This window comes from Tenrec ecaudatus, chromosome X, assembly GCF_050624435.1.
Source record: "Tenrec ecaudatus isolate mTenEca1 chromosome X, mTenEca1.hap1, whole genome shotgun sequence".
Classification (NCBI taxonomy): Eukaryota; Metazoa; Chordata; class Mammalia; order Afrosoricida; family Tenrecidae; genus Tenrec; species Tenrec ecaudatus.
In genome coordinates this window covers 3016346-3160524 of record NC_134548.1, presented here as the reverse complement: position 1 = coordinate 3160524, position 144179 = coordinate 3016346, and the positions used below count along the sequence as shown (strand labels likewise).

Genomic DNA, 144179 nt, shown 5'->3' with positions numbered 1-144179 from the left:
AACTCCTGTTTTACCTTGATGAACGACAAACCTTCTTCTGTATAAGCAACAGGTGGCTGCATCACTGAGCAATCATCTAAATTTGTCTCATTATTAGGTGGTTCATTAAAATGAAATGGCTTTGCAGTCTGGGTTTTCCTCCTCGTTTTGCCAGTCTCCTGAATTCCCTGGGAGCCCATATCATTCCAAATAAATACTTTTGTTTGACTTTGAGATTCACTTTCAGCCAGTTCAGGAGAGCCATCCTGGACCCAATTACTGACGCTCATTTGGTAGTTATCTATTTGGCGCTCGTTGACATGACAACCATCATTTTCCATTTTTATGTCACTTTTCAAGTTGGTAAAGTTCCGTGTTGCCTCCAAACAGGCAATTTTGGGATCCCGTGATGAAGGCGGACCATCTGGATGAATTCGTTTTCTATTATTATAGTCCACAACAACACACTCTGGGGCTTTCGACTTCAGGCTGACATTTAAGGCATCTTCCATGAAATTCCGGCAAGTTTGAACAACTTCGCTCATTTGAAGATAGCTGGCCACTGCCATGACTTCGATGACAGTTTGGCTGGAGAGCACCAGGTTACCAGAATACAAGAAGTCCAAGATGGCAGAAAAACCTGCAGCTGCAGCAATATCTAAATGGGTAGTGTTGCTTGGGTTAGGGCTTTCGTTGTTTGAAGGGCAATATAACCTCTTAAAGAAACGGCTGCCTGCGACCAGGATGTTCTTATGAGCTTGGAAGATTTGCCCACTCACCACAATGCTGACATCGCAAAGAATACCTTTCTTCCTCTGTTCATTCAGTTGTTGAAGGAGTCGGTAGCAATAGGAACTCTCCTCTGGCTCACTCTTCACGTGGCTCAGCGCGTCCTCTGACGGCATCGCCGACTCCTGGGCGTTGGCGCTGTGCTCGCTGGAGACCTGGTGCCTCTGGAGGAGCGTTTTCTTGTAGTAGCGGGTCCCTCGCGAAAGCTGATCCTGCCCCACTGGGGGACGGTCCTCGCGTCCCCCGTCCTCGGGGGTCTTCCGGCACCAGCCGCACGACATAAGGCCAGTGTCCTTGGAGTAGCGCAGCCAGGGGAAGTCTTGGAGCCAGGAACTCTGGAAGGAGCAGCTCGGTCTCGGCATGAGGGACTTGGGTCGCGCCAGCGGGAAGGGCTGGACAGTCTCTCCTTGGACGGCTCCCACGACGCTGCAGGCCACCTCGTCGCGTCCATCGCCGTCGCCCGGGCGCGCGCCCTGCTCGTGCTCCGTGCTGTCGCCGCTCTGGGACGCGCCGTCCTGCAGCAGCTCCTGCCCCTGCAGCGCGTCCAGCTGCAGGTCCGCGGCCGCCGGCCCTCGCCCATCGCGATGCCTCGGGGGCCACGCCGCGGTCTCCGGGCGCCCGCGGACACGGCCGTGGTTGCCGAGAGCCCCGCGGCCCGCTCGGAAGGCCAGAGCCCGACGGCTCCTTTCCGCTCGCAGGGGGCCCCCCGCGCCGCCGCCGCCGCCCAGCGAGGCGGGTCCACTCACGTCCAGAGGGAGCAACGACTCCTCGGTTTCCTGGGGGGCGGCCGCCCGCGCGCAGGCCTCCGGGTCTTGGGGTGCCGGGCCCTGCAACCCCCCGTCCTCGTCGGGCCCCCGTCCGCGGAGCTGCTGGGGGGCTGGCGCCTGGGGCTCGTGAGGCCACGCCGAGGTCTCCCCGCCCGCGCGGTTGTCCAAGGGGCCGCCGCCTCGGGACGCCGGCGCCCTGCGGGTCATCTCGCTTAACGACATCCAGCCGCCGCCGCCGCCGCCCGCTGTCCCTGCTCGAGCGCGGCCTGTGGGATCCGCCGCTCCGACCCCGCCGCGCGCCCGCCGGCGCCCCGGTCTCGGCCTCGCCTCGGCGCCCGCCCGCTGTGCGCCCGCAGCGTCCCGCTCCGGGAAGGGCGGACGTCGTCGCGTGAGGAGCGAGCCCGGCGCGCGGGGCCTTCGAGGCTGAGGGGCGGAGTGCGGGAACCGGCCGCCGCGCACAGACCTTCCGGGACGGAGATCCTTCCGCGACGGGGATCCTTCCGCGACGGAGATTCTTCAGCGACGGAGATCCTTCCGCGACGGGGATCCTTCCGCAGACCCACGACAAGTCCTGCGCCTTCCCCGGGCTGCGTACACACCTTCCGCGACGGAGATCCTTCCGCGACGGGGATCCTTCCGCGATGGAGATCCTTCCGCCGACGCACGACAAGTCCTGCGCCGCCGCCGGCCCTGGACGTGCTGAGGCGAAGGCGGTCAGGCCGTGGGGCTCCCGACGCGCTGAGGGGAAGGCGGTCAGGCCGTGGGGCTCCCGACGCGCTGAGGGGAGAGGCGGTCAGGCCGTGGGGCTCCGACGCGCTGAGGGGAGAGGCGGTCAGGCCGTGAGGCTCCCGACGCGCTGAGGGGAGAGGCGGTCAGGCCGTGGGGCTCCCGACGTGCTGAGGGGAGAGGCGGTCAGGCCGTGGGGCTCCCGACGCGCTGAGGGGAGAGGCGGTCAGGCCGTGGGGCTCCCGACGCGCTGAGGGGAGAGGCGGTCAGTCTTTGGGGCTCCCGACGCGCTGAGGGGAGAGGCGGTCAGGCCGTGGGGCTCAGCCGAGCGACGAGGCCGCAGTGAAGCTGGTGGAGCGTTTCCGTCCCACCAGGCCCTGCCGGAGGTCGACTTATAAAGGATCCAGGGGCCGTGCGCCCACAATGCACTTGGGGAGCAGTAACCGCTCGAGGGGCAAAGGGTGGGGTCGGGCTGGGGGAGGGGTATCTGGGTGGGGTGGGTGGGGTTGGGGCACCGGGGGACGGGAATGGGGCGGGTTGTGCCTCCGGCTTGGGGGCGGGGTGCGGCCTAAGGGAAGCAAGTTGGCCAGGAGCCAGGAACAAAAGGGGGGAGTGTTGTGCCTATGGCTTGGGGGCGGGGTGCGGCCTCTAGGAATGAAGTGGGCCGGCGCACGCATATTTCTCCTCTCCTCAGGAAACCTGGGATTTTGGAAATGACGGAGCAGCGGCTGCAGAGCTCCAGCCTGGTCATTTGGTCCAGCGTGGGCAGCGCTGGCCGAGGAACGCCTTATTTTGTTCCTTCACACTGACTGGGCCCGTCATCGGGGCTTTGCGTGGGAGGTGGCTGCCAACCATAGACACCTCCTCCTCTGATGTGTTGAGTAAGCGCGCAGCAACTCAGACCCAAGACGGTCAGCATTTCACCCAAAATGCGCCACCCCGAGTGTCTGCGAGATCCTTTTTCTATGCCCCTCAGATATTGTCTCCACTGCAAAGTACTGCCCTGCATCTCCATGGAACGCATGAGGCACCAATAGTACTTGGCTAACTGCCGAAAAGACATCAATATTTGTGCCCATTCCTAACAGAGCCATATGTACAAGTTATCAGACAGTACCCATATCGCATGCCAGCAACATTTTACTGAAGATCATCCCACAGTGTTTGCAGCAGTACACATGGAGCTGCCAGACGCTCTGGTCTCATTCGGAAGAGAAAATGGAACAAGGAGTATGGTTTCTGATGCCACATGGATTTTGGATGAATGTAGAGAATTCGAAACCGATGCGTATGCATTCCACGGTGGATCACAGCAAACTGGATAGGCTTGAAAATACCGGCAGTTCCAGAACACTCTGTTGTGCTAATGCTGAACCCGTACATGAGTCAAGTGGCAGTTGTACACACAGAAAAATGCACAACTAAATGCTTTAAACTCAAGAGAGATCTCTGTCAGAATATCATCGTCTCCCTACAGTTATTCAATTTATATGCTGAGCAAATGTAAAAAAAAAAGGCATCTGTGAAGAATCTGGCATCAGAATTGGAGGAAGGTGTAAGCAACCACTGGCACTACTTTGCTGCTGAATATGAGAGTTTTGAAGCCCTTGCGGATGAACATGGAGGATTGGAGCCTTACGCATCTATTGATTACAATTCAATATAAATAAAACCAAAGTTCTCACAAACTGTTGAGAAGGATGTCATCCGTCGTGGCACCACATTCAATGCTCATGGCAGTCAAGAGAGAAAATGACTCATTGCACAAGAACCCCCTAAAGTTTGGGAAAGTAAAGATGTTCCTTTGAACACTGAAGTACACCTGACCGGAGTTAACACACTGGGGACGGATCTCTGGTTTCTTGTGTTTAAAGCCATCTGTTATGGCCGGATCACGAGATAACTCGTGATTTCTACATGCTGTCTTCAGATGCCATCTGCTTGGATTTATTTTAACTATTTGGTCTGTTTAGGTGTTTACATCAGTAGTGAATGTATCAGACTCCATTGTCTTAATTTTTTTGTTTATTTAGCATTTTAGTGCATTTTTGTTAAATACTCTTTGTTTGAATTATTTAGCAAGGAGCTGTGCACCTATCATGATCAAAACTCGGTGAAATGTAAGACATCACCTAAATCGCTCAAGTGGTCTCCCGTTACACAAAAAGACATGAAGAAATTCTTAGCTGTAATTCTTCTAATTTTTCAAAGTGATATAGATTATGTTGATTATTCTTACAAGAAGTTTATAATTTCATGAATATTATAGTTCATAAAAGTAATTTGCATTGCAAAATATTGTTTCACAATGTGAGGTTTTATATTCAAAAACTGAAAGTTATAAATAAATATGACAAAAAGTTGTTGAGATGTGAACCCATTTAAGGTTTAATGCAAAAAAAAACCCAACACTCTAACAGCCAAAAAAATACATGACCACTTGGACAAGGTGGTAAAAAAAATATCCGGTGTTTAATGTGTTAACATATTTTCAATTTTCTCATGTACTTGGAAAGTTGGACATTGAAGGAGGAAGAGTTTGAGTGAAGAAAGATAAATGGATACATTTGATCTCTGCTGTCAGTGAAAAATAATGAAGGTGTCATGCAACGACAATAGAAGAAACAATTTTATATTAAAAGAATTGCAGCAAGAATGTTCCTTAGAGACCAGGATGGTGACACTTCATCTTTCATACTTTGGATGTGTTAGAAGGAGGGACCCTGGAGAATGACATCATGCTTGTTCAAGAGCAGGTGCAGTAAAAAAAGTAGGACCTGAATGAGATAAATTAACACAATGGCTGCTACTAGTTAGAGTGCAATTCCCATAGTTGGCAGTTTTAATACATGAGCAGCTCCTTGGGAGAAAGGCTGGGTTTTCTACTCCCATAAAGAGTTACCGTCTTGGGAACCCACAGGACGTGGTATGAGTCCGCATTGGCTGGTTGGCAGGGAGTTTAGCCTTTGTTTTTCCCAAATTGCGTAGCTCATCTTCTGATGATGTTACTCCATTCTTCATAATATATCTGTTCAGTGGTTCATCCCTCTGAGTTGGACAATTTCTTCATCATCTTATGTGAGTCTGGAAGCTGACCTGAAACCCAGCATTGAAAGTTGAGTTACTGCTTCTTGTGATTCATTCTGTCTTTAACATTTTTTGGAAGGAGGGTATACTGATCTGCTTTGATGTGCCATATTACCTCTCCATCCATTCCTGACTGCTTCAGTTTCTCTGTGTTCTCTCCAAAAGTCTTTGTTGGTTGGTTGTTTACTATCCTTCTGTACTCTTGCCCATCAACTTTCCTATCTTCCTCCCGTGGTAAAAACCATCCAATTGTTGGTGTTCAAACCTAAAAACACATTAGGCTCTCCTTCAGGCCCTATTGAATGAAAGATTGAAGTACTTTATCCATCTATCAGGGAATAATTTTTCATCCATATGATATATGTGAGTTGCGTCTGTTAATGTACAGTTATTTAGCTAAACATATCGATAGCCATTGGTGTTGTTAGATACTTTGTCCTACTACAGGCAACGCTTTATGAAAATCCTTGGAAAGATCTGTTTAGACATTTTAACTTTGGCTTAGTTATTTAACTATTAGGTGTGGGAAACAAGGATTTCTCCCAAATTGTCTCCCCCAAATATATTCCAAACTCAGCTGCTTGCGAATGACTATACACCTGGAGGTCATCAAAAGTAGATCAGGGGTCATTCTCCCTGAGAGCTATCAGCCATCTAGAGCAAGCAGTCACCACTGTTTATCCCAGAACAAGTAGGGCCCACTCCCTTCTGATAAGGAGAGTATTTGTCTGTTTCCTTGTAGGAGACCCCAGAGAGGTAAAACCCACCCAAGGATTACCAAGGTTAGGCCGTCATCAGGAATCTAGGATCCACCCATCTTGTCACATGTTTACCCCTAGACCTTCCCATTCCTATGGGCACACCCCTAGCTCAGCCCCTTCCTGTCATGCTCATGCCTGTCATACGTCCCCTTCCTATGATGTGCGTGCCTGTTGTACTGCCCCTTCTTGTGATGTGTGGTTACCTGTAATCAGGATCCCCTAAGGAGATATAACCGTTGTTTAGAAATAAAGTTGAGGCTCTCTCCTGCTCTCGTGACGCAGGCTAACTCCACGAGGACCACCAAGCGGGGCTGAGGTGAGCATGCTACCATTAATTGTGTCAGACTCCATTATTCTAATCTCTCCTCTATCTCTCATGTTCTCTATGACTTTACTATAATCTTTACTTATTATCGCTTTACAATTGCGCCTCCCAGACCTGTGATGATTTGTGGGGGAACCTCCTCTCCCCACAGATGGCGCCCATCACGTGTGGCCTTGTAGGAAAAGAACTCTTTTGAGTTATATCCCGTGTAACAATTGTACGGCCTCATCGGACAGAGAGGGTGAATCGGGAAAACTTTTTTTCAGTTTTTTTTTAAGTGTGTTTTTATTCTGAGTGATAAATGGGTCAGGCAAATCGCAAGGATACAGAGTATGATATCACGCTTTGCCACCTCTTGAAGAAACAAAATGTAGCGGTAACAAATAGAGAATGAAAGGGTTTCTTCAATTGGTAAAGAAATTTAATCCTTCTTTTCAGGAGTCAGGGACCTTTGATATGGAGATCTGGGACAAGGTAGCCATTAACTTAAGAAAAGCTCCCGGGGCAGGACAGAGCATACCCATGGAGACCTGGGTTCTGTGAGTGCAGATTAAAGCAGTGTTGGAGCCGCTGCAGGGTGAGAGAGTAAAAGAGAGCAAGTCCAGCAGAGCAATGAGAAGCCTCTAAGCGACACAGACTTAAATCAGGTGAGAAGCAGGCAGAATGAGTATCAGACAGATGAGAAGATGTAAAACGGAGCTGAGAAAACGAAGTCTGAATCAGAAGGCGATATAAGACTGGAAGCATCTGTGTCAACACCAGAGTATAGCGCAGGGAATCACAATATTATCAAGCAAGTCAGTGCCAGAGGGAAAGATGAGATTAGATCCAAAAAAAAGGCAAGTGGAGAGATTCAACGTAGAAGGTGAGGTTCGGGAAGCAAAAAGCAAAGAGGCAGGTGTTGGAAGGCACCTTTGCTCTCATAGGTAGAGAAGAGCATAGTCCAGGAAGCAGATTCAGAATTTAGAGTGGCTTATCCCATGAGAGTTATAGACAGGGAGTCCGACGAGCAGTACCCAAAAGGGATTCACAGTGTTCCCTACAGGGAGCAGGGTACGCCATTAGATCATTTTGGAATATGCAGGAATGTAGAGACAGATGAGTACAAGGGCAACCTCATGGCAGCTGCCCTGGCAAATTACACCAGGCCTAAAAGAAAATGCTTTAGCCTTAGGAAGACAGGTCATCTTCAAAGAGAGTGCAGACAGCAAAGGCCCTTCAACCTGACCGTGAAAATCAAACAGAGCATGGCCCCGGGCCACCGCATTTGGGTTTAAAAGTATCCAGACTTTGCACCCCTTGTAGGAAGGGAACGCACTGGGCGAGTTAATGTCGCGCTCAAGATTCAGCAATAAAGGATTGTCATCAGCAAATGCTTCCCAGCAGAGAAAATAGAGGAAGGAGCCTGATACAGAGCCCGCCCACCAGAGCTCGGAAGGCAAGGTGTCTGCCTACAGGAAAGGGAAATCTTACAAAGAAACTACAGGTGTCACCCCGCCTCACTGCAGGAGACCAGACCTAACCAAGTAAAGGCTCAGAAACTCTCACAGCAGTTTGCTGATTCTACTATTAAGAGAGTAATACAGTTTTTATCAGGAAGTTTTAACCTAAGTACTCAAGGAATTAAAAATAATACTGGAGTTGGTCAGACTTGTAAGGAAAAGCCTAAAGCTGTGATTAAATGAGGAATTCTTAAGAGCGATAATTGGGGTGCGCTACCTAAAAGAACTATGGGATGTTTATTAGGAAAATCCAACCTAAATTCTCAAGGTGTTGCTGGAATTATTGATCAAGATTGTGAAGAAATTAAAGCAGTGATGAAATCTGATATACCATGGTTTATAAAAAAGGAAGATTGGCCCGGCTATCAAAAGAGATAGTGTGTGGAGTCTTAAAGGCTTGAAGATAAACAAGTGGCCATCTACCTGAGAAGCAACAAAGCCCACATGGAAGAACACACCAGCCTGTATGATCACGTGGTCCCGAAGGGATCAGTTATCAGGCATCAAAGAACAAAAAGTCATATCATTGGTTGCACACCATGATATGATCGCCGAGGACAAACGAGTGCATAAGCAAATGTGGCGAAGAAAGCTGATGGTGCCCGGCTATCAAAAGAGATAGTGTCTGGGGTCTTAAAGGCTTGAAGGTGAACAAGCGGCCATCTAGCTCAGAAGCAAAAAAAGCCCACATGGAAGAAGCAAACCAGCCTGTGCGATCACGAGGTGCCAAAGGGACCAGGTATAAGGCACCATCATCATAAAAAAAAAAATGTTACCATAGTGAATGAAGGGGGAAGTGCAGAGTGGAGACCCAAAGCCCATTTGTCAGTCACTGGAGATCCCCTCACAAAGGGGTCTAGGGGAAGAGATGAGTCAGAATGTGATGTAGCACCGATGAAGAATACAGCTTTCCCCCAGATCCTGGGTGTTTCTTCCCCACCCAGCTACCATGATCTGAATTCTACCTTGCAAGTCTGGATAGAGCAGAGGATGTACACTGGTGCAGATAGGAGCTGGAGGCACAGGGAATCCAGGGTGGATGATACCTTCAGGACCAGGGTTGTGAGGGGGAGATACTGGGAGAGTAGAGGGTGAGTGGTTTGGAAAGGGGGAACTGATTACAAGGATCCACATGTGACCTCCTCCCTGGGGGATGGACAACAGAGAAGTGGGTGAAGGGAGACGCTGGATAGGGCAAGATACGACAAAATAATAATCTATAAATTATCAAGGGCTCATGAGGGAGGGGGGAGCGGAGAGGGAGGGGAAAAAAGAGGACCTGATGCAAAGGGCTTAAGTGGAGAGCAAATGCTGTGAAAATGATGAGGGCAAAGAATGTACAGATGTGGTTTATACAATAGATGTATGTATATGTATGGATTGTGATAAGAGTTGTATAAGCCCCTAATAAAATGTTTGTTTTTAAAATAAAGGAAGATTGATTAGGACAATTTTTACTTCCTTGCATTTCTAGAGTTAAAAGTTACAACTGTCAGGAAACAGTACTTGAGAAGTCTGACCACCCTTTAAATCAAGGGGTCTTTTGGAATTCTGTTGTGGGGAAACAACAGCGCCCCCACCTGGAATTAGAAATTGAAGGGGAAAGGTTTTTAAGTTTGGATATGGGGTCATTTCTTTACGGCAATCGGAGGGCCAGAGACCCGCCCATTACCTTCCTCTAAATCCAATATAGAGGGAATGAGAGAAGTTAACCAGATCAGAATATTGCAAGAAGGTAAAATCATACACTGTAGAGCCGGTAACCTTATTGGTAAGCTTGGAGAAAAAATGTCTGTTTGGTAAGTTACTTCAAGAACAGTTGAACGAATTTGTTAAGAATTGTTTAAGTCATTCAAAGTATGGTAAGAAGTTCTCCCAATTAGTCAGCTCTCTTCATTCGCTGAGAGCTGAAATTTACATAACAATGAAGGCTATCTAACTAATAGTTTTACTGATTCAAAACCTAGCAAGGTAACTGAGACTGCTAGCAATGCTTTAATATTTACATGGTTAAAACAGAAGGGGGAGAAGAGGAATTTTATGTATGATGAATTTCATTTGGTCAATTTAACCCCCCAAATTTTGTCCTTACTAAAAGATTGTAACAAAATTAGGGCAGAGAAACACATTTTCACTTTTACAGAGAAAATTGACCCTAAGAAAACCCAAGATGATGGAAACCGTGTTTGGGATCCAGGTCCATTTGTCACCTGGAGAAAGGGCTATGCATTTAAGTTTCTGCAGAATAAAGCTGATGGACTCCCCTTAGAAGGACACAATCACATTCGGAGAAAGACAGACATGAAGGGCACAAGGGAACCACAAAAGCTTAATCATAATTCCTTTTTCAGGTTAATGACACCCAAAAGGGAAGGGTTATTTGTTTATGTTTTTACAGGCAAAGGAGATAGGTGGATTCATCTTCAGTCAGTAAGGCCCAGAAGAAATGAGGGACGAGGATCTTGTGACGTGACCCCGTCCTGCTTAACCAAAATGTCGAGAAGACCTCATAGATTCCTGAGAGTGGTGATTGCTGTCTCTTGAGATATTTCTTCCATCGTTGATGCTAAGGGGCACTCTGGGACTCTATCAAAGCTGAACATTTTATACAATAGTGACTGGCCTATTACTACAAACTGTTGCTTTGCTGAAAGATCAAGATTTTGGACTTTTCAATGCTACAATGTGATTGGAATGTAACTGATTTCTGTGTAATTCCTTACCTATATAATGTAACATTGCATCACTGGGATTGGATTTGGAAACATTTGAAAGGGTTTAAGAGAAACATTTCATTAGATGTTGATCCGTTTAAGAAGGATATTTTCTATACATTCAAAGACAAGATTGAGGCGTCGCCTGGCTCTGATGTGATTAAGCAGTTGGTGAATGGCATGGAAGGGTTGGACCCGAGAGCTTGGGAGCAAAGTATCTCACACAGCTTAAGTTCCGGTCTGACTGTGCTTTTTTATCATCATAATTGTGATGCTTGCAGTCTCCTGTCGCTTCTATAGGAAGCTGAGAGATATGAAGAGAGACCATGTTGCCTCCGTGACTCTATTGAATCTTAAATGTAATGCAGAGAGGGGAAATGTGGGATACCAGCACCAAGGGAAATAGAACTGGGACTTATTCCCTGACTGGTACAGAGGAAATCTGGAAGACTTGTATTCCATGGCGGGAAGACCGCCACTCTGGTAGTTGGAGATATAGTCTGAGTACATTTTCCTGAGATAGGCTACCATTTCCAGTTTCTCCCTTCAAGCTGTGCTGCCTTAAGGTAAGGAAATGGTTGTGATTCATTCTAAAGAAGCAGACATTCCTATTTGCTCGCTTTCTTCCTGCCGCGGCATCCAGGCCCTCTCATACCTTCCTCCAATAGCAGATGGACATACAGGGGGACTTTATCCTCCATGCCTGGATAAAAAATGATTGCTATAAGCCTGAATTTTTGGCTGTATTAATTGGATCATGAAGTTTTTCCTTGACAGCTTTCAAAGTATAAAAAATAACCATGTAGCCACTGTGGGTCTTTTGAATTTTTTGTATAAAACAAAAGGGGGAATCTTGGGAAACAAGGATTTCTCCCAAGTTATATCCCCCAAATAGATGCCAACCTTAACTGCTTGAGAATGACTATACACTTGGAGGTCATCAGGAGTAGATCAGGGGTCATTCTTCCTAAGGGATATGAGCCATCTAGAGCAAGCAGACACCACTGTTTATCCCACAACAAGTAGGGCCCACTCCCTTCTGATAAGGACAGTAGTTGTCTGTGTCCTTGTAGGAGACCCCAGAGAGATCAAACCCGCCCAAGGATGACCAAGGTTAGGATGCCATCATGAATCTAGGGTCCGCCCATCTTGTCACATGTTTACCCCTAGACCTTCCCATTCCTATCGACACACCCCTAGCTCACCCCCTTCCTGTCACGCTTATGCCTGCCATACATCTCCTTCCTAAGATGTGTCTGCCTATTGTACTGCCCCTTCCTGTGATGTGTGGTTACCTGTAATCACGCACCCCCCCCCTTAAGGAGATAAAACCATTGTTTAGAAATAAAGTTGAGGCTCTCTCCTGCTCTTGTGGCCCGGGCTCACCCCACGAGGACCACCAAGCGGGGCTGAGATGAGCATGCTACCATGAATTCGGTTATAATCTTTACTTATTATCCCTGTACAATTGTGCCTATTGGACCTGTGATGATTTGTTGAGGACCCTCCTCTCTCCGCAATTAGGTGAGTCAGGGAGTCCACAATTCTGAATTTTTTGTAGTTTCAAGGGCATTGGTAATTATCTGAATTATTAATTGGCTAAGAGTTTTGTATAGTTTAAATGGCTAGTCTCATAGCAACCCTTTGGTTGATCGATCTTCTGAGATACTCAAGTCTTAGTTCTAGATTGGACGTTATCCCAAACCTCTCTGAATCTGTTCAAGTACAGAGTATGAATGATTAATTGATCATAATGCTTAAAGTTATTGCTGCAATTTATGGTCCATTGCAAGAATATGGTTAGCTCTGACTGAATTCAACAATAAAGAGTTGTGCTTCATACTTTGAGGTCATGAAGAAAGTTGTTTATCACATTTTGCTTTAATAGCAATTGTGACGTGGTGGGGACAAACAAGTATCGCAAGAGTAATAGAAATGAATGTTTGGAATTCTGAAAATTAATGTACAAACATCACCTCACAGCTACAATGACAAGATTTAGATCCTTTGAAATATTTTCCACACAATTATCTATTTTCTAAGTACCTTGAAATTTCCAGGTGAGGAAAGGGTAAAATTCCTGACAGCAAGTTGTCTGTTGGTCTTCCATGTTGTCACAATGTGAAGCCGGGCTCGGACTGCCTTATGCTAACTTTGCAAGGATGATTGTAATGGAGAAAGCCTTGGCAGAAATCATGTCTTCATGCAGAAAAAATGTCAAGTAATTTAGTGTTCCGCTTAAAATGGATAAAGTTTCAATATAGCAGAAATCAACCAGCTAAAGATTTGTGGTAGACCTCCAATAAATATTAGTTAATAGAGACTCCGAATCGATCACTCCTCTGGTTAGATACATATTAACAGAGAAGAAAACATTAAATACTATGAAACACATTTTTTTTCACAGCGGTCAAAAAAAGTAAACCAATATTGACAAAATTAAAATCATATTCTTCTTTGACCTCCCTTTGGCTCCTGGAGGCTTCAGCCCTTCGTGATTGTACTATACAAAGGATGGAGGGGCAGCAGTCTCTGTCGTAGCGTGAACAGTTCTCCCCTTGGTTAAAATGAGCAGGAAATGCGGAGGTTCTCAGAAGTGAGGGTACAAATGTAAACAGCTGGCTTTACTCGCAATAATGCGTGCCGAATGTGGTAAGCTCAATGTGCTCATATCAGGAACGATAAAGGGCTTTCCTGATGAAACCCACTGACAGACCTACTTCCTTTCCAGGATTGTCATTTGCTCACTGCCTTGTAAAAATCACATTGTTCACAGAGAGAACAACATGGCTGGCCCCACTATGAGAGATGATGCCCCTCAGTGACTAAGGGCAATACAGGGGACAGCACCGGAGACACAGTGTGGGAATTGCACCTGACCTGATCCCACCACACCGAGGCAAAGCACTGGGGGAGTGCAACGGAACAGCAAGGGAATGGAGAGGCAAGGTCCCCAGGGAATGCTGAAAGTGGACTTTGGGGCCAGGGCGTGGTGCCCCAACAGACTGGACTGGAAAATGCTCCTAAAGGCCAGCAAACGATCCCTGAACTAACTACAAGCTTTTCTCTTGGGAGAAAAAAAAAACAACCACATTGTTCTAAGTCCGGGGGTACTAACCTATTAAATAGTATCATGATATGTGTTCTCTTTCCAATCGGATATGCAGATTTTGTAGTGTCACCTGAGCGTCCACAGAGAGCCAATTTCTTCTAATAAATCTATGCTACAGCCTCTGGGGCCCCACTGGTGTAGGAGTCTATAGTTGCACTTAGATCTGCATGGAAACTCCCGCAGCAGACAGACTGAACTTTCTGTGCCCATACACAGTTGCCATTTGAGAAACTCACAGGAGATCGCTTTGAGTCAGTATTGACACAATGGCCACTAGTGACGTTGAGACCCCTGCAAGCCAGGTAATTAGGAAGACAGCTGCTTAGCCAAGTAGCTGGAAAAAATACATATTTCTGCTCATTGGAATGAAAGATGGCCTGACCAAATGCTCAAATGACAGAGTGTCAGCGATAGTGCATGCAAGTGACATTTTGCTGAAGATGACCCGACAGTGGTTGTAGCAGTTCATAGGCAGGGAGCTGCCAGAGGTTCAGGCCGGATTCAGAAGAGGATGCAGCACCAAGGGATAACATTACATATGTCAGATGGACCTTGACTTCAAGAAAAAGGTATTTACTTGTTCATCATCGACTAGGTCAAGGCATTCGAAAAATGTAGAAAACCTTGGGAAAGATGGGAACTCCTGAACAAATGATTGTCAAGTTACCTCCCTGAAGGCACTCAGTTGCCAGACTACAGGTAAGCTCTGCTCCCTGCTTCGATGGACAATGAGCTACTTCTCCCTAAAGGCTTGGCACCATCAGCTTGGTCCCTGTAGGTGGAGTTCAGACCCTATTGATTATGGTTTCTATGGAGATCCAGAGAACAGATCAAACTAATTCAGTGACATCCAAAGTTAGGCTGCCACCCTGAATCTAGGATGCCCTTCTTGTCACATGGATACCCCCAATCCCTTCTCTTCCTATTGCGTGTATATCCTTAGATTGTCCCCCTCCCATTGCTGTATAACCTATAGTTCAACCTCTTCCTGCGACATATGTCTTTATCTGTAATTAGGGGCCTTACACTACCCACAAAAATATATAGGCTTGGGTTAGCAATAAAGAGCTCTCTCTCAGGCTCCCCTAATGGCCTTTCTTGGGTTCCCTTTCTCCTCTTCCATTCTAGCTCCCCATTTCCCTTCTCCCTTGTCCTCCTTCCTCTCCCCCTATCTCCACATGGACCACCAATTGGAGCTGAGGTGAGCATGCTACCTTGAAATGTGTCTGACTCTATTATTTCAATCTCTCTTTTGTCTCTCATGCTCTCTATAACTTTACTATAATCTTTATATATATTACCATACAATTGTGCCTATCAAACCTGGGATTAGTGGTGGGAGGCCGGCCTTCCCCCAAAAGGAGGTCCTTATGTCTGGCAATAAGCTGCTGGAGTTGGGCATTACTAATTTGAGAATAATTTCTGGAAGCAGTATCACTTCATGAAAGATTTTCAAGAATTCTAACCCCATACTTTTTCCCAATCAAAGGTTTTCTTGTTCTCTGTAGCCAACACATCATTACAGGGTATGCAAAGAGGGGTTTTGACGTCTTCGTTATTAGAATTAAATCCATATTGCAAAAGTTCTTTGACATATTTTTCTTTTCTTGTTGATACTATTTCACTACAACCTGGTAGATACGATTCTACACCACTGCCATCGGGATTCTTACATCTTCTGTTTATATTTTACCACTTATCCCAAACAGGAAAAAATTTTGTCCTATGATATAGATAAATACAGCTCATTATTTCTCAAAGAAACAACCCCAAAACCTTCTTATGAGAAAGCCCTGGCAAGGTCAGCAGTTCCAAACACCTGCAAGGTCAGCAGTTCCAAACACCCAGCCACCACTCATGAGAAGACTCAGCTTCCCACTCCCAGGAAGAGTTACAGGCTGGCAAACCCACAGGGACAGTTCTACCCTCTCCTGCAGGGTCACCATGAGTTGGCATTAACTGGATGGAAGTGAGTTTGTTATTTTGATTTTCTTGGTTTAGGATGAAGTTACATTCCTTTAGCCTAATTTAAAAAATTACTTTTCACACTCTAGTACACTGGTTCTCAACCTTCCTACTGCTGCGACACTTTTGTACAGTTCCTCGTGTTGTGGTGACCCGCCCCAACCATAAAATTTAAAAAAAATTTTTTTTCCTTAAAAGAATTTCATTTTATTGAGGGCTCTTACAGTTCTTTTTAAAAAAAATCATTTTATTAGGGACTCATACAATGCCTATCACAACTCAGATTTACATCAATTGTGTAAAGCACATTTGTACATTCATTGCCCTCATCATTCTCAGAACATTTGCTCTCCACTTAAGTCCCTGGCATCAGCTCCTCATTTTCCCCCTCCCTCCCCGCTCCCCACTCCTTCATGAATCCTTGATAATTTATAAATTATTATTTTGTCATATCTTACACTGTTTCATGTCTCCCTTCACCCACATTTCTGTTGTCCGTACCCCAGGGAGGAGGTTATATGTAGATCCTTGTAATCAGTTCCCCTTTCTATCCTACCCTCCCAGTATTTCCACTCTCACCACTGGTCCTGAAGGGATCATCCACCCTGGATTCCCTGTGTTACCAGTTCATATCTGTACCAGTGTACGTCCTCTTGTCTAACCAGATATGTAAGGTAGAATTGGGATCATGATAGCGCTGGTGGATGGAGGGGAAGGAAGCATTTAGGAACTAGAGGAGAGGTGTATGTTTCATCTTTGCTACAATGCACCCTGAGTGGCTCGTCTTCTCCCTGCCATAAAATTATTTTTGGTGATACTTCATCACTGTCATTTTGCTACTGGTATGAATCGGGTGACCCTTGCGAAAGGGTTGTTAGACCACCAAAGGGGTTGCCACCCACAGGATGAGAAATGCAGTTCTATTATATATGTAGCCAGGATAGGGAAGAGGTTTATGAAATTATTATTGCGTGGTCATTCTTACATAAATTGAGTCAATCAAAAAGTCACGAAAGAACAAACACAATGTCACCAAACAGATTTTTATAAATGTATTCTAAGAACGTAGGAAAAGATACAACGGCACAAAATTGTATTTCTATTGGCACCTCGTACCTCTATAACTATCAATTCCAAGAGAATTTCAAGAAGGCCTAATAGACAAATATGATATGCCTTCTCTACACATGTTATAGTGGATAGTAAAAAAACAGTGTTTTATTAAAAAAGAAATGTTTTGTTATTCATTCTAGAGAACGAAAACTTTCCCATGTAATGGGGCAGAAAAACCCAAGGTTTATTGATTATCATTAAAAAATTTTACTAACAGCTGAAATTTCCATGATTTGGGGCATGGGATATAGTTACATTTCTACCTAAAGATTCTTCACTCCTAAAAACATTGTCTTTGACATCTTACTTCTACCTTCCAAAAATGCCTGCCCTTCTGCCACTATGAACCCCCTCAGAAGCACACACGCACACACATAGTTTTAAAACATTTCCTTTTAAACGTGTCCTATGCCTTGCAACGTGGGAGAAAGAGGGGGATTTCTCAGAGGTTGGCAACACAGATACGGAACACAGATAGAATTTAGCCAGGAAGGTGAAGTTGAGAAAGATTTTATTGAAGCAGGTAAAGAACTCCCGGGAGGGAGGGGAGAGCAGAGAAAGGGACAGGGGCATAAGCCGGTGTGCGGTTCCAAGACTCAATGAGTTAGATCAGGGAAGTCGCAGCTTGTGGGTGAGGTGGCGGGAGATATATAGGGCTCGAGCTAAGGAAGTATATATTGACAGAGGAATGGAAATTTTTATTGCGTGTATCTGCAGGGCTTTGAGTCAGGATGCCACCCGTGGGAAGTCATCTTGTTTGAAAACCTGCTCTCTGTAGTGCTGGAGAAGGGGCTACACAAACCCAGCCTGGAGAGATAAGCTCTTTGGGGTGTTGATGCAGGAGCTGCATAGTTCAATAGGTAGCCCATCCTCCAGAGAGGCAGGAAACAGGGACTTTGAGGTTTCATCTTCCTGAGGAGGTGGGGGCTGCCCATTCCAGACACAGCCCAACCAATTTCTACTTCCATAGAGTGAAGGTCTTGGAAACCCACAGGGGCAGTTCAATCCTTTCAGTATGAGTCCACGTCGATGCTTTGGCAGTGAGTTAGGTTTGGTTTATGTCTCTCAAAGGGATTCCTGATGGCACTGTCTTTAGGTTTGGGGCTGTTAACTGCCAACTGTCAGCTGTCCATACCCACCATCTCTTCTTCAGCAGACTAGGTCGTCTGTTTCTGCAAAGTTGTACAGTTTTGGTTGTTCTCCATTGGAATTGCCTGGATGGCAATGAATATGGTTTTCATTGGTTTAAGTTTTACACAAGTATTGACAAATTATTATTATTATATGTTTTTTATTATGATCTGTTTTGCATAATTAGGAATAGAACAAAGACAAAGATTAGCAACAAATCAATGGGAAAGACTTTAAAAAATGTTTTAATTTACAACCAACCTTTCTTTATCATTCTCTCACGTGGCTATCTTTATATTTTGTGGTTGTATAAAATCTGTACTGGTTGTTGAATTTCTTTTTCTTGTTAATAAAGGCTTCATTCTGACTGACTTAAAATAAAAAATACATTGAGCCCAATGGAAACAGAACTTTAAATTTGGGGAAATTCAGCTGTAAATCTAAGGAACCTTGGCCAAGAATGCTCCCTTATAAAATGATACACAATCTTTTTTCTTTTTAAAAAAATTTTTTACATACACAATTTTTTGTAAAAGGTTAAGCCAGGGTTGGTGGAACTAACTACCACAGCAGGAAAGCATTAGGTATCTGGGATGGGTTTCTCCACTTCCTGCTTCTCAATGCGAAAAGAATTCACGTGGCAGAAGTACTTTTGTACACCCAAGTAGCTTTTAGGAGGGACAGGGAAGGTACGGGTAATACAGTCTCAGTTAGTACACCCTATCCCTGGAAAACATGCAAGGTAGCATGGTGGGGGCCGTGAGAGACTTTGTGATAGAAAGTGGACACTGTAGGGGGCGGAGCACGTGGAAAAATAGTCTGTAAGAGAAGGTCGGGAGGAGCCAAGCCTGGCAGGAAGCCACAGCACGTGAGGGGGTCTCCTGCGACCCTTGGCCTCGCAGGGAGCTACCCCCATTCCCCCTTTTTTTCTCCCAAATCCCTGAGTGGCGCCACCCTCGGGCCTGAGCCCGGCACTGCACTGCTCCCTCTGACTTTCAATGCTCCACACTCCCAGGTCAGAGCCTCCATGGCTTCTTTTTTCCCTCCTCACCTCCCCCATCCCCCAGCTGCTTCCATTTCCTTAAGGAAGCTTTTTTTATCAGTCTCCCTCCCCTACACCATAGAGGCATGCGAGCGGGCCTGGCAGGCAGCCGACTTTTCCAAGAAATAACTCCACCAAGATGTCCAGTGACAGGCTAAGGTCGGAAGACAAGAGTCCAAGCACCCGCAGTGGAAGTTCGGTTGCAGACCAGCGAGACCCAGTCGCTCTGGAGCCTGAAGAACAAGAAGAAAGAAAACCTTCTGCCACCCAGCGGAAGGACAACGCCAGCTCTCCAGCAAAACCACTGCTAAGTTATCCACTTGTGCTGCAAGAATCCAGAAGGAGCTCTCTGAAATACCTCTTGATTCTCCTCCCAACTGCAGTGCTGGGCCTAAAGGGGATACTATTTACGTATGAATGGACATCAGCTACACTTGGCCCACCAGGTGTGTTTTTTCTGGATGTCACATTTTCATCAGATTATCCGTTTAAGCCACCAAAGGTTAGTTTCCGCACCAGAATCTATCACTGCAACATCAACAGTCAGGGAGTCATCTGTTTGGACATCCTTAAAGATAGCGGGAGTCCTGCTTTGACTATTTCAAAGGTTTTGCTGTCTATTTGTTCTCTTTTGGCAGACTGCATCCCTGCAGATCCTCTGGTTGGAAGCATAGCCACTCAGTATTTGACCAACAGAGCAGAACATGACAGAACAGCCAGACAGTGGACCAAGAGATATGCAACATAATTCACATAATTTGTATGCAGTGTGAAGGAGCAGAAGGCATCTTCTCACTGCACTGCAATTCTTTATAGCCTTTACAATACGGACTTCTGTGTATATGTTATACTGATTCTACTCTCGGCTTTTATCCTTCGGAGACTGGGAGACTCCCAAAAAAGGTAAATGCTATCAAGAGTAAAACTCTGTAGCTGTAGAATAGTTATGTTTAAAATGCCTGCTTGCAAGTCTTGCTTCTTTGGGATATCAAATGTATTTTGTGATGTACTAAGGATGCTGGTCCTGAAGTCTACCAAATATTATAGTGCATTTTAGCCTAATTCATTATCTGTATGAAGTTATAAAAGTAGCTGTAGATGGTTAGGAATTATGTCATTTGTATTAAACCAGATCTATTTCTGAGTTTGTGGTATATGCTGTTGTGAAAATGTTTTACCTTCTACCTTTGACAGTTTGTAATGAGAGGATTTCCTTTTACCCTTTGTAGCTCAGAGAGCACCTGATGTATCATCTCAGACACAATAAACATGCTCCTGAAGAAAGGAGGTGTGCTGGAACGGAAAAGAGCTCTGGAGCTCAAAGAGAACGAGAGAGTCTGGGGGTAGAGGGAGAGAAAGCAAGCTACACAAAGCTTCCATAACTGGAAAGGGGCCGAGCTTGTGCACAAGCCCACCCCAGGAGCAATCCCACCCTCTGAACTGAAAAAGGGAGCTTGCCAGTACTGGGTCTCTGTTTTTAACCCCTCCTACTCCCACTTGAGGGGAGGTGTGGTTGAGGGTATTGGCCTTTCTTACTTACTGGCTAAGTGGTTTCTAGTGAGCTAGCCCAGGTTGACCTTCATCAGCATGCCTAGATGACCTTCATCTTCACCTGGGTGACCTTAGTCTGTACATGTCCAGCTTTGATTCCTGCCCAACTTTCATCCTTTTCTGTAAGAGATTAAGCCAGGATTGATGGACATAACCATCACAGTAGAAAAACCATCAGTGTAGCTTAAAAGAAGACAGAAAAAGGAGAGAAAGATATCTCACTATTGGAATTGAACAGGCAGCAAATAGGCCAAGGGGGTTTATTGGAATGGGGACAGGCAGCAAATTAGAGGCCAAGAGTGTCACTGCAGTTGTCCTTCAATGTCTAAGTATATAAATAAATGTGCCCTAAGACTGACGGTATTGGATTACCTCTACCTTGCCCGGGCTGGCAGGCAACCTAATTAAGGACAAAAGGGGGGTTGTCGACCTAATGCCTGCATGGGACCTAACAACAGAGCGGTTGCAGGGAAATCAGGCATCCATTGGACACCTATGTGCAAACCCAGAATTGGGCATGTGCAAACTAAGCCCCTATTGCAGATGAAACCTAAGCCTAAAGCTACAACCTAGCCACCTGACATCAGATAGGTGAGTCTAACTCAGCCAATGAAGTCAGTCAACTCCCTCAACCACGCCTCCCCCAGTCCGTGGGGCGGGATGGAACAAAGGCAGCGAGCACAGCCCTGCACGCCTGCTGAGTCTCGCTTCCTCTCCTTCTGGCGGCTGCACGCGTTCTTGCCCCCCGGGAATTCCCAGTTCCTCCTTTGGGGATCTCACACATTCTATGTGGTTTTCCGCGCTATGTGGGTCTGCTGCTCGGCCTGGCACGCTTTCCAGAAGCAGCGTGTATCCTTTTGAGGCTGTAATACCTGAATCTTTACCTTTCGCGCACAAAAACTCACTTGGATTACAAACGTGCTGCTGCGTGAATTCTTTCAGCGCCAGGAAGCCCAGAACCCAGGTAAGCCAATCCCCAAAGCAAACACAGGCAGCTCAGGGAAGGGCAGCCTCTTTTTAGGTCTTGCTTTCAGGAGATGTCCATCCTGGGGACAGTACTGGGCGTGTACACTCCAGCCCTGTAAACTGTGCTCTCAATGGCTGGCGTGAAAGTTCTTGGCGAAATCTTTTAAGTCTTCCATCTGACATCATGTTTGTATCGCACGTATGGGCCTGTTCCTCTATAGTCCCACGTGGAACCGCCATGTAATATTCTGCCACCATTCCTGAATTCGTGCCGGTTTGCTTGGCCATGCCGTGTGTAAGCAGCGTCCCGACTATAATCCCTGGACGCCTTGTGACCGCAGGTTATGGCCTTCCCTCGTCGTGGGGATGCGTCTGTGTTGTGGGCTTTTTTTGGGGTCACTTTAAAGCTCTTAATGCTCCCCTTAAATTACTTGTTAGCCTGGAGCGTTTCTTGCACTCCCTAAAATGATTGAGAATGCCTTCCCGGTGGGAGCTCAGGTGGGCCACATTGTGAAGGAAAGCGGGAAGCAGGATTAGCCCCATTAAAGGGCTGAGCTGGGCCTTCTGCATGTGAAAGGACTTGGCAAAGCCTTGTTCAATGGCCAACTTCGCAGCACAATGATTGGAGATTCGGGTCATTAGCAGTTTGGAGCCTGCGGTGTGATCCCCGTCATCCGTCCCTGAAATCCGCGCTGCAGTTTCCCGTCGCGGTAAAGACGAGTCGGAATCCACGGGATGGCTGCGAGTTGAGTTCTGAGGCATCAAGAGTCAAACACCGGAACCGGAAGTGCGCGTGCGTTTCCGGCCTGGCGTGACCCCTGCTCCTGGCTCTCGCTTCCGCTTCCCGGGCATCCCGCGTGTTGCGCGGCCGCCATGCGCTGCGCCGAGGAGCCGGGATGGAGCAGCGCGTCTTCGTGCGGCCGCAGTTCGGGGCGCGCCCCCGGCCTGTGTGCTTGAGTGTCGTCATCGCTCGCGGTGCTGATTCAGGGGGGACTGGGGGGGCTGCAGGCACCGAGCCCCCTTTTATTCACCGTCGTGGGCGCCGGGCGGGCGGCCTTTGCGCGGGAACCGGCGTGTTGCAACTACGCAGCCTGTTGGTGCATCGGGCGCAGCGAGGACAGGCGGGAGCGCTTGTCCAGGGCAATGATTTAAATGAAGATTCGGATCATCCGTTTTGCTTTGCTGCCTGCATGGCTGTGCAGGGCGCCGAAGGTGTGAAGCATGACGTAGTATTTCCATTGGGGAAGATGAGTTTGCACCCCGAGACGGCAGGGATCCCAGGATCAGGAATATACCTCACCTGTCGGGTCAGCAGTGATCGAGGCAGAAGAAGCAAAATGTGGGTCGTGCAACTGAGAAGTGGATGGTAGCAAGTCATTCCGACCTGTGCACCCTCGTGCCCGGGGATTTGTGAAGGCCTCGTTGCTTTTCCAGGGAAGCAAGGAAAGATCTCAGAACCGTGGACATAGGACTCATCCTGGAAAGCTAGCTTTTTGTTTCGTTTTTGTAAAGACTTGCTAGGGGAAGGATATTTACATCAAGCAGCTTGAAAGCATCTGCTGGTTTATAGGCACAACGACACATACCTGAGCTTGATTGCTGGTGTCGGCAGTGTTCACACAGGGAGGTCACCACCACGACGCTCTGGTGTTGAATGCTATGTGTGTGTTGTGTCCAACGTCTTTCTCGTTCCCAGTGGCTCCTATGTCACCTTCATTGTCAGTCTCAATGGCAGTACTTCTTGAAAATCGACTTGGCATCTGTTCCTCAAGTATTGAACCATTCAAATATGGCTAAATCTTTCTTTGATTCTAGCCGACTTCTCCACCTTCATAATGCCTCTCCTTGTTTTTGTGTATCTTGAACCTGAACTCGAATTGTGTGCTCAGTCTTTCAAAACCTTACTGGGAAATTTTCGGGTGTGGATTACCATCTCAAAAAACACACTCTTTTGGGAAATAATTCTGCCCTTTTGGGAAAGTGCAAGGCCACGCAGCTGTGGGCTGTGGGAAAAATTTGGACTAGAAAGGAACGCAAGAACCAGGTGAAAGGAACCTCTTGGACCAGGAGTGCAGAACCAGCGTGCAGAGTGGACTGCAAAGAATCCTTAATATTGGCCAAAGCTGGCTTGTGGTTTCTGTTCACTCCCCCTAATAAACCTCCATCCTTGTGAGGATCCTGATTTGTCTGGTCATTGCGCTGATCATGCAACCCCGTAGACTGGAGGAGTGTTGAACAACTGGTGTCAGAAAAGTCAAGAGCAGGTTGGAGTGTGTGTGTGTGTATGTCTCACCTCTGCTTTGTGGCAATTCACCATTGTGAAAGTGTGAAGGGTGTGCAGCCAAAGGTCAGGTGTGCTCTGCAGTGTTTGCACACATCCACTAGGTAGGGTTGTGAGAGCCCAGAATTGGAGGGGGCTAGGGTGGGACTAATGTAGAGTTAGGAGGGGGTGAAGGGAGACATTGGACAGGGCAAGATATGACAAAATAATAATTTATGAATTATCAAGAATTCATCAGGGAGAGGGAAGGAATTGGAAAATGAGCTAATGCCAGGGGCTTATGTGGAGAGCAAATATTTTGAGAATTAGGGCAATGAATGTACAAATGTTCTGTACACAATTGATGTATGCATGGTTTGTGATAAGAGTTGTATGTGACCTAATAAAATGACTTAAAAAACAATTTAAATGGAATATAGAGGGCTAAGGAAAAAAACTGGGAAAGAAACGTTTTAAAATGTGGGAATTTCTCTCTTTTGAAGGACCCTCAATTTCCCATATATTTTAATAAAATTGTACAATAATTTTATAGCATAAGAATCAAAATGTGCTACTATATCATTCAGGCAATAACATTTCTTTGGTATTATGAAATGCCATTCTTATAAGAGACAATACATATGCATACTATACCTCTAGGTGCATATACGTTTTAAATGTAAGTTTTACCAAACTCATTGCCATCAGGTTAGCGACCGCAATGTGGGTTTCTGGGATTATAACTTTGTAGGAAGGGAATAAGCCTAGTCTTTTCCCGAGGACTTGCTGGATTTCCAACTACAGACCATGTGGATCACAGCCCAACATGGAAACCTACACCTCATTTGGGAATCCTGGATAACATTCAGTATTCTTAACATGTGTTGCGGTGAGACAGTGGGCCCCTAACTACAAGGTTTGTACTTCAAAGCCATCTTCCTTTCTGTGAGAGAAAGACAAGTCATTCAACTCCTATAAAGACTTCCTCAGTAGGCAATCCACAGCGGCAGTTTTGTCCTGTCTGACAGCATCTCTGTAAGTTGGAATTGCCTGGATAGCAGTATGTTGGCTTTGATTTAAAGCTGATACCTTGGTCATGCAAAGCAGGATCTGCTTACAGCACATACACACACACCCACACACACACACTATTAAACATTTGAGGTACAAACAAGGCGGCTGATGAACTTCATGGGGAAAAATTGAACAAAAACATAATGGAATGTTTCCGTAAAGTTATTAAACCACGTGCTACAGTGATTCATAATATCTAATGGTTGCTATTTTTTTGTGAATCAAAGACTGCTAATGATGATGCTCATTAAAGATTACTAGTAGATAAAAAAATTAAGTAAGACAAGTATTTAAAAACATCTCCAGAATGACGAGGGCAACAAATGTACAAATGTGCTTGACACGATGGATGGATGGATTGTGGTAAGAGTTGTACGAGACCTCAATAAAATGATTGAAAGAAAATTATCTCCAGTTTCAAAATAGGTTCATTTTTCTTTTTAAACATTTTATCAGGGGCTCATACAACTCTTTTTTAAAATTTTTAATTTTTATTTAATTTTATTTTTTTACAACTCTTATCACAATCCATAAATACATCAATTGTATAAAGCACATCTGTACATTCTTTGCCCTAATCATTTTCACAGCATTTGCTCTCCACTTAAGCCCTTTGTATCAGGTCCTCTTTTTTTCCCCCTCCCTCCCTGCTCTCCCTCCCTCATGAGCCCTCGATAATTTGTAGATTGTTATTTTGTCATATTTTGCCCTATCCGGAGTCTCCCTTCCCCCCCTTCTCTGCCATCCGTTTCCCAGGGAGGAGGTCACATGTGGATCCTTGTAATCAGTTCTCCCTTTCCAACCCACTCACCCTCCACTCTCCTAGCCTCGCCCCTCACACCCTTGGTCCTGAAGGTATCATCCACCCTGGATTCCCTGTGTCTCCAGCCCTCATATGTACCAGTGTACAGCCTCTGTCCTATCCAGCCCTGCAAGGTAGAATTCGGATCATGGTAGTTGGGGGGAGGAAGCATTTAGGAACTAGAGGAAAGCTGTGTTCTTCATCGGTACTACATCACATCCTGACTGACCCATCTCCTCCCCTTGACCCCTCTGTGACGGGATCTCCAGTGACTGACAAATGGGCTTTGTGTCTCCACTCTGCACTTCCCCCCTTCATTCACTGTGGTAAGATTATTTTATTGTTGTTCTGATGATGCCTTATACCTGATCCCTTCAACACCTCGTGGTCGCACAGACTGGTGTGCTTTCAAAATAGGGTTTTTTTTTTTTTTTTCAAAATAGGGTTTTATGAGAAACATTAAGCACAATCTGGGAGACTATTAGAGAGACTCAGCGATATAGGACACAAAACACAAGCAGCAATCAAATAGGAAAAGTGACCTCAGTTTCGAAAATATTGCTAACACCAGGAAGCATGCACTGCCCTCGGGTCATTGTGGCAAAGTGGAAAAAAAAAAAAGCAAAGTTGTGTGCTGAAGCCAAAATACACGTTGCAAGATGGCCAATGTAAGTGTGATTTTCTTCATATAATGCAAGGCTTTGAAACGAGATTACTTTTCCGGTGTGTCTCAACACAGCAGGTCCTACTATATCCACTGTCTGTCCTAAAATCGTTCCCAGTTTCTCAAGAAATACAATTGTGTACAGGTGATAGGCTGCACAATGAAAAAAAAAGAGAGAGAGCGGTGAACACTTCCCTGGGACTAAGCCACTGCGAGTCTTCCATTTCAGGGCTTCTGCATATGAACACAGGACCCCTGGTGATGGCTGTCATCTGCATAGTCAGCCGCTTAAAACCACCGGTGATAGCTCCATGGGAGAGAGACTGGGCTTTCTAGTCCCACGAAGTTACAGTCTCGGAAACCCATAGGGGGTTGCTAAAAGTCAGTGTTGACTTGATGGCAGGGAGTTTGGTTCGGGTTTTGAAAATGAAGAGACACGTTTACTGTCGTAATCTCAAAGTAAGACGTTCACACCACCAAGGAACAAATCTCTAAGTCACTTGTAAGGAGCCTGGAAGACGCTAAATCTGTAGTTGGAACACTGTGATGCTCCAGGTTTTTAATCCCTACAACCCCTTTCTTGTGGCTCTTCCAGCCCATTTCCACTAGCCCTGGCATTGGGGGAAGACAACCCACATTTTGCCCCCTAATCTACCCACCTTTCATAAACACCGTGGGAAAGTGTAGAGGCATTCCTCACGGTAATTACACACACAAGGACTAGGTGTGTTGCACTTACAGGCGACGGGGCTAGGTCTTTTGAGTGTGAGCAATGTGGGGAAGCCCTTAGTCATTCTGCACAGCGGGGGTGGGGTGGGGGGCTCCCTCTGTGCTAGGCTGCACCCTTCCGTCCTTAGCATTCTACACTGTAAACGAGGTCCTAGTTTTTTTTCTAAAAAGGATAAGGCTACAATTCAGGATGTCGACTAATACTGGAACTGCTCTTTGAGATTATTGCAGGAGGAATTGTGGCACTTCCAGGGGAGAGGTCGTAAAGATCAGAGGGGAGAGAAACCATTTACCTTGAGCCCCAGAAGTGAAAGCTTGGAGTCAGCTCTAAGGGGAAGCAGGATGGAAAGAATAGGAACAGAGAGATGAGATTGTCTTTAAGGAAGCCTACTGTGTTTCAGATTTATTTATTTTTTGTTCATTTCTTAACAGAGGGAATTCAGTTCCGGAGGCCCAGATTTATCAAAAGCTCAGGGAGTGGGATTCCATGAGATGAAAAGGAGGTAGAACAATTCTTAAAGTGGAAGGAAGGTGCACTGTAAAATAAACAGGACCATACCAGGGACACCCCTATTATAATGTGAGCGGGAAAAAAAAAGTTTTATTGCCGCAAAGTTGAAAGAATCCACTTCCTGTCATGAAAAATGAAGACTGTTCACTGTGTTCATGCATATTCTGAGCCTTCTGGTTGTTGCTTTGAGCTTGAAGCTGAAAAACCTATTGCAGGTTTTTTTAAATGTTTGTATAGCAGGTCTCAGTCTAGTGCATTGACAGGGAGTCCAGTTCTGTCAGGAATTCCCTGACTGAATCCAGGACTACCATCTTTAACATCCGTACAACCTTTGTAGGCATTTCCTCCTCTCACTGGTGTGTGGAGCAAACAGTTTGTCTTCCTCTGCTGAAATGCTCTGCTCCTACTTTTATCCCTCTTCCCGAAGTGGCCTCATGAGCTTCCAGACAAGATTGCCCTTGACTCCCAGATTTTGCAGCAATGAAATGGGCTGCAGGGATGTTGGTATTATATGTGGGAGAGAACTGGTAGGCATTTTTAGGGTACCACCTGGTGCTGTGGGCATGTGATTGATCAGTAATGGGAGAGCTTAAAATATGGGCCAAGGACCAGAGCCACAGATGAATCCTGCATTCCTGCTCTTTGTGATGTGTTCTTTGATTTTTCCATAGGTGGCTTTAAGATTCGGATGTGTGGGTGCACCTTTCTTAGGGGACTCGGAGTTACCTCCATATAGGTTTCTGAGATCAACCTTAGAGTGTCCGAGACTTCAAATCTTTACAGGGGAAGAGACCATCTTCTTTCTCCCCCTTGGGGCTGGTGTTTCAAGGCTGCCATGCTGTCCTTGTTTCTGCTGTTGGTCACCTGATGACGTGATTTTGTGAAGGATGTGTGGACTTATGTCTGCTGAGGCGAGCCGTGGTGATTGACGTACAGTTGCTTTTGACATCTAACGTGGTAGCTGATGTGACTCCCTTGTAGTGTGTCCTGCCTCAGCTGTGGGCTTTCTCACTGCCCTGCATTTGTCTGTCAATGAACCAGGCACAATGCCTGAGGAAAATGTGGGACTCCCATATTCACCAAACCAAAACCACACCACCGTCCAATCAATTCCTATTCCTGTTCATCGCAAACCTGCAGGGCAGCACAGAGCTGCTCTGGTGGCTCTCTGAGGCTGTGACTCTGGATGGAGGCGGAAAGAATCCTCTTTCTCCCAGGGTTTCTCACGGTTGACCTTGTGGATTTCAGTCTGACTGGTAACCCTGCACCACCTGGACTCCTGATCGAATGCATAGAAATATGTAATTTTCTAAAAGATTACACTGTGCATCAGATGGATCCCTGTCACCTCCTCATACCCTAGACTCGAAGACAGTGTGAGCCCAGTGGCCCTGGGGTTGCCAGTGTATGTGGGGGGCTTGCTCCTTCCGTGGTCGTTCACTAGGAAGCACCACGGGCTGAAGGAAAATCTGCCTTGATGGGACGTGAGGATCTACCTGTCGGCTCTTACCTCCATTTTCAAACAGTGGTAGACGCTAAAGATAAGTAAGACAGCGACTAATCAGTCAAACTTTCAGAGATTGTTTCCAGTGTTGGAAGTATCTGGGGTCTCAGTTAGAAGGTGGGGGTCTCAGTAATAAATGAATGTAGGCAAGAGGGGAGGCTGTTGGCTATACTCGACAGGTGACCTTGGTAGAAGACCGAGTTTGTGTCAGATGCTCTGAATTCTCAATATCCTTGAGGGCGGATGGCCTCAAACTTTATTCCTGTTCACATGGGATACTTGAAACTTTTCCCCGAATTGTTATGATTAATAATTACATTGGGAGGCTCTTATATATCTTATAACAATCCACAGTTCAGTTGTATGAAGCACACTAATGTGTATGTTGCCCTCCTCATTCTCCAAACATTTGCTTTCTGTTTGAGCCCCTGGTATCACCTCTTCCCTTTCCCTTATCTCCCCCACCCTCGTGATCCCTTGATCATTTATGTATTGTTATTGATGTTTTGTATCTCATTCTCCATTGTCTCCCTTCCTCCACGTTTCTGTTGGAGAGCATACCTGACACCTTGCTGATCCGGAACCTGTGTGATGTTTCAGGACTGGGAGCTCATGGAGGCTGTGACTCTGGTCTTTAACCAGGAAGAGTGGGCTTTGCTGAATCTTGCTCCGTGGAAACTCAGAAACCTGGCCTCAGTTACTAAGAATGCTATCAGCTGCGTGTGTGAATGCCTTTGTTTCAGGAAAAGATGTTCATAGACTTTTTTTTTTTTCAGTCTTTGGTCTGAGTAACAGCGAATTTTTTAATAAAACAGGCATTGTCACTTGGTCAGCAGAGCTGAGTTGTGCTGGTTTCAGGAAGAACTTAAAACTACATATAAAGCGAACTTTCACTTGTTTTCTGATTAAAAATCTTGAGGGGCTCGACGTGTTCCGACTATTAGGAGTAACCCCCTCCAAAAAATGTGGGGTTTTTCCTCCCAAAAGCTATGTATTTTATTTAAGTCTTTTTAAAAAAATATAAAATGACTTTATCATTAGGTTTTTGGAGCAGGTTATACCTTGATTCTTTGCTTCACGGGATGAAAAAATTCACGCTGAAGCACACTTGTGAACCAATTTGGTTTTTGAAGGACAGGACAAGCTTCAGGTGTTACGGTATCAATAGGGGTACACTCTATTTCTGGACAGTGTGCCAAGGCCTGCTGATGCTGCCTGGCATTCACCACTGGCCACGAGACAGCCACGTGGGAAACAACACCCACACGTGTGGAACTTGGCGGGGGGGGGAATCTTGGGAAACCAGACACCCAAGAACCCTAGAGACTAAGAAGCTAAGGGCCCTGACTGGGCCTGGAGCGGGTGCATGGGAGCCCCAGCAGGGGAAGGAGACCCTCACCTTCACCTGCCTCTGACCAGGAGCAGGGTCAGAGAGAGAGGCCTTCCCACAGCCAAGCTATTTCAAACCTCTGGTTGGGGAGGCGTCATTGAAGGTGTTGGTTGACCCCCATTGTCTGAGGTGGGCCCACCTGTGTGGTATAACTAAGGTGGGTGTGTCCAGGGTGTTGGGTTTACCTGGCTCTAGGGGGCTTTTGTCTGTGCATGCTCAGTGTGGGGTCTGCATAGGTGTTGAATGGTTTGCCTGATTTCTTCCCAGCCTCCTCTATGGGGACTTTGGGAGGCAGGGAAGGGACATTCTCTCCTCCCCCCCCCCTCCCCGCGTCCCTAAATCCTGCTGCCTAACACTTAACACCTTCAAGGTCCTCTCAGCTATGCATAGTACACCTGTCAAGTCTGTGGTTCCATTCATGGGAACCTTTCTCAAACTCGTCTGGCTGGATGGCTGGATGCCCCTCCCTTGTTCTCCTTCACCTCTTCTGTGTTGTCCAAACGCTGTCCTTTCACGTCCCTCTTCATGGGAGGAAAGAACAAGAAGTCATAGGGTGCGAGGTCAGGTGAATCAGGTGCGGCCAAGAGAGGCATGCTGTTCGTAGTGCCAAAAACTGGGCTCCCTGAGACGGCAGCATGGCCAGGGGCATTGTTGAAATGCGAAAACCAATCCCCTGTCTGCCCCAAACCAGGCCTTTTTTATCACACACTATTGGGCCACCTTTTCAGAGCCTCTGAATCAGCAGTTCTCAGCTTGTGGGTCGTGAACTCTGTGGGGGTCGAATGACCTTTCACAGGGTCGCCCAATTCATAGCAGTAGCAAAATGACAGGGATGACGTAGCAGCAAAAATAATTTTATGGTTGGGGGTCACCACAGCATGAGGAACGGTGTGCAAGGTCTTGGCATTGGGAAGGTTGGGAACCACTGCCTTGGGAGCTCAGGGATAAGAAAACTGGGCAGGGGGGAAAGTGCCCCGCGCTCCAGGTGATGGGCTCCCAAGTGTGAAAACATTTTAAATGGCCAAATATGTGAACACAGTGTTTCAGTGAAGGCTCAGATCATGAAGATTTTGTTTTTCTTCAAGTTATCTTTCACTACTAAGTCTACGTTTCATTTCACATTCACATTATCCGTGAATCAGAATCCATCAGATGTCAGTGAGAGCTAGTGAGGAATTAAAAGAAAAAACACAAAAAAATCAGTTCCGGTGGGAGAGCTTTAGTCTATAAAGTGAATATGTGTGGAGAGCAAATGCTTTGAAAATGAGGCCAAGGAATGTACAGATGTGCTTTATACAGTTGATGTCTGTATATGTATGGATTGTGATAAGAGTTGTATGAACCCCTAATAAAATGTTTTTTAAAAAGTGAATATGTGGGTGAGGTTCAGATAAGAAATGAACTGTTGAATCCCATGGATCCAAGTTTAAGCACTCTGCGTTCCTGGAAATGTAACCCAGGTGCATCATACAGAATCCAGAATGGAAACGGAAGTCTGTCTTTGTTCCCTCCTCCAGTGGGGTGCAGTTCCGGTTTCAGTGTCTGCAGGGAGCCAGCTCTCCCATGTGGTGTCCCCACCCCCGCAGAGTCCTCTGGACTCAGCGAGGGGCAGGTTGTCCCATGGCGATGGTGGATGTGAGGATTCGCATCATGAGTTTAGATAGCTGCCTGTGTGGGGGGCGCGTCGGGTGTGGACAATGAAGTCATAGTACATCAATTGGGGAAAATGAGTTTGCTGAACCCGAGGCAGCAGGAACCCTGGGCGAGCTCTGCTTCCCCGCAGGTCAGCGATGACGGGTAGAGGAGACAGTACATGAGGCGTACTCCGAGGGAACCCCAATTGAGAAGTCAATGGCAGCATGTCGTTCAGAACCCTGCTTCCTACTGGCTGGGGTGTTATGGAGGTCAGGGGACATCCACCAACGGACATCAATTAACTTCCATGCTGTAAACGAGTTATGTAAATGACCACCCTTGTCGAATGGTGTTGGGCAGGACCTTCTGTACAATATCAGGAAGACAGTGCGGAGGCCTAGCCGGGGAGGTAGGTGGTGGGTGAGGAAGAGAGCTGGAGGGTGGGGTGTAAATGGCTCTAAGGCAGTGGTTCTCAATCTTCCTAATGCCATGACCCTCTCATACAGTTCCTCATGTTGTGACCTGCCACACGCACCCATAAGAATATTTTCTTTCCTCCTTTATAACTGTAATTTTGCTACTGTTATGAATCTGGCAGCCCCTGGTTATTGGAACCCCAAAGGGGTCTTGACCCACGGGTTTAGAACCGCTGTTCGAAGGGCATCCACTGACAGCAGATAAACTCCCTGATTCACAGGCCGGACAGAGCAGGGGCTGCTTCTCTGACGGTAATGTCAGTGTGGATAAGACAGCGTCTTGTGAAAAGTGGATTTAGATGCAGGAGGCCCAGGGTGAAGTTTCACACCTTACAGAGTAAACAAGCTCATACACTATAGAGAGTAGGGCTGGAAATCTGTTTGGGAACGGATAGTGGAACTACTTTTTGAGATTATTACAAAAGGAGTTACGTCGTTTATAGGAGAGACCTAGGTGTAAAGACAAGATGAGAGGGAAAAAACATTTGCTGAGACCCAGGAATGAAAGCCTTGGAGTTAATTGAAGCTTACTATTTATCAGAGCTTTTCTTCATTGATAGATGATCAGAGTTTTCAGAAGACCCTCCCAGATTTCTCAGAAAGCTTAGGGAACCGGGTGCCATGGTAGGAAAAACAGACAGAAAAACCCTTGAAGCGGGAGAAAGAAATGTGAGTTGCAAAGTAAGCAAGAAATTATCAGTAAGGTCCCCGTGATAATGTTTGATTGAAAGAACGTTTCATGGCAGCGAAGGTGAAGGAATTTAACTTCCTGTGATGAAAAATGAGACTGTACCGTTTACTCTGCATACTGGAGCATGGTTTGACAATTATATACATACCCTCTGCTTGAAGCTAAAAACCTATCACTCCTTTTTTAAACTGTTTGTTGTTGTTATGTCTTGATTGCAGGTTTCAGTGTTGTGCATTGACGAGGAAGACACACCAGTGAGCTAGGGACCCAGGATTACCATCTTGTACATCCATACAAACTTTGGAAGGATTTGAACCCCTCTCACTGGTGTGGGGACCAAACCTATGTCATCATCCTCTGCTGGAGTGCTCTGCTTCTATTCCAATCCCTCCTCCTGAAGTGACCTCATGAGCTTAAAGCCGAGATTGCCCTTGACTCCCAGATTTTGCAAGAAGGATATGGTGAGTTCTGTAGGTAACGGGGATGTTGGTCCCCTCAGTGGGAGAGAACCGTTAGGCTTTCCCCCTTTTATGGGGGGTGGGGAAGCGGGAACTTCAGTGTCCTGTGGGCTTAAATCTTGACTGGAATAGAGATGATCATCTTTCTCCCTCAATGGGACTTGTGAGTTTCAAAGAACAGCATGTGGCCCTTGACTGTGCTTTTTTCTAGGGGGGGGGGGGCATCTGTCCCCTTCCCCTAACCCCTCGCACTGGCAAGGAACTCACCTCAGCAACCCCCCACCTCCACCTGCTGTCCCAAATCGCTGCCGGGGGCCCAGGGGCTCTGCAGGTGAAAAGGGGCAACTGGGCCCCCAGCGAGGGAGGCCAAGTGTCTCCCTGGTTCACAGCCACTCACCCTGGTGACTCAGAGAGCCATGGCTTCCTCTTCCCCAGGCAGGAATTCCGAGGGAAAACGCAGAAGGCGGCAGCCCCAGGCACGTTGGGGACCAGAAGCGCCTATGGAGGGTGTGTGGGATGATGTTTGTGGAAGTCCTTGTGACTCATTAGCTTACAATTGCTTTTTAAATTTGAAGTGGGGAGCTCAGGGGGTTCTCTAGTTACTGTATGTCCCGTCTCAACCGTGCACTTTCTCACTGCTCTACATTTGTCTCTCTGTGAACAAGACACACAGATGAGAAAAAAATAGACGCTTCCCGTGTAAATCTAAACAAAACCAACACTACCATGTCATCTATTGCTGCAAACCTGTAGGGCTCTCGTGGGTTTTTGAGATTATGACTCTTTTTGGAAGGAGAAATCCTCATCGTTCTTCCGTGGGGCTGCTGGTGATTTCTCACTGTTGACCTTGTGGATTTCAGCCCAATTAGTAAACAGTGCAGTACAGGGATTCAGCAAATGTATAGAAATACGCAATTTCCCCAAAGATATTTTTCATCAGCTGGATCTCTGTCACCTTATCCCCTAGACTGGAAGAAAGTATGAGCACCCTGGGCCTTGGGTTGCCTGTTGGTGCCAGGGGAGGACCTTGGTCCTTCCTTAGTTTTTAGGAACAACAATGATGGACTGAAGAAAACCCTGCCGTTCTGCATGCATAGGAAGGGGGGGAGGTGTCTAAATGGTTGGCTTTTATCTGTTTCACACAGTGCTAGACTCTAAAGACATTTAAGGCAGTAGTTGTAATCGCTCAAACTGTAAGAGTGTTTCCATGTGGTGGAAGACTGAGACAAGGCGGGGTCTCAGTAAGAAAGTGAACTTAGGGAGGAGATTCCGCTGTTGGCTGTACTCCAGGTGACCTTGGTAGAAGACAGAGGCTTGGAATTTATGCTCTGAATTCCCAATATCTGCGAGGCTGATGGCCTCAAACTTTATTCCTGTTCATACTGGATACCTGACACCTTGCTGATCCAGACTCTGATGTTTCAGGACTGGGAGCTCATTGAGGCCGTGGCTGTGGTCTTTGGCCAGGAAGAGTGGGCGATGCTGGATCTTGCTCAGCGGAAACTCTACAGAGATGTGATGGAGGAAACTCTGAGAAACCTGGCCACCGTAGGTAAGAAGGCCATCTACATCGTGTGTGTGTGTGTGTGTGTGTGTGTGTGTGTGTGTGTGTGTGTGTGTGAGAGAGAGAGAATACTGAAAGAAAATATTTCCAAGGCTTCAGTATTTGCTCCAAAGAACAGACTGTATCCTTTAATAAAACACACATCTCCAGTGGGTCTGTGGAGCTCATATATCCTGGTTTCATGATTATAAAACTAGGTAGAAAATGAGGTATCAGCTGTTTTGTGATTAAACACCTTAAAACCTCCCAGTTCTCCAACGGGAGATTGTCTGCAAGGCTCCTTTCCAGTGATTCCAAGATTTGTTCCTTGGTAGTTCCGAGGTTTATTTTTTTAATATTTGTTTTATGATTATGACAGTAAATTTATCTTCGGTTCATATTCCAAATCACATCCACTGCCTTCAAGGCAATACTGACCTTTGCCTGCCATCTGTGTGTATCTGAGACTGTAACTGTTAATGGGATGAGGAAGCCCAGTCTTTGTCCCACGGGGCTACTGGTGGTTGTAAATTGCTGACTATGCAAATCCGTCCAGAGTATAAACACTCCACCACTGGGGGCTCCTTTGTTGTGTTAGAAGCCCTCAAATGGAAGATAGTGGCTTAGTCCCAGGGAACTGGTCACTCCTCTCAGTTTCAAGATGTACCAGGTCCCTTCTACACTATTGTATTCATTGAGAAACAGCCGCCAACAGTGGATGTAGGATTCACGTAGGAACACTATGTTGAGACACACCAGAAAGCTAATATGGTGTGAGAGACTTGTATTATGTGAAGAAAATTACACTTAAATTGAACATCTTGAAAGTATTTTGGGGGGAATAAAAAGAAATTATTTTGGTTTCAGGGTACAACTTTTTCATATTTTACTTTACCAAAATAATTGGATTCTAGTATGTGATTCCTGATGTTAGCAATGTTTTCTCAGCTGGGGGTCACTTGGCATCTTGCTCCAATTTGATTATTACTTGTATCTTGTGTAATAAATATACGTACATTTTATTTAGTTATTTATTATTTTTTAATTAAATATTTTATTAGGGACTCATACAACTCTTATCACAATCCATACATATACATACATCAATTGTATAAAGATATGTACGTTTTTAAATATTGTTTTTTAACATTATTTTATTGGGGATCATACAACTCTTATCACATCCATCCGTACATCCTTGCATCAAGTACGTTTGTACATTTGTTGCCATCATCATTCTCAAAACATTTGCTTTCTACTTCCGTCACTGGAATCAGCTCCTCATTCTTTTCTTCTACCTCCACGCTCTCCCCTTCCTCCCGAACCCTTGATAATTTATAAATTATTATCACTTTGTCATATCTTACACTGTCTGAAATCGCCCTTCATCCACTTTTCTGCTGTCCATCCCCAAGGGAGGATTTTATATTTAGATCCTGGTAATCGGTTCCCCCTTTCCACCCAACCTCAACCATGTCCTGTATTTTTCCATTTCTTCTAATGGCAATGTTTTATGTCACCATCCCTCTTGATCTACTGGATGAATTTTATATCATGTTAGCTTCAGAGCTGTCACTAAAATGCTGCCACAGTGAACGTAGCTATATTTTTCTTTGCTCGTAACAAGTCTCCCTGCTCTTGACTCCTTCTTGTTTTATATGATGAATGACTCAGTCTGTCAGAGCCTTAATGGAGGGGAAATGCTCTCTACTGAACATCTAATGCTGCGGTTCATGAAGAGTGAGACCTGGTCCTCCATTTTAGCTGAAATCTTTGCGTCACGAGTCAGTAAAGACCGGCATGAAAACCAGCGCGTAAATTTGAGGTGAGTTGTGTTTCAGTCAAAGAAGCAAGCAGTGGCCCAGGAGAAGCTCTTTTTTTATATATAACATTTTATTAGGGGCTCATACAACTCCTATCACAATCCACACATATACATACATCAGTTGTACAAAGCACATCCGTACATCCCTTGCCCCAATCACTCTCAAAGCATTTGCTCTCCACCCAATCCCTCCACATCAGATCCTCCTTTTTTTTCCTCCTCCCTCCCCGCTCCCCCCAGGAGAAGCTCTTTAAAAGTATTGTGACAGGTGTTGGAATCCGCTTCAGTATATTCCCATCTGAGAGCATCTCTCAAGTCTCTGTGTAATGGCACAGGAATGGTCCATGTACAGAGGGCAGCATGGGCATTGCAGGACAACCCAAAGTGTTTCCATCATATTTGGTCGTAGAAGAAATACTTAGCAGTGTCTCACTCAAAATTGGCCATCGTCTACACCTCCTTTAATGAGTGCCAACCTCACAGTGCTGTAATTAATCAGTTTCCTTCTTCTGCCCCGTGTGTTTCAATAGCCATATTCAATTGCTATCCTCAGCAATAAAAATATATAAGATATCTATATATGTATATACACACCATATTGAATGAAGGGGTAAGTGCAGAGTGGAGACCCAAGGCCCAAGTGTCGGCCAATGGAGATCCCCTCATAGAGGGGTTTAGGAGAGGAGATGGGTTAATTAGGGTGCGAGGTAGTACCGATGAAGAACACAGCTTTCCCCCAGATCCTGGATGCTTCCTCCCCCCAACTACCATGATCCGAATTCTACCTTGCAGGGCTGGATAGGACAGAGGCTGTACACTGGTACATATGAGGGTTGGAGGTACAGGGAATCCAGGGTGGATGATACCTTCAGGACCAAGGGTGTGAGGGACGATGCTGGGAGAGTGGAGGGTGAGTGGGTTGGAAAGGGGGAACTGATTACAAGGATCCACATGTGACCTCTTCCCTGGGAGAGGGACAGCAGAGAAGGGGGGAAGGGAGACTCCGGATAGGGCAAGATATGACAAAATAACGAGGTATAAATTACCAAGGGCACATGAGGGAGGGGGGAAAGGGGAGGGAGGGGAAAAAAAAGAGGACCTGATGCAAAGGGCTTAAGTGGAGAGCAAATGCCTTGAGAATGATTGGGGCAGGGAATGTATGGATGTGCTTTATACAATTGATGTATGTATATGTATGGATGGTGATAAGAGTTGTTTGAGTCCCTAATAAAATGTAAAAGAAGAAAAGAGAAAAAAATGATTAGGGCAAAGACTGTACAGATGTGCTTTATACAATTGATGTATGTATATGTGTGGACTGTGATAAGAGTTGTATGAGCCCCTAATAAAACATTTAAAACAAAAAAACAAAAACAAAAAAATATATATAAGATATGAACTGGATTGATTTTAATGTACACAGGTATACACACACCTCTAACTCTGTGGTTGTGTATGTAAACCTAGCTGTTACCTGTGTTTATGTAATTTTCATTATAGTACATTTAAAACATGGGAGTGGGAAACACAGTGTTGGAAACATGTTTCACGTTGACAGAATTCGTAAGAGAACCAAGTAGAAAACATATGTTTTCATCTAAGAAGCATGCAAGTTCACTGTGTTAGTTAATTTTGAATAAGGCACACAATGTAAGCCTAACATCGCTCTGCTTCCCCAGGGCTCTGAAAGCACGGAAACACTGTGAAAGCAACGAAGGTGATCTGTGGGGGAAAACCTCCAGCCAGACTCCAAATCTTCCTTTGATGCAAAGGAGTTTTCAGGAAGGAAATCCACTTCAGGGGCGTGAGTGTGGGAAGGCCTGCATGGAGGAGGCATCACGTGATCATGACATCAGGTCTCACGCAGGATGCAGCGTCTGTGAGGGCTCGGAATGGAAAGAAGCTTGTAGTTGTGGCTCTGACCTGACCACCCCTCCGAGCACTCTTCCAGGACAGGAAAGCTGCCGTCAAAAGGACCCTGGAAACGATTTCCGTTTGGCAACCCTCCAGAATCCTATGGGAGCGCACCCTGTTGAGAGAGTCTATCCGTGTTCCCAATCTGAGAAAGATTTCTGTGGTTTCAAAGCCGTTTGGGATCCTGTGAGCGGTCCTAAGTGTGATCCTAGGAAAACTTCTCATTCCTGTAGTGCTCGTACATCTTTAATCTCACAGGAAACGTTTCCTAGTTTAGATAAATATGCGTGTAAAGAATGTGGGAAAGACTTGCCGCGTGCTTCGACCCACCAAGAACATATGCGAACTCACAAGGGAGACGAGGATTCTGAAAAGAAGGGGTGTGGGGAGGTCTTTGCTCAGTCCTCACACCCCACCAGACTTGCAACACTCCACAGTGGAGAGAGGCCTCATGGGTGTCCGGAATGTGGGGAATCTTTCACTCAGTCCTCCTCACTGACCGCTCACAGAAGAATTCACACTGGGGAGAGGCCTTATGAACGCAAGGAAGGTGGGCAACACTTGTCATCTCCCCAGTGTAGATTACAGAAGCGCATTCACAGGGGAAAGGGCAATTACGACTGTAAGGAGTGTGGGAAGGCCTTCGGTAGCCCCTCCCACCTCATCAAACATGCAAGAATTCACAGTGGAGAGAGGCCTTATGGGTGTCCGGAATGTGGCAAAACCTTTACTCAGTCGTCTGCACTGAATGCTCACAGAAAAATCCACTCTGGGCAGAGGCCTTATGAATGTAAGGAATGTGGGAAACACTTGTCATCTTCCCAGTTTAGATTACACAAGCGCATTCACAGGGGAGAGGGCAATTACGACTGCAAGGAGTGTGGGAAGGTCTTCGTTAACCCCTCCCACCTCATCAGACATGCAAGAATGCACAGTGGGGAGAGGCCTTATGAGTGTCCGGAATGTGGCAAAGCCTTCAATCAATCTTCAATACTGATTACTCACAGAAAAACTCACAGCGGGGAGAAGCCTTTTCACTGTAAAGAATGTGGGAAGCGCTTCTCATTGTCTGCCTCCCTCAGAGTACATATGCGAATTCACAAGGGAGAGAGGAATTACGAATGTGAGGAGTGTGGGAAGGCGTTCACTCAGTCTTCACACCTCATCAGGCATGCAAGAGTTCACAGTGGGGAGAGGCCTTATGAATGTACGCAATGTGGAAAAAGCTTTTCCCAGAGCTCAGGCCTGAGTACGCATCGAAGAACTCACAGTGTGGAGAGGCCTTTTGAGTGTAAGGCGTGTGGGAAAGGCTTCAAATTACCTGTGACTCTCAGAACACATATGCGAACTCACTCACAAGGGGAGGGAAGAATTATAAATGCCAGCAATGTGGGGATCCCTTCACTCAATCCACACACCTCATCCGACATCCGGGACTCCACAGTGGGAGAGGCTTTATGAATCAAGGAATGTGGGAAGGCCTGTCTACTCATCCCTCACCGCACACATTCACGAGTTCATAGTGGAGAGAAGACTTACGAATGTAGGGAAGTTGGTGTTTTCTCTACAAAACTCAGTTGTGATCGGAAACATTACTGTTGGGAAGCCTATACAGGCACACAACACTTTCCGCTGAGATCAATGGAACGTTAATCCGGGGAAATGAGTTGCATGCATGAGTTACTTTGGTAATGTGCTTAGCAGCCCACCGTGTAGCCAATACACCGGCGAAGGAATGTTACGCATTACCTAGGATTTCCCAATGGGATGTAGGGGTTAAAGGCTGGGCTGTGGTCCACATGGTCTGCAGTTCAAAAACAGCAGTTTCTCCTCAGGAGATTGTGTGTTCTGCTTGTAAACAGTTATTGATGCAGAAACACAAGAGTCAGCATTGACTAGGTGGCAGAGTTTGGTTACAATATGCAAAATGTAAACTTTCAATGATACTGTGATGAATACTGCACTGTATTTTCTTTTTTTAGAAAACATTTTATTAGGGACTCATACAACTCTTATCACAGTTCATACATACACATACATCAATTGTATAAAGCACATCCATACATTCCCTGCCCCAATCATTCTCAAGGCATTTGCTCTCCACTTAAGCCCCTTGCATCAGGTCCTCTTTCTTTCCCCCTCCCTCCCCCCTCTTTTTTTTTTGTACTGTATTTTCTGTCATAAAAAATAATATGTACATCTAAAGCTAAAGTGTGTTTATGTTGTATTTTGTATCAGAATGACATTTCATAAGCTAAATAAATGTTTCAAATCCATAATACTTAAATATGATTGTATTGGTATGTCAATGATACGAGTGCTTCTTAAACATTTCTGTGCCATAAACATACCATACAATTGGATGGAAATCAATGAGAAGTTATTTGCATGTTGTTGAAATATACAATGAGAAATTCCCTGTTATCTAAATACCATTTTTTCATTGCCGAGTATATCCATATTTTACTAAATGTTTTTAATAGCAGCTTTATATATTACAAGCTTACAAAAGAAATATGGGATACTCTCCTCAGTGCCAGAATAAAGCCAATGTTGCAATGAATTGAGTCACCTGGTTTTGTTCTCAAGAACCTGAAAGTTCACCCTCCCCATTATAGATCATATTGCCCTCCCTACTTGCACCCTCAAATCCTGCATTCTCATGTATTTCTTATTGAGAGGGAATCAATAATCTCAAGTGAAGCCAAGCAGCTCTTATTTCCTGGATGTGTGAAGCATATCTGAGCGTCTTTGGCTACACAAGGGAAGAGTGATCACTTCACACTGGGCCACAGACAACTGTCAGAAGGCGGAGGTGAGACATGCCCACACACTGACCACTCTGAACTTGCTCTGACACCACTTGTACAACACTTGTCCTGTCTGCTGGGTTTGTAATGACCAGAAAAATTCAGGATACTCACAAGTATGGAGGTTATCAGAGTGGTTACTAGTCACCACAAGCCAGGCAGAAAATATCTAAGAGTATATTTTCAGTCTACAACAGTGCCTCTCAGTCAGCAGCCAAATCGCTCTCTCTCTAGGACTCAGCCCATCCACCATATGTTCCCTTTATCTCTCGTCTCCACAGGCTAGAAAGCCCAAGCACGGTCTTTGATAAAATAAGCTGTGATTGATGGAAAAATGGAACATTTCACTGTCCGCAGCCTCAAGAAGAGGAAAAAATTGGAGTATGTTAGATTCCCCAAAGTCAGCATCTGATCAAGACAAATTTGTAGGAGATGACTGACCATTAGGGAAATGGTTTTTGCACCAAGAGAAGTTGACTGAAGGCTCCTGGCAGAGGAGACATCCAGGGCCGCGTAGTGATGAGAAAAGTTTTGAGTCCTCAGCATAGAAAACAGCTCCTCAGGCCAGCAGTGGATGATCCAAGGATGTCTGGTTTAAAAGACATCGGATGTATTACACAGTGCCGAGCACAGGAGACTTGTTAACTTATTAGAGATCCTTTTTCTATGTCACTCAGATATTGTCTCCACTGATAAGTCCTGCCCTTTGTCCCCACGGGACGAGTCAGCAATCCTATTTGGCCATCTGATTTGAAGACATCGATATTTGTGCCTGTTCCAAAGAGAGAGTAGAAAACGATCTGTTCAAGTAATCGGACAGTATCATCCATATCACATGCAAGTAGCATTTTACTGAAGATCATCCCACAGTGGTTGCAGCAGTACAGCACATGGAGCTGCCAGAGGCTCTGGACTCATTCGGAAGAGGACGTGGAAAAAGGACTATGATTTCTGATGCCAGATGGAATTTGGATAAAAGTGGAGAATATCAGACAGATGTAAATGCTTTCCCCTGTGGATCATATCAAACTATGGGTAGACTTCAAAGGAATGGGGGTTCCAGAACACTCTGTTGTGCTCATGCTGAACCTGTACATGAATCAAGAGGCAGTTGTACAAACAGAACAAGGGACGACTGACTGCTTTAAATCTGTGTCAGCGTGGTCATCCTCTCCCTATATGCTGAGCACAATTAAAAACAAAAAAATTGTCTTTTGTGAAGAGGAATCCGGAATGAGAATTGGAGGAAGGTGTATCAACCACTGTCCATATACAAATGGCATTATCTTGCTGCTGAATATGAGGAAGATGTGAAGTACTTACGGATCAAGATTAAGGATTGGAGCCTCATGCATCTATTGATTACAATTCAGTGTAAATAAAACAAAAATTCTCATACACGGACCAGTAGGAAGCTTAATGATAAATGGAGAGTAAAAAGTTGTCATCCTGTGTGAACCACAATCTGTTCATGGAAGCAGCAGTCAAGAGAGAAAATGACTCAGTGCATTAGGAAAAGCAGGGATGCTCCTTGGAGCACACAGGTACCCCTGACTTATGTTAGCATATTTTGAATTTCCTCATGGACTTGGAAAGTTGGACACTGAATGAGGAAGAGTTGGAATGAATAAAGATAAATGGATACATTTGATCTCTGCTGTTTAGGAAAAATAATGACGGTGTCATGCAATGACAATAGAAGCAACAATTTTGTATTAAAAGAATTGCAACAAGAATGCTCCTTAGAGACCAGGATGGTGACACTTCATCTTATGTACTTGGACGTGTTATCAGGAGGGACCAGGCCCTGGAGATCACCATCATGCTTGCTCAATGACTTGATGCAGTATGAAATGTAGGAAAAATGAACAAGATGAATTAAAACTCTGTTACTGGTTGGACTGCAATTTCCATGGTCGGCAGTTTGAAACCACCAGCAGCTCCTTGGGAGGAAGACTGGATTTTCTACTCCCATTAACAATTACCTTCTTGGGAACCCAGAGGGCGTGATTATGAGTCAGTATTGACAGATTGGCATGGTGTTTAGCCTTTGTTTTTCCCCAGCTAAGTAGCTCATCTGACAGTGTTCCTCTACTATTCATAATATATCTGTTTAGTGGCTCTTCCCTCTGATTTGGACCGTCAATTTCTTCTTGATCTTATGTGAGTCTGGAAGCTGACCTGAAACCCAGTCAACACAGGTGACTGCTGGCAATGGAAACACCAGTGGCGTAGCTTCCAGCATCGCAACCAACCGCAAATCACCACCTGGGAAGGTCTTTACCATTCATCCTTTGTGGTTCAGAATTTCTGTACATGGGAATGGCAGGTGCACAGGGCCTCCTTAATTCCTGGCTCTTCACTCATATTTTATCCCTTTTGGGATGTTCCTAGGACTTGGGGGTCACTTGTGTAATCTCATTTATATACTTTGACAAAAGATTCACCCTTATCCTGCAGATTTTGTCTTGCTTCATTCACATAACTACAATAACCTTTCATTTACGTCATAGAGCTAAGGATGCGCAAGACATGATAGCTATACTAGATCACCTATTGAAGAATACTCCCAATTCCTAAAAAGTATGGAAAATTCTACCCTGTCCTGTAGGGTCAAGATGAGTCGGCATGGGCTCTGTGGCAGAGTGGTTTGGTTTCAGTTTGGCAGATGGGGTCCTGATGGCACCGTGACACGGTGTTGGACTGTTAGCTGCAGGCCAGCTGTGCAAACCCACCAGCACTTCCTCAGAACAAAGATTAGGTTGTCTATTTCTGTAAAGTTGGGCAGACTGGGTTGCTGTACATTGGAATTTCCTGGATGCCAGTGAATATGATTTTCATTGGTTGAAGTTACACTTCCTTAAGGGGATGTCCAGCTGCCTACAGATGGACTTTGAGTCCCCATTCTGCACTGCCCCCCATTCACAATGATTTTTTTTGTAATTTGATGCCTGATATCTGATCCCTTCAACACCTCGTAATCACACAGGATGGTGTGTTTCCATGTGGGCTTGGTTGTTTCCGAGCTAGATGGCAGCTGTTTACCCCCAAGCCTTTCAGACTCCAGACGCTATATCTTTTGATTCCCGGGCACCATCAGCTTTCTTCACCACATTTGCTTATGCACCTGCTTTGTCTTCAGCGATCAAGTCGGGAAGGTGAGCATCGTGGAATGCCAGTTTAATAGAGCAAAGTATTCTTGTATTGAGGGAGTATTTGAGTAGAGGCCCAATGTCCACTTGCTGCCTTTAATAGTAAACCTACAAATATATCACATAAATGTATTTCCCCATCCTCATTTATAAATATATTTACATATGTACTTGCCTGTATTTAGACCTCTATAAATGCCCTTTGTCTCCTCGTCCTTTCCTCTACTTCCTTTTACTTTCCTCTTGCCCCACGGTCATGCTCAGCCTTCATTTGCATTAAAGTAATACCTCTCGGTTACATTACCCTTGATCAAGCTCGGCCAGGGCTCCTACACTCTCCTCACCACCGATGTTGGATCGCTTGTTCCCTTGTCCCTGGGTTTGTTAACACCAGTTCCTTTCTCCCCACCTCCTCTCTCCCAGGTCCCCCCCGAACTGTCAGTACCATTGTTTTGTCTTCCAGATTGTTCATCCAACACATCTTATTTAGACAGATCTGTGGAGATAATAGCACACACGCACACACACGCACACACGCGCACACACGCACACACGCACACACACACGCACACACAAACAGAGCAAACCCAAGCAACAAAAGAAAACAAAACATGAACAACCAAAAGCCAATGATAAAAACAACAAGAACAACTATGAAAAGTCTGTACTTAGTTCAAGGTCTGTTTGTTGCCCTTCAGGAGTGTTTTCTGGTTGAGTCTGATGGGGTGCCACGCCCTGGCCCCAAAGTCTGTTTTGGGTATTCCTTGGGGACTTCGTTGCTGTCTTCCACTTCTGTTCTGCTGCATTCCCTTGGTATGTTGCCTCAGTGTGGTGGGATCAGATCGGGCGCAGTTCCCACACTGTGTCCCCAGTGTTGTCCCCTGTAAGGTTATGGATCAGTGAGGGATGTCCTGTCTTCTAGTGGGGCCGGCCTATGGGCCTCTCTGTGCTTGGCCGCTCTGATTGGGAATATCGTCGTCGTCAAGGCTTGGAGGGCCAGGATGTGCTCCGGTCTCTCTTCCTCCCCTTGATTTGCTGCCATGTGCTCTGATCAGACGTGTCCCTCTCCCTGCGCTGCAGCTTCAGCGCTGTCCTCTGACATAAATTCTTCTGAGGGGAGGGGCAGGTGTCCACGTAGCTGGGATTGGGGTGGGCCCCTCAAGATCTGTTTGTAAGAGGACCTGATGCAAGGGGCTTAAGTGGAGAGCAAATGCCTTGAGAATGATTGGGGCAGGGAATGTATGGATGTGCTTTATACAATTGATGTATGTATATGTATGGATTGTGATAAGAGTTGTATGAGTCCCTAATAAAATGTAAAAGAAGAAAAGAGAAAAAAATGATTAGGGCAAAGACTGTACAGATGTGCTTTATACAAGTTATGTATGTATATATATGAACTGTGAAAAGAATTGTATGAGCCCCAATAAATTGTTAAAATTAAAAAAAAATTAAAAATTTTCAGAAAATAAAAAAAAAAGATCTGTTTGTATTTGTGACTGTCATTTCATTTTATATGTGTGTGTTGTGTAGTTGAATGCGTATTGTGTTTATTTATTTTTTTCTTCCAGGATGTTTGTTCCTCTTAATTGTGGCCCACAGTTTTCTTTTTTCTTTTTCATTTATGGTTTTATTTAGCAAAAATAAAACTCGAAAATGGGCCATCTACTCATTTTCTTCACTGCGCAGCCTGGCGTTGGGATTGGTGACTCTGATGGCCAGCTGGGCTGCTCTTTCTACAATGGCTTTGCGATTCTTGGAGGAAACGTGAGCAATCTCTGCACAACACGACTTGTTGCACATCAGCAGCACTTCCAGCTCCTTGACGTTGTGGACCAGAAACTTGCGGAAGCCACTAGGCAGCATGTGCTTGGTTTTCTTGTTGCTCCTGTAACCAATGTTGGGCATCAAGATCTGGCCATTGAATCTTCTCCGAACCCTGTTGTCAATGCCTCTAGGCTTGCGCCAGTTGTGCTTAATCTTGACATAGCGGTCGGACTGGTGCCGGATGAACTTCTTGGTCCTCTTTTTTACAATTTTAGGCTTCACCAAGGGTCTGAGGGCAGCCATGATGCCGGTGGGAGATGGCTGCCTCCTCCGTAGGCAGCCGTGGCCCACAGTTTTCTCAAGCGCTTCTCGTTGCAGTTGGAATCTGTAGGTTGGTTTTCTAGCTCACTAATTTGCGTTTCCATCTCTTTATTTCCATTTCTCTGTTCCATCTCTTTACTTCTGTTTATAGCGTTGTGCTGTTCCTTTATAGTATTATTTAATTCTGCTTCTGTAGTGTTCGATTTCTGTGTTTCTGTTTGGCGTTTTTTCTAGTGAGGTTACTAGCTTCTCTATTGTTTCACTATTTCACTCGTATTTTTTCTTGAACTGTCACACGAGTGCATCTTCATTCTTTTAAATTCGTTCTTCTTCTTCTTCTGGTAAATCCATAGCCTGTTCAGTTTCAGGCATTACATTTAGGTTTGGGTGGTATTGTGATTTGTGTTTTTCTTGTGTGTGTTCACTGATATCTTGTGTGTTTCCTTGACCTCTTGGAGTCGCTATTAGCCGTGTTAAGGGAGATGGTGTGATGTGGGAGGGTTAAGTGCTGCAGTAGAGGGTGGTGGACAGTTTTCATTAAGTATCTGAGTGTGGGGAATGTTAGATGAAGCGTTCGGTCAACAATGAGAAACTGAGAGGAAGTGTTAGGGGACGGAAAGAGGAAGGAAAATGGGGCAAAAAGAAGGGATTAGATTATTTTTAAATGCCTGATTGCAATAATGGAGGAGTTAGTGGGGACTAATATGTGATTTAAAATTTTCTTAAATGTAACAGTAGTGTCAACTATTGGTTTTATGAGGATGAGAAAGAAATAATTGATTTGATGAGAAGAACAGGGAAACTTCATATTGCGACAAAATACCACGTTGGATGCTTAGATCTAAGAAAGGAAAATTGGAGGAAAGGACAGAGATGAGAATTTTAAAATTAATTTTTTGGAAAATGATAGTAGAGTAAGATGCAGGACAGATGTTAATGTATCTTAGTTTGGGCACTAAGCTTTGTCTAGGAGCTTTGTCTCTGTTGTGGGTATAACTTCTGAGTTGATGGTTGTTTTGTTTATTTTTATTTTTAAATAGTTTCATTAGGGGCTCATAGAACTCTTATCACAATTCATAATACATCAATTGTGTAAAGCACATTTGTACATTCATTGTCCTCATTCTCAAAACATTTGCTCTCCACCTAAGTCCCAGGTATGAGCTTCTCATTTTTCCTCTCCCTCTCTGCTCCCCACTCCCTCGTGAACCCTTGATAATTTATAAATTATTATTTTGTCATATCTTGCCCTGTCCAATGTCTCCCCTCACCCACTCTTCTGTTGTCCATCCCCCAGGGAGGAGGTTATATGTAGATCCCTGTAATTGGGTCCCCCTTTCCACCCCACCCACCCTCAAACCTCCCACTATCACCACTCTCACCACTGGTCCTGAAGGGATCATCTGCCCTGGATTCCCTGTGTTTCCAGCTCCTATCTGCTCCAGTTGACATCCTCTGGTCTAGCCAGATTAGTAAGGTGGAATTGGGATCATGATAGTGGGGGAGGAGGAAGTGTTAAGGCTTAATAGAATAAAATGCTTTGTCTTACGTTAGTCCATTTTGAAAAGCTTAAGGGCCATCCCCCATTCTAAGAGAGGTGTGTTATTTTAGAAAAGCAAGTCACTGTGACCTTGCTTATATTCCCTTGTAAATGTGAGCAAGAAGTTTTGCAAGAACATCTGGTCCAAGATAAGCTGAGCAGGACGTGCTGAACTAGCCACATCCCTGTTATCTTGTGTAAACACCCTTTCCCATTCCTTGCTCTACACCCTCGCCTTGCTGGTTTTAAGTGTAAAAAGGGAGAGAAAAATTTTGCCGGACGCTTCAGCTTTGGACCCTGTGTGGCCATGCTGTAGCCCCAATCCGGATTTGTCTTTTTGTAATAAAGTTTTGCTTTGTTACTTTGCAGCTGCTTGTGGGTCAGTGGTCTATGTTGGGCGTGACTCCGTAACAGGAAGCATTTAGGAACTAGAAGAAAGTTGTTATGTTTCATCATTGCTACATCACACCTTGACTGGCTCATCTCCTCCACAAGACCCTTCTGTAAGGGGATGTCCAGTGACCTACAAATGGGCTTTGGGTCCCCACTCCTGACGCTCCCCCTCATTCACTATGATATGATATTTTTTTTGGTCTTTGATGCCTGGTCCCTGATCCCTTCAGCACCTCATGATCACTCAGGCTGGTGTGCTTCTTCCATGTGGGTTTTGTTGCTTCTGAGCTAGATGTCCGCTTGTTTACCTTCAAACTTTTAAGACCCCAGACGCTATTATATCTTTGGTTAGCAGCCAGGCACCATCAGTTTTCTTCACCATATTTACTTATTCACCCGCATCACAGAATGCCAATTTAATAGAAGAAAGTGTTCTTGCATTGAGGGAGTACTTGAGTAGAGGCCCAATGTCCATCTGCTGCCTTAATAATAAATCTACAAATATATGCACATAGATCTATTTCCCCATCCTCATATATAAATATATTTACATATGGACATGCCTGTATTTAGACCTCTATAAATGCCCTTTGCCTCCTAGCTCTTTCCTCTATTTCGGTTGGCTTTCCTCTTGTCCCACCATCATGCTCAGTTTTCATTTGGGTTTCAGTAATTCCTCTTGGCTACATTAACTTTGATCGCGCCCTACCAGGCCTCCTACACCCTGCTCACCACCGATTTGGATCACTTGTTGTTACCTTGTCCCTGGGTTTGTTAACACCACTTCCTTTCCCCCCACCTCCCCCTCTCCCATGTCCCCCCATAACTGTTGGTCCTGTTGTTTTCTCCTCTAGAATTTTCATCCAGCCCATCTTATTTAGACAGACCTGCGGACATAATAACATGCACAAAAACAAGATAGAGCAAAACCAAGGAACATTATACAACAAAATAACAACAAACCAATGACAGAAAAACAAACAAAACACAACAAGAAAGAAAAGCTTGTAGTTAGTTCAAGGATTGTTTGTTGGCTTTTAGGAGTGTTTTCCAGTCCAGTCTGTTGGGGCACCAAGCTGTGGCCCCAAAGTCCACCTTCAACATTCCCTGGGGACCTCACTGCTCCATTCTCTTGCTGTTCTGTTGCACCCTCTTAGTGTTTTGCCTACGTGTGGCGGGATCCGATTGGGCACAATGCCCACACATGTCTCCACTGTTGTCCCCTGTAGGGCTATGGGTCAGTGAGGGACATCATGTCTCAATGTGCCCGGCCATGTAGTCCTCTCTGTGGACTGGCTGCTCTAATGGGGAACATCATCCTCACAGCCTAGTGAACCAAGATGTGCTCCACTCTCTCCTCCTCCCGCTTCATCTGCTCCCGTGTGCTCTGATCAGACATGTCCCTCTCCTGGACCTACAGATTCAATGCTGTGCTTTGAAATAAATTCTTCTGGAGGGAGGGGAGTTGATGGTTGTTAAGAGACTAGAAAACAAATGAGAGTAAAAAAATAAAGTTATTTGTCTATATCTATCATCTATCTACCTACCTATCTATCTGTCTATCTATCTATGTATCATCTATCATCTATCTATCTTCATATCTATCTATCTATGTATCTATCTGTCTATCTATCTATCTATGTACCTATCTGTCTATCTATCTATCTATCATCTATCTACATATCCATCTATCATCTATCTATCAATCTATGTATCTATCTATCTATGCATCTATCTATGTACCTATCTGTCTATCTATCCATCAATCAATTTATGTATCTACCTATCTATCTACCTACCTATCTATCTATATATCATCTATCTATCTATCTATGTAGCTATCATCTATCTATGTATCTATCTATCTATGTATCTATCTATCTATCTATCTATCTATGTATCTATCTATCTATCTATGTATCTATCTATCTATCTATGTATGTATGTATCTATCTATCTATCTATCTATCTATCTATCTATCTATCTATCTATCATCTATCTATCTATCTATCCATCTATCTATCTATCTATCTACATATCTATCTATCTATCTATGTATCTATCTATCTATGTAGCTATCATCTATCTATGTATCTATCTATCTATCTATCTAACTAATCTATTCTCCCCTGTCCTTAGGCATACCTACAAATGAGAATGTCCTAATTGAAGATGCATCGTGAGAATAGTGCTAATCTGTGTTTTAAAGATGGGGAGGGTCTAGAAGATATAAAATAGAGCAACAAAAAAGCAGCAAAAAGAGGAGCTTGGTCCCACACCTTGGTCTGGCAGAGAGCAGGGCTCTTTTAAGCAATTCAAGACAGTTTGATGGTTCAATACCTTCTGACAGTGTAGGGTGTCAGAGTCGACTTGAGACTAAGTCTAGGTGAATTAGTTTGGTGTCTGACAAGGCTCAGGGTCCTGTATTCTTGTTACTTAAGTTGAGAGACTATAGACGTCTGGTGAAATAGATCAGAGGGAACAGGATTCAAACTTTTGGATAGTGGGGCTTTCCAACTGGGGATTGAGGATTGGGGGCTTAACCTACCACCTACCTATGTGGCCTAGGAGGGCTGGATAAAGCAATTCCCTACTCAGAAGACTGGTGGCTTATGTGAGAGGCTTGGGGTACTCACCAGGGGCTGGTGTTCCAGAACAGCTTAGTGTGTACCCCTTGAACAGGCTCTGGGCCCATAGGCTCCCAGTATCTGTCTGAAGCCTAAACCCCCTGCCTGTGCTGCAATTTCTACTTATTTGTTATGCTAACATTTTGGTAATGAACCAGGTGTGTGTTAGCTGGAAGTTTAAAGAGAGGTTTAAAATGTTAAAAATATAACAAACTTCCCACCCAGAAGAATTGATTTCAGAGGACAGCACTGAAGCTGCAGCTCAGGGAGAGGGACACACATGGCAGCAAATGAAGGGGGAGGAAGAGAAAGTCGAGCACATCCTGGCCCACCAAGCCTTGAGGATGATATCCCAGCACAGAGAGGACCATATGGCCGCCCCACTAGGAGACAGGGCATCCCTCACTGACCCATAACCTTACAGGGGACAACACTGGGGACACAGGTGTGAGAATTACGCCTGATCTGACTCCCTGCACCAAGGCAAAGTACTGAGGGCGTGCAACAGAAGAGCAAGTGGAACAGAGCAACGGAGTCCACAGGGAATACCAAAAATAGATTTTGGGGACAGGGTGTGGCACCCATCAGACTTGACCAGAAAACACTCCTTCAGTTATCTACAGGCTTTTCTTGGTTTTGTTTTGTTTTGCTGTTTTGTTTTGCTGTCTTGTTTTTATGTCTATTATCTCTGCAGGTCTGCCTAAATAAGGTAGGCTGGATGAACAATCCAACAGTTCTGGGGGACACCGGAGAAGGGAAAGTTTGAGGAAAGGAAGTGGTGTTAGCAAACCTAGGGACAAAGGAACAACAAGTGATCCAAATCCGTGATGAGGTGGGTGTGGGAGGCCTAGTAGGGCGTGATCAAGAGTGATATAAGAATTACTGAAACCCAAATGAACTGAGCATGATAGTGGGACAAGAGGAAAGTCAACGGAGATAAAGGAAAGAGCTAGGAGGCAAAGGGCATTTATAGAGGTCTAAATACAGGCATGTCCATATGTAAATATATTTATATATGAGGATGGGGAAATAGATCTATGTGCATATACTTATAGGTTTATTATTAAGGTAGCAGATGAACATTGGGCCTCTACTCAAGTACTCCCCCAATGCAAGAATACTTTCTTCTATTAAACTGGCATTCCATGATGCTCACCTTCCCGACATTATTGCTGAAGACAAAGCAGGTGAATAAGCAAATGTGGTGAAGAAAGCTGATGCAGCCCATCTATCAAAAGATATAGTGTCTGGGTTCTTAAAGGCTTGCAGGTAAAAAAGTGGCCAGCTAGGTCAGAAGCAACAAAACCCACGTGGATGTTAGCGAGCGTGACCCTCACCCAGACCACTCACTGAAACAGATGGAAACAGTAAAGCTTTATTTAGACAGAGTCGAATCTGGGCCCTCACCAGCAACTGAGGCAGGCTCAGTCTGTAAGGCGAGAGCCCCGAACAGCTTCAAAGGGAAGTTATTATACATCCTTGTGGGGCGTCTTGCCAAGCTAGGGGAGGGGGACGGCAAGTTCTTGTGTGAAACTGGCAAAGCATTCTCAGAAAAGTGAAACAAAACAGTTTTTAAGTCTAACAAAGCAAGTTCTACATTTAAGATCAGTTTGTCCCCAGTGGTCTGCCAAACGATACTGTAGGTAGGCTAGGCTGCTTCTTGGAGCGTAAACATCCTGGGCTGGGCTACACCTGTTTCAGGCTTCAATTTAAAAATGTTTCCATTTCTGACTGGGCAGTGAGCTGCCTGTTACTGTTACAGGGCACAGTGTCACAATGGAAGGACACCAGCCTGTGTGATCATGATGTGTCGAAGGGATCAGGTATCAGACATCAAAGAACAAAAAAAATCAAATCCTTGTGAATTAGAGGGAGTACAGATTGGGGACCCAAGGCCCACCTGTAGGCAACTGGACATAACCTTACAGAAGGGTTGCGGGGAGGAGACGAGCCAGTCAGGTTGCAGTGTAGCAATGATGAAACATACAGCTTTCCTCTAGTTCCTAAAATCCACCCCCACCACCACCCCACTGTCAGGGGAAGCCAGCCCCTAACACATCATTACGGGTCTGGTAGGCGCAATTGTACAGCGATAATAAGTAAAGATCATAGTAAAGTTATAGAGAGCTTGAGAGATAGAAGTGAAGTATTGACATAAATGGGAGTCAGACACAACTCATGGTGGCATGCTCACCTCTGCCCCACTAGATGGTCCAAGTGGAGGGAGAGAGAGAGAGATCTTTAATCTTAGCCCAGGCTTTTTATCTTCTTCAGGGATATGCAAGCCCCCTAATTACAGGTGAGGACATACGTCACAGGAAGGGGTTGTCTTATAGGTAATACGGTAATCAAAAGGGGTGGTCTAGGGACATACACGCAACAGGAAGGGGAGGGATTGTGACAAGATGGGATTGTGACAAGATGGGCGGACCCTAGCTTCAAGATGAAGGCCTAACCTTGATCATCCTTGGGCGGGTTTGACCTTGCTGGGGTCTCCTACAAGGAAACAGACAACTACTCTCCTTATCAGAAGGGAGTGGGCCCTACTTGTTGTGGGATAAACAGTGGTGACTGCTAGCTCTAGATGGTTGATAGCTCTCAGGGAGAATAACCCCTGACCTACTTCTGATGACCTCCAAGTATAGTCATTCCCAAGCGGCTGTCTGGCATATATTTGGGGGAGACAGCTTGGGAGAAATCCTTCTGTATCCCACACCCCACCTCACTATCATGATCCCAATTCTACCTTAAAAATCTGGCTAGACCAGAGCATCCTCTTTATACAATTGATGTATGTATATGTATGGATTGTGATAAGAATTGTATGAGCCCCTAATAAAACGTTAAAAAAAAATTTCTATGTATAACTTCCTCCCTGGGGGAAGGACAACAGAAAAGTGGGTGAAGGGAGACGTCAGACAGTGTAAGATATGACAAAACAATAATAATTTATAAGTTATCAAGTTTTCATGAGGGAGGAGAGAGCGGGAAAAAAATGAGCTGAAACCAACGGCTGAAATGGAAAGTAAATATTTTGAGAATTTTGTGAGAGCAACAAATGTACCAATGTGCTTGATATGCAATGGATGAATATATGGATTTTGATATGAGTTGTATGGGCCCCCCAATAAAATAATGTTTCAAAAACAAGCAAAATAAAGTCTCCCTCACAGTTTCCGATAATCCCTTACACTTGAATAGTTTGGAATTTCATCTTAAGCCATCCCTGACAGTCCTATAAGGAACCAGGGGATTTTTATATTTCCTCGTAGTTAGGGATGGGTTTTGAAAGGAATATATATATATATATATATATATATATATATATATATAATCCTTTTAAAGAGTATACTAAGAAACACTGACTTATTGAATGTGTGCTTTGTGTTAAACACTGTGTTATCCATCTGGAGTATAATAATCCATAAGATGAATGCTCTTCCTACTGGGATGCAAGTAATAAATTCGTGCTTGAATGAATGGATGAAAACCAAAGGCCAAAGCCACAGCTCAAACGAATCAACATTTTCCTCTGACATAATACTCCTCCCATTTGAAAGAGATAATAGTAGTACTGAACTCCTAGACTTGTAGTGAGAATATAAAATTTGTCACAGCGACTGGCACATAGATACATTTTTAAAAAGTCACTTATGGAGCTTTTGATATTAGAAATGAAGTGCTTAGAATTATAAAATTGTTGTAATTTGATGAACTGTAAGCAAGGTTTATTTGAGGCACAGATGTCTTTAGATTTTCAATGTATCTTTATGTATTGTTTATTATCCATGAACACTATCTTCACATATTGCTTAGACTAGTTAGCTGAATCCTTCAGTTATATGGTGTATGTTTTTGCACATTAATACATGTGGTGTTTTTCTATCAAACAGGCCATAGGCTTGGCTCTTGAAGTGAAATTACCTTTAGAAACTTAAATCTATAATATATATGTACATAAACTGTGGGAAACAGAAATATTTCTCCCAAATTGTCTCCCCCAAATATATGTTAGACTTAGGACAGTGTTTGCAGCTATGACAAATTATTGTCAAGTTACTTCCCTTTAGGCAGTCAGCTGCCAGACTACTGTCTAGTCCCGCCCGGGGTAGACCTGCTCCCTGCTGCTAAGGACAATGGGCTACTTGTCCCTAAAGGATTGCAGCCATCCATTTGGTTTCTGTAGGTGGAGTTCACACCCACCTGATAATGGTCTCTATAGTGCCACCAGGGAACAGGCAAACCGGCTCAGTGATTTCAAAAGTTAGGCTGCCATCCAGAATCTAGGATCCGCCCATCTTGCCACATGTGTACCCCTAATACCTCTTCTTCCTATTGTGTGTACACCCCTAGATCACCCCCTCCCATTACTGTATTAGCGATAGCACAACCCTTTCCTGTGACATATGTTTTCACCTGTAATTAGTGGGCTTGCAAGTCCCCAGAGAATATAAAAGTCTTGGTTAGCATTAAATATCTCTCTCCATGTGGACCACCAAGTGAGGCTGAGGTGAGCATTGCTCCCTTGAATTGTGTCTGACTCCATTATTTCTCTTTCACTTCTATGTCTCATGCTCTCTATGACTTTGCTATAATCCTTACTTATTATCGCTGTACAATTGTGCCTACAGGATCCGTGATAATGTGTTAGGGGCTGGATTACCCTGGCAGTAGACAAAAAGAGATATTTCTCTGAATCTGATTGATCCCAAAGAAACAAGTACAGACCCACAAAGAATGGATACCCATTTTTCTTAGGAAAGGCAAAAATGAGGTATGGTGTGTAGTGGTACCAATTGCATCATCTGCATGGTAAAAAAATATGTTAGCTTTTTATAAAATAAACTATTTTACACTGATCATAATAGTAGCAATAATAAGCACCATTCATTAAGCAAAATTTAAAAAATTAAAGCCTTCAAATTAGCTGTACCTCAGGGAAGCTGGATCCTTTTGCCAATTTGGGCTGGAGCTCCCAGGCTTGTGTAAAGAGTTGGTTTATTCACTATTTATGCCTGCTCTTTCTGATGGAGGTGGTGACCAAGTGGGGGAAGAGGAATGGGTTCTATACGTGACCCCCCACCCCCCAGGTAGACTATTGGAGAGGAATGAAGCCTACTCAGCAGGTAGTTTGATGTTACAGTTTCTATTTGCATTGTTATGCTAATGATTTGTGAATGGACTAGGTGTGTTTTGGGTGCTACCCAGGGAATTTTAAAAAATGCCTTTCCATCTAACTGAAAAACAACAAAAGCCCACATAGAAAATGCACACCAGCCTGTGAGCTGACAAGGCATCCAAGGGATCAGGTGTCAGGCACCAACGACCAAAAATTTTTTTAAAAATCAGCATTGTGAATGAGGGGGTGTGCAGAGTGGGGACCCAGGGCCCATCTGGGGGAAATTGGACATCCCCTTGCAGAAGGGCTGTGGGGAGGGGACGAGCCAATTAGAGTGGAGTGTAGCAACGATGAAACATACAATTTTCCTCTAGTTCTTAAATCCTTCTTCCTCCCCCCCCACTATCATGATCCCAATTCTACCTTATGTATCTGGCTGGACCAGAGGATGTACACTGGCACAGATAGGAACTGGAAATACAGGGAATCCAGGACAGATGAACCCCTCAGGATCAGTGGTGAGAGTAGCAATATTGGGAGGGTGGAGGGAGGGTGAGGGAGAAAGGGGAAACAGATGACAAGGTCTACATGTAACCTCCTCCCTGGAGGACGGACAGCGGAGAACGGGGTGAGGGAGACGTCGGATGGTGTAAGATGTGATAAAATAATTATTTACAAATTATCAAGGGTTCAGTGTGAGGGGGAGCTGGGAGGGAGGTGAAAAATGAGCTGATACCAAGGGCTTAAGTAGAAAGTAGGTGTTTTGAGAATGATGATGGCAACATACGTACGAATGTGCTAGACACAAATGAAGTATGTAAGGATTGTAATAAGTTGTATGAGCCCCCAATAAAATTATTTTAAAAAATGTCTTTGAATATCCATGTTTTACTAAGCTTTGGGTTTTGTTTTTTTGGGGTATGTCTTAAAATCCAGGGCTATGCCAAACTATACTTCAGGAAAAAGGGGATTACTTTTTCATCGTGGGGCTGGCACTCACTGGGATTAGGTTTACCATTTATGTCCATCCCAGGCTCCCCTGTAGATTTATCCCCATGCAGCTCAGTAGGCTATGGACAACATAGACAGATATTTGGTGAGACAGCTATTAAAAAAAATCCTGTTCATACCAAAAGAAGCAGACTTTGAAGGCTCATAGGAGAGGAGACATGCAAGGGGCAGTGAGGAGAAAAGTACTTCCTCGTCAACATATGATCAATAAAAAAGGCTCTTAAAACAACACTGAATAATCCAAAAGTGACATCTGTTTAAAAGAAATGACATGAAAAAAAAAAGAAATGGCATGTTTTAGCACAGTTCCCATCCACGAGACTTGTTAATTTACAGATCTTTTTCCTTGGTGTGGTAGTTACATCATCTGGTGTTCACTTGTGAGGGCGTGGTGTCATTCAGGTGGCATCTTGATGAACTCATTTGGAGATATACACACTGGAGGCCAGATACACAGACTCCCTGCGAGAGCCAAATAGAGATGCACACAAGTGCTGAGATGCTTCTACCACCATTGGATCCACAAGACTTTCTATCCACTGGCCTAGCATTTTACTTCCTCCATTCGACATCATTGCATGTGCTGTGTGAATCTGAAGAAGAATTTATAGACTAGTATCGACTAGATATCAGATGTATGAACTTGACCTGGATGGGGTTGGGATGTTTTCTCACTATTCAATTGCTCTTTTATATAAAGCTCTTTCTTATACACATATGAGTGTCTATGAATTTGTTTCTCTAGTCCACCCAGGCTAACATACTAATGCCACTCAAATATTGTCTCATCCACTGTGAAACCCGTTCTCCATCCCCAAGCAACAAGTCACCAATCCTCTGACCAACTGACTGGAAGAAAATCTATATTGGTACCGCTTCCAAAGAAAGATGGCAACAGGATGTGCAAGTTATAGGACAATGTCAGTATCACATGTGAGTAAAATTTTACTGAAGCTCATTCAACAATGGCTGCAGCACGACACTGGCATTGAGCTACCAGCAGTTCAAGGGGATGTGGAACAAGGGGCATAATTGCTCATGCCAGATGGATTCTGGATGAAAGCTGAGAAGACCACATAGATGTTTACTTGTGTTTCATTGACTATGCAAATGCATTCAACTGTAGATCATAACAACCTGGATGGCATTGAGAAGAAGGTGATTCCTGAACACCTCATGGTGCTCATGCCAAAGCTGTACATGGACTAAGAGGCAGTTGTGTAAACAGAGAAGGGAATTACTGCATGGCTTAAAACCAAGAAAGATTCGTTTGAAGAAAGAATAACAAATTAACCTTAAATAAAGAAAAGCCAAACCAACTGCCATCAAGGTGATTCTAATTCTTAGGGACTATAGAAGACAGAGTATAGTTTCCATTGGGTCTCTGTACCTGTAAATCTTAACAGGAGCAGGTGTTTGTTCTACTGATTGGCTGGTAGGTTTGAACTGCTGTCATGGTATCACTATTGTGCCGCTAAAACTCAAAAGCATAGAGCACAGAAATTAGAAGATAGCAAGCCATCGCATGATTGGAAGTCAGAAGTTGGTACATTATAATAGCAAATGAAATTGGTAAACCCTTTTAGAGATGAATCACATAAAGTAATGCGACAAGTAGAGTCCTTGCTCTCACAATCTAGATTTTTTACAATCTAGCTTATTTCTTTAGGACATAAAAAAATAATGCATTCGTCTATTTGTATTATGATTTGGTGCTTTTGGATATAAACCATTTTCTATTCCCAGCACCCTACCTGCTGGCCTGGCACACAGGAGCAATTTTCCGTTTGCACTTCCAACTACATTATTACCTTCCTATGGGAACAAAGGGACTCAGATGATACATACACCCGCAATAATTTACTTTGCCAAGAAAGGATTTCCTGTAGCATTGTGTGGTTACAATGAATCACATTACATTGTGCTAATTTCTTTCTGGGCAGCACAGGAAGGAGCTGTTTGTCTGCACCATGCCCGTATGCTGGGAGGTACTTTGATGAGGCACCTTTTCCTTGTCCTTATTTTGAGTGTGGTAAAGTGGTTATGCATTGGGTTGCGAGCCCCATGGTCAGAAGTTCGAAACCGCCAGCAGCTCTTTGGGAGAACAACTGGGTTTTCTACTCCTATAAACAGTCGTCTTTGGAACCCTCCGGGGACCCTGTTAGGCAGCATTAGCTCGACGGCCATGAGTTTGGTCTTTGTTTAGTCCAACACGGGGAGTTCGTGTTCTAGCAATGTTCCTCTCGTATTAATAATATTTTCAGGGGTTCATCCCTCTGAGTTGGACAATTTCTTCGCGATCTTACGTGAGCCTGGAAGCTGACCTGACACCCAGTCAACACAGGTGAACTTGCCGGCATTGGAAACACAAGTGGAGTCGTTTGCAGCATCGCACCAACCTGGGAAAGTGTTTGCCTCCCATCTTCCTTTGGGGTTAGGAATTTCTCTGCTTGGGTGCAAAAGGCCCACTTTATTCCTGGCTCTTATTTATTGCTTTTGGGATGCTCCTGGGATTTGGGGTGACACTTGTTTAGTCTTGTTTATACATCTGTGACTGACGATAATCATTCCTAAGACTGGAGTATGTATCTCTCGCGCCTTCGAAGAAAGCCTTTTCTTTTTCTTGAGCTCGGAGAGCAGCCAAACCGTGGGAAGCAACCTGGAAGTAGAACCGGGACGGGAACCAGCGAACCCCACGGACACAAGTTGAAGCGCTCCGCGTTCGCCGACGGAGGGGTTTCCGCGGTGCACCGCCGAGCGGCGAAACCGGAACCGGAAGTGCGCGTCTCCGCGCCGTCGCCGGCCTCCGGCTTTCCTCCCGGCTGCGTCTGAGGTGGGCTGCCGGCTCCGTGTCTGCTTTCCCGCGGCCGCCCAGGGTGCTGCTGTCCACGCCGGCGGGCCACCGTGCGGCCACTCTTCACGGCGCAGCGGCGGGGGGCCGGGTATGGAGACCGGCGCGGGGCGGGGCGGGGCCTGAGGGGTGGGGGTGGTGTGTGTCCGTCCGCGCGGCTGTGGAGGCCTCCAGAGGGGCCGGGTGACGTCAGAGCACCTCAAGTGGGGGCCTGGAGTTTGCTCCCCCCGCGGCGGCGCGAACTCGTCCTCGCTTTACGTCCACGAGGCTTGGGGCCGAGGAGGCCGTTTGTGGGGCGTGCTTGGGGCGAACCCCACTTGCGAAGCCCACGGCCGCACGCCGCTCAGACCGTTCTCCCCGACGGCCGCGCTGCACGAGTTTTCCAAACGGCCGCCCTGAGGAGCGCGGCGCGTGAGGCGCGTGAGGCGCGTGAGGCGCATGAGGCGCGTGAGGCGCATGAGGCGCGTGAGGAAGCGGCCGCGACCTGGGACGAGGAGGTCGGTCCAAAGGGCACCGATAAGCACCTGGGCTGCTTGATTTGCATCCGACTACCTGAGGCTCTTCTGGACTTTGACTCCGGAGGCCTAGGCTGAGTCCTAAGATCCTGCCTTGTAAACGAGCCCCTAGGATTTTTCGTTGTTTGTTTTTTTCCTGGAAAGACTAAGGCGACCATTCAGGACGTCGCCTAAGAGTGGAAGGGCTTTCCGACATTCCTACGAAAGGAATTGTGGAACTTACAGGGGAGACGTTGTAACGATCAGGGGAGAGAGAACCCGTTTACCTGGGGACCCAGAAGTGCGAGCTGAGGCGTCATCTTCTTTTATTTTTTAAAAATGAAGTTAAGACAGGTTTTATTAAGGCAAGGAAAACCCCCCGGGAGAATTCCGCACCTAAAGAGCTAGGTTCAAGGCGTCTTCTTTAAGGGGAAGCAGGATGGAAAGAAATGGGAACAGAGGCACCACATTGGCCCTAAGGAAGCGCACTGTGTTTCAGATTTGTTTTTATTTTTCATTGATTTATTACCACAGGGGAAATATGGTTCACGAAACCTTCCCAGATGTTTCCAAAAGCTCGGGGAGTGGAATTCCATGAGGTGAAAAGGAGGGAGAGCAAGTCTTAAAGCGGAAGGAAGGTGCACTGTAAAATAAACAAGACCATAATCAGGGACACCCCTTTATATTGTGAGTGAGAAAAAGTTTTATTGCCGCAAAATTGAAGGGATTTTACTTCCTGTAACGAAAAACGAAGACTGGTGTGTGCACTCCATATAGAGGAGAATATTCTGAGCCAAATATAAACACCGTCTGGTTGTTGCCCTGAGCTTGAAGCTGAAAACCTATCCCTCCATCATTTTTCAATTCTGTGTGTGTTTTTTTTTTTGATGTTTGTATTACAGGTCTCAGGGTTGTGCATTGACAGAGTCCAGTTCAGTCGGCTGGGGATCCAGGACCACCATCTTTTACATCCATAAACTTTGTAAGGATTTGCACCTCTCACGGGAGTGTGGAGCAAACATAGCTCCTCTTCCTCTGCTGAAGTGCTCTGCGTCCACTCCCGTTCCTCTTCCTGAAAAGGTCTCGTGACCTTGCAGACAAGATTACCCACGACCTCCAGGTTTTGTAACAACGAAATGGTGAGTTCTGCGGGCAGCAGGATGTTGGTATTGTACGTGGGCGAGAACTGACGGGCACTTTTAAGAGACCAAACGGCGCTGTGGGCATGTGATTGCTCAATGCTGGCAGAGCTTGAAAAATGAGCCCAGGACCAGAGCCCCAGGAGGAAGCCTATGATCCTGCCCTTTGTGATTTCTCTGATTTTCCATAGGTGGCTTTAAGATTGGGATGCCTGGGTGCACTCTTTTTAGGTGACTCAGAGGTGCCTCCTTGTGGTTTTTTTGATACCGACCCTGGAGTCTCCGAGACTTTAAATCTTTTTTTTTTTTAACTCCTCCCCCTACTGCCCTCTACTCAAGACTTTAAATCTTTGCAGGGGAAGAGACCATCGTCTTTCTCCCTCATGGGGCTGGTGTTTCAAGGTTGTCATGCTGTCTTTGTTTCTGCCGTTGGTCACGTGATGACGTGTTTTGTGAAGGGTGTGTGGTCTTATGTCTGCTGAGGCGAGCCGTGGTGATTAATTGGTGTACAGTTGCTTTTGACATCTGACGTGGTAGCTGATGTGACTCCCTTGTAGTGTGTCCTGCCTCAGCTGTGGGCTTTCTCACTGCCCTGCATTTGTCTGTCAATGAACCAGGCACAATGCCTGAGGAAAATGTGGGACTCCCATATTCACCAAACCAAAACCACAGCACCATCAAATCAATTCCTATTCCTGTTCATCGCAAACCTGCAGGGCAGCACAGAGCTGCTCTGGTGGCTCTCTGAGGCTGTGACTCTGGATGGAGGCAGAAAGCCTCCTCTTTCTCCCAGGGTTTCTCACGGTTGACCTTGTGGATTTCAGTCTGACTGGTAACCCTGCACCACCTGGACTCCTGATCGAATGCATGGAAATATGTAATTTTCTAGAAGATTACACTGTTTGCATCAGATGGATCCCTGTCACTTCCTCATACCTAGACTCAAAGACAGTGTGAGCCCGGTGGCCCTGGGGTTGCCAGTGTATGTGGGGGGTGGGGGCTTGCTCCTTCCATGGTCCTTCACTAGGAAGCACCACGGGCTGAAGGAAAATCTGCCTTGATGGGAAGCGAGGATCTACCTCCATTTTCAAACTGTGGTAGACGCTAAAGACAAGTAAGACAGCGGCTAATCAGTCAAACTTTCAGAGATTGTTTCCATGTCTCTGAGGCAAGGTGGGGTCTCAGTAAGAACGTGAATGTAGGGAGGAGCTGAGGCTGTGGGCTTGGCTCCCAGGTGACCTTGGTAGAAGACAGAGGCATGTGTCTGAGGCTATGAATTCTCAGGATCCTCAAGGACTGTTGGCCTCAAACTGTATTCGTATGCACATAGGATACCTGATACTTAAAAAAAATTTTAATCCTTATATTGGGGACCTCTTACAGATCTCACAAGAATCCATAATTCATTTGGGTCAAGCACCCTTATACATATGTTGCCATCGTCATTTCCAAAACATTTTCTTTCTACTTGAGCCCTTGGTATCACTTCTTCTGTTTCCCCTCATCTCCCCACCCTCCCGCCCTGATGAACCCTTGATCAGTTATGTATTATTGTTGCTGTTTTGTATCGTCCACCGTCTCCCTTCCCCCACATTTCTGGTCTTTGTCCCCTCGGGGTGTGGGGAGCATGCCTGTTACCTTGCTGATCCAGCCGTGTGTGATGTTTCAGGACTGGGAGCTCATTGAGGCCGTGGCTGTGGTCTTTACCCAGGAAGAGTGGGCGATGCTGGATCTTTCTCAGCGGAAACTCTACAAGGAAGTGATGGTGGAGACTCTGAGAAACCTGGACTTCGTTGGTAAGAATGGCATCGACTGTGTGTCTGTGTGTGAGTGAATATCTTTGGTTCAGGAAAATATGTTTGCAGACTTCGCTTCAGTGTTTGGTCTGAAGAACAGAGTGCTTCTTTTAATTAAACAGGCCTGGTCACTTGGTCTGGGCAGCTGAGTTATCCTGCTTTCACCGTAAACGTAAAACTATATTTAAAACTGAGCTTTCACTTGTTTTGTGATTAAAAATCTTTAGGATCTTGAAGTCTTCCAACTATTAGGAGACTGCTCCCTCCGCAAAAAAAATAGACAACCCCCCCCAAAAAAAAGCTATATATTTAAATTTTTTTTTGAAAACAAACTTATCATTAGGTTTCTGGAGCGAGTTATACCACGGACCTTTGCGTCACAGGATGAAAGAATTCACGCTGAAGCACACTTGCGATCCAACGGAGGTTTTATGAAGGACAGGACAAGCTTCGGGTGTTACAGCGTCCATGGGGGTACACGCTGTTCTGGACAGCGTGCCAAGGCCTGCTGATGCTGCCTGGCATTCACCACTGGCCACGAGACAGCCACGTGGGAAACAACACCCACACGTGTAGAACTTGGGGGGGGGAATCTTGGGAAACCAGACACCCAAGAACCCTAGAGACTAAGAAGCTAAGGGCCCTGACTGGGCCTGGAGCGGGTGCATGGGAGCCCCAGCAGGGGAAGGAGACCCTCACCTTCACCTGCCTCTGACCAGGAGCAGGGTCAGAGAGAGAGGCCTTCCCACAGCCAAGCTATTTCAAACCTCTGGTTGGGGAGGCGTCATTGAAGGTTTTGGTTGACCCCCATTGTCTGAGGTGGGCCCACCTGTGTGGTATAACTAAGGTGGGTGTGTCCAGGGTGTTGGGTTTACCTGGCTCTAGGGGGCTTTTGTCTGTGCATGCTCAGTGTGGGGTCTGCATAGGTGTTGAATGGTTTGCCTGATTTCGTCCCAGCCTCCTCTATGGGGCCTTTGGGAGGCAGGTAAGGGACATCCCCCCCCCCCACGTCCCTAAATCCTGCTGCCTAACACTTAACACCTTCAAGGTCCTCTCAGCTATGCGTAGTACATCTGTCATCTGCGATTGCATTCATGGGAACCTTTCTCAAACTCATCTGACTGGATGGCTGGATGCCCCTCCCTCGTTTTTCTCTTCACCTCTTCTGTGTTGTCCGAACGCCGTCCTTTCCTGTGTTCATTCAGGGAGAGAACAAGAAGCTGCAGGGACCGTGGTCAGGTGATTCAGGTGCATGGGCCCAGAGGAGAGGCATGCTGGTTTTTGCCCAAAACTGGCGCACTGAGATGGCAGCGTGAGCCCAGGCATTGCCGGTGTGGCAAAGCCAGTCAGGCCTTTTTTGTCACGTACTTTTTGGCCATCTTGTCAGAACTTCTTAACAGAAAGCTTACCGTATATACTCGAATACAAGCCGACCTGAGTATAAGCCGAGGAACCTAATGATTACCTGGGAAACCAGAAAAACTGATTGACTCGAGGATAAGATTAGGGTGGGAAATGCAGGGTGTGAATTAACACACAGACCAGAGGGGAGAGACGGAGCGCAGTCACAGACACATGCTTACCAGTTCAGCTGCCAGCGTCAGTGAGTCACTACCTGGTGCTCCTGGGAATTGGAGCCGTACATGTCATAGGACAGCTCTGATTGGTTAGATGTGAGTAAACAAACATTCAAAGCCCTGCAGTGTCAGCAGGGCTTTGAATGAACGGTGGAGGAACGGCAATTACCCGCGAGATGTTAAACCTCACTGGGGTACCGCTGACCCGTGTGAAAGCCGAACCCCGGTTTTTCAGCATGTTTTTTGTGCTGAAAAACTCGGCTTATACACGAGTATATAGACAATATAACCTGTTGGAAAGAACTCGAAACGCGCTAATCTCAATCAACATTTCATTTTTTGAAATGAGGAAACCACTCGTACCCTTGCGTTTTCCCAAGAGCACTGCCCGGGTAAGGTGTTGTCAGCATCAGCAAACCGCTTTATGGGGCTTTTAGCTGGAGCAGAGACAAGCTTTCACAGCCCCATGCTGTTCTCTCTAACAGTCATCAGAAAGAACAAGGTTCGAAGGCAACTCCTGTTACTGAACATGCTCTGTGTCCAGAGAGAACCTTCCCAGGCAGGGCCGCTGGATGGACTCACTCTCAGCTAGATGCTGGATGCTCACCTGGGGGGGAAATGCAGGGTAGCTTTTTCCTGTGTTTATATGTGGGGCTGGGAGGGGCGCTTGAATATCGTGTCTTCTAGGCTCCTTTTAGATGACTTAGAATTGTTCCTTGGTCGTTTGAAATTCTTATTTTACTGTACGTTTATGATGGTACATTTGTCTTCTGTTCATATTCAAAACCAATGCCAACCTCCCTCCCATCAAGTCAATGCTGACCTTTAGGGACCCCCTGTGTGTTTTTAAAAATTTTTATTTTAATGCTCATCTTACTGGGGGCTCATACAACTCATTACAATCTATCCATCCATCATCCTTCCATCATCCATCCATCCATCATCCATCATCCATCCACCATCCATCCACCTTCCATCCATCCATCATCCATCCATCATCCACCATCATCCATCCATCATCCATCCATCATCCATCCATCATCCATCCATCATCCATCCATCATCCATCATCCATCCATCCATCATCCATCCATCCATCATCCATCCATCATCCATCATCCATCCATCATCCATCATACATCATCCATCATCCATCCATGGTGTCAAGCACATTCGTACATTTGTTGCCATCATCATTCTCAGAACATTTTCCTTCTACTTGAGCCCTTGGTATCAGCCCCTCATTGTTTTTCCCTTCTCTCCCCTGCCCTCCCTACCTCCCGAACTCTTGATAATTTATAAGTTAATATTATTTCATGTCTTGCACTGACCGATGTCTCCCGTTACCCACTTTTCTGTTGTCCATCTCCCTGGGAGGGGGCTATCGGTAGATCATTGTGATCGGTTGCCCCTTTCTCCCCCCACCTTTCCCTTACCCTCCTGGAATGCCTACTCCAGGGTTTATCTGTCCTGGATCCTTGTGTTTCCAGTTCTTATCTGGACCATGTACATGCTCTAGTCGCCCAGATTTGTAAGGTGGAATCAGGGTCCTAATAGTAGGGGGGGGGGGAGCATTAAAGAACTAGAGGAAAGTAGTATGTTTTATCGATGCCCCCTGTGGGCTTACCAGACTGTAACGGTTGATAAGATGAGAGCCCAGTCTTTCTCCCACCGAGCTGCCTGTGTTCATCGTGCCGACTGTGGGCCTCACAGCCAAGCGTGTAACTGATCTACCACCAGGGCCCCTCGGTCTGTAGTCAGAGGGCCTGAGGTGGAAGACGGTGGCTTAGTCTCAGGGAAGTGTTCACAGGTCTCCCTTCCGTGGTGTGCAGCTTGTCACTTCTATCCAATGTATTTCTTGGGAAGCCAGGAGCGACCTCGGGACAGTGCGTATTGGCTTCGCACAGGACCACGATGCGGAGACAAACTAGAAAGCTAATGTTGTTGGAAAGACTTGCGTCGGTGGAGAGAATTGCATTTAAATCAGCCATCTTGAAGGAATATTTGCAGCGCAGCTCGACATATTTCACGTTCTCTCTCCTGGTTGTGGGGGGGCCCCCACGACTAATCGCGGGTTCGATAGGTGCAGTTGTACGGTTGAGAGAGATAAAGAGTAAACTAAAGTCATCGAGAGCAGGAGAGACAGACGAGAGCTTGAAGTAAAGAATCGGACACGTTTCATGGCAGCTCGATAGGTTGTACAGCAACGAGCAGGGGCCAATCTAGGGACATGCATGCAATAGGAAGGGGAGCGAATTGGGGGCACAAGATGGGCGGATCCTAGATTCAGGATGGCAGCCTAACTTTGGATGTCACTGAGCCGGTTTGACCTGTTTTCTGGGTCTCCATAGAAACATCAGTTGGGTGTAAACCCCACCTACAGGGACCAGACTGGTGGCCTTAAGCCTTTAGGGGGAAGAAGCCCATTGTCCTTAACAGCAGGGAGTGGGCCCTACCTGTGTTGGGATGGACAGTCTGAAGGCTGAACGCATCTGACCGCCCACCATGTGCTGGCAAACAGCCTCTGATGTTTGGCGTATCTTTGGGGGAGACAAAGCTGGGGAAAGGTCTCTTTACAATCCCACCTTTCCTCCTCTTGTTTTATAGATAACATTTAAAAGATCCACGGGGGCAAAGTGGTTATTTTATATACATTGAAAGCTGTCAAGGGAAATTTAAGGCCCAAAGTAATATAGGCCCAAATTCAGGCTTCTAGCAAATAATTTGAAATCAGACACCGGGGATAACGGTCCCCTGTGCCCACCTGCTGTTGGAGGAAGGCATGAGAGGGGCTGGATGCCGCGATGGGAAGAGATCGAGCCAATAGAATGTCCACTTCTCTCGAGTTTAAGCTGTCGGCCCCACAGCATCGTCTATGTGCCTATAAGAGGCAACCTCAGATCAGCCCCAAATAGGAGGATAAAGTGGGGAACAGTACCTTAAGGATGGGCTTAAGAGTTACCTACAAGTCCTAAGGGTGCAGGTCCCCCTCCTAGCCGGCCAGGCCTCTCAGGGCTCGCCCTTAAACACGCTCTTCCCGTCTCTGCTCCCCACAGCGTTTGCTTGACGCACGGAGTTCAAAAGGGCTGTAGAGGCCGCGTGATTGTCCTTTACGCGCCTCCGCTTTCTACAGAATCAACATGTGACTGGGAGCATGAAGACGACGATGAAAGGCCACACGGTCAGACTGGAACTTAAGCTCTGAAGTGCTTTGGGCCCAAGCACATGGTATCCAGCCTCCTTCTGTGTCATCCACCATTTGTTTAATCACTCTGCTTGTGGAATGCCTTAAATCCACCCTTGAAAGTGTAGAAAATAGCCTCTTAGCTGAATCACACCTAATGGAATATTTCCCTTAAAACCCTTGTAAATGTCTCCTCATCAGATCCCAATCGTGCAGTGTCTTATTACGTGGGTAAGGGGTTGTACAGTAATCAGCTAAGTTCCAGTCACATTGTAGCGCTAATTGACAAGTCCAAGATCTTGATCTTTCAACAATGGGATAGGTTGTTGTATAAAATATTCAGTGTTCCTTAGACAGCACCAGCCGTGGAAGAAATATCTCAGCAGTCAGCGATCGCCATTCTCAGGCATCTGTGAGGTCTTCTTGACGTTTTTATTTGTTTGTTTGTGTTTTCTTCCTCTTGATTTTTGGATAAACTCAGCAGCAGGACAGGGTCCGCTTCCCTCCTTTCTTCTGGGCCTTGCTGGCTGAAGAGAAATCCACTGGTCTCCTTTGTGAAAATATAAACAAATAGCCCCTCCCTTCGGCGCGTCAGCAACCTGGAAAAAGAACGGCTAAGATTGTGTGGTTTCTTCATCTTCGTCTTTCTCCCAACGTGATTGCATCCTTCCAAGGGGGTCCCTCAGCTGCATTCTGCAAAAACATAAATCTGTAGCCCTTTCTCCAAGTGATCAATCGGCCTGGGTTTCCGTCTTCCTGGGACTTCTTAGGATCAGCTTTATGTGTAGAAGTGAAAATGTGTCCTGATTTTGTTACAAACTTTTAATAAGGAGAAAAAATTGTTGGTTAAAATGACTAAACGAACTTTGTCACATGCAAGATTCCTCTTCTGCCCCTTCTGTTAACAATGCAGATGTGAGAGCACTGCATTTCAATAAGGTTACAGGCTCAATTAAGCCAGATTGATCTTTAAGCTCTTTACATGGTAGGATTTCACCTTCCTGCAATGCTCTGATCTGCTTAATTTCTCTCATTCCTCCCAAGCTGGATTCAGAGGAAGTTAATGGAGGGTCTTAGGCCCCGGTGATTGCCCTAAGGAAATGACCCCATATCCAGGGTTTCAAAACCTTTTCCCTCCAATTTCTAATTCCATGTGGGGGCACTGTCGTTTCCCCCCAACAGCATTCCTAAAGACCCCTTGATTCAAGATAGCGTGGTCAGACTTCTTAAGAACTCTTTCCTGATAGGTATAAATTTTTCCTCTGGGAATGCAAGGAAGCAGAAATTGCCTTGAGCGATCTTCCTTCATCCTGATTCATAATTCCAGCAGCAATGTGAACACCTTGAGGATTTAGATTAGACTTTCCTAGTAAATGCCCCATAGTTCTTTTAGGTAACTGACCCCGATTTCCGCTCTTAATAATTTCAAATTTTATTGCAGTTTCTGGCTTTCCTTCACACCTCTGAATACCTCCAGTATCAATTTGAATTCCTTGAGTACTTAGGTTAAGTCTTCCTGATAGAAAATCTATTATTCTTTCAGTAAGAGGTTCCTGCTTTTTAGAATCAGCAAACTGCTGTGAGGGCTTCTGAGCCTTGGTCGGTCAAACTTATGCAGCGAGAACAGAGGCTGGGCTTTTGCCAGTTGGGTTAGGTCTGGTCTCCTGCTGCGAGGCTGGCTGATACCTGCAGTCTCTCTCTACGATCTTCCTTGCTCCTGCAGGCGGACACCTTGCTTTCCATGCTTTGCTGGGCGGGGTCTGTACCAAGCTCCTTCCTCTATTTTCCTTCTGGGAAGGGGTTGCTAATGGCAGCCCTTTATGGCTGCATCTTGAGTGACATTGACTCGGCCAATCACTTCCTTTCCTGCAGCAGGGGCAAAGTCCGCAACTCTGGGCTTGGCCCATGCTCTGGTGCAGGCCACAGCTCGCTCTTTGCAGCCAGACTGATTGGCCTGCGCTCCTTACATTCTCTTTGAAGATGACCTGTCTTTCTGCAACTAAAGCACCTTCTTCTAGGTCTGGTGTAATTTGCCAAGGCAGCTGCCATGAGGTTTGCCTTGTCTTCATCTGTCTCCACACTCCTGCAGATTCTGGGATAATCTAACAGGCTGCCCTGTTCCCTGTAGGGATGCAAGGCATTTTTACAGTGCTTGTTAGAGAATTCATAAGATAGCGTATGCACTAGGTCTCTTACCGCCTGGACGTTTTTTACACATTTAGAAATCGAGTCTTCCAGTCGGGATGCAAAGTCAGCTTAGGATTCATCATTCTGCTGTCTTACAGCTGTGTAACTTGGCTTTCTCTCTTCTCATGGAATGAATTAACGTTTTCCAGGCCCTTAAGCAGACCTCATGGTGTCAGAACCCAGGTCCAGACTCTAACCGGAACTTACTAGGGGAACAGGAGGACATCTCCCACTCCGAACCCGACTAGTGACCTCTGGCACGTCCGCCTCGGTTGTATTCTGGTCTTAATTAACGGCGTCACTGAGAAACCTGTCTGGACAGGACAGAAGTTTAGAAAAACTTTTACTTTAAGGTTGGTTCATGAGTTCGCGGCAGGGCCCGTGCTTTCAATTTCAGACCCCGGATGAGCCCCCAGATGTTGGATTGGGGAAGGGAACACAAGCTCACCTTGGGCGCACGGAAGAGTTATGACCAGTTGAGATGCAAAAACGGCAAAGGGAGTTTATTTGCTAGCTCGAGCTAGGGCTTCCCTCCCTCCACTGCCCAGCGGGGACCCAGCGTCCAAAAGGGAATCAGCCCTGAGTTCTTTGTTCCCTGGGCTTTTATGGGGCCAGGGACCAGGGGCAGTCCAGTGTTGCTGCTCTTTAAACTTATTGGAGAAAACTTCTGGTGTTAGCGTTGTCCAGTGGTGGTTGGTGAACAGTTTAGCGCATGTTTTCTTGACTGGTCAATTGGGGGTGGTGGTCGCTGCCCCCTACTGGTCAGTCTGGACAGGTGATGCCTTCTCTGCTAGAATTGCCTCAGTGCCCAGAAATCTGAAATTAGAGCTTAAGCCTGCCCCAGACTTTGTTTTTATACAACCCGTCATGGTGCTGGTGCTGGCAGTTGCAAACCAGGGCCCCACAATGACTGTTCTGTTGTCTGTTCAGTAAACTGTAGCTGGGCCTCAACTGCGATATAATTCTCATCCCCTAGCAGTCGATGAATTCCTGTGTCCCATCCTCAACATTCCTGCCGAGCTTGTGAATGGGCTGTAAACTCCTACCACACATTGTATTGTAAAAACACTGAAGAATAAAAACACGCTTGTGCCAGGGCTTGGATCCAGGCTCAGACTGCCCTAAAGCCCTCATGCTAATTACATAATGTGAGTCTGGGCCATGATCATTGACTGCCCGCTTGAGGTCTTTCAGCAACTCAAAGGAAAGGGCACTGTGAATTCCTTGTGGGTGTTTCCCGTAAGGCTGTCTGTTAGTAGCTTTAAGAAGATAAGACATTCTAAATTCTACATCTCCCTCTGTAATCCCCCTTTCTACCCTTGAAAGTAAAGGCGCGTTCCTATAATTCCACCTCTTTGCTTCTGATCTCTGAGCTGGTCTTCTCCACCTGTATGTCTTTTTTTTAACAATTTATTGGGGCTCATACAATTCTTATCACAGTTCATACATATACATACATCAATTGTATAAAGCACATCTGTACAGTCTTTGCCCTAATCATTTTTTTCTCCTCTTTTCTTTTTTTACATTTTATTAGGGACTCATACAACTCTTATCACCATCCATACATATACATACATCAATTGTATAAAGCACATCCATACATTCCCTGCCCCAATCATTCTCAAGGCATTTGCTCTCCACTTAAGCCGTTTGCATCATGGTCTCTTTTTTTTCCCCTCTCTCTCCCCTTTCCCCCCTCCCTCATGTGCCCTTGGTAATTTATACATCGTTATTTTGTCGTATCTTGCCCTATTCGGGGTCTCCCTTCCCCCCTTCTCTGCTGTCCATCTCCCAGGGAAGAGGTCACATGTGGCTCCTTGTAATCAGTTCCCCCTTTCCAACCCACTCACCCTCCACTCTCCCAGCATCGTCCCTCACGCCCTTGGTCCTGAAGGTATCATCCACCCTGGATTCCCTGTACCTCCAACCCTCATATGTACCAGTGTACAGCCTCTGTCCTATCCAGCCCTGCAAGGTAGAATTCGGATCATGGTAGTTGGGGGGAGGAAGCATCCAGGATCTGGGGGAAAGCTGTGCCTCACACCCTAATTAACCCATCTCCTCTCCTAAGCCCCTCTATGAGGGGATCTCCATTGGCCGACACTTGGGCCTTGGGTCTCCACTCTGCACTTCCCCCTTCATTTAATATGATATATATATACATATATATACATACATATATACATATACACATATGTACACATACATACACACACATATCTTTTTTTTTTTTTTTGCATGATGCCTTATATCTGGTCCCTTGGGCACCTCGTGATCGCACTGGCCGGTGTGCTTCTTCCATGTGGGCTTATTTGCTTCTGAGCGAGATGGCCGCTTGTTCACCTTCAAGCCTTTAAGACCCCAGACACTATCTCTTTTGATAGCCGGGCACCATCAGCTCTCTTCACCACATTTGCTTATGCACCCATTTGTCTTCAGCGATCCTATCATGGAGGTGTGCAGTCAATGATATGATTTTTTGTTCTTTGATGCCTGGTAACTGATCCCTTCGGGACCACTCGATCACACAGGCTGGTGTGTTCTTCCATGTGGACTTTGTTGCTTCTGAGCTAGATGGCCGCTTGTTTATCTTCAAGCCTTTAAGACCCCAGTCACTATCTCTTTTGATAGCCGGGCACCATCAGCTTTCTTCACCACATTTACTTGTTCACCCACTTTGGCTCCAGCCGTTGTGTCGGGAGAGTGAGCATCATAGAGTTCCAATTTAATAAAAGAAGGTATTCATGCATTGAGGGAGTGTTTGAGTAGAGGCCCAAGGTCCTTCCGCCACCTTAATACTTGACCTATAAATATAGACACATAGATCTATTTCCCCATCCTCCTATATATATTTGCATGTACATGTCTTTGTCTAGACCTCCATGAATGCCCTTTGACTCCTAGCTCTTTCCTCCATCTCCCTTGACTTTCCTCCTGCCCTACTACCATGCTTCATCGCCACCTGGGCTAGAGTATACCTCTTCTCTAAGCAACCTTACCCTTGATCATTTCCCACCAGGCCTGCCACTCCCCCTTCTCTACCATTTGGGGTCCCATGTTTTTCCACCTGTATGTCTTGAAGCTCCACTTCCTGAACTTCATCTTCTGTGTTAGCTCTCCTAGTTTGCATTTCTTTGGAGCTCATCTCTCCACCTCCAGCACTGGCTTGCTTGCTTGTGTTACAATCTCTAGTCCTTCTTACACTCAATTCCAGCAGGGGAGCAGATGCTTTTACTATATCCCCTTCTGACTCAGACTTAGGTTTTTCAGCTCTGCCTAAAATCTTCTCATCTGCCTGAAACCCATTCTGATTGCTTCTCACCTGATTTAAGTTTGGGTATCCTAGATGCTTCTCACTGCTCTGCTGGTCTTGTTCCTTTGCTTTCCCACCTTTGAAAGCAAGGGAGCTTCCTGGGGTTCTTGAATAGCCTCGATTTGAGTCTTGGAATGCACTCTCTCTAGTACTTTATCACCTTTAAGCCTTTAGAGGCTGCAGTCCCCCGAGGGCATGTAGGCTTTGGCCATAAGGTTTCCTTCAGAATCAGAGGCCTTGCAGAACAAGTCAGTCCCTGCTTCTTCACTCTTTTCTAAGGTTTCATGACGGAAATCAGCTCATTCACAGTGCTTTTGCTTGCTTTTCTAGATTTGAATAGATACAAGACTTCTGACTGCACTGATAATCCTCATTCTCTTCCTCCTGCCAAGGTTTTAAAACTAGCTTCACTTGAACCCACAGAGACCACGTCTCCTTGGGGATACGCTCCCCATCTCTGTGTGCTTCCTTTAAGTTTACAATGACTTCCTCCCAAGTCTCTAGATGGAAAGTGCTTTCCTCTGGGAACCGTGGATTATACCTTTTTACTACTTTTAGAAAACATTGCATCTTTTTCTTCGTTACTCTTACACCCTGTCTTTTCAGTAAGTAGATGAGCATAGTACCATACATTTCAGGTTGACTTTTACCTTGCCCCATTGTCCTCTTTAAAATACTCATTCACTGTTTCCACTACTTTTCTGCCAAGCCCCACACCGGATCCTCACTTGACACAATTTTCCGATTTGCCCTGCCTTCCAGTGGGGCCGTACAATTGTTACACGGGGTATGACTCAAGTGATCTTTTCCTACTGCCTCGCAATGGGCTCCATTTGTGGGGGGAGGGGAGACCAGCCTCATGACTAATTGCAGGTTTGATAGGCGCAATTGTACCGCTGAGATAAATAAAGATTATAATAAAGTCAAAGAGCGTGAGAGATAGAAGAAAAATTGAAATAGAGTCAGACACATTTCCTGGTAGCATGCTCACCTCAGCCCCACGTGGTGGTCGACGTGGAGATGGGAGACCAGACGGCAGGAGAGAGGGGGAGGGGAAGGAAGACAAGGGAAAGGGAACGGGAGCCAGGAGGGGGGAGAGCACCAGGATGAGGGAGGCGAGGGAAAGAGCTATTTATTGCTAACCAAGGCTTATGTATCTTTGGGGGGTGTCCACACCCCCTAACTTCAGGTAAAGACATTCTTCACTGGAAGGGGTTGCACTATAACTTATGCAACAATGGGGGGTACACTCTAGGACTATACACTCAATAGGAAGGGGAGCGATTGGGGTACACATGTGACACGATAGGCGGATCCCAGATTCAGGATGGCAGCCTAACTTTGGATGTCACTGAGCTGGTTTGACCTGTTTTCTGGGTCTCCATAGAAACCACTATCAGTAGGGTGTGAACCCCACCTACAGCGACCAGACTGATGGCCACAGGCTTTTAGGGAGAAGTAGCCCATTGTCCTTAACAGCAGGGAGTGGGACCTACCTGTACTAGGACCAGACAGTCTGAAGGCAGAATACATCTGACCTCCCACCATGTGCTGGCAAATAGCCTCTGATGTTTGGCACATCTTTGGGGGAGACTAGGCTGGGGAAAGTCTCTATAATTCTACACCTGGTGGCCTCTCTTTTCATCACCATCCCTCAGTCCTCACGGTAGGACTTTAGATCTCTTGCTAAAGTGCTTCAGCGGTGACTGGCTATATTTTTGTTTGCTCACAGCAGGTCTCCTCCTCATAATTCCTTCCCTTTTTGTTTCACACAGCGAAGTACTCGGATTTTCCAAACCTTAATGAAGAGAAAATACAATCTACTGAACATATAATGCTACGGTTCATGAAGAGTGACATCTGGTCCTCCATGTTTGCTGAAAGCTCCGAATCTCACATCAGTAAAGATCCGCATGGAAACCGGGGGCTACAGTTGAGGTGAGTGTGTTTCATTCGGAGAAGCCAGCAGTGCCAGAGGAGAAGCTCTTCCAAAGTATCATGACATTGAAGTAGTCTTCAGATACGGGAATCATTCACATAGAGAAGGGCAACATACACTTCCCACAGAACCCAATATGTTAACATTAGACCTCACCCCTGAAGAAGCCATGAGCACACGAGCTCACACACAATTGGGCATCGTCTACACCTCCTTTAATGAATGTAAACCTTCACAGCCCTGTCTCCAGTTTAGCAAAGACAAACGCTTAATAGTTGTGAACCGATTCATAGCCTGATACATAGTCACTTATAGACATGTGTATACACTTAGCTCTGACATGTGTTTCTATGATTTTCGTTATAAAACTTTTCCAAAATGGGATGGTATTGAAATCATAATTTCACTTTGGCCGAATTCGCAAAAACACGTAATAGAAAATGAGATTTTTTTTTTCTTTTAAAAGACAAAATAGTCTGGAAGCCATGCCAGTTAACTGCGTTTGGTAATTTTGAAGAAGTAACACAATGCCAACAGCAGATTGTGGTTTTTTTTTTAAACAGGGCTCTGAATGGTCAGAGACACTGTGAAGGTAATAAAGGTCATCAGTGTGGAGTCGCCTCCAGGCAGTTGCACAGAAGTTTTTCTGAAGGAAATCCAGTTTGGTGGTGTGAGTTTGGGAAAGCCTTCGAGGATCACTCATCGTATGGTCATCTCAGGTCTCACGCTGGATGCAGTATCTGTGACTGCAAGAAATGTGAAGAAACCTGTGACGCTAACCTGCCCTCTCCTCTGGGAACTATTTCAGGACAGAAACCCTGTAGTAAAAAGGTACCAGGCAAGGAGTTCCATCTGGCAACCCTCAAGAATCCTCTGAGCACACACGCCGTTGAGAAACTCCATCCGTTTTCCAAATCTGAGAAGGAATTATGTAGTTTCTCGACCTTTTGGGATCCTGTGAGCAGCCCTACGTGCGATCCCAAGAAACAGTCTAGTTCCTGTAGTGCTCTTTCATCCCCAGCCTCACACGAAACGTTTCCTAGCTCTGGTAAACATATGTGTAAGGAATGTGGGAAAGACTTCCCACTTTCTTCAAAGCTCAGAGAACATATGCAAACTCACCAGGAAGAGGGGGATTATAAATGTCAGGAATGTGGGAAAACCTTCCCTCAGTCCTCACAGCTCATCAGACACGCCAGAGTCCACAGTGGGGAGAGGTCTTATGAGTGTAGGGAATGTGGGAAAGCCTTTCCCAGGTCATCAACCCTCAATCAACACATTCTAGTTCACCGAGGAGAGAGGAACTATAAATGTGGGGAATGTGGCAGAGCCTTTGCCTGGTACTCAAACCTCATCAGGCACGGGAGACTGCACAGTGGCGAGAGACCGTATGAATGTAAGGAATGTGGCGTAGCCTTTCAGCACTGTTCCCATCTCACCAGACACATGAAAAGCCACCATGGACACAAGCCTTTTGAATGTCAGGAGTGTGGGAAAACCTTTAAGTATTCTTCATATCTCACTATGCACCTAAATATCCACAATGGACGGAAGCCTTATGAATGTAAGGAATGTGGGAAAGCCTTTGCTCATTTGTCAACACTCATTAGTCACAGAAGAATTCACAGTGGGGAGAGGCCCTATGAATGTGAGGAATGTGACAAAGCCTTTGCTCGGCCCTCGGGGCTGGCTATTCATAGAAGAATTCACAGTGGAGAGAGGCCTTTTAAATGTGAGGAATGCGGGAAAACTTTTTCTTGGTCTTCAACACTCACTAATCATAGGAGAACGCACAGTAGGGAGCGGTCTTACAAATGTAAGGATTGTGGCAAAGCCTTTGCTCAGCCCTCAGGACTGAGTAGTCATAGAAGAATTCACAGTGGAGAGAGGCCTTTTGAATGTGAGGAATGTGGAAGAACCTTTTCTGCGTCCTCCAAACTCACCCGTCATCAAAAAGCTCACAGTGTAGCCAAGCCTTACGAATGTAAACACTGTGGGAAAGCCTATAAGCATTCCTCCGACTTAACTCTGCACACCATGGCTCACACAGGAGAGCGTCCGTATGTATGCAAGGACTGCGGGAAGACCTTCAGGTGGCCTTCATGCCTGGTCGTACACAAAAGAATTCATAGTGGAGGGAAGCCTTAGGTACGTGAGGAATGTGGGAAAGCCTTTGTCACGGCACTAGTGCATTTAGAAATCATATTGCGTAGTAGGTCCGTCGAGTGTCAGCAGTGTGGGAAGGCCTTAGCTGTTCTTCACATCCTCACGCATTGAAACTCAAGACTGCAGGCTGTTGTGTGTCCAAAGTAAGCTGGTTGATCCTTATTGCTGTTTCTGAAAGTGTGTAAAAACACTGCTAGAAAACAAAAACCAAAGGGGTAAGGTAATTGGAGCTACAGTGTGTCTACCAGAGAAATGATTTTTTTTATGTTAAGCACATTACGATCTTTCTCAGTGTGTGTTGCTTTCTTATTCAAAGATTCAACATAACACAAGGTTTGTGGGATGTATCCTTTTTTCTAAAATTTATTTTTTTGGAATGTATCCTTTGAGGTGTTTTATTTCCTCAATGAAAATTACACAAACTTAAAAAAACAACAGAAAAGAGAAAATTACACAAACTGTTTTTGCTTCTTACCATTATGCTGACTTATCCATTTAACCAGATAAATATAGATCCCAATTCATTTTCTTCTAAGCCTTCAAATCTCAAAATTTTCTTTGTTGGGCACCTATCTAGAGATACACATCAGTTTGGCCCCAAGGTAAATTGAATATTCATCCCACAAAAACCGCTAAGAATAGAAGAACAAAGGAAACTTAGCAACCAATCAAGGTGATAGAATAAAATTTCTCCCCAATTCACTACTTAGCTTCCTTTATCAATCATGTCTTCTCTATATTTTGCTATCATATAAAATATGTACTATTTGTTGAGCCTGCTCCTTTCCTATTTTTAAAAAAATAAAGACTTCATCCTGGCTGATTTTAAAAAATGTGTCCAAAATTGAAATAGAACTTGACATTTTTCTCAAGCAGAAAATGGTGATGGCAACTATGGTGGTTATATAATCTGTTGTCCATTTCAGAAAATTAAGAGCGAAGGGGGTGGAGTTTAGCCTGCCATTTAGGTGGCAGCTTGATGATGTCATTTGGCGGCACTAAGGAGATAAATAGCTTTCTGCAGGTGGGGCACACGCTCAGTCTATAAGACATTCTTTTGACAAGCCACATGGAGAAGGGGTGATGGCAGCCAGAGCCTTGGAGCTAGAGAAGCCATGTGGAGACAGACCGCTGTCAGCTCAGAGATGCTTACACTGTGTCTGGATCCACAATACTTTCCCACCCACTGGCCTGTGATCATCCTGCATTCAGCATCATTTCATGTATGGACTGTGATAAGAGATGTAAGAACCCCCAATGAAATGATTGAAAATAAACTTAAAAGTTTTGGAAAACTCAGTTGTAAATCCAAGGATATTTGGCATATAGAATCTTCACCAAAAGAATGGTGCACAATCTTTGTAAGAGACCGGACCAGGATTGACTTAACTAATCAATTATCTCAGCAGGAAAACCATTGGGGTAGCTTATAAGGAGACAGAAAGAAGGACTGTTGAAATTCAACAGGCAGGAAACAGGCCAAGGGAGTTATATTGTCCTTCAAGAAAGGACATCAGATTCTGAGCACACTGTTAATCCTAAGGCTATTGTTGACGGAGAGTCCCAACTGATAGCCCCAAGTCCATGTATAGAGTCCGGAAATAACTTAAGCTTCTACTGACTTCCTTCTGGTCAGTAACCAACTATGTAAATAAGTTTGCACTCAGGCTGACTGATTTAGAGAGTGGATTACCTCTACCTCACCAACCATCACTGAGATGTGCAGAGCCTGTTAAGGTCATGCCTGGGTGTGTCCATGATGGGTATTATGTATGTAGACATGCCCTCTCAGTTGTGATTTGGTTGAAAAGCCCTGGACAAATCTTATAAACATCATGTATGTAGCCCACCCTTGTCCCTTTCCCACTCCAGGACCCCACGTAGAAAGCCTCACTGAGCTTAAGAGTCTCACAGCCCTGGTTTATATCCGAGTTTCACATTCTGAGTTATTGCTCCTTAAGCGAAAAGCACCTAGACCGGTGCTGTGTTTATCTAGCCATGAACTCTGTTGGATGGTGGTGTTCTTAAGAACAACGTGTCTGCTTTAAGACATCTCGAGCTAATAATGCATTGTAGCTATGCAGGCAGGAGGCAAAGCAAAAGTTGTAAGTGGTTTGCACAAAGGATGGGTTTATAAATGTATTCCTATTAATTTGGTCCAAATGTTCAAACAGACATAATTGTAGCAGTGCTTGTACACGTGTGCACACGGCCAACAACACACAACACAATAAACACATAATCCACACATGACACATCAATAGAACAAACTATACATATATTTATACATGATGTGGCAATCTATGTGTATATATATGTATAGGTTTAGTATTAAGGTAGCAGATGGACATTGGGCGTCTAGTCAAGTAGTTCCTTGCAAGAACACCTTGTTCTAAACTGGCATTCCATGATGCTCACCTTCCCTACATGATCGCTGAACTGGTGAATATGCAAATGTAAAAAATGTTGATGGTGCCCGGCTATCAAGAGATATGGCACCTGGGGTCTTAAAAGCTTGAAGGTAAACAAGCCACCATCTGGCTCAAAAGCAACAAAGCCCACGTGGGAGAAGCACACCAGCCTGTGTGATCACAAGGTGTCAATAGGATCAGGTATCAGGCATCAAAAATGTCATTGTGCAGAGTGGGGACCCAAAGTCCGTCTGTAGGCAACATTCCTTTACAGAAGGGTCGCAGGGAGGAGATGAGCCAGTCTTTGTACTATAGCATTGATGAAACCTGTAACTTTCCTCTAGTTCTTTAATGATCCCCCCCACTATCATGATCCCAGTTCTACCTTACAAATCCAGCCAGACCAGAGGATGTACACTGGTATAGATCAGAGCTGTAATACAGGAAATCTAGGACAGATAAACCCCTCAGGACCAATAATGAGAGAAGAGATACCAGGAGGGTAAGGGGAAGGTTGGGAAGAAAGGGGAAACTGATCACAATGATGTACACATAGCGGTTATGTCATAACCCCCTCCCTGGGAGACAGACAACAGAAAAGGGTGAAGGGAGACATCAGACAGTGTAAGACATTAAAAAGAAAATTTATAAATTATCAAAGATGAGGGAGGGAGGGTAGGGGAGGTGAGGAAAAATGTGGAGCTAAAACCAAGGGCTCAAGTAGAAAGAAAATTTTGAGAATGATGATGGCAGCAAATGTACAAATGTGCTCGACACAAATGGATGTATGTATGGATTGTGATAAGAGTTGTACAAACCACCAATAAAATTATTTTTAAAAAGAAAGAAAAGCACACCAAAACTAAAACCAAAAAAGCAACCACATACCACACAGAGAACGCTTTACACACATGACATACACACACACTACACATGCACACCACACGAAACATTCATAAGCACAAAACACATAACCAATGCACACAGCATACACCACAGAACACACAGAAGATACACGCACCACACACAAAAAACAGGCATTCACAACACACCATATCCCACACAAAAACATACAACATATACATCACACCAACAGCCCCACATGTACTACACAAAAAATACAAATACCACATACACAAAAACACATTCACAATAATCAACACATACACATCAAATAACACAACACATAGCAAACACAAAACACGACACAGATGACACATACACCACACAAAACAGACATTGGCACAAGAAAAACAATACAAACAACACCACACATACACAACACACAGCACATACATCACAATAGTCAAAGAAAACACACAACACACTCAACACTGAGAAAACCTATTGCACACACAACAAACAAAACACTCAGGAAACACACTACACAGAACGCACACATACCAAGTACCCACAGCACACACAGAAGACTCAGAGAACACACTGCCCACAACACACACCAAACATACAACACACACCAAACTCACACTCACACTTCATTCTCAACACACATACACAGCACACTTCCATAATACTCAACACACAACAGACACCACAAACACAACATGCACTACGCACATATATAACATATCACGCAACACTCAGAAAATGCTACAAGCACAACACACACCCCACCTCAATCACACAACACACACACCATATGGAACCCAAACAAAACAGTACACACACCCCTCTCACAGAGGGGTTTAGGAGAGGAGATGGGTTAATTAGGGTGTGAGGTAGCACTGATGAAGAACACAGCTTTCCCCCCAGATCCTGGATGCTTCCTCCCCCCAACTACCATGATCCGAATGCTACCTTGCAGGGCTGGATAGGACAGAGGCTGTACACTGGTGCATATGAGGGTTGGAGGTACAGGGAATCCAGGGTGGATGATACCTTCAGGACCAAGGGTTTGAGGGGCGATGCTGGGAGAGCGTAGGGTGAGTGGGTTGGAAAGGGGGGACTGATTACAAGGATCCACATGTGACCTCTTCCCTGGGAGAGGGACAGCAGAGAAGGGGGGCAAGGGAGACTCTGGATAGGGCAAGATATGACAAAATAACAATGTATAAATTATCAAGGGCTCATGAGGGAGAGGGGAGTGGGGAGGGAGGGGGGGGGGGAAGAGGACCTGATGCAAAGGGCTTAAGTGGAGAGCAAATGCTTTGAGAATGATTGGGGCAGGGAATGTGCGGATGTGCTTTATACAATTGATGTCTGTATATGTATGGATGGTGATAAGAGTTGTATGAGTCCCTAATAAAATGTTTAATAAAAAAGAGAAAGAAACCACTACACACAACACACTCCCACCACACACACAACATAGACAACTCACAATACATATTACAACACAAACTACACACAAACACACAACACATGCACAACCAATCAAATCACACACAAGGACAACACACACACCCAGAACACACTCAAGACAGAACACATACCACACACTCAGAAAACACAACACTCATACCATACACAACATAACAGCCAACACAATACACACAGCACAGATATACCATGAAAACAACACACCACCCCGATGACATAGAACACACAACGCATAAAACATCACGCAACACACACTACACACCTAAACATAACATACTACACACAGAACACAACACAATGACACCACACACCATACACACAGCATATATACACCACACAACACACATACAGAAAACATACACAATATGCGTCACACTCTCACAACAAACACACAACACATACACAACATAACACACCACACAAAACACACTGCAAACATACACAGCATAACAGCATATACATGCAAAGCACAGTTCCATGATTCTCAACACACAACATACACACCACAAGCACAACACACCACACAAACACATACAACATAAACAACACACATACACAGCACACTTTCATGACACACAAGACACAGAATACTCACAACACTCCACAAGCACACAGCACATAAAACACACTACACACAGACAACACACACTATACACTCACCTCACAAAACACACACCATTTTGACACCACTCACCAGACTTATACACAACACAGAACATACCCACAAGACACACAACACAAAGGACTCACAGAACACACATCAAATACAACACACTATACAACACATAGCATATAATACAACTCACAACACAAAACACAACATACACATCACACAACCCACGCCACATAGAATACTCAAAACACACACATAGCACATGACACACACAATATAACAAAACACACACCACAGAAAACACAAAACTCATATACACCACAAAGAGCACATGCACACCACAAACGTGATACATACAACACACATATACAGAACACTTTGACAACACACACCACAAACCACACGAACAACACGCATATGCACAAAACACAAGCAAGACACATGCAGTACATGCAACACATACACAATACACACACCATGCACCCAATGCACACGTCAGAGATAACCCACATACAAAACCTCAGACAGCACTCATTCCCCAGAACACATACACACTACATACAGAAAACACACAAAAAACAACACACCAAACACATCATATAACATGCACAACAGACAACACACACACAACACAATATGTTGGACGTTGAGACCACTGCAAGCCATGTAATTAGGAAGACGGCTGCTTAGCCAAGTGGCTGGAAACGATACATATTTCTGCTCATTGAAGTGAAAGATGGCCGGACCAAATGCTCAAATGACAGAGTGTCAGCGATAGTGAAATTTTGCTGAAGATGACCCGACGGTGTTTGCAGCAGTCCATAGACAGGGAGCTGCCAGAGGTTCTGCCCAATTCAGAAGAGGACACGGGACAAGGGATAACATTACATATGTCAGATGGACCTGGAATTAAATTAGGTAACAAGAGAAAGGTGTTTACTTGTTCATCATCGACTAGGTCAAGGCATTCGACTGTGTGGGTCATAACAAACTATGGAAAACCTTGGGAAATGTGGGAAACAGAAAGATTTATTCCAAGTCATCTCCACCAAATATGTTAGACTTGGGACACTGCCTGCATTGAATGGTAATCTATTGTCAAGTTATCTCCCTGAAGACTCCAGCCACCCAGAGCAAGCAGACACCATTGTTTCTCCCACAGTAAGTAGGGCTCACTCCCTACTGTGAGGGTCAGTGGATTGCTTCCCCTGCGGGCTTAGGCTAAATAAAGTTTCCAGCTCTAGGACAATCAAGGTTAAGCTGCCATCATGAATCTAGGATCTGCCCATCTTGTCACATATGTACCTTTAATCCCTCCTCTTCCTATAGCGTTGATACCCCTAGATAATCCCCCTCATTACTGTAGTACCTATAGCACAACCCCTCCCTGTGATGTATGTCTCCACCTGTAATTCGGGGCCTTGCACGTCCCCAGAGAATTTATAAGCCTTGGTTAGTAATAAATCTCCTCTCCACGTCGACCACCAAGTGAGGCTGAGGTGAGCATGCTACTATGAAATGTATCTGACTCTATTTTTAAATCTCTCATATTTTCTTTTTTGGTTGATTTTTGGGTTTTTAAAAATCATTTTACTGGGGGTTCATTCAATTCATCCCAATCCACACATACATCAGTTGTGTAAAAGCACATTTGCACATTCATTGCCCTCATCCTTCTCAAAACATGTGCTCTCAACTTAAGCCCTTGGTATCAGCTCATTTCTCCCCTCTCCCTTCTCGCTCCCATATCCCTCATGAATATCTCATATTTTCTATGACTTCAATCTCTATTTATTATCACCATACAAGTGTGCCTGCCAGACCTGTGATAATTTGTTAGGGGCTCTCTCCCCTGACAGGGAAAGATGGGAACTCCAGAACACTTCATTGTTTCCTGCTCCTGAAGAACTTATGGCTCAAGAGGCAATTGTGTGAACAGAACAAGGGAATACCGAGGCGTTTAAAATCAGGAGAGGTGTGTGTCAGGGTGGTTGCAACATTTCACCGTTCTTGTTCACTCTGCATGCTGAACAAATCATCAGAGAAACAGGATTATGTGAAGAAGAATGAGGCATCGGGATCGGAGGAAGGCTTGTTAACAACCTGCAGTATGCAGATGACCCAACCTTGCCTCCTGAACATCGGGAGGAGTTGAGACACTTGCTATTGAAAATCAAGGATGACAGCATCAGTGTGGATTACAATTCAATGTAAAGAAGATCACAATCGTCACAACTGGTGTGTCCTTGCTGGAGATTAGCATACTGGGGATAGTACTGTGTGTGCATAGTCAGGTTATGACTCCCTTTGGTTGAAATACCCTGGATAAATCTTAAATGTCTTCTGTCTAACATTATGTATGTATCCCACGCATGGGCCTGTAGTATCACATGTTACTGCAATGTAATGTTCTGACACCAGTCATCGATCTGTGACAGCTTCCTTTGTCCATGTCTTATGTAAGTAGTGTCCCAAATGTGATTCCTGGGACACCATTTTACCACATGCGAATGCCCTCCCTCATCCTGATGATGTGTCTGTTTTGGAGTTGCCTTTGTCACTTTAAAGACTCTTAATGCTCTCCTTAAATTATTTATAAGGTTGGCACAGCTCTTGTACCCTAAAATAAGGAAGAACGCCTTCCCTGTAGGAGCTCAGAAACTGGTCACACTGTGCAAAGGAAACCAGGAAGCAGAAGTGACCTCATTAAAAAGAGTTGAGCTCATATGAAAGGATTGGTAAACATTTTTCAATGGCCAAATATGGAAACACAACGACTTAAGGGGAGATTCAGATCATTAGCATTTTATAGCCTTCATTACTGAAATCTGCATTTCAGTTCATTATCATATTAAAGGTGTGTCAGAATCCATTGGATGGCAGTGAATGAGTTCTGAAGCCTTTAGTAAAAAGCAGATCTGCTGGGAAAGCATTTGTCCTTAGCCGAAATATGGAGAGTTCAGCATTGGATAAGAAGGGGACTTTGGAGGGGAAAATGAGGGGCTGATGCCAGGGGCTTAGGTGGAGAGCAAATGTTTTGAGAATGATGAGGGCAATGAATGTACAAGTGTCCTTTACACAATTGATGTATGTATGGATTGTGATAAGAGTTGTATGAGCCCCCAATAAAATGATGTTTAAATACTTCAAAAAAAAAGATGGCGTGACACAGTGGCTGCATCAATGGAATAAAACAAGGAAAAAAGAAGGGAACTTTGGAACATCATGGGCACAAGTTCAAGTAGTAGGCGTTCCCGAACGGACACCTTTCCCAGATGCACCATGAGTCAAAACCAGAACCGGAAGTGCGCGTGCGTTTCCGCCCTGGCGTGACCCCTGCTCCTGGCTGTGGAGGTTCCTTTTCCAGGTGTCCGCGGGGAGCGCGCTCTCCCCGTGTTGCGCGTCCCGGGGGCTCCAGGGTGGAGACGCGCCCCCGTGTGTGTGCTTGAGTGTTGTCATCGCTCGCGGTGCTGATTCAGGGGGGACTGGGGGCTGCAGGCACCGAGCCCCCTTTTATTCACCGTCGTGGGCGCCGGGCGGGCGGCCTTTGCGCGGGAACCGGCGTGTTGCAATTACGCAGCCTGTTGGTGCATCGGGCGCAGCGAGGACAGGCGGGAGCGCTTGTCCAGGGCAATGATTTAAATGAAGATTCGGATCATCCGTTTTGCTTTGCTGCCTGCATGGCTGTGTAGGGCGCCTAAGGTGTGAAGCATGACGTAGTATTTCCATTGGGGAAGATGAGTTTGCACCCCGAGACGGCAGGGATCCCAGGATCAGGAATATACCTCACCTCTCAGGTCAGCAGTGATCGAGGCAGAAGAAGCAAAATGTGGGTCGTGCAACTGAGAAGTGAATGGTAGCAAGTCATTCCGACCTGTGCACCCTCGTGCCCAGGGTTTTATGGAGGACAGCACCCCGAGGGCCATAAATCAACCCCTGTGCTGCAAAGGAGTTGAATGATGTTGGGCAGGACCCTCTGAACACGATCAGGAAGACAGTGAGGAGCCCTGGCCGTGGAGGTAGGTGGTGGAAGAGGAAGCTAGTGGGAGGATGAGATGTAGATGGTTCTCTGCTGAATTCACTTCTCCTTTCACAGGCAGGACATATCAGGGGATGCTTCTCTGCAGGGGGTGTTTGGGTGGATTACCCAGGATCCTCTGAAAGGTGGAGTTTGATTCAGGAGGCCTAGGGTGAGACTTCAGATTCTACATTGTAAGCATCTCCTTCCTAGATTTTTCTGAACAGAATTAAGGCCCGGGTTTAGCATGTGAATTAATACTGAAATGCTTTTTCGAGATAATTGCAAAAGAAATTAGGGCTCTCACAGTGTACATTGGAGTAAATATCAGTGAGAGAGGAAACTGAGAGAGGTCAGAAATGAAAGCCCATGAGTCGGCTAGAGGGCAGCAGGCTGGAAAGAAATGGGAAGGCAGCCAGTTAAAGAAAGCTTAGTACTTTTCAGATTTCTTTCTTCATTGATCTCAAGAGTGAAGTATTGTTCAAGAGTCCCACCCCGGGAGCCAGAGGCCACGGTATCAAAAAGGAAGTGGAGGAACCCTTGAAGCGGAAGAAGGAAATGTACATTGCAAAACAAACATGAAAATATCAATGCTATCCCTATTATAATGTGAATCAAAGGAAGTTGTCTTGCAGCAAGGTTGAAGGAATTCAACTCCCTGTAATGAAAAATGAAGACGGCGGAGAATATCTTGACCCATATGTAAATACTCTCTGGTCGTAGGCCTGAGGTTGGAGCTGAAAACCTATCACTCCTTCCTTTTTCAACATTGTTTTATTTGGCGGGGAGGGGGGCGCGTGGGGGCGGCAGGATAAAAGACTTTTAAAATTGTTTTATTTCTGGTAAACCGAATTAAAGAACTAAACACGGCCACGTCTTGAGCCAGACTCACAATGATTGTGAGGCTTCAGCCCTTTGTCACAGCTACTGTGTAAGTCCGTCTCCTAGAGGTTCTCTCTCTCTTTTTCCCCCCCTCAATTATGAAGCAGAATGTCCTTTTCCAGGGAATGGTTATCGTCCATGGCAATAACACGTTCAAAGTACATAAGGGGAAGTCTAGTCATCGTTAGTTCTAAAGAAGAGTTTGGCTGTGCTTCTTCCAAGACAAATTCGTTTGTTTTTCTGGCCAGCCACAGCATTTTCGATATTTTTAAAAGTTATTTTATTTGGGAACTCGTATAGCATTCCATGCATCAATTGTATCAAACATATTTATACATACATTACCAGCAATGATTTTGGTTGTAATGTTTCTATGACTGGTCTAATTGTGCATGGACAAGGCATCCTGTACAGTCAGCTGGTGATCCAGAGCTACCATCTTGTACATCCAAACAGCCATAGGAAGGATTTCTAGTGCTCTCACTGGTGTGTGGACCAAACGTAATTCATTGTCCTCTGCTTCTGTTTCCATCCCGCTTCCTGAAGTGGCCTGTGTTTAGAGACGAAATATCGCTTGACCCCCAGTTTCTGGAACAAGGAACTGGTGAGTTCTACAAGCAACAGGGATGTTCATACCATAAGTTGGAGAGACCTGATTGACTTGTTTTGTGGGACAAGTGTGCTGTGGGCATGTGGTTTGTCAATAAAGTTAAAGGGTGAATAGTGGGCCAAGGATCCGAGCCCCATGAGGAATCCTAAGGCCCTGCTCTCTGTTATTTGGTCCTTTTACATGGGTCACTTGAAGTTTGGATGCCTCCGTTCACCTACCTTAGGTGACTCGTAGGAAGCTCTGTTTTTCTGTACCTTCCCTAGAGTTTCCGAGACCTTAAATCTTTACTGGAGTAGAGAACATTTTTCTCCCTCTGTGTGACTGGCACATTCACGGAAAGGCATGCTGTCCTTGATTCTGCTGTTGATGACATCATGGCATGACTGTGCTTTTGTGAAGGGTGTGTGGGCTTGTTTGTGGAGGCGAGACATCATGAAGACATTCCCTATGGTTCCTTTTTGACATTTGAAGTGGTGGGCTGATGTGTTTCTCTTGTTGGAGTGTTTCCTGTCTCAACTGTGGACTTACTCTCTGCACTCTATTTGTCTCTCAATGATGAAGACACAGAGGATGAGGATAGCTATTTAGGGAACTCATATAGAAAGCAAAACAAATTAACAAGAGTCAATTCCTATTCCTGTTAACAGCAAACCTGCGGAGCAGAGTAGAACTGCTCTATTGGGTTTCTGAGACTGTAACTCTTTATTGAAGTGGGACACCTCATCTTTCTCCTGTGAATCCCATGGTCAGTGCTAACTGTTGACCTGGTGGATTTCAGTCCAACCGGTAACGTAACACGACAATGCCAGAACTCCTTAACAAATGTATAGAAATACATAATTTTCCAAAAGCGAATTCCTTTTTTTCACAAGATGAATCCCTGTCACCTCCTCATTCCCTAGGCTTTATAGGCACGCTGGCCCTTGGGTTTTCTGTGGGTGGGAGACCTAGGTCCTTGCGTGGTTGCCAGGAACTCCCATGGGCCAAAGGAATGCCTGCTGTTCTGCTTTGATAGGAAGGGATGTTCTACACGGTTGTCTTTCAGCTCTTTTCAAACTGGTGTAGATGATAAACAGAAGACAGCCATCGTATTCAGTCGAACTGAAGAGATTGTTTCCATGTGTAGCGTGTCTTTTATACAAGGCTTCCTAAGTAAGGAGGAGAATTTACAGAATAGATGAGGCTGTCGGGTACACTCAAGCAGTGCAGTGACCTTGGTGGAAGACCTACCCTTGGGTCAGGTGCTTTGAATTCTCAGTATTCTCAGGACCATCGCTGCAAACTTTGTTCCTGTTCACATTGGATACCTGTTACCTTGCTGATCCGGAATGGGTGTGATGTTTCAGGACTGGGAGCTCATTGAGGCTGTGGCTGTGGTCTTTAGGCAGGAAGAGTGAGCGTTGCTGGATCTTCCTCAGCAGAAACTTTACAGAGAGGTGATGGAGGAAACTCTGGGAAAGCTGGCCTCAGTAGGTAAGAATGCCTTTGATATCATGTGTGTGTTTGAATACCTTTGAGCCTGCTTCAGGATAATCTTTTCATAGACTTTGCTTCAGTATTTTGTCTGAAGAACAGACTGAAGTTTTTAGTATAACAGGCTTAGTCACTTGGTCTGTGCATGAATTCAAAAGGATTACCTTGAACTCTTGTTTGTTTTGTGACTAAAACAGATTCAGCAGGTGTCTTAATTATCAGTATTGTCTTCAAACATCAGTTCAAGAAACTTAAGAGACAAGCGGTTTGGGTTTTTTGTAGGCTTCTTTGTTGATGGCAGAATTGAAGTGCTGTCGTTAATTTATCACTTCTTTGTCTTCTGACGTGTACAGAATTGGCTCAATGACAGAACTGTTCATGCTGTCATGTCTTCCCTCATGTCCTTTATGTGTCCCATGCCAGTCTGCCTCGTTGCTTTTCCAGAGAAGCAAGGAAAGATCTTAGGACTGTGGACATAAGACTCATCCAGGACCATTGTTGAGGGACACACCTTGAAAGCTAGTTTTTTTTTAAAGACTTGCTAGGGGAAGTGCATTTAAATCAGGCAGCTTGAAAGTATCTGTTGGTTTGCGGGAACAATGTCACAGACGCCTGAGCTTGATTTGTACTGTCGGCAGTGCTCACACAGTGAGGTCACCAAGATCCTCTTCATGTTGGAAGGCTATGTGCGTGTTGTGGCCAGTGTCTTTCTCGTTCCCAATGGCTCCTATGTCGTCACCTTCATTCTCAGTCTCAATGGAAGTACTTCCTTAAAAATCAGCTTGGCATCTATTCCTGAAGTATTTAACCATTCAAATATGGCTAATTCTTTCTTTGTTCCTAGCAGACTTCATAATGCCTCTTCTTGTTTTTAATATATTGAACCTGAACTCAAATGATGGGTTCAGTTTTTCAAAACCTTAATGGAAGAGAAATACTGTCTAGGGATCATATGATGCTGCGATTCATGAAGAATGATACCTGTTCCTCCGTTTTAACTGAAAGCTCCCAATGGCAAGTCAGTACAGATCAGCGTGAAAACCAGAAGCATTTGGGGTGAGTGCCATTCTAAGAAGGAAACTGTCTCAAGATTTATCTTGATATGTCATGATATGAAAACAAATGCGTACATTCATGTGCACATACCAGCCCTGGGAACCCCTCTGCAATGGAGTAAGAATTGTTAATGTAAATGAATGGCAGTGTAGACCTTCCATAGCAGCTAAACTTGTTTCCCCATAGATTTGACCCCAGAAGAAAAAGTCCATACTGTCTTACTCAAAATTGGCTATCATCTGCACCTCCTTCAATAAGTGTCACCTATTTAGACCTTTCAGTGATCAGATTTCTTCATTGGTCCAGGATGGTTCCAAGCTGTGTGCAGTCCTGCCCTCGTTTGCTTCAGAAATGGCTCTGTAGTTGTCGAACCAATGCAAGATCTGGACGTAGGCTAATATGTATTCATATGTGTACACATATTTACATATAACTACATGTGTTAGTGTTTGTACAGCTGGCTGTAACATGTGGTTATACATAATTTTCATCATACAACATTTAAAAAAATGCGAGTCATGTTTAATATTGGAAACATATTTTACTTTGCAGTTATTATCAAAAAGTCACACCTTGAGTCGCAAATGAGACGTTTCTTGTGAAATACATGCCGTTTGGGGGCCAACTCTCTGTAAATAGAGTGTGTTTGGTAATTTTGCCTGTCACGCGATTCCAACAGCGTCTTGACTCTTTTCTTACAGGGCTTCGAAAGAACAGAAGCGCGTTGAACGTCATGAAGGCCACCACCGTGGGCAGACCATCGACCAGATTCCAACACCGACTGTGAGACAAAGCAGTTTACCTGAAGGAAATGTACTGCCGTGCTGTGCATGTGGAAAAACCTTCGTGGGCTACCCTTCATCTCCTCACCCCGTCAGATCCCACGCAGGATGTCCTATCTGTGAGGCTAAGAACTGCGCCCACACCCGTCATTGTCATTCCAACCTGACCACTGCCCTGAGAACTGACAAGAACAAAAGCCTTTCATGAGCGACCTGAGATGCAATTGTGTTTGCCATCCCTCAAAAATCCTCTGAGAGGATGCACTAGGGAGACATGTTACGGAGGTCACATATGTAGGAGAGAGTTCTGTGGCTTCTCATCCTGTTGGAAACCTGCGAGAGGTCCTAAGCGTGACTGTTGGGCACATTCTAAGTCCCATAGTCTTTGTTCATCCTTAATCCTACATAAAACATTTCACACATCTCTGATAAACATCATGCGAGTCGGGAATGTGGGAAAGACTTCTCGTTTTATTCATCCTACGGAGGACATACAAGGCTCTGCAGTGGAGAGAGGCCTGATGAATGTAAGTAATGTGGAAGAATGGGGGGGGGTTGTTTGTTTGTTTAATCTTCATTGTGCCAGGCGTGCATAGCCTTCGTAGGGAGAAGGACAGCACGCTCGTTTAAAAACTGCTTTTATGAAGGTAGAATTGGGATCATGATATTGGGGGGAGGAAGCATTTAAGAACTATAGGAACATTGCTTATTTCATCATTATCTGGCTAGACAAAAAGATGTACACTGGTACAGATAGCAACTGGAAACATGGGGAATCCAGGACATATGATGCCTTCAGGACCAGTCGTGAGAGTGGTGATACCGGGAGGGTGGTGGGAAGGTGGGGTAGAAAGGGGGAACCGATTACAAGGATCTACATATAACCCCCTCCTTGGGGGATGGACAACAGAAAAGTGGGTGAAGGGAGACATCGGACAGTGTAAGACATGACAAAATAATAATTTATAAATTATCAAGGGTTCATGAGGGAGGGGGGAGTGAGGAGGGAGGGGGGAAATGGGCAGCTGATATCAAGGGCTCAAGTAGAGAGCAAATATTTTGAGAATGATGATGGCAACAAATGTACAAATGTGCTTGACACAATGGATTGTGATAAGAATTTCATAAGCTCCCAATAAGATGATTTAAAACAATTGCTACCAGAAAAAAAAAAGATTTTAATGGATTACAAATATATAGTGGAGCATCTCTTGTGAAAATAAGGAACAAAGCATTCCCCTTTGGGGGGTCCAACGATCCTTTCACCTAGTTGGCGCCGTAATTGTGTCTTTAGGAGCCCATTCCATCGTTCTATAAAGTCGGTAGCTTCAGGATGATGAGGAACATGACACGGCCAGTGGATTCCATGGGAATGGGCCCATTGCCACACTGTATTTGCTGTAAAGTGAGTTCCTTGATCTGAAGCAATGCTATGTGGGATGCCATGCCGGTGGATGAGGCATTCTGTGTGTCCACGAATAGTAGTTTTGGCAGAAGCATCACGTGCAGGGAAGGCAAATCCATATCCAGAGTAGGTGTCTATTCCAGTAAGAACAAAACGCTGTCCCCTCCATGATGGAAGTGGTCCTATGTAATCAACCTGCCACCAAGTTGCTGGTTGATCTCCTCGAGGAATTGTCCCATATCTTGGACTTAATGTTGGTTTCTGTTGCTGGCAAATGGGACACTCAGCAGTGGCAGTGGCCAAATCAGCCTTGGTGAGTGGAAGTCCATGTTGCTGTGCCCATGCATAATCTCCATCCCTGCAGCCATGTCCACTTTGTTCATGTGCCCATTGGGTGATAACAGGGGTGGCAGAGGAAAGAGGAGGACCAGTCTCCACAGCGCGTGTCATCTTATCCACTTGATTATTAAAGTCCTCCTCTTCAGAGGTAATCCTTTGGTGAGCGTTCACGTGAGATACAATTAACTTTACTTTCTTGGCCCATTCAGAGAGGTCCATCCACATACCTCTTCCCCACACCTCCTTGTCACCAATTTTCCAATCATGGTCCTTTCAATTCCCTGACCATCCAGCCAAGCCATTAGCCACAGCCCATGAATCAGTATAGTCTCACATCTGGCCATTTTTCCTTATATGCAAACTGAACGGCCAGATGCACTGCTCAAAGTTCTGCCCATTGGGGAGATTTCCCTTCACCACTGTCCTTTAGGGAGATCCCAGAAAGGGGCTGTAGTGCTGCTGCTGTCCACTTACGAGTGGCACCTGCATATCGTGCAGAGCCATCGTAAACCAAGCATGACTTTTTGGTCTTCACTTAAAGTATGGTAAGGAACTCCCCAGGAGGCCATAGGTGCAGACTGAGAGAAAGGAGGCAATGTGACAGGAGTGGAGACTGTTGGCATTTGGGCCACTTCTTCATGTAGCTTACTTGTCCATTCAGGTCCTACTTTAACAATGGAGTGTTGCAGCACACGTCCAACTTTATGATTCCGTGGGTCAGACAATACCCAGTTCATGATAGGTAATTCAGGCCTCGTGGTGACTTGGTGGCCCATGGTGAGGCGTTCAGTCTCCACCAAGGCCCAGTAACAGGCCAACAGCTGTTTTTCAAAGGGGGAGTAGTTGTTTGCAGAGGATGGCAAGACTTTACTCCAAAATCCCAATGGTCTATGCTGTGATTCACCAATAGGGGTCTCTATCCACAACTGACACCTCTAGCACCATTGGGTCAGCTGGATCATATGGTCCCAGTGGCAAAGCAGCTTGCACGGCAGCCTGAACTTGTTGAAGAGCCTTTTCTTGTTCTGGGCCCACTCAAAAATGGAGGCTTTTCATGTCACTTGATAAATAGCTTCAAGTAGAATACCCAAGTGAGGGATATGTTGCCTCCAAAATCCGAAGAGGCCCACTAGGCGTTGTGCCTCCACTAGGCGTTGTGCCTCTTTTTTGGTCGTTGGGGGCACCAAATGCAATAGCTTATCCTTTACTTTAGTAGGAATATATCGACATGCCCCACACCACTGGACCCCTAGAAATTTTACTGAGTTAGAGGGTACCTGAATCTTCATTGGGTTAATTTCCCAACCTCTTGTACACAGATATTGTACCAATGAATCTAGAGTCTTTGAAACATCCTCCTTAGTGGGTCCAATCAGCATAATGTCATCAATATAATGGACCAGTGTGACATTTTGTGGAATAGACAGGTGATCAAGGTCACTTTGGACTAAATTATGGCACAGAGCAGAAGAGTTGATGTACCCCTGGGGGAGCGTTATGAAAGTATATTGTTGCCCCTGCCAGGTGAAGGCAAACTGCTTCTGGTGGTCCTTCGAGACTGGTATGGAGAAGAAGGCATTAGCCAGATCGATAGCTGCATACCATGTACCAGGAGAAGTATTAATTTGCTCAAGCAATGTAATCACATCTGGAATGGCAGCAACAATTGGAGTCACCACCACCACTGTCAATCTCCAGGATCCATCTGTCTTCTTTACAGGCCAAATAGGTGAGTTAAATGGGGATGTAGTAGGAATCACCACCCCTGCATCTTTCAAGTCTTTGATGGTAGCACTGATTTCTGCAATCCCACCAGGAAAGCGGTATTGCTTTTGGTTTACTATTTTCCTAGGTAATGGCAATTCTAATGGTGTCCACTTGGCCTTTCCTACCATGATAGCCCTTATTCCACATTTTAGGGATCCGATATGGGGGTTCTGCCAGTTACTAAGTATGTCTATTCCAATGATGCATTCTGGAACTGGGGAAATAACTACAGGATGGGTCTGGGGGTCCACTGGACCCACAGTGAGGCGTACCTGAGCTAAAAGTCCATTGATAATTTAACCTCCATAAGCCCCCACTCTGACTGGTGGACCTTTGAAACACTTTGGGTCTCCTGAAACTAGTGTCAGTTCTGAGCCAGTGTCCAGTAATCCCTGAAAAGTTTGATTATTTCCTTTCCCCCAATGAACACTTGTGAAAGGCCGCAGGTCCCTTTGGGGTTGGCTTGAAGAAAAACTAACAGTATAGACCTTCAGTGATGTAACAGGGTCCTCCTTCAAAGGGACCTGGCCTCCCCCTCATTCAAGTGGTTGTGGATCTGTAAACTGACTCAGGGCTGGGAATTGATTGAGCGATCTTGATGGTCTATTCTGCTGTTCACCCGATCTACCATTCTTCTGTCTGTATAGATCACGTAAATATTTAGTAGGTTTCCCATCTATTTCATTCCTAGGGATACCGTGGCTAAGTAGCCAGTGCCATAATTCCACATGACAGGTTGATTTGATTACCATGGAAACCTTGTTGTATATCATAACCACGCCTACCCTGTCTTTGTTGATTCAGTACTGACACCTGCCCTCTACCATTACAGGGACCAATCAGCCCCATTGTGGGCAAATGTTAGAGTTTGCTTAGGGCAGTGCCCACTGTTAATCCTGGTGCACATAAAATAGCAATTACAGGAGTCTTAAGAGATACTGGGTCCTACTTCACAAACTTGTTCCTTATGGTTGTGGTAAAGGGTATGTCCTCAGGACACCCCCTTTTTGGGTCTATGGGAATATCCTGATAGATCCATTCCAACATACCAATTTCTCTAAGCTTTTGGATGCCTTCCTCTACAGTGTACAAAGGTAGGTCAGGTACTTCAAGTTGGTCTAATGTAGGCCACTGGCAGTCCATGCTTCAGCGAACCAACCGAATAAAGAATTGGATCCTCTCGTAGCCTCTCTTGCAGAGACATTGAAAGAAGAGTCTGTGCTTAGGGGTCCCATATCCAGAAACTCAGACCGGTCTAATATTACATTTTGTGCACCAGTATCCCACACCCTTAGTAACCATTCCCAGGGATATTCCCCAGGCTTCTGCTCGTACGTATTTGAAAACTCGAGCAGATCTTTAAGAGTATAGCGTTTCTTCTTGGGTAATTTTCTTAACCTCACCTTTTGGAGCTTTCTGAGCCTTAATTTTAGTGACAGGTCTAGCAAAAATAATGGGTGGTGAGGGTATTTCTTGGGTGCTCTCAGCAATACCTTGTAAGGAATCTCCCTCAGGCAATGCTACCGATGCAGCCCCACCTGGCATATCAACTTGAATAGTTAGGCTAATCCGTTCAGGTGTGGATTGAGAAATAATACTTTCATCTGGGAGGGGTTGATCTATTGACTGGGGTGGGTCAATTTTTTCTAAGGGCTCAATATCCTCCTCTTCTGAATCATCAGCCCACAAGTTCCCATCCAATGTTTCAGGGTCCCAACTTTTTCCAATCCATGCCCTCACTTTGGTATCAGACACTGCTCTAGATCTGCAATTCAGCTGCCATTGTAATTCAGCCACTCACATGATGAGACTCTGGTCCTGGTTTTCAGCAATATCAGCTCTTTTACTAGAGGAGAGAAGGCTCTCCTTTGTAGCACAGATGGAAGTTTTCAAATTTGTTATTCTGCACCTGAGGCGTGCTTCTGAGGCTCTGAGACCATCCCTCTCCTTAATCACACTTTCCATTGTAAGAAGGACCAGCCAACCAGCTTCCCTATACTTGTCATCCTGACAAAACTCCTGGAAAATTTCAAACATACGATCACTCAGTCTCTCCTTTAACCAGCACCCCATCTATCGGTGTTGCCCCTGTAGGGATTATCTTTGCTATTTCACACCATGGATTAGTAAGAATAGCAGACTTATCCATGCTTTGAGGTGTTGAAATAGCATTATTTATACAGATAGATATAGAACACAAGAAATGAACAGTTAAATTATAATTCACTCCCATGTGAGAGTTGTGAGACACTAGCAGTCCTTCTAGACTCAAGAGCTGCCAGGTCGTCCTCTGCAGTGAGAATTTGGGCTATCTGAGCGCAGGCAGCAAACAGCAAGGCAGGTCACCAGCAGTCAGTCCCCACCTCAAGAGATGTAAATTCTAATTGTGTGGCAAAGCAGGTCTTGAAGGAACTTCAAATTATAGCAACACCGTGCACACGTAGTGTAGGTTGCAAATAAAGGCACAGAAAAAGCAAAAGGTTGCAAATAAAGGCACAGAAAAAGCAAGGCAGTTGCACACTGGTCTGACGATCAAATAGCAAGAGGCAAGCAAGGCAAGGCGCATTGAGCCATTCATCTCTCTGCCCTTCACTTAATCCCACATGTGTTTATGGGCCAGGCTGGCATAATAAACTAACATCAAGTACTGAGCATCTGGCAGCTCCATGTGTTGTACTGCTGCAACCACTGTTGGATTATCTTCAGTAAAATGTTACTGGCATGCGATATGGATGATACTGTGTGATAACTGGTACATATCGCTTTGTTTGGAATGGGCACAAATATCGATGTGTTCTCATCAGTTGGCCAAGTAAGATTGGTGACTCGTCCGTTTTGTGTGGATGCAGGGCAGGACTTGGCAGTGGAGACAATATCTGAGGGGCATTGAAAAAGGATCACGCAGACACTTGGGGCAGCGCCTTTTCTGACCGCCTCGGGCTGAGTTGCTGCGCGTGTACACATCAGGAGAGGAGGTGTCCATGGTTGGCAGTCACCTCCTGCGTAAAGCCCTGCTGGGTGCAGTCAGTGTGAAGGAACAAAATGAGTGCAGGTCCTTGGGCACCGCTGCCCACCCTTGACGAAATGACCAGGCTGGAGCGCAGCTACCACCGCTCACTCATTTCCAAAATTCCAGGGGATCTCTTGGCTAGAGGAGAAATATGTGCGTCCCCAGAGCTGGTAGGTGAGTGTGGGCAGCAGGGAGGCGGCCACACCCTGACGCTCCTCAGCAGTTTGTCCTCCACAAAGCCCGACCTTGCTGCACATGCCGCTCCCTCCTAGAGACAACCCTCCCCCCTTTTGTTCCTGGCTCCTGGCCAACTTGCTTCCCCTAGGCCGCACCCCGCCCCCAAGCCGGAGGCACAACCCGCCCCATTCCCGTCCCCGGTGCCCCAACCCCACCCACCCCACCCAGATACCCCTCCCCCAGCCCGACCCCACCCTTTGCCCCTCGAGCGGTTACTGCTCCCCAAGTGCATTGTGGGCGCACGGCCCCTGGATCCTTTATAAGTCGACCTCCGGCAGGGCCTGGTGGGACGGAAACGCTCCACCAGCTTCACTGCGGCCTCGTCGCTCGGCGGAGCCCCACGGCCTGACCGCCTCTCCCCTCAGCGCGTCGGGAGCCCCACGGCCTGACCGCCTTCCCCTCAGCGCGTCGGGAGCCCCATGGCCTGACCGCCTCTCCCCTCAGCGCGTCGGGAGCCGGCAGCAGCGGCGGCTGCGCAGGACTTTTCGTGCGTCCGCGGAAGGATCCCCGTCGCTGAAGGATCTCCGACCCGGAAGGTGTGTGCGCGGCGCGGGGAAGGCTCAGGACTTGTCGTGCGTCTGCGGAAGGATCTCCGTCCCGGAAGGATCTCCGTCGCGGAAGGATCTCCGAGCCGGAAGGTGTGTGCGGAGAAGGCTCAGGCCTTGTCGTGCGTCGGCGGAAGGATCTCCGTCGCGGAAGGATCTCCGTCGCGGAAGGATCTCCGAGCCGGAAGGTGTGTGCGCGGTGCAGAGAAGGCTCAGGACTTGTCGTGCGTCGGCGGAAGGATCTCCATCCCGGAAGGTGTGTACGCAGCCCAGGGAAGGCGCAGGACTTGTCGTGGGTCTGCGGAAGGATCTCCGTCGCTGAAGGATCTCCGTCGCGGAAGGATCCCCGTCGCGGAAGGATCCCCGTCGCGGAAGGATCTCCGTTCCGGAAGGTGTGTGCGCGGCGGCCGGTTCCCGCACTCCGTCCCTCAGCCTCGAAGGCCCCGCGCGCCGGGCTCGCTCCTCACGCGACGCCGTCCGCCCTTCCCGGCGCGGGACGCTGCGGGCGCACAGCGGGCGGGCGCCGAGGCGAGGCCGAGACCGGGGCGCCAGCGGGCGCGCGGCGGGGTCGGAGCGGCGGATCCCACAGGCCGCGCTCGAGCAGGGACAGCGGGCGGCGGCGGCGGCTCGATGTCGTTAAGCGAGATGACCCGCAGGGCGCCGGCGTCCCGAGGCGGCGGCCCCTTGGACAACCGCGCGGGCGGGGAGAACTCGGCGTGGCCTCACGAGCCCCAGGCGCCAGCCCCCCAGCAGCTCCGCGGACGGGGGCCCGACGAGGACGGGGGGTTGCAGGGCCCTGCACCCCAAGACCCGGAGGCCTGCACGCGGGCGGCCGCCCCCCAGGAAACCGAGGAGTCGTTGCTCCCTCAGGACGTGAGTGGACCCGCCTCGCTGGGCGGCGGCGGCGGCGCGGGGGGCCCCCTGCGAGCGGAAAGGAGCCGTCGGGCTCTGGCCTTCCGAGCGGGCCGCGGGGCTCTCGGCAACCACGGCCGTGTCCGCGGGCGCCCGGAGACCGCGGCGTGGCCCCCGAGGCATCGCGATGGGCGAGGGCCGGCGGCCGCGGACCTGCAGCTGGACGCGCTGGAGGGGCCGGAGCTGCTGCAGGACGGCGCGCCCCAGAGCGGCGACAGCACGGAGCACGAGCAGGGCGCGCGCCCGGGCGACGGCGATGGACGCGACGAGGTGGCCGGCAGCGTCGTGGGAGCCGTCCAAGGAGAGACTGTCCAGCCCTTCCCGCTGGCGCGACCCAAGTCCCTCATGCAGAGGCCGAGCTGCTCCTTCCAGAGTTCCTGGCTCCGAGACTTCCCCTGGCTGCGCTACTCCAAGGACACTGGCCTTATGTCGTGCGGCTGGTGCCGGAAGACCCCCGAGGACGGGGGACGCGAGGACCGTCCCCCAGTGGGGCAGGATCAGCTTTCGCGAGGGACCCGCTACTACAAGAAAACGCTCCTCCAGAGGCACCAGGTCTCCAGCGAGCACAGCGCCAACGCCCAGGAGTCGGCGATGCCGTCAGAGGACGCGCTGAGCCACGTGAAGAGTGAGCCAGAGGAGAGTTCCTATTGCTACCGACTCCTTCAACAACTGAATGAACAGAGGAAGAAAGGTATTCTTTGCGATGTCAGCATTGTGGTGAGTGGGCACATCTTCCAAGCTCATAAGAACATCCTGGTCGCAGGCAGCCGTTTCTTTAAGAGGTTATATTGCCCTTCAAACAACGAAAGCCCTAACCCAAGCAACACTACCCATTTAGATATTGCTGCAGCTGCAGGTTTTTCTGCCATCTTGGACTTCTTGTATTCTGGTAACCTGGTGCTCTCCAGCCAAACTGTCATCGAAGTCATGGCAGTGGCCAGCTATCTTCAAATGAGCGAAGTTGTTCAAACTTGCCGGAATTTCATGGAAGATGCCTTAAATGTCAGCCTGAAGTCGAAAGCCCCAGAGTGTGTCGTTGTGGACTATAATAATAGAAAACGAATTCACCCAGATGGTCCGCCTTCATCACGGGATCCCAAAATTGCCTGTTTGGAGGCAACACGGAACTTTACCAACTTGAAAAGTGACATAAAAATGGAAAATGATGGTTGTCATGTCAACGAGGGCCAAATAGATAACTACCAAATGAGCGTCAGTAATTGGGTCCAGGATGGCTCTCCTGAACTGGCTGAAAGTGAATCTCAAAGTCAAACAAAAGTATTTATTTGGAATGATATGGGCTCCCAGGGAATTCAGGAGACTGGCAAAACGAGGAGGAAAACCCAGACTGCAAAGCCATTTCATTTTAATGAACCACCTAATAATGAGACAAATTTAGATGATTGCTCAGTGATGCAGCCACCTGTTGCTTATACAGAAGAAGGTTTGTCGTTCATCAAGGTAAAACAGGAGTTGGAAGGGGCTCTGCTCTCAGGGCCAGATTGTGACAGGAATTTGAATGCACCTTCGTTGGTTGAAGCTGGTTCTAGTCAAGAAATAATTGATGCTGGTACTTCACAGGAAATCAAGTATGTGTTGGTGCCTGGCCCTTCAGGTGAATTCAAGGATGGATTGATACTGAGTACTTCAAATGATTTTAAATATGGACTGATACCGGGTGCGCCAAATGATTTCAAGTATGGATTATTGCCAGAATTTCGGCCAAAACAAGAGACCTGGGAAAATGGTGAATCACCTGCAACCATGGACAAGTTACAATGTCCTCACTGTAGCTATGTAGCCAAATACAGGCGGACACTAAAAAGGCACGTGCTCATTCACACTGGGGTGAGGTCATTTAGCTGTGACATTTGCGGAAAGCTGTTTACTCGAAGAGAACATGTAAAAAGACATTCCGTGGTGCATAGAAAGGATAAAAAATACAAGTGTATGATGTGTAAGAAGATCTTCGTGTTGGCAGCCAGTGTTGGAATAAGACATGGATCTCGACGCTATGGTGTTTGCGCAGACTGTGCAGATAAATCACAACCAGGAAGGCAGGAAGGCGTAGATCAGGGACAGGATGCAGATTTCTCACGGGATAAAGAAAATGAAGTAGGAGAAGCTGATGAAGTGCTGATTGATGGAGGAAATCAGAATGATCCATCTCGATGGGATGAGCCAGGAGATGTTTGTATGTCTCCAGATGATTAACTGACCTACTGTACTCGCGGATGCTGCATTTGGACAAAATATGAATCAACATACAGTTGATTCAACATACAAATACAGTTCCTCATGGGGTGGTGACCTTAACCATAAAATTATTTTTGTTGCTACTTCATCATTGTAATTTTGTGCCATGAATCATTTCAATATCTGATAGGCAGGATGTATTTTCATTGTTATAAATTGAACACAATTAAAGCATAATGCTTAATCAAAAAACAATATGGAAGTATAAATTGTGAAATATTTGTGTTTTCTGATGGTCTCAGGTCACTTGTGAAAGCATGGTTTGACCTCCTAAGGGGTCGAAACCTACAGGTTGAGAACAGCTGTCCTGCCGGGAATGCTTTGTTCCTTATCTTACCATGCAAGAGATACTCCAATCTATTTAAAAAACTCCAGTGACATTCTTTAATGTGAAAAAGACAACAGAAAACCGAGACACATCATTAGCATAAGATGGGACATATGGTCAAAATGTACCTCAAGGAGGAGATGAGCCAGTCGGTGCAGTATAGCACCGATGAAACACACAAACTTCCTCTAGTTCTTTAATGCTCCACCCCTTCTACCACGGCCTCACTTACATGATCCATATTCTATCTTACAATTCTGGCTAGAGCAGAACATGTATAGTGGTAGAGATAAGTACTTGCCATACAGGGAATTCAGTACAGATAACCCCCTCAGGATCAATAAGGAGAGCAGTAAAACTAGGAGGGTATGGATGGGGGCAGGGAGTAAGGGGGAATTGATCACATTGATGGACTTAGGATCCATCAGATATGGGATGTACAGCAGGAAAGTGGGGGAAAGGAGATAGCAGTTGGTGTAAGACATGAAAAAAGAATAATTTATCAATTAGCAAGGGAACTTGGGGAAGGCAAACTGCGGGAGGGATGGGGAAAAAGGAGGAACTGGTTCCAGGGGCTCAATTAGTATGAAAATGTTTTGTAGATGATGATGACAACACATGTACAGATGTGTTTTACACAATGGATATATGTAAGAACCCCCAATACAAATTTTTGAAAAGGAAATAAAATGATGCCTCATTTTGCGTCACATCAGGACACCAGTTACAATAGGTAACTAGATTTAGGGCTTAGTAAGGTTGTCTTCCCAGTGAGTGCCAAGACCCATGTAGGCAGGAATTGGACACCAATAGGAAAATTTAGAACTGAGCATGCTCAGTCACATTGTCCCTGGTATAATTGGCACACCCACTTTAGGTACCAGTAGATGAAATCACACAGGTGAGTCAAACTCAGGCAATGGAGTGAACCAACATCTTCAACTATACCTCCCTACCCAGAGGTATTTAATTCCTAGGCTGCAAGAAAGCCAGGTCTCTTTTCAATCTGCCTAAGGAGGGCCTCTATCATGCACGGGCCCCTTGCGCCCACTCCTGGACTACTCGGAGCCCACCTTCTCTTAGTTTCTTGGACTCTTGGTCCCCTGTGTATTCTCCAGTTACACACGCGTGGGTGTTCTTTTCCATGTGGTTTTTCATGTCCTGTTGTCAGCCCTAGTGTGACCATACAGGCTTGGCACACTTTCCAGGATCGTGCGTATCCTTTTCAAATTGTAAACTGGAGAACTTAAGATGGCCGACCGGGGGACCCACATACTCTGAGAGCCCTTACAAACAAAGTGGGTTTGGTGTCCAGGTAACTGAATGGTAGGAGTCTGGTGAGTGAAATAACCCCCTGGGACAGCACCCCAACCCCACCCAACAGATTTGTCCTAGGCTGGGGCCTCGGTGAAACAGGACCAGACTCGTGGGTCATCTATGGTCACTAGGCTGCCGCCATCACCTACACCAGCTGACCACTCACAGGACCCCACTAGAAGAGAAGCTTTCCTTTCCCGCGGTTCCCCTCCCCCCTCGAGGCAGCGATCTGCCCTTGGGCCCGCACCCCTCCCTGCATTCATCCAAGCTCCGGGAAACAGACCTGTGGGTTACCTGGCGACCCCCACGGGGGACCATACACCACACCATTGCCGCAGACCTCTCCATTGGCTCTCCGTGTGCCCGGTTGCCCACCCCCAACAGCCTAGCGCCCACTCCACTCCCAGCCGGGTCTCCCGGCGGCTGCGGCTCTGAGCTCTGAGCCTGGGCAGAGGACGGGCGTCATTGCCCCCTGCAATTTGCCGCCTAACCGCCCCTTTTCTGGTGGCTTTGAACTCTGAGCCTGGGTGTTCTATTAGACATCAGCAGCGCTTAGAGGGAAAAGGGGGAAATTTTTAGATACACACATATACACATCTTCTATCTTTCTTTTACTTTCTGTGCTGTATTCTCTCTCTCCTTCCTTCCTACTTTTTCCATTATTGCTAGTACTTCTCTTCTGCCCCTTTTCTATAGATTCTCCTTCTCTCTCTTTTTCTTCTCCTTACACCTCTATTATTATCACTGTTTGTCCCTCCTCTTTTATAGATTCTCCTTCTTCCTCTCTCTCCATTTTTTCTTCCTCTGCCCAATATTTTGTTAAAATTATTTTAAAATTGTTAACCTTTTAAATTATTTTTTATTACTAACCCCCCCCCCCCAAAAAAAAAGGGGGCTGCTAAGGATACCCTGTCAAACCAGGTCAAAGCAGCCTGAGGGAACTCACTGAGGCTCCAGCCTCCACTCCAGCTGCTGAAACATCTCACCACTGCGGGTCACCAACCTGACGGGGAACTTGGTCTACACAGCAGTCTGACCCACCCTTAGAGTAGGTCATAGGCAATCGTCTGAAAGAATCCTTAACAATAACATAGATAAGGTTACCCCGGTCTCCCAGAAACATGGGTCCTATGAAAGGATCAAGGAAAAATCAACAGACCACATCACTCCCAACACACACAAAAAAACAACAACAGAGAAATGAGACACAGTAACAGATCTAACGTCGCTCATAGAAGAAACAGATATAGATCAGTCACAAAAGGAAATCTTCAGAACTCTGCAGCAATAAAGGAGCTAAGGGAAGCAACCTAGAATAAGGATGCAAAGATAGAGGGGATGAAATGCACAATAGAGGGGATGAAGTACACAATAGAGGGGAAAAATTCTGCCCACCAAAGGGAACTGCAGAAACTAACAGAGGAGGTAGCAGAGGCCACACAAAAGGTCACAGCAGCTACGTTTAGGCTTGAGGAGGCAGAGAACTGTATCAGTGAACTCGAGGACACTCAAACAGAACAAAACAAGCGAGAAAAACAATCAGCTAGGAAAATTAAAGAAAGACAGCCTGAGATCAATGACAGATGCTATGAAGAGGAATAACATTCAAATAATCGGTCTCCCGGAGCACAACACAATTCGACAGCCAAGATAGCAAAGGAATTTCTGGAAGAAAATTTTCCCAACCTAACAAGGGAGAATCAGACACTCATACAGGAAGCATAAAGGACGCCAGGTAACTAAATCCCAAGAAGAACACGCCAAGACATATAATAGTAAAAATATCCAACTTAGAGGAAAAAGAGAAAATTATATGAGCAGCAAGAGAAAGGAAGACAGTCACATACAAAGGAGCACAGGTAAGAATATGCCCAAACTTATCAGCAGAAACCATGAAGAGGAGGAGAGAATGGAGCAACATCTTCCAAAAGCTGAAAGATAAAAATGCCTCCCCCAGAATCCTGTACCCTGCCAAGTTATCCATTAAGATAGAGGGTAAGATAAGGGTCTTCCAGGACAAGGAAGAATTCAAAAAATATACTGCAAGTCACCCGACCCTGCGGAACATGCTAGCTGACTCACTATGGCCAGAGGATCAAGCTCCAACGAGAACCATCAGGAGACCACCATATAGCCCATCTTCATCTAGAAGCCAACATGACAGCAACAAGTACCAGGACAACAGGGTCTCAGATGGAAAAGAGGACAGGATAGAAACCCTCCACTCAAACACAGAACACTGATATGAAGGGATATAGGTAAAGACCCAAAACACAAAACAGAATATGGCAACCATGAAGCCAGAGATTGTAATAATCACTCTGAATACAAATGGGCTCAATTCGTATATTAAAAGAAAGAGCCTGGAGGACTGGATTAGAAAACATAACCCGTCAATCTGCTGCCTGCAAGAGACACATCTTAAGCGCACAGACAAGAACATGCTAAAAATAAAGGGCTGGCAGAAAGCTTACCAATCGAATGGTAACTCCAAAAAGGCAGGAGTGGCTATCTTAATCTCCGACAAAATGGACCTCAAGATCCAAACCATAAAAAGAGACAAAGAGGGACACTACATAATGCTCATAGGCTCAGTAAACCAGGAAACACTTAGCATATTGAATATTTACGCACCTGATAATGGTGCGGCGAATTTCGTCAAACAAACTATTAAAAAGATGACAAAAGAAATCACGGAATCAACAATCATAGAGGGGGACTTTAACACTCCACTATCGGGAAAGACAGCTCACTGGGAAAGAAGCTCAGCAAAGAGGCCAGAGAGCTAAACAATGTACTTAGGCAACAGGGCCTGATAGACATCTATAGAGCTTTTCATCCAAAAGCAAAGGGGTTCACATTCTTCTCCAATCCACACGGATCTTTTTCAAGAATAGACCACATGCTGGGACACAATTCTAGCCTGAGTAAATTCAAACACATAGATGTCTTTCTCAGACCACCATGGCATAAAGCTGGAGATTAATAGGAGGGCATCCAGAAAAGCAAGCGCATCCAATTGGAGAATGAACAACAATCTCCTGCGACATGAATGTGTACAGGCCCAGGTCAGAGAGAATATTAAGAAGTTTCTAGAAACTAACGAGAACGAGCATACAATGTATCAAAACTTATGGGACACTGCAAAGGCAGTTATCAGAGGTAGCTTGATATCATTAAATGCATTATGAAAGAAGAAGAAAGGCGTATGACAGATATGTTAACACAAAACGTCCAACAACTAAACAGTCAACAGAACAACCCCTCCAATAGCAAGAGAAAAGAAGTAATAAAAATCAGGGTGGAGTTAAACCAGTGGGAAGACAAAAGAACAATGCAAAAGATTAACGCAACTAGAAGCTGGTTCTACGAAAGAATCAACAAAATTGACAGTCCTCTGGCAAAGCTTACCAAAGATATAAAGGAGCAAATATCAATAGCCAGGATGAGGGATGAATCGGGGACAATGACAACAGACCCCAATGAGATAAAAAGGATAATCACAAAGTACTATGAAGGTTGGTATTCTAATGAATTCAGAAACCTGGAAGACAAGGATAAATATTTGGAAAAACAGTCTCTCGCTAGATTATCTCAGACAGAGATCAAGAACCTCAACAAACCCATAGCGAAGGAAGAAATAGAGAGGGTCATCAAAAACCTACCAAGGAAAAAGGCCCCAGGGCCAGATGGCTACACAGCAGAATTTTACCAAACATTCAGGGAAGAGCTGACACCGATTCTCCACAAAGTATTCCATAACATAGAAGAGGACGGCAAGCTCCCAAACTCATTTTACGAAGCCAGCATTACTTTGATACGCAAACAGGGCAAAGACCCCACAGGTATAGAGAATTGTAGACCAATATCTCTAATGAACATAGATGCAAAAATCCTTAACAAAATATTGGCCAATAGAATACAAAGGTATATAAAACATGTCATCCATCACGATCCGGTATGATTCATCTCAGGGATGCAGGGATGGTTTAACATCCGAAAATCCATCAATATCATACACCACATCGAGAAGAAAAAGGATAAAATCCATAGGATAATATCCATAGATGCAGAAAAAGGATTTGACAACATCCAGCACCCATTCCTAATCAAGACACTCAGGAAGATAGGATTGGAAGGTAAGTTCCTCAAGCTCATACAAGCTATCTATGAAAGACCAACAGCCAACATCATAGTCAATGGAGAAATGACAAGAACAATCCCACTGAAAAAGGGTACAAGACAAGGGTGCCCCCTGTCCCCTCTTCTATTCAATATCGTTTTGGAGGTTCTGGCTAACAACATAAGACAGCGGAAGGACATCAAAGGGATCCAGTTGGGAGAGGAGGAGGTGAAACTATCGCTATTTGCAGATGACATGATCCTATACATTGAAGACCCCCAAAACTCCACAGTTGGAATACTTACAGCATAGAGGAATACGAAAGAGCAGCAGGATACAAGATCAATAAACAGAAGTCGGTAAGTTTTCTTTTCTTTATTTTTTTGTGATCCAAGTGAGTTTTTATAAAAGATAGAAGAAGTTTCAGGTTTTACAGTTAACTGAACACGGGACTGCACCCTTACACGTGGTGACCTGAGTGGGTGGGGGAGGGGGAGAGAAAGAGAGAGAGAGAAAAGGAGAGAGAGCAAAAGAGAGCGGTAAGTTTTCTATACACATCGGACAGGGCCATGGAAGAGGGGATTAAGAGGGAAGTACCCTTCACAGTAGCTAAGAGCAAACTGAAATACCTAGGAATATATTTAACAAAAAATACTAAAGACCTATGTAAGCATATTTATAAAACCCTATTACAGGAAACCAAAAGTGACCTTCACAAATGGATGACCCTCCCCTGCTCATGGTTAGGTAGGCTGAACATAGTAAAGATGACAGTTCTTCCTAAAGCACTCTACAAGTTCAATGCTATACCAATCCAATTACCACCAACCTTCTTCAAAGAATTTGAAAAACTGACCACCAACTTCATATGGAGAGGGAAGAAACCCAGAATTAGCAGAGAACTCCTCAAGAAGAAGGACACAATTGGAGGACTCGCCCTACCTGATTTCAATGCCTACTACACAGCTACAGTGGTCAAAACAGCATGGTACTGGCACAATGATAGACACTCAGACCAGTGGAAAAGAATAGAAAGCCCAGGAGTAAAATCATCAGCATATAGACAACTGATCTTCGACAAGGGTCCCAAAAACGTCAAGTGGGAAGCAGATGCCCTCTTTAATAAGTGGTGCTGGAAACAATGGATATCCACATGTAGAAAGTTGAAACAAGACGTCTACCTCACCCCATGCACAAGAATACACTCAAGGTGGATCACAGATCTAGAAGTTAAACCCCAAACCATCAGGACCATTAAGGAGGGAATCGGGACTAATCTCAGAGCACTGGCCTAGGGAGCACATGACTCACTGCAACAGGGAAGGGGACACATACAGGTGAACTGGAAATCGACAAAAGGGATCTAATAAGAATAAAACACCTGTGCACCTCGAAAGACTTTGCCAAGAGGGTGACAAGGCAACCCACAGACTGGGAGAAGATTTTTAGTAATGACACATCAGACAAAGGGCTCATTATTAAAATCTACAACACCATCGTGACCTGCAAAAAGAGGAAAATAGTTAACCCCCTAAGGAAGTGGGCAAAAGAACTGAAAAGAATTTTCACTAGAGAGGAGACCCATATGGCCAATAGCACATGAGAAAGTGTTCAAAGTCCCTTGCCATAAGAGAAATGCAAATCAAAACAACCATGAGATACCACCTAACACCCCTGAGGCTAGCCCAGATCAGTAAATCAGAGAGCAACAAGTGTTGGAGGGGCTGTGGTGAAATAGGAACCCTCCTCCACTGCTGGTGGTCGTGCAGATTTGTACAGACACTGTGGAAAGCAATCTGGCGATACCTAAAGAAAATGGAAATCGATCTACCTTACGACCCAGCCATCCCTCTACTGGGCATATACCCGGTTGAAGCAGCAAATAAAACACGACCAGTCATATGCGCTCCAATGTTTATTGCGGCACAATTCACAATCGCAAGGACTTGGAAACAGCCTAAGTTTCTATCGATAAATGAGTGGATTAGCAAACTTTGGCACATACACACAATGGAGTACTATGCAGCACTAAAAAGCACCGATGAGCACATGAAACACGTTATTTCATGGGAAGAGCTGGAAGGAATTATGTTAAGCGAGGTAAGCCAGACCAAAAGGGACAGGTACAATATGAGTCCCCTGAGGTAAGTACAATCAACATGAAAGAAATAGAATAAACATCCATCTCACAATAAATGGGGGAGGAAGCATAGATAGTTGGAGGGAGGGCAGGCGACACTTAGGGAGGCACATGAGAGCCCAGCATAAAGAAGGAGAAGTGGGGTAGGGGGAGGGAGAACCGGGATGGGGAGAATCTGAGTGGATGGTATGGATGGGGGGAAACATGGCACTAACCCACTCGGGGGGGAGTATCGGTTGTGTCCCCACAGATCTGGAACATGCATACGGACCCCACCACGACACACCAAACAAGGAGGGCAACGTAAGTACGGAGGACTACACAAAGAGACTGGATCATACGCTGGCCCAAACCAGAATTAGGCCGACACCCACATTCGAAGGGAATACCACAGAAAACAAAAATAGATTGTCTGGAGTGGGAAAGGAACTGACCCACCACACCACATCCAGAAGGAAGCTGAAACAAAAGAAGGAGAAAGGACGTAGTGGAGTACACCTGGGTCCACCAAGCCCAAAGTCGATAGACCAGCTAGAAGGGCCCGTCATACAGAGAGGACCATTCAGCTGACCACACTACGAGATACGACATCCTGCACCAACATATGGCCCTACATGGGACAGCACCTGAGACACAATGGGGCATGGGCGACTGAGCTGACCCCGCCACACTGAGGCAAACACTGGGGGGGGCGGGGTCCAATGGAGCAGCGGGGGAAGCAGAGCAAAAGAGATCCTGAGGGAGTATAAAGGATGGACTTTGGGGCAGGACGTGGCACCACACAAGTTTCATCTGGAAAACACTCCTAAAGGCCAACAAAGAGACCTTGAACTACTACCAATTTTTTTTTCTTTGCTATCTTTGTTTTGTCTTTTCTGTTTTTTTTTTTTAACCTGGTAAATTTTGTAGGTTAGTGGCTTTTTGCCTATCAGCATGTCGGTGTTGCTTCTGTCAAAGCCATGTTCTTATGTGCCATTTGGGGGCTGTCAAAGTCATCTGCATTTGTATGCACATATTACTATATCAGCAGGTCCACCTAGACAAGATAGGCTGGACAAATAATGAGAGAAGAAAACAACAGGACCAACGGTCCTGGAGGGACATGAGAGCGTGGGAGGTAGGGGAAGGGAGGAGGTGTCGTCCAACACAGGGACAAGGGAACAGCGAGTGGTTCAAAACCAGAGGAGGGCGGGGAGGGGAGGACTGGTAGGGAGTGACCAAGAGCAAGGTAACTGAGAGGAACTACTGAATCCAGAATGAAGGCCAAACATGGTAATGGGTCGGGAGGAAAGCGAAAGGAAATAGAGGAAAGGAGTAGGAGGCAAAGTGCATACAGAGAAGCCTAAATACAGACATGTACATTTGTAAATATATTTATGATTATGGGGGCAATAGACCTATGTGCAGATATTTATAGGTTCAGTAGTAGGGTAGCAGATGGACATTGGATCTTCTCATGCATAATCCCCCAATACAATAGCACCTACCCAGCTAAACGGTCATTTCATGATACCCACCTTCCCGACATGATCACTGAAGGCAGACGTGTGTATAAGCAAACGTGAAGAAAGCTGATGGTGCCCAGCTATCAAAAAGATATAGCGTCTGGGGTCTTAAAGGCTTGAAGGCAAACAAGCGGCCATCTAGCTCAAAAGCAACAAAGCCCACAGAGAAGAAGCACACGGCCTAAGTGAATACAAGGTGTTGAATGGACCAGGTAGCAGATACAAAGGAACAAAAACAATCATTGTGTGATCACCTTCCTCACATAAACGCTGACGACGAATGTGTGCATAAGCAAGTGTGGTGAAGAAGGCTGATGGTGCCCGGCTACTGAGAGATACAGCGTCTGGGGACTTAAAGGCTTAAAAGCAAACAAGCGGCCATCTAGCCCAGAAGCAACAAAGCCCACACGGAAGCAGCACACCAACATAGGTGATCGTGAAGGGCAGAGGAGACCAGGTTTCAACAACAAATGCAGGGGGAGGGGAAAAACATCTCCGTGAATAAGGGGGAGTGCGTGATGGGGACCCAATGCCCATCTGTAGACAGCTGGACATCCCTTGCAGAGGGGTAGTGGGGAGGAGATGGGCCACTCAGGGTTCAGTGTAGCAACAATGAAACTCAAAACCTTCCTCTGGTTCTTGAACGCTTCCTCCCCTCCCAATTATCATGACCCCAATTCTGCCTTGCGGACCTGGTTAGACCAGAGGATGTACAGCGGTGCAGTATGGATCTGGAAACACAGTGAATCTAGGACGGATGAACCCCTCAGGACCAGCGGTGGGAGTGGCGACACCAGGAGGGAAGGGGGTGCAGAAAGGAAGAACCGATCTTGGAGATCTATGTGTAACCTCCTCTCTGGGAGATGGTCAATGGGAAGGTGGGTGAGGGGAGGCGCCGGGCAGTGTAAGATAAGATAAAATAATTATTTATAAACAAGGGTGCAGGGGGAAGTGGGAGGTGGGGAGGGAAGGGGAGAGGAAAAAAAGGAAATTGAGCTGATTCCAGGAACCCAAGTGGAAGGCGAATTTTGAGAATGGTGAGGACAACAAATGTATAAGGGTGCTTTGCTCAATTGATGTATGCATGGATTGTGATAAGAGTTGTATGAGCCCCAATAAAAAGATTTATTAATAAAAAAAGAAATTGTAAACCTCGAAACCTCTCCTTTCCTTCATGAAAAAACTCACTTGGAACGCAAAAGTGCTTCTGTGACATGAGTTCTTTCGGCGCTGTGAACCAAGAACCAAACAGGTACATAAGATACGGCCAAGAAACTTGTCACAGATCCATGACAGGAGGCACAACAATGCATGGCAGTTTCAGGTGGGTCAACAGAAGCAGGAACAGGACCATGGGTGGGAGTCATGCAATATGCATGGTTGAAGATTTATAAGACTTTCAACAGGACATTTCAACCCAGGCAGTCAGCCAAACTGATAGGGCATGACTATGCACACCTAGTACTGTCCCCGGTATGGTCATCTCCATCAAGGACACACCAGGCAGGACCTAAGAGAGCCTGCCCTTCCCTGGGCAGGCTGGAGAGAGGTGGAGGTAATCCACACTCTAATTCCATGGGCGTGAGGGCAGAAATAGTTACACAGTATTGTACTGATAGGGGGAAATCAGTGGAGGCTTAAGCTATGGGGGACTCTGATGATGGATGTGGGGCTATCCCAGGTATCCACAGCCTTCTGGAAACCTGCATGGTCAGAATTTGACATCCTTCCTTGAATGACGACATATGGAACTTTTTTTTGGCCTGTTTCCCGTCTGTCCAATTCCCAGTCAGACAACTCTGCATCCTTTCCATCTCATTTAGTCTACACTGAGGGGTTTTCTGCTGTGGGAGTTAATTAGCTCCTTCAATCCTGGCTGAATCGCTTACCAACGATTGTGTACTGTTTTCTAGGTGAGACTCTATTTTTCAAAGGTCCTTAGATTTACAAATGCATTTTCGAAATATTTTAAGTCCTGTTTGTATTTTGCACAATTTGTTTATTTACTTTAATTCGGCCAGGTTGAAGTCTTTTCTAAAGAGAAAAAGAAAAATTAAGGTCTGCAACCAGTACATGTCTGATATGATCACAAACTGGAAAAATGAAAGCCTTGTTCCGGGATGATAAAGAAAGCTATGTAGTAAAGTAGAAAACAAGCTGTACCATCCCACTAGTGGTTGCTAATTTTTCTCTTTATTTTTCTGTTCCTAGCCATGTAAAACAGGTAATAATGATAATTTATCGGTCGTTATGCAAAACTTAAACCAATGAGATCCATATTCACTGGCATTCAGGCAATGCCAGTGTATAGCAGACCATGCTGCCCAGCTTTACATAAATACACAACCTTTCTTCTGAGGAAGTGCTCGTGGATTTGCAGTTACAAGCCCAACGCCGTGTCACGGTGCCATCAGGACTCCATCTCCCAGACAAACCAAACCACTCACTACCACAGAGTCCATGCCGACTCATCGTGACCCTACAGGACAGGGTAGAACTGCCCCTGTTGTGGGGGACCAGCCTCCCACAACTGAATGGGTCCAAGGGGACAGATGTGTAATTGAGGGGTAAGGTAAAGAGACGTCAGACAAGACAAAGTATTCACAGGCTCATCTCTTCAGTCATGACTTCAGGAGCCAGGCCTGAGCAGAGAGAGATACAACGTAATATCATGAGTTCATATTATCTTGGGCCATCAGGCCACGGTAAGCACATAGGTAACAGGAAAAGGTTGTCCAAGAGACATACATGTAGCATGAGGGGGGCGAGCTAGGGGTGTCCACGCATTAGCAAGGGGAAGCCAGTAGAGGCACAAACATAGCAAGATGGGTGGGCTCTAGAACCAGGATGGAAGCCTAACCTGGATCCTCTCAGAGCTGGCTTGACCTTAGACGTCTTTGACCTCTCCTCCAGGGGAACAATCTGATCCTTATCAGAAGGGAGTGGGGCCTACTTAGGGTGGGACAGACAATAGGGTCTGATTGTCTTAGATGGCTGACAACCTTCAGGCAGATAACCTTTAAGTAGTTGACCTTCAAGCGTATATAGGAACACCCCCACGCTTAAAAGTAGCACCTGAGATTTGGCATTGTTATGGGGGGGCATCATGGGGAACAACTTTTACTTAGGAGAATGTGAGTGGGGTGCAGTGAAGGTTTCCTCCATGGGAGCCCTGGCCTCCTCGACTCCTTAACGTATGAATGTTGACAGTTTGCCTGCATACACTCTGTTCTGGGTTCTGCTCCCCAAATTTTCCTCTTGTTTTATTAAATTCAAAAGGGCCACTGAGGAGACATGGCCACTTTCTATACATAGAAAGTTTTTGACTGTCAAGGCAAAATGAATGACAATATGTAATGCAGCCAGACCAAAACTTATGCTAAAGAATATATTGTGAATCCTGGCCAGGGGGTGGCGGAGGGGGTGGGGTGTTAAGCCCCCCAGGTTCATCCACCAATTGTTTAATTGTGTCAATGTTAGGGTATGATTGAAAATCTAAATGTATTGGAAATCACCATTTTTAGCTTTTTGATATCCCGTGGGATTTCTCCTTCACCTGAGTGTGTTAGGCAGCATTCTCTATTGAGACAAAACCAGGACAGTTATGATCTTATGTATACATTAGAGGATAGGTTTATACAGAGAGAAGGGATGTAACAACGAATCAGTCCACACAGCAGTACAGAGGGCTCAGTTCAACTCCCTTCCGTGAAACAGTTAATAGACTGGAAATCCTTCAACTCAAGTGGGTTGCCTAGTCCAAGGTCAAGGAAGCAGACAGAGGATTCAGTCCTCAGGCAATGCAGGCAGAGTCTGCCCTCGGGCAGCAAAGAGTAGGTGGGTCACCAAGAGTCAGCAACTCAGGAGCTTAGCGAAGCTGACCTGGATGGGATGGAAAGCAAGCAACACAAGGTGACAGGATCCACCAGCCTCCAGTTGAAGCAGTGTACACTCCAGCCGCATGGTGAAGCAGGTCTTGACAGAATATCAAGCTCTAGCCACAGGACCACAGTTGGCTTGTTAAGAGAAAGTGTAGCTCACAAGTGGAGTCACAGAACTAGCTAATGCAGCCACATGCAGGTCCAATCACCAGAGAGCAAGAGAAGAGAGGGGCAGGCCTTGCATAGCCATTGATTTCTTTACCCTCCGATCAAACTGAGACCTGATTAATCCCCGACATTCCTATTGGGCAGGTAGGCACAATAAGCCTAACGATTACACTAAGCTATGAGGAAGACTTTGATGGAAATTTTTCCTTTTTTAGCTGCTGGAAATCTAATGAGATATTACCTTTAAATCCCTGCCAATCGTTTAAAGCTCAATCCTATAGGGTTGGTAGGTAGCTGGAGAGGGGGCTGTTTCTCTCCAAGCCTAAGGACCCCTCACAGGTAGTTAGAAACCAATAAGGGCTAGAGAGCATGTGAAAATTCAGGCTCTGAGCCTGGAGGGGGCTGGGTGTGCCCCAATCTAGGCCAGGTGGGATAATTCAGCTAATGGATCAACCAGTACCATTGACCACGCCTCCCAGCGGAAGGCCCCAAAAGGCTGGAACTTCGAGACCACCTCCCTCTTTCCCAGCTGCTCCTCCGCCTGTTTCTCTGTCCTCAGGTTTCCACGTGTGGGTGTGAAGTGCCCCAAGGGTGCCTGTGTCAGAGCTGAAACTTCCATCCTTTATAAAATCTCACAAGCCAGGCTTAGACGGGAATTCTTTCTCATGCAAAGCCAAGAACCGAGGTATTTCCCACCTGAGAAATTGAACAGGGTTACATTATGTGGATAAGGGTTTACATAAAAACAGGCCACATTCGAATACATTGTAGCATCAAATGATACTAAAAGTCCATAATATCATCTTCTAGTAAGTGAACATTCTGTTGTACTAATCCAAAATTTTTCGCATGAAACTGTTTAGTTATGTTAGAATCCTGGAGTCTCTTTGGGGACATTGGCAATGGCGGGAGCAATTATGAGTATCAGGATGGCAGACCTCCAGAATCTGCGAGGTCTGCTTGATGTTTCAGGTAACTTCAGCAACAGAAAGCAAGGTGTTTGGATAATTTCTTATTCGTGTCACATCATCAGCTGTCACTTCCTGGATTTGGGTCAAACATGTCACCAAGGGGGGGGGGGGATCCATTTGCTCACTCCTTTGCCTGAAAAGACTCAAAGCAAATAGCCCCTCACAAGAGCGTTCAGCAAACCCAGACACCATTGTCATCTTTCCAACAGGTCTTCTCTGGATCAGCTTTTTATGAGAGGGTAGAAATCGGTTTCTCTGTCCTAATGTTAGAAGCTTCTAGCAAAAAGAAAAAAATCCTGTTAATAAAACTAAAGGAAGTTTTTCATGTACAGAATCGCCATTTGCCTCCCCCTCCTGTTTTAATAATTGAGATTTTTATAGTGCTATGTGTCCATTCACCAAGGACCTGAATTTTCGGGTTGTAAGGGATGCCTGTTACATGATGAATATTCCAATCTTGACAAAAACTGCAAAACCATTTGCTGGTGTAAGCGGGGGCCATTGCCTGTGTTCAGATGTGTTGGGGTGTCCACCACAGGCAGACAAGACAGCAAATGGCTGATGACCTGCTTTGTGGATTCAAAACCAGTCATGGCTGATGCCCATAAAAATCCTGAGAAAGTATCTATAATAACCTGTACAGCTCCTAGGCGTCCAAATGAGTGTATGTCAGAGTGCGTTTGGCTGGGTTCAAAACCACCAGCAGCTCCTCGGAGAAAGATGGAGAATTCTACTCTTATAAGCAGTCACAGTCTTGGAAACATGTGAGAATGAACCTGCCTCCCACCACAGAGTGAGTTCTGCGGAACTGTTGTACAGGGAAGAAGAAACAAAGAGACAAAGAATATGGTGTGCTCCCGTCCTCCACGGGGTAAGGAAAGCAAGCGAGAAAGAGAGAGAGAGAGAGAGAGAGAGAGAGAGAGAGAGAGAGAGAGAGAGAGAGAGAGAGAGGGAGAGAGAGAGACAGAGAGATAGAGAGACAGAGAGAGAGAATTTTATCTATTTTTCAGAGGATCAATTTTCATTTATATGATATCTGTAGATCCACTTGCAAATGTACAATGATTGATCAACTCCATTATGTGTTCACAGACATTGGAGTAGTCACACCTTCTTTTCTTTTACGGTTAGAACCAACTCTGGGGGGAAGCGGGAAGGGGGGGGGAAGAGGACCCGATGCAAAGGGCTTAAGTGGAGAGCAAATGCTTTGAAAAAGATTAGGGCAAAGGATGTACGGATGTGCTTTACACAATTGATGTATGTATATGTATGGATTGTGATAAGAGTTGTATGAGCCCCTAATACAATGTAAAAAAAGAAAAAAGAAGCACTCTGTTAGGAAAATTCTTGGAAAGGTCTCTGTTTAGAAATGTAAACTTTCCCTCAGGTGAATATTAGGTCAGTTAGGGAGCACACATTCCTTATATTTTGTAGCTTCAAAAATATTGGCATTTATCTGGTGGGGAGAGATAGTGGTGGGTTCACCTGCGAGTGATTGTGAACAGGACTACCTGGAGTGCCACTCTGCTGGTATAAAATGAGCCCCCTGAGATAGGAGGAGGGACTCTTATTTCCAGCAAGAGCCAGGATTGGAGCACATCCTCTGGGCCCAAGATGCCTGGGCAGTGAACTCCCAGATCCAGGTGACAGCTATACCATCAGAGGAGCAGCAGCCGAACCAGAGCATGGGACAGATTGGTGGACTTTCCAACACAGAGAGCAAGTTAATGTGAGTGTAGAGAGAGGTGAGGGATTGGTTATTGAGGAGGGAAAGAGGAAGAATGGAGGCATCGTTTCATGTCAACTTAAACATATATAAAAATGTCGGGATGGAGTTTACCCTGCAGTCAGGTCACAGCCTGATGGTGACTCTTCATGACTGTGGACTTCTCATAATGAGGACACTGGGGACCTCCCCTTTCTCTGTACCTTCACCTTTCTGCTGGCTGACCCTGCTTGCTGCCAGAGCCCTGGAGATGCATCCGCCGCCATTGGATCCATAAGATTTTGCACATGCTGGCCTTTGGTCTTTCTGCATTGTGCCTCATTGCATGTGACTCTGTGAGTCTGAAGAGGGACTAATGGACGAGGGTCGGCCTTATGGACTTGCGTTGAACTGGGCTGGGATGTTTGCTCAATATAGAATTACTTCTTGATATAAAGCTCTTTCATATACGAGTGTTATTGGATTTATTTCTCTAGTCAACCCGGCCTGCCCAGGGATGGAGAAAGAGAACCCATATATATAAAGAAGTTAACAGGATATTGTTGTTGATCTTGGCCTTTGATGGGCTTTGTAAGTATGTACAGTATGGGTTTTAAAAAAAATAAAATTCCTCTAGATTCCTAAATAGTTGTGTGAAGAGAGAGAGAGAGAGAGAGAGAGAGAGAGAGAGAGAGAGAGAGAGAGAGAGAGAGAGAGAGAGAGAGAGAGAGAGAGAGAGAGAGAGAGAGAGAGAGAGAGAGAGAGAGAGAGAGAGAGAGAGAGAGAGAGAGAGAGAGAGAGAGAGAGAGAGAGAGAGAGAGAGAGATTGAAATGAACTTGGAGACTTTACTATCAAACTAGGCTTACTTCACATATACATTTAAGATGAGTCGGGATGGATTCGATGCCAGTAAGAGAGTCCTAAGGTTTTTCTCTAAGGAGCTCCGTTTGGGAAGTTTTTCTTTATAGAAGAAATTCGAAGCCCCAAACCAAACCCAGGGCGGAACTACTGAACAACCCGGACACAAGTTCCATCACTCTGCGTTCCCACACGGAAGCTTTTTACTGGAACAACGAACGGCGGAGAAAGCGGAAGCGGAAGTGCTCGTCCTGGTTCCCAGGCTGCGCTCAGTCCCGCTCGGCCTCTTGCAGGAGGCCGGTCTCCCAGTGTCCACGGTGTGATTTCTCTCCTGTCGCGCGGGCTCCGTCCAGGTCCGACCCGCCGCCCCGTCCCCCCTCCCGGACCGTCTGCGCCCCGAGGCCGCCCAGGAGCCGGGCTGGAGCTGCGCGTCTCCGTGTGGGCCCAGGTCACCCGTGCCCGGCCTGTGCTGGTGCTGATCCATCCTGCTGCCGATTCAGCGGGCGCCGGGCTGCGGGCACCGCGCCTCCTCTTGTGCACAGACCCGCCCCAGGACGCGGGGGAAGCCTTTTACTAAAGCTAGCCAGCCGGGTTGCAGTGAGATCGTGCCCATCTTTGAAGGGAAGATGCAAATCGCCAGTGTCGGCTGCATGCATGGCCGCGCAGGGCTGCAAACGTGCAGTGGATGAAGTGGGAGAAAGTCTCTCCAAGAGGAACCAGCATTTCCTCCGCTTGAAACAGAGCTCAGAAACTCCTAGGTTAATTTTTTTTAATGTAGGTATAAGGTTTATTTGGACGCGAAAACAGAATCAAAGACCCAGTTAACGGAGTTTTAGAAGCAGGCTTTATTGAGAAGCTTGCGCGCGGGTTCAGCAACTCAGGGTATTGAGCTATTGAAACCGCGCCGCGTAGAAATCCTGGTGGCGTTTTTATGCCCACTGCTGGCAGGCAAGGCTGGGGAGGATCTGCGCACACAGGTGCTCCAGAAGGGAGAAGGTCGTTAATCGTATCTGTATGTCAGGGATGGGTGGAGTGACCGTATCTTCGGAAAACATTCTGGCTTTGGGACGAGCTGGGTCCAGGAATTTGGGGTTGAGCAGGGGAGGGGAGGTCAGTTAGGGGTCAGTCTGGAGAGCTAAGATGGAGGTGCAGGACTCAAAATGGAGTCTGTTGTGCCAAGACCGGACAGTAGGGAATGGCAGTGTCATGATATGAAAAAGAAGTAGTTGGAACCTTGAAGCAGAAGAAAGAAAAATGCGTTGCATGAAGAGCAGGAAAATAGCAATTGTATGTCTATTATGAAAAAATGATATGTTACAGCACCGTAGGAGGGACGTGACTTCCTGTAGTGAACACCGTATATTGGAGACAGTAGTGTACTCTGTACACTGGAACGTCTTCTGAGTTATATGTACAGATTCTCTGGTTGTAGCTTTGAGCTCGAAGCCGAGGACCAGTCAGTCCTTTCTTTCTCAACATTGTTTGCTCTGAATCCATCCATCCACAGGGCTCAAGTATTGGTCAGTGACAAGGAGTCCAGTCCAGTTGGCTGGGGATCGAAGGCAACTCTGTGGCACATCCACAGAGCCCCAGGAAGGATTGCCCTTCTCTGACTGGTGTGTGGACCGAACATAATTCATCTTCCTCCGCTGAAGTGCTCAGTGACCTGCTCCCCCTGCCATTTATTTAGTGAAGCGGCTTCTTGGGCTGAGAGATCGTGTTGTCCCCGAACCCCAGCTCCCGTAACAAGGAAATGGTGAGTTCTGTAACCCACAGGGATATTTGTACCATAAGTGGGAGAGACCTTGCGATAGTTTATTGTGCCAGCCTGGCCGATAAACACAAACAAGTAGGATTAACTGAAGGGCAGAGGGATAACTGGCTCGGTGAGCCTCACCTTGGTTGTTCTGTGCCTCAGTTTAAAGGGGTACACTACCTGTGGGATGCCTAGCCTGTGGACTGTGTCGCTGTAAGTTGAGGTCCCTTTAAGCCCACATGATTGGAATGTTTTTCTCTGGAGCTGGGGACCGACAGTTGATGACAGTTGGGGACCTGCCTTGCTGTTTGCTGCCTGGGTATATATAGCCCAGCTCTCTCTACAGAAGGGGACTGGCAACTGGCAGCTCTCAAGCCTTAAAAGACTGCTAATGTCTCACTGCTTTATAATTTAACTGTTAATTTCTTGTATTATCTATCTATATAATTTAACGGTTCATTTCTTATATATCTATCTTTATAAATATATATAATTACTAGCAATCTGGTTTGTCTCTCTAGAGAACCCTGTCCAACACAGACCTGATAGGGATTTTTCTTTTTTGGGAGGTGTCGGGGACAACTATGCTGTGGGAATGTGATTCCGCTATACAGGGAAAGGATGAATAGTGGACTAAGGCCCAGAGCCCCCAGTGGCATCTTAGGCCCTGCGCCACGTCATTGGACCCTCCCTTAGATATATGCAGCTTTAAGATTTGGACGTTTGAGTTCGCCTTTCTTGGGTGACTCAGAGTTGGCTCCACGTGGTGGTAGGATACATACCTGTACATGTTGAGATTTCACGTGTTGACTAGAGTAGAGAACATCCTCTTTCTAGTGAGTCTGGATGAAGGTGTGCTGCCCTTGTTTCCACTGTTGGTCATCTTATGACCTGAGTGTGCTTGAGTGAAGCACAGGTGGGTTTATGTTCGTGGAGCGGCACCATCATTAACGATTGGTGGGCAGAACTCTTCTGGAATTGGAAATGGTGGGCAGATGTGGTTCTGTGTCACCTGTGGACTCTCTTGCCCTCTCTGAAAGGGACGTGGAGGATGGGAAAATAGGTGACTGACATGTCAGCCCATTGACTCCACTCCAATTCATCGTGACCGGGCAGGACAGGGTGGAAATACCCCCTGTGGGTTTCTGAGCATGTCACTCTCTACAGGAGTCAAAAGTCTCATCTTTTCTTCCTGGCGAAGCTGGGGGTTTCGAACTGATGACCTTGAGGAGCACAGCCCACGGCCTCACCGCTAGAGCAGGAGGGCTCCTGAACGTGCACATAGAAATACGTCATTTATAAGAGCTGTATGAGCCCCTAATACAATGTTTTTTTTTTAAAAAGCTGTATGAGCCCCTAGTGAAATTATTTTTTAAAATAAAAGAATTAAAGTTTGTTGGAAAACACACACACACAAAGAAATACATAATTTTTCCAAAAGATTCTACATTTTCCCCCCTATCAGATGGATGCCAGACCTCCCAGACTTCTAGAGAGTAGGAGCACTTGGAACCTTGGGTGGCCAGTGTGTGTGAACTGTTGGTCCTCGCATGTGAGGAAGCAAAAGGAGAGGTTGCCATCCGGGTGATGATGGTTAGGTGGATGTGAGGACTTACTTGGTTGGAGTTCGGCTGTATTAAAATTTTTTTTTCACAATAACAATATGTATTTTGTATTATATTACAAATAAATGAAATCCATTTCACAAAATTAAATTTTGTGTTGAAGCAAAAAATACATTTTTTTAGACTGCCAAGCGGGAGAAGTAGACCGTGATTACATTCATTCAAAACACGAAGAGGTTATTTCCATGTGTTGGAAGACTGAGGTAAGGCTTCCTCTCAGTAGGGGAAGCGACTGTGGTGAAGAGTTGAGGCTGTCGGCTACGGATGCTGTCGGGAAGACTGGCTTACATCACATGATCTGAATTCTCAGTATCCTCTCAGTGCATCTCAAGCTTGGCTCTGGTTCGCATTCGTTACCTGTTACTTTCACCATCCAGTCCGTGTGTTCTCTTTTAGGATTCGGAGCTGATTCAGGATGTGGCTGTCATCTTCAGCCAGGAAGAGTGGGAATTGCTGGATAGCGCTCAGCGGAAACTCTACAAAGATGTGATGATGGAAACATTGAAAAACCTGGCATCAGTAGGTAAGACTGCCGTCGACACCGGGTGTCTGTTTGTCTCGGTGCAAATACCTTTGTTTAACAAAATATTTTCATAGACTTTGCTTTGATATTTGGGTTGAAAAGCAGAGTGCATTGTGTAGGAAAATAGGCATGGCCATTTGGTCTGTGGAGCTCAACTATCCTGCTTTTACCATAGACATAAAACTGTGTCCGAGTGAGCTTTCCTTTGCTTTTATTACAAGCTCCGCGGTTCTCAAAGTTTTAAAATGGTAAGTACTGTCTTCAGGGGTCACTTCGAAACACTTGGAGATACGTGGTTTGGGGTTGGATAGAGTTTTACTTTTATTTATTTGGTACCACGTGTGTTGTCCGTTTGTTGTCCTGTGGTGGCTCGTGTGTTGCCGCGATGCTGGACGCTGTGTCACTGGTCTTTCAAATGTCAGCAGGGCCTCCCAAGGTGAACACGTTTCAGTGGAGCTTCCGGGCTTAGGAACAGCTAAAGAGAAGAAAGTGGTGGCCAACGTTGTAGGAAGTAGCCACTGAAGACCTGTGCACAGCATGACAGCTGTCGGATATGCCGGAGGATGGGGCCCTGGGGTCAGAAGGCACTCAAAATGCGACTGAGGATGAGCTGTTGCCTCAAGTGGAGGTGGCCATGGTGACATGAGTGGAGTAGAGCTTGTGGGAGTAAAGTCTTCAGGATCTGCATTTTCTGACGGGGCTCACCTTACAGGCATTATTCAAATTCATGCACCTCCCAGGAAAGCTAGTGATGAATAAATTGAATTTTAGATGATCAAGAGGGAGAAGTAGACTGTGATTACATTCAGTCAAAACATGAAGAGTTATTGGATTCTACCAATGTCTTCAATCTAAAGTTGATCAAACGGGCTATCAGGTTTCATTGGTTATTATTGGCGCTTGGAGCACAACACCAAATGTTGGAAACAGAGAGGAAGGAGGGTTGGAAAATATGGTCTTGATAGAAACCAAGTGCCTGCAGAAAGCATGGTAGAATTTTGCAAGATGCATGACTTGTTCATAGCAAATACTTTCTTCATCATACAAAAACTGACTGTACTCGTGGGCTTCTCCAGGTGGAATATGCAGGAATCAAATTGACTACATTTCTGGGAATAGAAGATGGAGCAGCTCGATATCAGCAGCTAAACCAAGGCCAAGACTGTGGAATAGACCACCAATTACTCATATGTAAGTTCAGGTTAAAGCTGAAGGAAGCTAAGACAAGCCCCCAAGAGCCAAAATACAACCTTGAGTCTATCCCACCAGAATCTCAAGAACAGATCTGAGGCATTCAACATGAATGGCAAAGACCTGATGAGCTGTTTGGAGACACCAAGCACGTCCTACGTTGGCCTCCCAGGATCGCATCTGCAGAATAGCTTGTATTCTGCCAGCTTCGGAGACAGGAGGGAAAACAAACCTGTCAGAGGCCCAATCCATTCCCAGTTTGCTCAGTAGCTGGTGATTGGAAGATAACTCTGCGACAGTGCTCAGGTCCTGGGCAGGGAGGCCTCCTTCCAGGATTCGCTTGACCCAGTTCTGCCTCTTTCTTGAAAGCATCATGGCTGCCCTCAGACCCTTGGTGAAGCCTAAAAAAGAGGACCAAGAAGTTCACCCGGCACCAATGCAACCACTATGTCCAGATTAAGCACAACTGGTGCAAGCCCAGAGGCATTGACAACAGGGTGCAGAGAAGATTCAAGGGCCAGATCTTCATGCCCAACCTTGGTTACAGGAGCAACAAGAAAACCAAGCACATGCTGCCCAGTGGCTTCGCAAGTTCCTGGTCCACAACATCAAGGAGCTGGAAGTGCTGCTCATGTGCAACAAGTCTTACTGTGCAGAGATTCCTCACAACCTTTCCTCCAAGAATCGCAAGGCCATCGTAGAAACAGCAGCATAACTGGCCATCAGAGTCACCAATTCCAATGCCAGGCTGCACAGTGAAGACAATGAACAGATAATCCATTTGTGAGTTTTTTTGTGCTAAATAAAGCCATAAATGAAAAAAAATAGAACGTCATATGTAAAAGATGCAAAAGGTCATTAAAAAAGATCAGAAAGAGGTGATCAAACTGGATGTCAGAAGACACTGAAACTTGCTCTTACTTGTAGAGCAGTTAAAGCAAATGGAAGAAACGATGAAGTCAAAGAACTAAACACAAAAAGAAATAAAGAATAAGGTGATGCTCAAAATACTAGATTTATAAAATCCAACAAGGAAAAACACTCAACATTTCTTAAACTGAAATCACTCAAGAAAAACTCAAGCCTCAAGTTGAAATATTGAAGGATTCTGTGGAAAGAACTATTGGGTGATGTTGGAATCATCAAAAGAAGATAGAAAGAAGCCAGAATTCGTGTGCCCAAAAGTACGAGTCTGCATTAAGCCATTTCAAGACTGCATTTGAGGAAGAGCCAATGGTACTGAAAGAAGAAATCTCAACTGCATGAAAGCATTATCCATTGAGATATTTCAGTAAACTGGATGAAGCACCGAAACACTCTTCACTGCCAGGAAATTTGGAAGACAGCTACCTGGCCATATTTGTACCCATTCCAAAGAAAGGTGACCCAACAGAATGCTCATATTATAGAATACTATCATTGAGATCAGATACAAGTAAAATTGTGCTGAAGATCATCCAACAATGGTTGCAGCAGTACATTGACAAGGAGCTGCCAGAGGTTCGGGCTGAATTCACATGAGGATGTGGAATAAGATCTCATTGCTGTCATCAGATGAATATTAGGAGAAAGCAGAGAATACCAGAAAAATATGTACTTGTCTTTCATAGACGATTCAAAGGCATTTGACTGTGGATCACATAACACATCGGGATTGCCTCAAAAAGCCTTCCCATGAATCCAAGAATGTTCCATTGTGCTCATGCAGAACCGGTACGTGGATCGAGAGGCAGTTGTGTGAACTGCATGGGTTAAAAGCAGACGAGGTGTGCTCAGGGGAGTATGCTGTCACCATCCTTATTCCATCTGTAGCTGAACAAATCATCAAAGAGGCTGGGTTATATGAAGAACAATGTATGTAGCAACAGGATGGGAGGAAGAATTATTAATAACACTTTGGGAAATGCGGATAGAACACTTTCTTTGCTGAAAGTGAGGAGAACTTGAAGCAGCTGGCAGAGTTTCCATGTGTTGATTACAGGTTTGAAAATTCTTTACTGAAGTAAACTTATGAAGTACCTGTTTGTCTTCAGAGGCCCTGGAGAGACGTCATATCAGAGCGTTTTTCAGTGCTCTGTAATGTCCTCTTTTGTTTTCTGTGAGGAGCATGCCCGTTCAGATTGCTCTACTAGAAAACCAAGAAAATATTTTAAGACAGTGGATATAAGACTCGTTCAGGACCACTGTGCTGGGAAACACTTGGAAAGCTAGTATTTGGGAGAAGACTTGCCCCACAGGCAGGGAATTACATCTAGATCGCGCAGCTAGAAGGTATCTGTTGCCTTGAGGGTACAACTTTTATATATTTCTCTTTGGGACAATCTGATTCCCAAACACGACTTCTAGTTTCAGCATTGCTCTCACAACTGAGGTCGCCGAAATCCTTCCAATCTTTTAATGCTACGTGTGTGTCGTGTCCAGCGTCTTTCTGTTTTTCTCTCCTAGTGCCACCTATTGATGGCCTCATCCTTCTCAATCCCCATGGAAGTATTTTCTACAAAGGAAGCTTTCCATGTATTGCTACACTGTTTATAAACAGCGAAATGTGGCCAAGTGTTGTCTTTGTTCAAACAGGCCTTTCCCTAGTAATTCCATTTATTTTTAAAAATATTTTATTGAGAGCTCTTACATAGATCATGACATTCCATCAATCACATAAAACAGTATTGTACAAATGCTAACAGTCGGTTTCAAAACATTTTTTTACGTAGATGGCACATAATATTTTAAAAATACAGTTAAACATGAATTATTTAAGGTTAAGTATAAAATGAGGGGATTTAAAAAATACATTTTACCTCCAGGACCAAGGGCGTGAGGGACGATGCTGGGAGAGTGGAGGGTGAGTGGGTTGGAAAGGGGGAACTGATTACAAGGAGCCACATGTGACCTCTTCCCTGGGAGAGGGACAGCAGAGAAGGGGGGAAGGGAGACCCCGAATAGGGCAAGATATGACAAAATAACGAGGTATAAATTACCAAGGGCATATGAGGGAGGGGGGAAAAGGGAGGGAGGGGGGGAAAAAAAGAGGACCTGATGCAAGGGGCTTAAGTGGAGAATGCCAATTTAATAGAAGAAAATATTCTTGCATTGAGGAAGTGCTTGAGTGGAGGCCCAGTGTCCCTCTGCTGCCTTAATATATATAATATATATAATATGCACATAGATCTACTTCCCCATGCTCATGTATAAACATATTTGCATATGTATATCCTTTATCTAGACCTTTATAAATGCCCTCTGCCTCCCAGCTCTTTCCTCTATTTACTTTGACTTCCCTCCTGTCCCACTATCATGCTCAGTCCCCACCAGGGTTTCAGCAATTCCTCTTAGTTACATTGCCCTTGATCCTGCCCAACCAGGCCTCCCACACCCTTCTCATCCCCAATTTGTATCACTCGTTGTTACCTTGTCCCTGGGTTTATTAACACCACTACCTTTGCCTCCCACCTCCCCGTCTCCCATGTTCCCACGGAACTGTCGGTCCCATTTTCTCCTCCAATTATTCATTCAGCCTCTCTTATTTAGACAGACCTGCAGAGATAATAACATGCACAGAAACAAGACAGCACAACCAAGCAACAATATACAACAAAACAACAACAAACCAATGACAAAAACAAAACAAAACACAAGAAAGAAAAGCTTGTAGTTAGTTCAAGGATTGTTTGTTGGCCTTTAGGAGTGTTTTCCAGTCCAGTCTGTTGGGGCACCACGCCCTGGCCCCAAAGTCCACCTTCAGCATTCCCTGGGGACCTCGTCGCTCCATTCCTTTGCTGTTATGTTGCACCCCCTTAATGTTTTGCCTCGGTGTGGCAGATCCGATCGGGTGCAATTCCCTCACCGTGTCTCCGGCGTTGTCACCTGTAGGGCTATGCGTCGGTCTGTGAGGGACGTTGTGCCTCAGTGGGGCCGGCCATGTGGTCTTCTCTGTTGACTGGCTGTTCTAAATGGGAACATCGATCTCCTGGCCTGTGGGCCATGATGTGCTCCACTCTCTCCTCCTCCCCCTTCCTCTGCTCCCGTGTGCTCCGATCAGCTATGTCTCTCTTCCAGAGCTATAGATTCAGTGCCCTCCTTTGATATAAATTCTTCTGAGGGGAGGGGCAGATGTCCCCTTAGTAGTTGGGGTTAAGGCCGGCCCCCCAGACCTCTCCACTGATTCCCTACTCTACGCCGGCGTGTTCATCCTGATGCTCCAAGATATGAATAATTCCATTTCTTTCTGTTTTATATGTGGAACCTGAAATTGAATGGTGGGTTCAGTCTTCCAAAACAGTAATGGAGGAGAAGCACTGTCTACTGAACATACAATGCTTCAATTCATGAAGAGTGACACGTGGTCCTCTATTTTGGCTGGATGCTCCCAATCCCATGTCAATACAGACCAGTATGAAAATCAGCGGAGAGAGTTGAGGTGAGTGCCCTTCTAAGATGGAAACAGTGTCTGAGTAGAATGTCGTAAAAGGTGTCATGACATTTGAACAGATTAATATCCTGTAGCAGCCTCAAACCTCTGTGGAAAGATGCGGGAATGGTTCATGTAAACAAGGGCAGTGTAGATAATTCATAGCAACCACGGCTGTTTTCCTTCAGATTTAGATATTAAAAGAGTTAGCAGTGTCTCACTCGAAAGGGGTCATCATGGATGCCACTTTAATGTTACGTGTGTAGACATCCTTCTATCCTGATTTATGGACGTGCTTCCAAGTAACGTGAATGAAACCACACATTTTCTTTTTTTTACCGTACATTTTCTTAAAAAAAAATTTATTTTAAAACAACATAACTATAAACTTAAAAAAAAATCATTTTATCAGGGGCTCGTACAACTCTTATCACAATCCACAACTATACACTATTAGCTTCCAAATGAAATGAACCTGATATAAATTGAATTTACAATATTTAACATTATGCAATGTTTGAGATATTCGGTTCGCCATAAAGTATAATAAAGTTGGTTATGTGACGGTCCCTGCTGCGTTCTTTGTCTTCACATTTGATGTTTACTCTCTGAGAACTTTTGGACTACATTGATACCTATTGCAGAAGTCAAGCTGTCGTGAATGGAACCGATTCACTGAGCTTCATAGTCAAATTGTGCTCCTGTCAAATTGACACAAATCTATAGAGCTCTGTCCACCGTAGAGAGAATTGCAAGATTAGAAGGCTTAGAATGAAATGAAAGTGGATATGTATTTGTTTCATTAAGTGAGTAAAAGCCATCATCCATGGTAGGAGGTAAATGTTAGCAACTTCTGCCATTTTCCTTGAGGAAACTGAAATGCATCAGAAGGACATAAACCTCGTGTTAATGAGCTTAATGAGTGTCACGCTCCATACTGCTGTCAGTAATCCAACTCCTCCGTAGGTCGGGAAGTTTCATATTCCTGTATCTACAGGAGCATATATTCATATTATTCTTATATTTGCATGTAGAAACCTTGCTGCATCATTTTCATAATATACCGTATATACTCAAGTATAAGCTGACCCGAATATCAGCCGAGGCACCTAATTTTACCACAAAAACTGCTTTAAAAAATCTGCTTATTAAAAAAACAAAACAAAAACAAAAAATCTGCTTATTAAAGTAGACATATATGTGTAAAAAATCTGCTTATACACGAGGCTATATGATAAACTTTTCATAAATGCACACCGTTTAGAAAATGCTATTTAAAAAAAATCATTTTATTGGAGGCTCATACAACTCTATCACAATCCATCCATTGTGGCAAGCACATTTGTACATTTGTTGCCATCTTCGTTTCCAAAACATTTGCTCTCTACTTGAGCCCTTGGTATTAGCTCCTCATTTTCCCCCCTCCTTCCCCACTGCCCCCTCCCTCATGAACCCTTGATAATTTATAAATTATTATTATGTTTTCATGTCTTACACTGCCCGATGTCTCCCTTAACCCACTTTTCTGTTCATTCCCCAGAGAGGAGGTTATATGTATAACCTTGTAATGGGTTCCCCCCTTTTATCCCACCTTCCCACCTTCCTTCTACCCTCCTGGTATTGCCACTCTCAGCACTGGTCCTGAAGGGATCATCTGTCCTGGATTCCCTGTGTTTCAGGTTCCTATCTGTACCAGTGTGCATCCTCTGGTCTAGCCAGATTTGTAAGGTAGAATTGGGATCATGATATTTGGGGGAGGGGAGAGGGACATTTAAGATTTCAGAACTAGAGTAAAGTTGTATGTTTCATCAATGCTATACTGCACCCTGACTGGCTTGTCTCCTCCCTGCGCCCCTTTTGTAAGGAGATGTCCAGTTGCCTAAGATGGGCTTTGGGTCCCCAATCTGCACTCCCACTCATTCACAATGATATGATTTTTTGTTCTTTGATGCCTTATACCTGATCCCTTCAACGCCTCGTGATCACACAGGATATTGTGCTTCTTCCATGTGGGCTTTGTTACTTCTGTGCTAGATGGCCTGGCTGTTTGTTTACCTTCAAGCTTTATGATGCCAGACACTATATTTTTGATAACTGGGCACCATCAGCTTTCTTCACCATGCTTGCTTATGCACACATTTGTATTCAGTGATCGTGTCGGGAAGGTGAGCATCATAGAATGCCAATTTAATAGAACAAAGTGTTACTTGAGTGGAGGCCCAATGTCCACCTTAATACTAAATCTATAAATATATGCACTTAGATCTATTTCCCCATCAACATATATAAATATATTTACATATATACATGACTGTGTTTAGACCTCTATAAATGCCCTTTGCCTCCTAGCTCTTTCCTCTGTTTCTTTTTACTTTCCTCTTGTCTCACTATCATGCTCAGCCTTCATTTGGGTTTAAGTAATTCCTCTCAGTTATATTGCCATCGATCAAACTCTAGCAGGCCGCTTACACCCTCCTTGCCACTTATTTTGGATCACTTGTTGTTCCTTTGTCCCTGGGTTTGTTAACACCACTTCTTTTCCCCCACCTCCTCCTCTCTCTTGGCCCCCTGAAACCTTCAGTCCTGTTGTTTTCTCCTCCAGATTGCTTATCCAGCCTAACTTGTCTAGCGAGACCTGCAGTGATGATAATATGCACAAAAGCAAGACAGAGCAAAACAAAGCAACAAAAGAAAGCCACCACCACCACAAAAAAGCCCCCAAAAGCCTGTAAATAATTCAAGGTCTAATTCTTAACCTTTAGGAGTGATTTCTGGTCGAGTCTGATGGGGTGCCACGCCATGGCCTCAAAGTCTGCTTTTGGTACTCCCTTGGGACTTCCTTGCTCTGCTCCCCATGCTGTTCGGTTGCACGCCCTTAGTGTTTTCCTCGGTGTGGTGGAGTCAGATCAAGTCCGGTGTTGTCCCCTGTGGGGCTATGGGTCAATAAGTGATGTCATGTCTCATAGTGGGGCCGGCAATATGGTCCTTTCTGTGCATTGACTGCTCTGAGAAGGGATATCGTCCTCAAGATGGGCCAGGATGTGCTCCACTCTCTCTTCCTTCCCCTTCATTTGCTCCCGTGTGCTCTGATCAGACATGCCCCTCTCTCTGAGCTGTAGCTTCAGTGTTGTCTTCTGAAATAAATTCATCTTGGGGGGAGATATATCTTTTTAACCACCAGACATTTTGGGCCCAAAGCCATGCAAGTATGCTGTTTGTTAATTTTGAATAAGGAATTCCATTCCAATACTATATCCCTTCTTCTTAACAGGGGTCTTAAATTGAAGAACATCTGTGAAATTAGTGGAGGCCATCCGTGTGAGGCTCCAAATCTTGCTGTGGAACAAAGCAGCTTTCCTGAACAAAATCCGTTTCAATGTTGCGAATGTGGAAAAGCCTTCATGGATTACACCTCCTACACCGGTCACATCAGCTCCCACACGGGACGCGGCATCTGTGAGGGTGAGAAAAGTGGACAAGCCCGTGGATGTCACTCAAAGCTGACCTCTCATCTGACAACTCTTCCAAGAAAGGAAGCTGGTAGTGAAAACAAGCGTGGGAAGGATGTCAGTGTGCCAGCCCTTCAGAATCCCGTGGGAACACGCATGGGTGAAAAATGCTATGTGTGTCACAAATGTGGGAGGGATTTCTGTGGTTTCTCATCCTTTTGGAAACACGTGAGAGGCCCCAAGTGTGATCATAAGGAGCAGTCTGTGCCCTGTGGTTCGCTCTCACCCCTAAGTCTACAGAAAACATTTCATAACGTTGATAAGCATCATGTATCTAAAGAGTACGGGGAAGGCTGTAGATTTTCTCTGTCCCTCACACAGCAGGTAGAAATTCACAAGGGAAAGAGAAGCTACAAGTGTAAGGAATGTGGGAAGGACTTCACTCAATCCTCCAACCTCATTATACATAGAAGAACCCACAGCGGGGAGAAGCCTCATGAATGTAAGGAGTGTGGAAAAACCTTTACTCACTCATCCAACCTGATTATCCACAGAAGAATCCACAGCGGGGAGAGGCCGTATGAATGTAAGGAATGCAGGCTGGCCTTTAGATGTTCCTCACATCTCACTAGACACCTGAAAACTCACAACGGGCAGAAGCCTTATGCATGTAAAGAATGTGGGAAAACCTTTTCTCGGTCCTCAAAACTCACGAGTCATCGAAAAACTCACAGTGGAGAGAGGCCTTATGACTGTAAGGAGTGTGGGAAAGCCTTTAGCGAGTCTTCCGTCCTCAGGAGACATAGCACAACTCACAGCGAGGTGAGGCCTTACGAGTGTAAAGAATGTGGCAAAACGTTCACACGCTCTTCACACCTGATTTCACATACAAGAACTCACAGTGTAGGTAAACCTTACGAATGTAAGCAGTGTGGGAAAGCTTTTAGGCATTCCTCCAACTTAACTATCCACACAAGGACGCATACAGGAGAGAGGCCTTATGAATGTACAGAATGTGGGAAAACTTTCAGATGTTCTTCTTGCCTGACTGTACATACAAGGACCCACAGCGGAGAGAAGCTTTATGACTGAGGAATGTGGGAAAGCCTTTAGTCAAGCCAGTAAGTTTAATGCACATAGGCACAGCCACATTGTATCGGTCTTAGGAGTGTAAGCACTGTGGGGAAGCCTTTATTTTTATGTATATACATTGCATATATATTGTATACATATTAGATTGAATTCTATTACCGAGGGTTTCAAAATGTATATTAAAATTAGTATACTATAAATCATTAATAGTATTACTTTGCGTATTATATATTGTGTTTAACACAAGCCAATGAGATAAACATGTAAAATTAGTGTTTACATTATATTTTGTATATTATTGTGTTTAACACAAGCCAGAGATAAACATGTAGAATTAATGTGTTTATATTATATTTTGCATATTATAAGCCTTATGACATTTTGATATACTATACTTAACAAATACATTGAATTCATAGTAATTTAGCATTAGTATTGATGATAATATATGAATGATATAATCACATACTTTAAAATTTTTAATTAAAATACTGACCAATTTTGTTAAATTGATTAAAAATGTTTTGAGGGGGTTCTTCAAAACGATTGTTTTAAGATTTTTTTCTTTAAATTCTATTTTTCCTATTGCTTTTTTCTCACCCCTGTACAATCAAATATTACTGAATATTATTACTATATTTTATATTTACAAGCTTACCTCAGAACTATGATGAGATATCTTGCAGATCATGACAATAAAGCCAATGTTGTAATAAAAAGGGTCACACTTTTTTCCCCTCTTGAGAATCAGAAAGTTCATCTTCCCCAGAGAGAATTAGCCCAAGGTCAATTGTCACAAGGCAGAGGTCAGACATGCCTATACACTCCATTCTTCACGTAACCTGTTTGACACCAACAGCTTTTTTTGTTCTTTTAAATCATTTTATTAGGGGCTCATACAACTCTTATCACAATCCATACATACATCAATTATGTAAAGCACATTTGTATATTCACTGCCCTCATCATTTCCAAAGCATCTGCTCTCAACTTAAGGCCCTGGCATGAGGTCCTCATTTTTCCCCTCCCTCCCCGCTCCCCGCCCTTCATGAACCCTTGATAATTTATAAATTGTTATTTTGTCATATCTTGCCTGGTCTGCCGTGTCCCCTCACTAACTCTTCTGCTGTCCATCCCCCAGGAAGGAGGTCACATGTAGATCCTTGTAATCAGTTTCCCCTTTTCACCCCTCCCTCCCAGTATCGCCACTCACACCACTGGTCCTGAAGGGATCATCTGCCCTGGATTCCCTGTTTTTCCAGCTCCCATCTGTACCAGTGTACATCCTCTGGTCTGGCCAGAGGGATCATGATAGTGAGTGGGGAGGAAGCTTTAGGAATTAGAGGAAAGTTGTATGTTTCATCATTGCTACGTCTCACCCTGACTGGCTCATCTCCTCCCCGAGACCCTTCTATAAGGGGATGTCCAGTGGCCTAAAAATGGGCTTTGAGTCTCCACTCTGCACTTCCCCTCATTCACAATGATAAGAATTTTTGTTCGGATGATGCCTGATACCTGATCCCTTGACACCTCGTGATCGCACAGGCCGGTGTGCTTCTTCCATGGGGGCTTTGTTGCTTCTGAGCTAGATGGCCACTTACTTACCGTCAAGCTTTTAAGACCCCAGACACTATATCTTTTGATAGCCGGGCACCATCAGCTTTCTTCACCACATTTGCTTATGCACCCATTTTTCTTCAGCGATTGTATCAGGGAGGTGAGCACACAATGAATTTTAGTTCTTTGATGCCTGATAACTGATCCCTTCCGCACCTCATCATCACACAGACTAGTGTACTTCTTCCATGTGGGCTTTGTTGTTTCTGAGTTAGATGACCGCTTGTTTACCTTCAAGCTTTTAAGACCTCAGACTCTGTATCTTTTGATAGCTGGACACCATCATCTTTCTTCACCATATTTACTTATTCACCCACTTTGTCTTCAGCAGTTGTGTCAGGATGGTGAGCATCATAGAATGACAATTTAACAGAAGAAAGTATTCTTGTATCGAGGGAGTACTTGAGTGGAGGCCCAATGTCCTTCTGCTACCTTGATACTAAACCTATAAATATATGCACATAGATCTATTTCCCCATCCTCATATATAAGTATATTTGCATATGTGTATGCCTTTATTTAGACCTCTATAAATGCCCTTTGCCACCTACCTCTTTCCTCTATTTCCTTTGACTTTCCTCTTGTCCCACTATCATGCTCAGTCTTCATTTGAGTTTCAGTAATTCCTCTTGGTTACATTGCCCTTGATCATGCCCTACCAGGCCTCCTACACCCTCCTCACCACCGATTTGGATCACTTGTTGGTCCCTTGTCCCTGAGTTTGTTAACACCACTACCCCCCCCCCCCATGTCCCCTTTGAACTGTTGGTCCCATTGTTTTCTCCTCCAGATTGTTCATCCAGCCTATCTAAAGATAAAATGCACGAAAACAAGACAGAGCAAAACCAAGGAACAATATACAACAAAACAACAACAAACCAATGACAATTAAAAAAACCACAGGAAAGAAAACTTGTAGTTAGTTAAAGGACTGTTCGCTGGCCTTTAGGAGTGTTTTCCAGTCTGGTCTGTTGGGGCACCACGCCCTGGCCCCAAAGTCCACCTTCAGCATTCCCTGGGGACCTCACCTCTCCATTCCCTTGCTGTTCTGTTGCACCCCTCAGTGTTTTGCTTCAGTGTGGCGGAATCAGATTGCATGCAATTCCATACTGGGTCTCTAGTGTTGTCTTCTGTCGGGTTATGGGTCAGTGAGGGTCGTCATGTCTCATAGTGGGGCCGGCCATGTGGTCCTCTCTGTGGACTTGCTGCTCTAATCAGGGACATCGTCCTCAAGGCCTGGTGGGCAATACCAATGGCTTAACACTTAACTTTTCTGGTGGGTTTGCTAAATAACCATTGCAACTCCTAAATAAGACTCTTAGAATACTCACAGAGGGAAGTTGATAAGCAAAATTAACAAGTTACCACAAGCCAGAAAATATTAAGCATAGAAATTTTCTTGTCGATAGCTTCTCCATAGCTGCCAGCCAAGTCTCTCTCATTCTTAACCTCTCAGCTATGTGGTCCTTTGACCTCTGATTTCTAAGGGTGAAGGGAGTTGCCCACTGCCCTTGGATAGATCAACTGTGATACATACATACATTGTAATATTAGACATCAAACTCTTCACAACATGGACAAATATGGTTATTAGGCACTAGAGAGGTGCATTTGAGGTTGCATGCTTGGAAAGGTATCGGGGTGCTTACCATCAGGTCACTGGTTCAAACCCCTCAGTCCATCTGTGGGGTTTGATGAGGCCATCTACTCCTGGAGAGATGACAGTCCTTAGGAAGCCAAGGAGGCAATTCTCCTTTTTCCCATAAGTTGGCTCTGCATGGGAAGAGACACAGAGCAAGTGATTTTGAGCTATGGAAATGAGTTACACAGATGAAAATCCATAAGGACAAAGCTCTGTTGCACATAGGAGAATCTGGGCTTCAGAGCCATTCCTGTAAGCAATTCCTTAATCCACTCTCAGCAGCAAACACACTCCTCAAAGTTTTCTGTGTTGTCTCAATCACTGTGGATAAGGTGTGGTGGCTGAGAGTTTGTGTCAACAGGGCTGGGTGAGGAATCTACGGGATTGGTTTGTTAAGATGACATCAAGCTGCTCAATGAGATTTCATAAAATGCCATCACTTCCATGCCAGGACTTTCTGTGAACAGCCAATGAGGGAGAGGATAGCTATCTTGTGGGTGTGGTCTTATGGTTTAAAAGGGCTCTTTGAAAGCTCTGTAGCTTTGTTCTGGACCTGGACCCTTCATCTGACCTGAAGGTTGGGGGACTGTAGACAGAATTGTGCCATCGTTCCTGCTTCTCTGGAAGTTGTCCGTCTCAACACCCTTGAGGAAGAAGGCTGCCATTGGACCTGCCATCTGGGATTCATCATCCACTGGATCTACTTGATCAAGGGTAGAGGTCAAGACTGAAATCTGAGCCTTGTCAGCCTCTGCAAATGGGGAGAAGCATGAAAATTCTAAATGGTTCCAAGGGAAGTAGGGAGAGATCTAGGTGTTTGAGGGCTGGTTCCAAGCTCGGCTCTCTCGGAAGCCTATGTGAAGTGAGTACATTCAAAGTGTTGCCATTCTTGTCTGTAAACAGCACCTTGGCCGTGTGGGCTCGCACAGTCCATCTTAAGAGGGACTATAGGGGATGGATATTTAAAAGCCATTACAGATTTGATAAATAACTTAAATGACTGAATATGAAACTGACGATTTCAAGGATAGTTCACCACCTAATTCACAATCGAGATTCATTTCACAGCGGATATTTAAAAACAAACTATTTCTATTATGTGTTCTGAGACAGGCTAGCAGTGGCCACAGTAATGCTGTCTTGTGGACTGCTGAGTGACCTGCCACCTTCCCCCTCCCATCACGGATAGTCCCACTAGTGATTGTTTATTAAGTGGGCTCTTACGTTCTCCAGATCAGAACATTGTTATCAATGATGTTCATTTTGATGTTATAACCAGGATATTATTTGCTTTTATTGACCAGGGTGTTATATCAGTGCTGTACTCTATAAGGCTCACTAACTCTACAGAATAATAACATTCATTTTGCTTTCTGCTTCTGTCCATTCTTGCTTAGGTCCTAGACAAAGGATAAGTGAGTTTTAGCCTTTAAAGATGGACTGAAATGTCCACTCGGGACTGCAACTTTTAAATTCTAGCACCCGTGATAACGGAATGAAGATTCTTCTAAATCATCAAAGCATGAATGTGGCGGTCATTTATTTGAAGCCACAATACTTCTGCCAAAACTCTCATGTCTGAAGCACAAGTTTAAACTTTGGTCCTCAACCTCTCATCCCCCACCCCACAAAATAAGAGGTTTTCAGGAGGGCAGACTCTATGTTAACTGCTCTTTGTATAATTTTCATTGGATAATGTCAGGCAAAGCTTTCTGTGGAGTCATGCTATTCCCCCTCTTTTCTATACCACGTCTACAGAATGACATTCTCTTCTCACTGTGACAACTTCGCTGATTTCCCCCTCAGACAGCATGTTTCACTTTAATACGTCGATTTGTCATTTTAATTTTCTCTTTGAAATGTTCTGTCCAGCTCTTTCTTTCATCACTTTGTCCTGCTGCAGTTCCCCCAGTGGCAACATTCAGCGACTCTTTGATGTCAGCCTTGGTCCTTCTTCCTCTTCTGTCTTGTGAGTGATGTCGCTTTCTTCATCCGTGATGTTATTGATGTCCTTCCTCAGCTGGTCCCCTCTCCGGTTGTTGGTGTTCAGTTAGTCATATCTGTTCTTGAGACGGTCTTGTCATTCATGTGGAATCTAAAGTTACATCTGTGCTCTCATGTACTCGATTCATTTCTTCAGCTTCATGGTCTCAGGTTCATTTTTGATGGCAAGTAATAAACTCCTCTAAAATGCCTTTTCCGTTAGGGCTTATGTCTGAACATTTCATTTTGGGGAAAGTATACATTACAGTCAAATGCAGAAAAAAATCCACTTTAAATTCCTTTATATCATGTAACAATGAAGTAGATAATTTTCCCCTCAATTACGGTGCATTGGAGAGTGGATTACCTTCCCTACCCCCAATGCAGTCAGTCCAGGGAGGAGCGGTTCCTTAGAGGATTGACTGGTGTGTCCTTGATGGATTGTCCTGTACTGGAGATTTCCCAGTCAAAAATGGTACCCTGGCCATCTTGCTCAGACTGCCTTGTTTGGAAGGATCAATCTTCTAAGTGATAAGGAACCTAAAGAATGTGTTGCAACTTTGGCCCTCTTCGAGCTTCCATAATCCCCCCTCCCCAATAACTCATGGGTTTGACAGTTTCCTGTATTCCATGCATTAGTGAGGGCACATCCTGACTGTGAATCTTTGGATGCTATCATGACTTCATGCTAATAGCATTCCTCATCCAGACCATATATCTTTAGTTTGGGTTTGTCTTTATGTCCTTTATGTCTGAATAAATATTGTCCTTAATTTATATTTGGGATTGGGTTTTCTTCTGTACTCTAAAACATTTGCTCCAGATGCAGTCGATTCGATTTCTGTGAGTCACGTCGGCATAAGGCTATAGGTACAGCTTCCATTTGCATTGTCAAGGAAGGTGTGTGGTGATGAGTCCTTGTCCTTACAAGATATGCTCTGTGATTTCCAGATCTCTTTCTATCACTAAGATCGTATTTTCCAACTACTCTTCCTTCCTCTCTCTTTCCTAATTTGTTATTGCAATTACCAGTAATCATCTATGCCTCCTGACTACATGGTTGGTCAATTTCATACTGACGTGGTTGGAAGAATTCTTCAGGTTCTTCATTAGTGATTGATCATTAAATTTGAATTTTCACTGTGCTGGCAAGACCTTCTTTTACTTCCATAGGTATTATTCCACGACAGAGAGCGTTGTAGTTCAGTCAAGATCTCAGAATTCCCATGTGAGGGATGCTCAGTCATTCCTCTTGAATTTGTCTCTCCTGCATAGTAAGCCATAGGATTATTGAACGCAATATTCAACCACCACATTTGCTACTGATGTTCGATTCGTGTATCTCCCTCGCTTCTGAAGCACTGCCCACCATGGGCCTTCCCATCTTGGATTCCACAATCTCAGGACTCACTTGAGTCAGAGAAAGTATCCAGTTGGACATCTGTCTCACATGGTCCTTGTGAGTTTTTAAGAGGAGTATCCTAGCCAGAAATCTTCCCTCTTAGAAGCAAAGGTGTCAGGGTCTAGATTGTGGAGTGCTAGGACAACTGTCTTGGATATTCCAGAGCCCTGAGCAGGCCCTTCCTTTTATTCACACGTCAGGACTCCCTTTGTAGCAGATTGATCAGCATGAGTAGCAAGAAATCACCCAGGCTTCTGGCCCTTGCCATCCAGCATGTGTTGCAGAATGAGGCATCAGCCATTGCCAGTCTGGAGTGGCTGCCTATACAGATCTCTTCCCCCGCCCCCCCTTTTCATGGCAGTTATTGTTGGGGGACACAGAGAGGCAGTGAAAGCCATCGTGTGGTCTTTCATCAGGCTCTCACTAGGGGCTCTCCTGGAGTCTTCTTATTCTCACCAAGACACCTTAGAGGCTTCCCTGGATGGTTTTGATAGTCTGGCGGTCCAGAATGTCCCATCAAGGAGATGATGCAAACTGAGAGTGCTGGACCGAGGTGTGAACACTGACACCAACTTCTGGAAAGTGTGCTCTGGAACCCAATCCCTTGCCTCTGTGCTCTTAGCAGATGATTCAGGGACCACCCAGTCAAGAACTAAGACTCAAAAAGGGAAGGATTTCAGAGCAGGGGGGAAGTCTCAGCCCTTGGCCTCCATGGTGTTGGTCACAGACCTGCGTTTTCTTGGAACAGGTCCAGATGAATTGCTCACCTGCCTCGTGGAAAGACTCCAACAGGGGTCTGCCACCCCTGGGCTGTAGGAAGTTAGAATTTATAGGTCTACCAGAACTTCCCATTACTGAGGGGATCCTGAATGCTGTGCAGCTGGACTCTGTCCAGGAGGTGGTATTGCACTGCAGATGGGACCTAAACACCCTCAACTGGTTTGTTCCGTACCTGGCCCAGCTGCGTCAGCTGAGCACACTCCATCTTTCTGGAATCATCCTGGACCCCCTTGGGTCATGTAGCAGGGAGGAAGAGAAGTTACTTGAAGAGTTGACCTCTCAGCTGCTCAGTCTGCATCAACTCAGGCACCTCATTCTGGAATCTATTCCATCGACGAACAACTCGACCAGATGCTCAGGTTTTTGCCAGCTCCCTTGGAGACCCTCACCTTAAAGTACTGCTTGCCAGTGGACTCTGACATTGTAGTATGTGCTGTGTCCCAGCACCAGGAGCCTCAGATCCCTGGATTTGAGCGGAGTGTTCAAGGCGGCCTTAAGACATGAATTTCTCCCACATCTGCTAGAGAGGGTCTCAGCTACCCTGACCTACCTCAACTTAGCTGACTGTGGCATCAATGACTCTGAGCTCACTGCCTTGCAGCCTGCTCTGGGCCAGTGCTCCCAGCTCACTACCTTGCTGCTGGGTGGAAACTCAGTCTCCATGGCTGTGCTGCAGGACCTGCTTGAGCACACGTGGCCATTGTGCAATTTCTGCTTTGTGGGGCTCCCTGTTCCTCAGCATTGCTATTGGGATCATGGAGGTCCAGTGTATCTGAGTACTCTTTCGGGGGCTTTGCGGGAGCTCGAGATGACCCTGAAGGCCTATGGGCCCCTCTCTGTAAGATTCTCTCCCAGCACAGGTAAGAGTACTTGGAATGAAATCATCATACATGTGTAAAGTAAATGTGATGACTGTCTTTACCAATTCTAAGCTCTGCTCCTGGTTTAGCATCTCACTTATAAAACATTCATATTTACTTTGCTAATAAGATAATTTGGAGTGAGGTTCTAGAGGATTAGGTTATCTTTGCTAGCACAGTGTGGTCCATTGGTGTAGAAGACTACAGGAAGCATCTGACATTAAAAACCATACCCCAGTCATTCCTTGCCGGCTTCAAATCTCTTCTACAAGACATGAAAAGAGAGGCCAACAGACAGGAGCAAAGAATGTCTTTGGAACCCAAGGTCCCTGCCCTGGGAACATTATAGACTCAGAGGAACGTGGACGCCAACACTCATGGAGTCTCCAAGGAATGCACACAGATGTTGAAAAGAGACCAATCCCTTCCACTACCAGATAATCCAATGACAACCTTTCACATATATGCCTAAATCTTCTGTAAACTAACATATCTTGCCTAAGATCAAATAAATGTCTGTTTGTAAAGCCATCCACTTGTGGTGTTTACTTCTCATCTACCCAGAATAGAAAAAGTATGTCTTCTTGACTTGGGATCTGTGCCCTTGAACCAACAGAAAAGGACATGGAAAGATGTCACTTTGGGAGCTGTGCACAGGTAGTTGGCTGTGTTGATCGATTAATCAATAGTTGGAAGCTTCAAAACCACTATCTTCTACAACGGAGAATGATGAGAGCCTGCCCCCACAGAGACATAGAGCATTGTTAATCAATATAGCTCATAGTGCCCTGAGTGAAAATAGAATGAACCCCATGGGGCAAAAGCAGACAAGTGTATATGGGAGAAAGATGGGGCTTTCTACTCCCACACAGAGTTACAGTCATGGAAACTCTTAGGGCCAGTCTCCTCTGTCCTGTATGTTCTTTTTAGTCATCAACAATGGCAGTACGAGTTTTTATATTTTATTCTGGATTATGGGTTATAGTACATACACATTCAATTACAAGAAGGGTGTGAGTACCTTTTCTGTTTTCCTGTTAAAGGGCATGACACAGAACATGTAAGTGAGGGAGCCTATGATTAAGATTCATGAAGGAGCTAGGGGGGAGTTTTAATTTGATCTACAGGTTGCAATGAGGAAAATGGGACATCAGGGCACTGAGGTTGGTTTAGTTATTTTTTATGATAGAATGTGGTTTCCATGAATGGATCTGCTATGATGGAATCCCGTATGAAGACTTTCCACAGTTAAAGGAATCAGGGTGGGATGGCATTCCCTAATCTTTTCTCAATATTTATCAGATTGAGGTCAGCAGAGTTTCCTAAGGTGTGTATCCTGATCCTGTCTTCTCTCAAGGGATTTTTGAGAGGTGAGCAGAGAGGAGCAGGATCTGCCTGCAGCAAGACTGAAAACTTGGAGGTCAGATGGCCCCAAGGCAGATGTGTCTGGGATATGGAACAGTTCATAGATTCACAACCGGGAAGAAATGCATACAAAGGGAGTTTCTCTGGGCTGTGGATGAAGAACTTTTCTTCTCTCATGGGATTTAAGGAGAGAGTTGCTTGAACCTGGAGCAGGTAGCTAACTACAGCCAGGAAAAGTCACCTGGATCAGGGTGTGTCTCTGGACCCACAGGACCCACAAGGTAAGCCTCCTAGAACCAAGGTAAGACTGATGCCCAGACACCTGCAGGTAGAAGGGAGGTCTAGGATTCAGGTGTTTCATGGATAGAAGGAAATGACCCCAGAATCAACAGGGAAAGAGCTTTGTCCTCCAGCTGAGGCCCTGGATTTGAAATTCC

The 144179-nt window shown here is 45.5% G+C and overlaps 3 protein-coding genes, 1 non-coding gene and 2 pseudogenes across 9 annotated transcripts; 4 read left to right on the top strand and 2 right to left on the bottom strand.

Moving 5' to 3' along the window:
• Positions 1 to 1742, bottom strand: part of LOC142434822 (zinc finger and BTB domain-containing protein 10 pseudogene) — a 2481-nt pseudogene extending 739 nt beyond the window's left edge.
• A 17410-nt stretch (positions 1743 to 19152) lies between these two features.
• Positions 19153 to 19761, top strand: LOC142433878 (ubiquitin-conjugating enzyme E2 E3 pseudogene; annotated as a pseudogene).
• Positions 19762 to 46570: 26809 nt separating this feature from the next.
• LOC142434350 (large ribosomal subunit protein eL32-like) lies at positions 46571 to 47075 on the bottom strand. Its single transcript, XM_075539072.1, has one exon. It carries the CDS (start codon positions 47036 to 47038, stop codon positions 46634 to 46636), a length of 405 nt encoding a protein of 134 aa, XP_075395187.1. The 5' UTR covers positions 47039 to 47075; the 3' UTR covers positions 46571 to 46633.
• Positions 47076 to 60543: 13468 nt separating this feature from the next.
• Positions 60544 to 103767, top strand: LOC142435068 (zinc finger and BTB domain-containing protein 10-like). Of its 3 annotated transcripts, XM_075539709.1 has the most exons (7): positions 60544 to 60689; positions 61995 to 62231; positions 90617 to 91799; positions 92501 to 93108; positions 95850 to 96054; positions 98942 to 99259; positions 101366 to 103767. In XM_075539709.1, exons 6-7 carry the CDS (start codon positions 99135 to 99137, stop codon positions 103008 to 103010), a joined length of 1770 nt encoding a protein of 589 aa, XP_075395824.1. In that variant the 5' UTR covers positions 60544 to 60689; positions 61995 to 62231; positions 90617 to 91799; positions 92501 to 93108; positions 95850 to 96054; positions 98942 to 99134; the 3' UTR covers positions 103011 to 103767. The 3 variants fall into 3 exon arrangements, 1 of the variants encoding a protein (XP_075395824.1); XR_012781221.1 differs by lacking the exon at positions 101366 to 103767 and having other exon boundaries at positions 99229 to 99359; XR_012781220.1 differs by lacking the exons at positions 90617 to 91799; positions 92501 to 93108; positions 95850 to 96054; positions 98942 to 99259; positions 101366 to 103767 and adding exons at positions 63901 to 64027; positions 76067 to 76229; positions 76794 to 79669.
• Positions 103768 to 120301: 16534 nt separating this feature from the next.
• LOC142433997 (uncharacterized) lies at positions 120302 to 134797 on the top strand. 4 transcript variants are annotated; one of them, XM_075538644.1, is made up of 6 exons: positions 120302 to 120823; positions 121557 to 121805; positions 123554 to 123633; positions 123827 to 123953; positions 129411 to 129561; positions 132824 to 134796. In XM_075538644.1, exons 3-6 carry the CDS (start codon positions 123616 to 123618, stop codon positions 134091 to 134093), a joined length of 1566 nt encoding a protein of 521 aa, XP_075394759.1. In that variant the 5' UTR covers positions 120302 to 120823; positions 121557 to 121805; positions 123554 to 123615; the 3' UTR covers positions 134094 to 134796. The 4 variants fall into 4 exon arrangements, with proteins under 4 accessions (XP_075394759.1, XP_075394760.1, XP_075394761.1 ...); XM_075538646.1 differs by lacking the exon at positions 123554 to 123633 and adding an exon at positions 125030 to 125144 and having other exon boundaries at positions 120303 to 120823; positions 132824 to 134797; XM_075538645.1 differs by lacking the exon at positions 123554 to 123633 and having other exon boundaries at positions 132824 to 134795.
• Positions 125307 to 125445, top strand: LOC142435419 (small nucleolar RNA SNORA7). The gene has a single exon (XR_012781478.1). It is a non-coding gene; the product is annotated as a small nucleolar RNA SNORA7 (small nucleolar RNA).
• Positions 134798 to 144179: the final 9382 nt, after the last annotated feature.

Bases quoted from the DNA above. Each gene is read 5' to 3' on its own strand.
- LOC142434350 (XM_075539072.1), bottom strand. From the start codon at position 47,038: ATGGCTGCCCTCAGACCCTTGGTGAAGCCTAAAATTGTAAAAAAGAGG.
- LOC142435068 (XM_075539709.1), top strand. From the start codon at position 99,135: ATGAGTGCAGGTCCTTGGGCACCGCTGCCCACCCTTGACGAAATGACC. The intron at 99,260-101,365 runs GTCCCCAGAGCT...CAGCGAGCACAG, and splicing joins GCTAGAGGAGAAATATGTGC to CGCCAACGCCCAGGAGTCGG.
- LOC142433997 (XM_075538644.1), top strand. The intron at 123,954-129,410 runs GTAAGACTGCCG...TGGTGGGTTCAG, and splicing joins GAAAAACCTGGCATCAGTAG to TCTTCCAAAACAGTAATGGA. The intron at 129,562-132,823 runs GTGAGTGCCCTT...TCTTCTTAACAG, and splicing joins AATCAGCGGAGAGAGTTGAG to GGGTCTTAAATTGAAGAACA.